The sequence below is a fragment of the Cupressus sempervirens genome, chromosome 5, assembly GCF_028749045.1.
Source record: "Cupressus sempervirens isolate cs-2001-9-10 chromosome 5, ASM2874904v1, whole genome shotgun sequence".
In the NCBI taxonomy this organism is placed as follows: Eukaryota; Viridiplantae; Streptophyta; class Pinopsida; order Cupressales; family Cupressaceae; genus Cupressus; species Cupressus sempervirens.
Window position 1 is genome coordinate 197,462,302 of NC_143122.1, and position 144,179 is coordinate 197,606,480.

The 144,179-nt window shown below is 35.2% G+C and overlaps 1 long non-coding RNA gene across 1 annotated transcript; it reads right to left on the reverse strand.

The window, feature by feature from the left end:
• Nucleotides 1-26,264: 26,264 nt before the first annotated feature.
• LOC149555065 (uncharacterized) lies at nucleotides 26,265-95,542 on the reverse strand. The gene is made up of 6 exons (XR_016364452.1): nucleotides 95,080-95,542; nucleotides 27,122-27,189; nucleotides 26,966-27,021; nucleotides 26,802-26,855; nucleotides 26,636-26,701; nucleotides 26,265-26,551 (listed from the first exon to the last, which is right to left on the reverse strand). It is a non-coding gene; the product is annotated as an uncharacterized LOC149555065 (long non-coding RNA).
• Between the last annotated feature and the right edge of the window lie 48,637 nt (nucleotides 95,543-144,179).

The following is a 144,179-nucleotide window of genomic DNA, read 5'->3' on the forward strand; positions in this document are numbered from 1 at the left end:
GGTCACTTTTCAATCTATCCTGGGTGTCTGATGCAGGAGCATCCAGAGGTATAAGGGCAATCTTGTGTCACCCAAAAAAAAAAAAAAGTACTTAGACTTAGTTTTTGTTTTATGTCTTTACATTTTTGGATACCCATTTGGCTCAAATAAAGGTTCCAACTCTCATAGTTCAACTATCAGTGCATTTGAAAATCCCAAAAAAATAGGACCATGCAATTTGACCATCATTTTGGTGACCTAGAAGCTGCGACTTGGCCAGATGAATGTAATTGAGATTTAGAGCATTCCAAAAAAAGAATCAGGTCAAAAGGCCCCACGGTTTGAAAGTTATTACAGTTTTTCGGGTTTTGGAGACCTCCTAAGAATGCTTCAAAGTCAAGTTTGGGGCATTAAATGACCTCGAAAAGGGCCAAAAAATGGGGGACGAGTGAAGCTCGTCCATAGGGCTATAGAGCACTTCGAGAGCTTTTTGAAAATGTAAACGGTTCGTCAATCGGAGCTACAGTTCAAAAGTTATGCCTCCCGGAAGTTCGGCTACCGTTTCTGGATTCTTCTAGATTTGCAGCGACTTCTAACGCAGCTTCTGGAACCTTCTATTTTGTCGGTGGATGCCTACTAGCACTTTCTAGAATGTACTCCTAGTCCTTAACCCTCCAGGGTCTATTTAAGGAGATTTCTGGCATTGTAAAAGGCAGTTCGGATTGGAGCTTGAGAGGAGGTGCTAAAAGGAGAAATATTCTCCAGAGTTATGCTATTGTAAGCCCGTAGGGCATGTTTTGAAGTTTATTTTCTCTGCACTATTTGTACTAGCTTATTTTCTCAGTTAATATAATTCCCCTTTTCTATTGTGTCCATTCTGTTGTTGGGTTGTGTCCCCATCAATATCCTCAACCATAAAGGAAAAAATCAAGGCAAATAACCATTATAGTATGTATAGAACTAAAAATAAGAGAGAGAGACTACAATGAGTAAATAAATGTAATACTCAAGAACAATAAATACTTATATGGACATCAACATCCTTGATACAAGTTGTCCTGATGAAGGTCGATATGCAACAAATCAAAAAATGCTTCCATATAAGCATTTGTTAAACAATGGGAATGAAACATTGGTTATTATTCTCCCCCACATTGTAAAATTCCCACTTACTCCATTCTATAGAGTTTTCATTCACTATCAGGGCCAATGAGAAATAATCAATCATTTTTTCAATCATTTCTATGGCTGTGTTAATAGTAGTAGCAGTTCTTATATAATCATCACTACCATCCTTCGCCATTGTCATCATATTTTCCATCAACTTGACACCCATGGCTATCTGCATGAGCAATCTAATGTCCCCACGATACATTCAAATAGTTTTCTTATTTTTTGATCATTGAGTTTTCTAATTTGTTTGATTTTTTGCATATTATCAATCTTCTTGGTGTGAGTTTAGAAATATTTGGCTTAGGAACTATCATTCTCAAATAGTATCTAGTCCAAAATGAAGATACATATCAATATGTATGTCCCTCTAAAATATCAAGGTTTTGACATTAGAAGGGTTAAGACTTAGGTCGTATTGTATATCTGTTAATATAATTGTTGAATGTTGTGTATTGGGGCATCGACATGGTGCTAATAACTTTCCATCTTATTCGATATTTCTCCAATGTACTTCTATCATTATGATTATTAAGTCAATGTCATATATTTAATACAAACACAAATCTCCAGAATATCTCCTATGACTACTGAGTTTTTGTTGTTGTTGTTTCACATAGATATATCCCTAATGCCTTGATATACATCATGCTTTATATTTTTTTTTGTTGTACAGTCTCTCTTCCATTTGTTTTTTCACTAACCAGATTATTGTTTTGACATTTTATTCATGGATGTCCTCTTTAACATGGATTTCACTGGTAATACCCACACATTCTTCTTTTAGTAATGAGTGATGTTCCCATATTTAAACTGATTTTATTTCTTGTATGTGTCTCATTTATTATCACATCCTTCTGCAATTATACTGCCATACATTAAAATCCTAATTATTATAAATTTTTTTTTTAATATTGCATATTTATTTTCTAACCATTTTCTTCATTCCATATGCATTCAAATCCATTGATATATGGTTCCTTTTAAAATCCAAATTCACTGTTGTTGTCTGTGTCAGGTAAGTGCTGACGATATTTGATAATTGATGCATATGAATTGAACCCTATTTATTTTTATGGATATTGTATTCAATATTTTTAAAAAAAAAATTCTAAATGCGAATCTGAATATCTCTCATGGTTGTTATCTTTCATTATTCAACTGAATTACACCCAAAGGCTAATGGTCGGTTATGTGGCTCAATACCGATTAGTAACAAGACATTAATAATGTTTAGAGATTATGGCCTTCTAAATTTTTGATTTTCTTCATTATGGCTAAGACTCTATGTTGCCATTTTTGTTGAGTATTGTTCTTTGGGATATGATTATATATGCTCTAATATTATGAACATTTTTTTTATCTTCTTTGTAATTAATGCTATGAGAAATATATTAAAATTTAATTTAATACTCACAATCTTAAACCTAAAATTTTACTTGGCACTTAAAAGTTGCTTGGCACATGAAGGTGCCGAGTGCCAGTTTGCTTGGCACTTGATGGTGCTGAGTGGCAGGTTGCTCGACACTTGATGGTGCTGAGTGATAGGCAATAGGTGTCGAGTTGGCTCGGCATAAGAAGAGCTCATCACAAAAATAATGCTTGGCACCAATGGATGCCGAGTGAGCTTGGCTCATAAAGGAAATGCTTGACACTTACAACAAAGTGAAGAGGATGTCGAGTGTTCTGTTCCAAACTGAAAAATTATAACTTAGAGAAATTCAACGTGAATTTTTTCACCATTAAAACTAGAAAGCCAAAGCTTTAACCTTTCAAACAAATTACTCAAATGCAACATACAAGGGAAGAGCAATGGATTCAAGTATGCCTGCTTGCCTTCTATTCAATCTTTGATATAAACTATTACAAAATCTGGGAGCATTCAGCTTCAACTACAAAACCCTAAAAATAACCCTAAACTGATAATACTTCAAAAAAATTTAAACTTGCAACTCTAATGGCTGCATACAATGGTGCCTGGAGCAATCACTGCTTCAATAGGACAAGTTCAACAATAACAAACTTACAGAGGTAACAGGGGAAACACGTGCAACTGCAGGCACAAACTTCTTTTCTTCTTCCTTCTTCTGCTCTGCTCTGCAACTACTGATCTGCTTGATCTACTTGAACTCTACAAAAATGAATGTAGAAACATTCCTTTTTGTCACATTCTTCCTTTCCCTCTCAACATTCAAATTTCAAACTTGCCTACCAAAAATAAATGCCTGGCGACCATGGATGCCTGCGGGAAGCAAACTAACAGGGTAGATGGGCATGGGGCTTAAGGACAACCTGCAAGCATTTGACGTTTAAATTTCTAGCACTCCCCCTTTGTCCCAAGCCAAACAAACAAGGATCATAATTGATCCAAATCAACTACACCAAGACTCTCTCTTAAGTGTACAAAAGATCCAATGCCTAATGGCTTGGTGAAAATATCTACTAGCTGCTGCTCCGACTTGCAAAATTCCATCTTGATATCCCCACTCTCCACTAACTCTCTGATGAAGTGATATCTAATTTCTATGTGTTTGCTTCTCCCATGGAAGACTAGATTCTTGGACAATGCAATTGATGAGATGTTGTCACAATGAATTGTGGTTCCAACCTCTTGCCTTTCATTCAAATTTGTCAAGATCCTCCTTAGCCAAATTGCTTGACATGCTGCTACATTTTCTGCTATGTATTTAGCCTCTGTTGTAGATTGAGCAACAATAGGTTGCTTCTTGGATGCCCATGAAATTGCACCCGATCCCATATGAAACATGTATCCGGAAGTGCTCTTCCTATCATCTATACTTCCAGCCTAATCACTATCCATGTAACCAACCAACTTGAAATCATCATTTACAGTATACAAAATCCCAAATCCCTTGGTACCTTTCACATACCTTAGGATCCTTTTTCCCGCTTGCCAATGGGAATCCTTTGGTGTTTCCATAAATCTAGAAATCAGACTTACTATATGCATTAGGTCTGGCCGAGTTGCAGTCAAATACATTAGACTTCCAACCATACTCTTGTATAGTGTTGGATCCACTCTCTTTCTAGAGTCTTCCTTGCTCAACTTTAGACCTACTGCTGTTGGTGTGGGGGATGCCTTACTATTCTGCATTTTAAGTCTTTCCAAGATCTGCCTTGCATACTTTTGTTGAGAGATGAAGATGCCATCATGCATTTGTTTTACTTCTATGCCTAGAAAGTATTTCAAGAGACCTGAGTCTGTCATTTTAAATTCACTTTTCATGACCTCTTTAAACTCACTAGTTAGAGCCTTGTCATTTCTAGTAAAAATTAAGTCATCTACATAAAAGACAACAATCAATACATTACCATCTGCTACCTTGATGTAAAGAGTGGGCTCACCATTGCTTTTGCTAAAGCCATTACTCATCAAATATGAGTCAACCCTACTATACCATGCTCGTGGACCTTGTTTGAGCCCATAAAGAGTTCTCTTCAATCTATATACTTTGTTTTCTTCACCTGCAAATTCATAACTAAGTGGCTGCTCCACATATACTTCTTCTTTCAAATCACCATTAAGGAAGATGGACTTCACATCCATTTGAAATACCTTCCATTTGTGCTGAGCTGCAATTGCTATGAAAAGATGTACGATTTCCATTCTTGCAACAGGGGCATATGTCTCATCATAGTCTCTTCCATACTGTTGTTTGTAGCCGTTGACTACCAGCCTTTCCTTATGCCTATCAATCTTGCCTTCAACATTGCATTTGGTCTTATGGACCCATTTCACTCCAATCACTTGCTTCTTTGGAGGCAATTCAGTTAGCTCCCATGTCTGATTTCTTTCTATGACATCTATTTCCTCATCCATGGCCTTACACCATTTCTTCTCCTTAATAGCTTCTTCAAAATATATTAGATCACTATGAGAAAATAATGCAAAATTAAAACTCTCATCATAATCTTCATACCTTTCATCTTGGTATATCTCCCTAAGACTCTTAGTCTTTCTTGGTAACAAGGAGGAGAGTGTGGGATCAGAATCTTCACTGCTATTGCTTTGCCGACTAACTCGGTTTTCACTGGTACTCGGCACTGATACTCGATCATGCCTAGAGGAGCTCAACAATGTTTGAATCTACTTTCTTTTTCTTCTATTTGCTCCTTCTTCTTGATATTCATCAGCATCCTCTTCATTCATAATTGGCACTTTACTTGAAGTGCTTGGTGACTCATCAGTTGGACCATACCAAGACTGATTTTCAAGAAATTCCACATCTCTTGAAAGAGTCATCTTGTTGTTCAATGGGTCATACAATTTGTATGCATTTGATTCTGAGTTGTACCTTGTGAAGATGCACTTCACACCTTTGTCATCTAATTTTTGCCTTTTCTCTTTAGGCACATGTGCATCTGCAACACATCCAAACACCCTTAGGTGTTCAACTGTCCATCTTCCTCGTGACCATGCTTCCATTGGAATTTTATAACAAACTGCCTTTGTAGGACACCTATTAATTAGGTAAACTAATGTTGCCACAACCTCTCCCCAAAATTCAGTTGGGAGACCTTTCTCTTTCATCATGCTCCTTGCCATTTCAACAATGGTCCTATTCTTTCTTTTAGCCACTCCATTCTGCTGTGGTGTATAGCTAGCTGTGAGTTCTTTCTTTATGCCATGTTTTCTGCAAAAGTTTACAAAAGAATTGGAGGTATACTCTCCTCCTCTATCTGATCTAAGGACCTTGATATAGTGTCCAAATTCTTTTTAAGCCTAGGCTTTAAATTCTACAAATTTATCAAATGCTTCAAATTTATTCTTTAAGAAATACACCCATGTCCTATGACTGAAATCATCAATGAATGTCATGAAATAAGTACTCCCCCCAATGGGAGTAACTTGCATAGGACCAACTAGGTCGGTATGCACTAAATCTAATGGATATCTAGCCCTCCTAGAATTTAAAAAATTAAAGGGAAGCCTATGTTGCTTACCCAAAATACAAGCCTCACACTTGTCACATGAATTTCCTAAACGTGGCAAACCTTCTACCATTCTTCTATTTGACAACAAATTTAAACCAGCATAGCCTAGATGACCATACCTGAGGTGCCATAGCCATGAGGGGTCTTTAATCATACTCCTTAGAGCTGATTGTGTGTGATGTGTAGTACAAACTTGAGATGAGAAACATCTCTCTATTTTCAAGGGAAACATTCTGTTCTTTGTCATTTGAACTGCTGCAAGTAAGTTCTTGCTCCCATCCTTTTCATAAATGATATACGTGTCATTCTCCATTAGCACTTTGTATCCATTTTGAATGAGCTGACCAATGCTCATCAAATTGTGCTTCATACTAGGGGAGAAATACACATTTTGTATTTCCTTCTTCTCACCTTTCTTGGTGCGGACCATAATTGATCCTTTGCCCACTACTGGTAGGGTTCCATTGTTACCCATCTTAATTTCTGATTTGAAACTCTTGTCAATGAATGAAAACAAGGTTTCATTACCACTCATGTGGTTGCTACATCCACTGTCAAGGTACCAAACTTCAGGGCTTCCTTCTTCACCAACATTACACATGATGATGGTAGTGGCATTGTTTCCACTTCCCATATTCACATCAGCCACATTTGCTTGTCCTGACTAATCATTTTGCTTCTTCCAGCATTCATTTGAATAATGTCCATATTTATGATAGTAGTAGCATTCTACATTACTCTTATTTGAGTTTTAGTTTTTCTTACCTCCTCTTGTGGTATTTTGTGAGCTACTTGCTCCATCTGCTCTTCCTGAGCTTTCTGCTGCAGCATTCCTTTGTCCTCCATTACCTTAGCCTCTATCTCTAGAGTTTTTGCTTGAGCCATTTCTTCCTCTCCCCCTTCCTCTTGAATTTGAATGAGCCTTGAATGCTTGTTCTTGGGAAGAAGAAGATACAAATCTATTGATCCTATGCTCATGGGTTTGAAGTGTACCCATTAACTCATCCATTGTCAAAATAGTGAGGTCTTTTTCCTCTTCTAGGGTCATGACCAAATTGTCATATTTATGAGGTAAACTCCTCAATATGTTTTCCACTATCATCTGCTCTTGATAGTCTTCTCCATTTGACTTCAATTGGTTAATCACATTGGAGGTCCTTGAACTGAAGTTTGCAACTGATTCATTCTCCTTCATTTGAAGGTTCTCAAACTCCCTCTTGATGTTCTGTAGCTTTACTATACAGACTTTATCAATCCCCTTGAAGTTCGTCTCAAGGATATCCCATGCTTCCTTTGCATAATTTGCTGCTGTAATCTTTGGAAAAATTGTCTCTGTCATTGCTGCTTCAATAAGACTTAATGCCTTTGCATCTTTCCTCCTTGACTCCTTCAAATGAGTCTTCTGTGCATTATTGAGGGTAGTATACTAAGTTGGATCAGTCACATCATTAAATCCATTAACCACAAACTCCCATAAATCATTTGCAACCATAATGGTCTTCATCTTCTTTGCCCATGTATCATAATTTTGCCCATTAAAGGATGGTGGCTGCTGCCATATCTTTCCTGCATCTCCGGCCATGTCAAATATCCCAAGAAAACAAATGCCCTAACTCACTGTGGATGTGGGGCCTCAAAGCTCTGATACCATGTGAGAAATATATTAAAATTTAACTTAATACTCACAACCTTAAACCTAAAATTTTACTCGACACTTAAAAGTTGCTCAGAACATGAAGGTGCTGAGTGCTAGTTTGCTTGGCACTTGATGGTGTCAAGTGGCAGGTTGCTTGGCACTTGATGGTGCCAAGTGACAGGCAATAGGTGTCGAGTTGGCCCAACACAAGAAGAGCTCGACATACAAGTAATGCTCGGCACCAATGGATGCCGAGCTCAGCTCACAAAGGAAATGCTTGACACTTACAACAAAGTGAAGAGGATGCCGAGTGTTCTGTTCCAAACTAAAAAATTCCAACTTAGAGAAATTCAACGTGAATGTTTTCACCATTAAAACCAGAAAGCCAAAGCTTTAACCTTTCAAACAAACTACTCAAATGCAACATACAATGGAAGAGCAATGGATTCAAGTATGCCTGCTTGCCTTCTATTCAATCTTTGATATAAACTATTACAAAATTTGGGAGCATTCGACTTCAACCAAAAAACCCTAAAAAAAACCCTAAATTGATAATACTTCAAAAAACTTTAAACCTACAACTCTAATGGCTGCATACAATGGTGCCTGGAGCAATCACTGCTTCAACAGGACAAGTTTAGCAATAACAAACTTATAGAGAGAATAGGGGAAACACGTGCAACTGCAGGCACAAACTTCTTTTCTTCTTCCTTCTTCTGCTCTGCTCTACAACTACTGATCTAGTTGATCTGCTTGAACTTTGCAAAAATGAATGTAGAAACATTCCTTTTAGTCACATTCTTCCTTTCCCTCTCAACGTTCAAATTTCAAACTTACCTACCAAAAATAAATGCCTAGTGACCATGGATGCTTGTGGGAAGCAAACTAATAGGGTAGATGGGTGTGGGGCTCGAGGACAACCTGCAAGTGTTTGACATTTAAATTTCCAACAAATGCTATATACATTAATTTTCCAACTTAAAAGTTCTTGAACCAAATGTTTGATCCAACATAAGAGGGTTCTCCTAATGTGGATGCGTATTCTTTTTAACTTTGTCTTCCAATGGTATTGATTCATTGATTGTTTTCTTCTGAACGCTAGTTGATAATCTTCCTACATAAATATTGTGGAAGCTTTACAACTATTTGGAAGCACCTTCTCCATCCTTCATATTGTAGTCCCATGTGAATTGATAGCATTTATGCTTGATCCCATGGGAGCCAATGTACTTGTTATAGAGTAATATATATTTGAACTGCTCAATAATGGCTATGAAGGTCATCTAAATAAAGTCATACATCTTATATTGGATACAATCACTGTTAGATCCCTTCCTACAAGCTGGTTTGTTGATTGTCAAATTTTTGATTGCTAAATATATTTGGAAGTTTCCTTCTGACTGCCTTCCCTAAGGTGCATCTTCCATTCCTGTGTATTATTTTCCATTATACTTTTATCCTTCCAATCACTAGGTATACTTATAGATGCTTAAGCATTTTTATTTATCCAATCTTGTATGATGATGTTCCATACATAGATAATATAAATTGTTCCTAATAAATGTTCATACTCTCAAATATCACATTTTTTTTATAAAGGATCCACAAGAGTAATGTTAATGTTCCTAGTTATAGTCCCTTGAGAATATTCAAAATTGGCAACTTGTTCAATGAGAGCTTTTAAGACAATATGTGAATTTTCAATCCTTAATCTATCCCTTATGGTAGAGCCACATATTTTGATGAGTTGTAGCATATCAATGTTAAAACATCCCTATCTTCTATTTTCTACATTTGTAGCCTGGAGCTCTGATACCATGTTGAGTAACATAGATCTTCTCTACAAATATAATAATATGACCATTGTAGTTGATATGTTCCAAATGCAGATTTCAATCTCATATGAATATGAGAGAAGGAGACATATCTCCAAGGTTTAATCATCATTTATATATATATATATATATATATATGTATAGTATATATATGTATTATATATATTATATACTATAAAATGTCTATGATATACTATGTAATAATATATATTATTATTAATTGAATACACACACACACACACACACACACACACACACACACACACACACACACACACACACACATAATGATGATGATTTACCAATAATAAAAATGTATCTCAAATTGAATTTATTTGACTGAAGCTACAAACTTTAACAAGGATCACCTTCAAGTTATTGCATAGGGATTTATCTCGTGTGCGCACACTTCCCATGGCTATACAATTTGATGAATTGTGAAATATCCTTTGGTTTCTATTAAGTACCCTTTGATGATTGCATTAATGGAGTTGATGACACATTGATCCTAATTTCATTGGTATCCCTCTCGATCCCTTTCAAAAATTTAATTCGTAGACACATTGTGGCTATGGCTTATGTCCATTCAAAATTTCATTTTTAGCAATTTCTTTTAAATTCTTGTAACCCTAAATCTATTTTTTACTTTTGAACACGTGGTCAAATTAGTAACTCATTTAATTACATTCTTAGTACAAGAATTCATCATAAAAATATTAAAATAAAAAAAAATATTGGTTTACGGTTGCATTTCTTCAAAGTTTTGTAGGATTTACAGATACCAGCAAATGCCTCCTTTTGAACATTTATATTTATATTCAATTCAACTATCTAGTAGGTAGAAAAGAAACCATCGAGAACCTTGGAGTTGATTAGTTTTATCAACTTTGCAAGAGAGAAATTTACAAGGATTTGAGATTGTTATTGTCATGTAAAATGACTGCTCAACACCCACTAGATCTTGTAATAATATATAAGTTTCATATTGAAGTATCTAACCTAGTTAAGAGTCAATATAATGCATTTAGTAAAATTCCCTCTATTAAAATACTTTGACCCCTGTTAAAAGGTTCCCAAATCTATTAGGAGTTGATGAAAAAAGGATCATTGCTCGAGCACAGTGCCAAAATGGTGAAGGTTAAATCCACCTTCTAGATATAGAAATCTAATAAGATTGAACTGACTAAACAATAACATACCTGCATTTACAATTCCTTTGAAACCCACTAGGAATGATATATTCCACTCATATATCTTTTCAAAGCATATGAAAATCTTTTAGCTCATCTTTGATATTCTAACATCAAGGTTCACAATCATTCCACACTTTCCACATTTTATAAACAAAGGAAATTACTTTCATTTATACCAATTACAAACAAGCAATTAAGTTTTCCTATTAGGACTTCCTTAATGCATAATTAAATAAATAGAGCCACACTAATACATACACACCTTCTTAAACATTATACAATAATTATATATATTAACCCACACACTAGGATCCATAATTCGCACTTTCTAATTAAGATCAACACTACATCCTCCAGTCGACTGCCAATAAAACATATCATATGCTACATGCTAGCAACCACTCTAGCAATAACCAATTGGTCCACAATTCTAAAAATACACACACAACATAGTCTTATTTCATCTTGTATGCTTACAAAATATTAATTCCTGATCACAACCAAGTTGCACCTAAACTTTTGCAACTACCTCTAGCATGCTTCCCTGTTCACTGGCTTGCAACTAGTCGTCACTAAATCAATTGTAACTTATACAATACAACGTACAATATTACATCCATAAAAATAATATCTACACTCATCCTTTAACACATTATAATTCTCGCATACTCAAGATTGTGAAATATTATTCATACTATAATGATCAATAGCCTACACCTTATGGTATTTGAACCTACCTGCAACAACAAAATATATATTGACATCAATGAAAAGACCTATCATTTGTCATGTCCCCTTTTCAAATAATTAAAAATAATAATCTTTGCTAAGGCAGGCAGGCTCAAAAAGGTGAAGTTTTGGCAAAAGGGGCTAATCTTTGGAAACCAATGGACTAATAAATAAAAATTATTATTAAAATATGTTTTATTAACCCCTCTTGGATGTGAGTTAGGGTTATGCCCTCTTTTAAGGGATTTGAAGGCATTTTGAGCTTATTCCAATACTTGATTTTTGTTCATTGCTTTGTTGTTCTTCAGAGGTTGCCAAACCTGTGGAGGAGACCCAAGGACGGGAGTTTGCAGGTTTCCAGGAAGGCTAAGGATGGGAGTTTAAAGCCATTCCATGTGCAAGCTCATGTAAAATTTTCCCTTGTGCTAAATAGTGTAGATTTGTGGGTTTTCAGATTTATTAATAATATGTGAAGTTGTGAAGTTTTTGGCACTATTTCGGGCATACCCGATTTGGGGTTTATTGAGAAATAGGTGGATCTTTGTAATATTGGGTGTTTGATTTTGAAAATATGATTAGAGGCTTGAAATATCATATAAAATTAGAAAAAGGGACATTTCAGTGGTATCAGAGCTATGATCTTGCCAGCCTGAGGGTTTGTAGAAGTTTGCATGCAACCAAGTGAAAGAGAAAAGAGATATTTACAACGAGAAAAGAATAAAGAAATTTTGATCAAACCTCCAGTTAAAAGTGAAAGTACAAAATCCAAGGAAGGAAAAAGTATGGCTGATCAAGATGAGATGGAAAAGAAATTTTTCAAAGACATCCAAAATACTCAGAAGAAAACAGTGGATAGTTTGGCAGAAACAAGAGAGGCTTTGCAGATATTGACAGAAAAACTGCAAGGAGTTGCATCTATTAATGAGAAAGGGAGCACCTCAGAGGAGCCAAGAAATCTGAAACCCACACCCTCTAAATAAAAAAAAACTATTTTCCTGCCTGCAGATGAGCCACCAGTACCAAATCTAGCCCTTAATCTCGTGGAAGAAGTTACAGGTAACTTGATTGCATTAAGAGCTACTTACAATGGCTTAGATGATGACTTTCGTAGTTCAGTTCCTTTTAGAGAATATGTGGATATGATGAACACTTTGATGCCCAAGAAAGAGTACAAGAGGGAGCATGACATAAGTGGAAGAGAGCTCAAAAATAAAATAACCAAGTTTACATCACCTACTTTTGATGGAACAAATAAAATTTCAGCTAGAGCATGGCTACAAAAATTACAGACCTTCTTCACACTTAACCCCATGAAGGAGAGTGATGCTGTTCAATTTGCAAGTCTACACTTGGAAGATGTAGCCTATGATTGGTGGTATCATGGAATGACTACTCAAGGTCATGACCAGGTAACTACATTTGATGATTTTAGTTAAAGAGTGATAGATAGATTTGACCTCAAGGATGATGAAGAGTACTTTAAAGAATTGTCAAAGTTGAGGCAAACCAAATCAGTTAATGAGTATATAGAAGAGTTTCACAAAGTGGCTGTTATGGTACCTGATATGAGTGAAAAGAGGATTTTTTATCTTTTTCTTGATGGTTTGGAAGATTTTGTTTAGGGTTTGGTTAAAGCTTTCTCACCCTCAACCTTACAGGAAGCTATCAAAAGAAGCTTGCAACTTGAAACTTGCGTGCCTATGAAACCAGTCACTAATCAAAAACCCTCAAATCTTGGGCAACATAAGGGGAATTTTTAGAAAAATACTTTTCCAACAATACCACCAAAAGATGTGATAAATGTGGTAAAAAAAATGTAGATGAAGAGACTAGGAGTGAATTACGAAGGAAAAAGCTTTGTTTCACTTGTAGAGAACCATGGGTTTCGGGACACAAATGTTTGGAGAAAGGTCAAGTGCACTATAATGAAGTTGCTTTAGAATCTGATTCAGATGAGCATGAGGAATTTCATGACACTAAGGAGGAGGAAGAAGAAGAGAAAGAAAAAGAGATTAGCAAGGATGGCACTTTAGCAACATTATCAGGAGTCCTGAGATACCATCCGTTTTGAATTCGAGGGGTACTAGCAAGGAAAAGATTGACAGTTCTTCTTGATAGTGGGGCAACTCACAATTTTATTGATGAGGGATTTTTCATGAAAAGAGGGCTTAAAGCAGAAGATTTTGAGGGATTCAATGTTACTATAGCTGATGGATTCACTATGCCTTGCACATGGGTGGTGAAACAACTCAAGATGACCTTAAGAGATTATGAGTTATGTGATGAATTATATGTGGTTGGCATTGGGGAGATAGATCTTGTATTGGGTGTTCAATGGTTGCACTCTATTGGAGGCTATTACATGAACCATCAAACTATGGAGTTTAAATTTCATTCCAATGGGAAAGAAGTCGTATTGAGAGGCTTATCGAATGGAGCACCTAAGGTGGTCTCTGCAAAGAGGATGGAGAGGACATTTCGAAGAGGACAAGTAGCATGGGCAGTAGGAGTCATAATCCATCCAACAAGCTCTCCAAAGAATCAAGGTAATTTCCATTTTGAAATTCAAAATATTCTTGATAAGCATAGTATAGTTTTCAATGACTTGCCTCTAGGATTACCACCAGATAGAGGTTTTTAGTATGTTATAGAGTTAGAACAGGGTGCCAAACCAGTTATAACAACCCCATACTGCCATCCAAGATGTTATAAGTAAGAAATTGAAAAAACTATTAAAGAACTCCTGGACATGGGATTCATAAGGCCTAGCTCTAGTCCATTTGCATCATCTGTGGTACTTGTCAAGAAAAAGGATGGTACAATGAGAATGTGTATAGACTACAAGGCTCTAAACAAGAAGACCATAAAAAATAGGTATCCCATACCATGCATAGATGAACTCATTGATGAGTTACATGGTGATGTATACTTCTTAAAAATTGACTTAAGATCAGGGTACCATCAAATCCGAATGAGGAGTGAAGATGTGGAAAAGACTAGTTTCAGATGTCACTATGGGCACTTTGAATTTCTTATTATGCCATTTGGCCTCACTAATGCACTTGCAACATTCCAATCTTGTACGAATAAGGTATTCAGCCAGCATCTTCAAAATTTTGTTTTGGTATTTTTTGATGATATCTTGATTTACAGTAAAACATGGAAAGAGCATCTCAAGCACATAGACATGGTTTTGAGAATCTTGGAGTAGCAATCCTTCTATGCTAAGCTATCTAAATGCGAGTTTGGTTTGACAGGGATCCTATATTTGGGACATATTATAAGTTCTAAAAGAGTATAGGTTGATCAACAAAAAATCCAAGCGATTTTGGATTGGCCTCCACCCACTAATCTTATACAGTTGAGAGGTTTCTTCGGGTTGTGTAGCTACTATAGGAGATTTGCCAAGAGATTTTCTCAGCTTGCTGCTCCCTTGACTGATTTGACAAAGAAAGGAGCTTTTGTTTGGATAGAAGAGGCACAAATTTTTTTTGATAAACTTAAGGAGGTAATTAGTTCATGCCCTGTGCTTGCAATTCTAGATTTCTCTTTACCTTTTGTTGTTGAATGTGATGCTTCTAGAGAAGGTATAGGGGCTGTCCTAACTCAAAGGGGACATCCAATAGCATTTGAGAGTAGAAAATTAAATCAATCAGAGAAAGGCTACTCCATCTATGATAAGACAATGTTGGCAATCATGCATGCACTTCATAAGTTTAGACAATATCTGGTATGTGGGAGATTCATTGTAAAGACAGACCATAATAGCCTCAGGTTCTTCTTGAACCAAAGGGATTTGAATGATCATCAACAAAAATGGGTAAGAAAATTGCAAGCTTATGATTTTGATATTGAATACATGAAAGGAAAGAATAATGTGGTCGCTGATGCTCTCTCAAGAAAGCCCACTTTGTGTTCCTTAACATCTATCTCCGTTGATTGGAAAGTCTCCATAATTTTAGAGTATGCTAAAGATTCGTTTGGCACCCAAATTTTGGATAAGTTAGTGGATGATAACAGGTACAAGGTTGTTGATGAATTCATTTATTACAAGAACAGGATCTTCTTAGTGCCAGGATCAAAAACTAAGGAGAGGATATTGAGGGCCTTTCATGACACACCTTTGGCAGGTCATTAGAGATACTTCAAGACATACAGGAAAATTCAAGAGCGATTTTTATGGAAGGGTATGAAGGAGGATGTCCTTAAACACATTAAGGAATGTATGGTATGCCAACAAAGCAAGAGTGAGCAAAACTTTCCTGTAGGGTTGTTGCAGCCACTTTCTATTCCTGAACAAAAATGGAAAAGTATTTCCATGGACTTCATCACTGGGTTGCCCAAGGTTCAAGGTAAGGATTGCATATATGTGGTGGTAAATAGACTAACTAAGTATGCACATTTCTTTCCTATCACATCTGATTTCAAGGCATCATAAGTGGCCGAATTGTTCTTCAAGGAAATTTTTAGATTACATGGCTTGCTTAGAAACATTGTCAGTGACCGGGACAATAGATTCCTCAGCTTTTTTTGGAAGGAGCTCTTTCATTTGGCAAGAACTGAACTCACTCCTAGTACTAGCTATCACCCTCAAATAGATGGACAAACAGAGATAGTTAATAAATGGATAGAGGGATATTTGAGGAACTATGTTTCAAATCAACAACATGCTTGGGTGAAATGGTTGCACCTAGGGGAGTATTGTTACAATACATCTCATCACATGTCTATTGGTATGCCTCCTTTTTGTGCTCTTTATGGTTATGATGCCCTTTCCTTTGTTGATCTAGTACTTTTAGATAACAGAGTACCTGCAGCAAGTGATTTCGTCAAGCAAAGACAAGACATAATAAGGTCCCTCAAAGATAATCTACAACATGCACAGAACCAACAGAAGTTGTATGTTGATAGGAAAAGGACTGAAAGATCTTTTGAGGTGGGAGATTTGGTATTTGTTAGATTGCAGCCATATAAGCAAAGCACCTTGAAGAGGAGTGGGGTAGAGAAACTCAAGCCAAGGTTCTATGGGCCTTATAAGATCATCAAGAAGGTAGGAGAGGTAGCTTATGAATTGGAGTTCCCACCAAACAACAAAATACATAATATTTTCTATGTATCTTGCCTGAAGAAGGTTCTAGGCTAGCAAACCATAGTATCTATAGAATTACCACCTCTTGATGATGAAGGGAAATTAGTTTTGATACCAGAAGAGATTTTGGATACAAGAGAGAAAAGATTGAGAAATAAGAGCATCATAGAGCATTTGGTCAAATGGAAAGGATTACCATTAGAGGATGCAACTTGGGAAGGAGCACATATTCTTGAGAATTCCAACCTACATTGCTTGAGGACAAGCAATATTTGGGAGGGGAGGACTTGTCATGTCCCTTTTTCAAATAATTAAAAATAATGATCTTTGCTAAGGCAGGAAAGCTCAAAAAGATGAAGTTTCGGAAAAAGGGGCTAATCTTTGGAAACCAATGGACTAATAAATAAAAATTATTATTAAAATATGTTTTATTAACCCCTCTTGGACGTGAGTTAGGGTTATTCCCTCTTTTAAGGGATTTGGAGGCATTTTGGGCTTATTCCAAAACTTGATTTTTGGTCATTGCTTTGTTGTTCTTCAGAGGCTGCCAAACCTGTGGAGAAGGAGACCCAAGGACGGGAGTTTGTAGGTTTCCAGGAAGGTTAAGGATGGGAGTTTAAAGCCATTCCATGTGCAAGCTCATGTAGAGTTTTCCCTTGTGCTGAACAATGCAGATTTGTGGGTTTTCAGATTTATTAATAATATGTGAAGTTGTGAAGTTTTATCACTATTTTGAGCATACCCGATTTGGGGTTTATTGAGAAATAGGTGGATCTTTGTAATATTGGGTGTTTGATTTTGAAAATCTGATTAGAGGCTTGAAATATCATATAAAATCAGAAAAAGGGACATTTCATCATCAATACAACATATCTTCTATCTCAACAATCTCCCATATTTCTAACTATCTCATCCATTATCAATGCTTAGGTTTGATGCTCACTCGTAAAATAAGGTAAATTCTTCAATGCAACCTCGTGAATCAACTTATGTTGAGAGTCAAATTCAATGGACTGCCTTGGTTGAATAAAATAAAAGGTTAGATCTTTTTCAATGGCATAGAAATATATAAAGATTGACCTCTTTGGGCAGTGAGTAGCAATAATAATAGGAACGATATCCTTACCTCTTACTACAAGAGGAAAAATTTAGTTCTCCTCGTGGTTCTTATAACTGTCTAATATCCATCCCTCTTCTCCTAGGTGGAGATGGCTACAATTACTTGAAAGAAAAATATTTGATCTCCTTGTTTGCACTCTTCTTATAAGTTTTCATGTAATAAGTCATGTCTCCCTCCTAAAGGTTGAAGTTGTTTTTGTACACACATAAAACAATAAAAGATTACACAGAAAGGACTAATAAAAAAATATCTTGTCCCATTGGGTGTGCCAAAGATCGTTATAATAATAGGTTTTCACTTTGATTGAGAATGAAATCCAATAGCCTCTTTATACATAGGAATACTTCTATGTTGTGGAAAACCTAGACATCAACTAGACCTCCAAAGTAAGTTTGTTCCTAATGGAACCTAACCTAAAACCTTCTATGATATGCTTTTTTGTAGAGGAAAGAGTAATACAGATGCATAAAATGAAACCTAATATCTAATGTGATGCACTAAATGACTATCTTAGACTCACACAAAAAACCAACACATAATTAACCAATAATTTAAGATCTTCTACACAACTCAATAAACCTTAATCTCTACATTATTAATTTGCAAGAACACTAAATAATCCTAGTCCTTAAAAGGGGAAATATTCTTTCTCATATCTTAAAACTAACTTATATAAATATCACAAATGACAACCTACAAAAATATATGTATTCTTATTGAAATTACAAATAGGAAAGGTAAACTTCTGGGGGGTGAATCAATGCTTCAAACTTTGAATCCATTAAAATATTCACCACAAATCCATCTCACATATTCAATAGGTAAACTGAAATTCTATGTAAAGCATATACATCTAGAGCATGCAAACAAGTAAGCATTTTCACATATATGACACAAGATATGATTTCCCAGAAACCATCCAATGAGAAAGTAAAATTGGGGTGGGGATGACACCAACAAATCTTCACTACTGCAGTAATAAAGTGTATCCAATGAAGGTTACAGTGTTTGATCATGAACCATGATCTACCCTATGAAAGGTCTGCCCTATCAAAGGCTTACAAAGACTATTAGGCCTTACCCTATTAAAGGATTTCAACACCCTATTAAAAGTGTGCTTGATTAAAGGACTTCAACTCACAATTAAGTAAGCACCTTATTAGAGGAGTTCAATACAACCTATTAGGACTACTTTGTTAAGAGATTTAACTAATTCACCTGTTAAAATATCGCAGTAATGATCCTACAATTAGCACTCTGATGCTTGATGACAGATCACCTTTATCCTATTGTGTACTTGATCCTTCTTGATCAGATGACTCTCTATTGTTCACTATTTCCTTCCTTTGTTCTCCTTTAACTGATTCTACAATACAATTCAAATCATAATACCTTGGTCACCATGAATGTCCTAGTTTGCGCATGCAAAACTCTCCTTGATCATTCATTTATTCCCTTGCTCAATCATTAGTAGTTTTAGGGTTTTTTCCTCCTTAAGAAGACCTAGGTGACTTAGGGCTAGGTATGAATCAACAACTATGATTCATCCATATTGCCACTTAAACCTTCCCTTTACCTGATTGGGTGCATGTAATACATAGGGATTCCAACTTAAGGTTCATCCTTATCACCAAAATATTGTAATTGAATCCTTAAGTTGGCTAAAAAATGGTTTACATAGTAGTTTGTGCCAATACAAACAACTATGACAAAATTGTGTTACTCGAGATCTGAAGTCCCTAATGCTCAGTATATACTAACTTCATTGTTGTCACTTGGCATCTGAATGACTCAAAATGCACTATTTTCTTGGAACTTGAATCATTCAGCATATACTATCTTCTTGGCACTTGAGTGACTCAGCGCTATTAGGTCTCCTAAAACTATTTTTTACCAATAACTCTAAAACTCATCAAAGGAGCTAGGGAATAAAATTCCAATTCAAGTACCCTTTTCCAAGCTCTAACAAACTCCAAAGTTTTAGAGACCAACTCCACTCCAACATATCCCAACCAGCACCAAGTACTCAGGCCTAATTAACCACTTTAGGCTTGGTTTTCAAGGCAAACGGTCAAGAATGGGTGCATGAAATCAGTTCTCCACTTCCAAGCTATTCTTCAAGCTCAAAAAAGGGCACTTTGTCTGGACACCAAGTCCTCAAACTCTTTCCATCATTCTATCCACTCTAATCTCTCCAAAACAAGGTCAAATACATGTAGATATTTGACATAGGGCTTCCTTCCAAAATTCACCAACTTGTCCTCCTACTCCAAAACTAAAAAAAAAGATAATATACACCCTAACTTGCTCCATACCAAAGAAGAGAGAAATCCACTGGTGGAATCTCAAGTTAGGGGCATTTTATTGTCCAAACCCTCAAAACAAGGGTTTCATAGACCAGCAAGGAACAAAATTTGATAACTTTTGCCAAACAAATGATAAATTCTTCAAATCAAAGTCAAAACCTTCTAAATAGGTAACTCCAAATTTTTAGTGTAGAAGATTCATCCTCCAATTAGTGGATTCCATAGAACACGTGAAAAATTAGAGAAAAGTGCTGGAACAATAGGAATTTTATTGATTCTTGAAAGAAAATACAACTGAAACCTATATATATCTCCCTCTTCGAATGTTCAAAATCTAAATAAGCTATTTACAACTGATTTAACCAAACCTTGGTTAGTTTTAGCCATTGGAAGTTGTATTTTAAGAAGTTGTTAAGAAAATTGCAAAAGTTGCTAAGCAACTTTTTTGCAATTTTGCAATTTTTGCGCTAAGACAACTTTTATTGTAAATATGTTTGCAAATGGACTGTAAAAACTCTTAGGGACCTTATTAATATTCTAAACACCTAGACATGCCTAGAAAACATAGAAAAAACCAAAAATCTACTTATTGGACCAATTGATGCCCAAGGCTTATAGTTGCACCATGGGGTCTTGTGTCCATTACAAAGGTGGATGGTCATAGGGAGATCATTAGATTTATCCCTAGACCTTATTAAATCAAGAAAATAAAGAAGATTAGGTGCTTTGGTGGAAGTGTGCATAGATATGCATGGACGCTTAAAAAGTTTTGAAAATCCCTGTATTTAATACATTTCCTAAGACTTTTTTTGGTTTTGGAGTCATGGAAGTAAAGGGATACAAAATTTCCTTCTTTGAGCAAGGGCTAATTAGGCCTAATTGAAGGGTAGGTTGTGAAGGAAGTCTTCACTAGTCTAAAGGTTAGAAATTGAGACTGATATGAATTTAATACCTCTAAAAAGGGTATTCAAAAGTGTGAAAACATTCATAGGTTGTTTGAGAATCTTGGGAATGAAATGCTGATTTCGGTGTTGGCAGGCTACTAGATAGGCCTAGAAAGCCATAGTTGAAGAATGGTGAGTGAATAGGGAGTTGGAACATGACAAATGCATTATGTTAAGATGGTATAAGGTGTTAGGATCAAGGGTTGAGGTCAGAATTGAGTGTTGGTGTGTTGGAGGCACTAGGTACACTAGGTGGCCTAGGATGGAGTTGGTGAAATGAGAGATTGGAATAAGGAAGTGGGAAGGTGAACTTGATTGGTATGGTTGTGGAAGTGATTTACAAAGTTAGAGAACTTCGTTTGACCTTTGAGTAGGACTGATTCCTTGAGTTGATTCCAAGTTTCTTGTTGAATCCTTGAGTTGAGTTAGCCTACTTGAGGTGAAAATGGAGGGTTTTGCATCATAGGTCCTGGTGTACCTTGTAGTTTTGTGTGTCCACTTCATGCCCCTACACCAAACAATGACAAGAAGCATGAATATCATTTAGAGTCTTCATATCATCACTAACTCAAATCCCAAATCATTTTCAACACTAATCAACAATAACATTAAAATATTGATCTCAATCATAACAAAGGATAGATTATTATACTCAAACTCATGAAAAACACTAGCTAACAAAAGATAGATTATTATACTCGAACATTAGGCTTCTTCCTCATTTCTTCCATTTGTGATGATGTAAAAAGAGAAAAAATGCATAGAATGTTGTCTTCTTGCATAAAATGCTGTCCTCTTGCATTTTTTTCCACATTTTTTCATAACATCAAGAAAATAAATTGAAGATTAGGATACCCATTTCATTTCTCTATAACATATCAAAAGATGAGGTATGGTTGTTTTGGACCAAGTCTCTGCTGTTACACTATGGGCCACTTTTTAGGCATAAAAATGAGCAATATAGGTGATTTTCAAGGCAAAAAAGATTTTTATGTTTCTTAAAAGACTATAAAGGCTTTAGGGTCATTAGGTTAAGTTTTAGGCATCTAGGAGTTAAGATGTCAAAAATTGCAAAAAATTACAAAAGTTGTCAAAGAAAAATTGCAAAATGGCTGACAACTTTGCAGGAGTTTGGGAATTGGTGAAGGGCTGAGCATTTGGAAATAAGTTATTTTACTATTGCTGAACCTTTTTCAAGTCATAGAATTGAAATCAAGTGAAAAATGTAAAAATTGCACTTTTTGTGCAAAGTTGCATTGTTGAAAGTTGTAAAAGTTGCTCAAATTTGCAACTTAGTGGAAAAAGGATCGTGGGATCGAACTATCTATTCTATTAACTCTGGGTGGGCAGGTAAATCCTATCCCCAACCTTGTCCCATCTCATTCAGCACTTGAACATTCTCGGGCACGCCGAACTAGAATGTCCCTAAGGGTCACTAAATGTCATAGGGCTGCAATCTTTGACGAGACATATCTCAAAGCTCGTGTGAGATATGGATGCAATTTCATTTTCTATAGGACCATGTTGTGGAGACCTACAATAACCTCTCTCACTTTTTAGAAATCATAATCTATTTTGATTTTGTGATGCCATCTTGGGTGATGCTGAAACTTGTAGTGTTGGCTAGTACAAAGTTGCCAACTGTCAAATCTCTCTCACCTTTCATTGTGGGATCAAACTATCTACTCCATTAACTCTAGGTGGCTAGGTAAACTCTATCCCCAACCTCATCCCATCTCGTTCAACACTCAAACATTCTCGTGCATGCCAAACTGGAACATCCCTAAGGGTCACTAAATGCCATAGGGCTGCAATGTTTGATGGGGCATATCTTGGAGCTCGTATGAGGTATGGATGCAATTCTAGTTCTTATAGGACTGTGTTGTAGAGACCTATAATAACCTTTCTCACTTTTTGGAAATCATACTCCATTTTGATTTTGCAATGCCATTTTAGGTGATGCTAAAACTTGTAGTGTTGGCTAGTATGAAGTTGCCAACTGCCAAATCTCTCTCACCTTTCATCGTGGGATCAAACTGTTTGCTCCCTTAGCTCTAAGTGGTCGAGTAAACTCTATCACCAACCTTGTCCCATCCCGTTCAGCACTCGAACATTCTTGAGCACGCCAAACCGAAACGTCCTTAAGGGTCACTAAATGCCATAGAGTAGCAATCTTTGACAGGGCATATCTCAGAGCTTGTGCGAGGTATGGATGTGATTCTAGTTCCTATAGGACCATGTTGTGAAGACCTATAGTAACCTCTCTCACTTTTTAGAGATCTTACTCCATTTTGATTTTACGATTCCATCTTGAATGATGCTGAAACTTGTAGTGTTGGCCAGTACAACGTTATCAACTACCGAATCTCTCTCACCTTTCCTCTTAAGATTGAACTATCTATTCCGTTAGCTCTACTATCTATTCTGTTAGCTCTGGGTGGCTAGGTAAACACTAGTCCCAACCTCTTCTTATCCTGTTGAGTGCTCAAATGTTCTCGAGCATGCCAAACTAAAACATCCCTAACAAAGATAATGACACATTAAGGGGCTTACAAGAGTTCATAATTTTCTATTTATCTCCCCCACATTGAAAATATCATGGAGAAAACATGGTGTGATGTGTAGAAGGATAAGATTATAAAGGGCTCCTAACTTTTCCTCCTCATCATAACTCACGATCTTAAGGGCTTATTAGAGGTAGGCTTAATATGGCACATATTCTAATGTGCCATAGGTTTATAAGATTGTGTCAAAACTATCAAAGGAATGATAGAGATCACTATTTTGCATCATTATGAGGGTTTACAAAGGAATAATCAATGTATCACTATTTTGCATCACTATAGAGACATTGTTAATGATAATCAATGCATAAGGTAAGGGCATTGCGAAGGAATGAGATCAAAGGAAAATATTCAAGGCAACAATAGTGAGTGTGATGAACAACTTTTTAAACCTTTGTAGTAGTTAGATCTTTGCTTCATTAATGTTTCATTAAATCTTGAGAATCCTACTATGTACACCCTATTTTTCAAAGTGCTAGGATCAACATAAGTGTAGCATTAAAAATATTCATTGAATTCTGGAGTGGAAGTTGGGGAATTTTTTGGGAGCATGTTTGTCCAATTCTCATAAAAAATGTGATGTCATCTTTTCCACTCGCATTAGGGCTAAAGGTGGGTTGTATTTAGAATAGGTGAAATGCCAAGATAGTCTAGATTCAAAGAACTAGGAACTAGTTGCATCATAATTGTCTCAACATGATGCCATAAAAGTATTCCTCTTCAAAGTTCTTCTCCTCCTTAATTGCAACAAGTCTGAGTCCACAAGTTGCTATGGGATGGATCATATTGTTGTTTTTGGGATAATATTTTGATATGCCCAAACATAATGAATGAATGATAATAGCTCTTTGCATTTAGATAGGGAATTAGAAGTTAAATTTCTCTGTCTTTCCTTTAAGTAGTTCAAAATTGATTTCATTTATTTCTATTGATTTTGTAGTACATTTGAATTGTGGTTAACTTTTTCAAAGGTAATTCTTACCATTTGGACACACATAAATACTTTACAATTCTTAAAAAAATGATAAGAAACTATTGATGACTAGACCTACCATATAAATTTTATATATTAGTTTGTTAACAACAAGAAGTTATTTTTTTTAATGTTTCATCCTAAGAAGTTGTTTTAGAAATCACATATTGTTGAATTAATTACTTTATTATTTGTTTCACTGGTAATAATGCACAAAAAGTTAGTATCAATACTAAATAGAATAAAACTAAAACAAATACTTGTGTGTAATTTTAATCATTTTATAATCATAAGAAAGTGTTACTTATATATATTTAGTTGGTCAAATTCATTTGGATTGGTTAATGGATTCATGTCGAGCTTTTAATTGTTGACCAATAGTCATTAAATGAGACCAAGCTAGTTAAAAAGTTTGTTGGGGATACTTTTGGAGGACTTTATGACATTATTGACACTCCCATCCCCAACTCATAAATAAGGAAAAATATGGAAAAGATGACATGATCTTGGGTTGAAGTAAAATCTCAAGAAGTGATGCACTTAATGAGCCATAAGAAACCTACATGTACATTCCCCAACTTATAATGAATGGTTGGATATAAAGGCTCCATACGCTGGCCCAAAAATGGAAGCCAAGGATGTAACCGTGCATGTATTGGCACAGTCTCCCTGCAAGGATCCCAAGTATCTACTGCTATTATTAACTTGGGCGTCACTATATGATCTAGAATGTTATGAAGTACTGAAGCATGTAGTAACTTATCCTATGTCTCTAGAAAATGTAGCATAGGTTCAGGGTCCCCTGGCTCCCATGAATTTGTAGCAGCTATTCTCAGTACTATAAGATTAAATCCAATGAAGAGTTCAGTGTAAGGAGTTGAAGAAGCAAGTTTTGCTTCTATGTAAATGCCAAAATCACGAGGCTCGTTCCCTTGCATAAGCCTTTGCCACAATGACATTACCTCTAAACCATGCAAAGGATGTTGAAGTGGTTCCCAACTTTGAAACACTCTTATAAACAATGCTAGAGCTAAACATTATGCATAATAGAGAACATCTTATCTAGTGTAGTACAAGATTGAGTAATTCTACCTATAAAATTCTATCTTCTATAAGGTACAACATTGACCAATTGTGCATATAAGGAAATATATGCATTGGAATACATGTGAGTTCCCATTACAATTGGTATTCTATGATGGCAGATCTAACATGGAATTAATGAAACCTTGAGAATCCTATTAGGCTCTACATCATAACTAAACCTTGGAATTAATGTAATGTATTGTTTTCAGTTTTAGATTTGTCATATGTTTGTAATAATAATTTATGATAAATGGTTAGATGAAGATCATAAATGAATATGACAATGACATATATTGCAAATGATAAATTTTTGGCTTTAACACTGATAAAGTTTATTGCTAATCAATATTGTATCAAAAATTCAAATTGATTAGGTATTGAATTAATCTTGATAAACAAATGACAGAGAAGGAAACTTTAAACATGAACAAGATCATAAATCATATGACAATGACATATTGGAAATGATAAACTTATGCTTAAACAGTGATAAAGTTTATTGCTAATCAATATCCTATCAAAGTTTCAAACTGATTAGTTATTGAATTTAATGTCATACATGAACGAACATATAATATAAAATGATAAGCAATAATGTTATGTACATTAACAAACACATAATATATTATGATAACCAATAATGTCATACATGAACAAACATATCATTTATTACTAATAATGTCATAAGTCTAATAATGTCATGCATCAAATAAATGTCATACATCAAATATAAAATGTCATATATACATCAAATGTATATCAAATATGTCCACTGACATAGAATCCAACATATATGCCCATTGATGCCTATACATTTACATGTCTATCAACTATATCTTCTCCTTCCCATGAGGTGAAGGAAACAAATCTCTAGAGGTCTTCGGTCATTGTGTGGAGGGAGACGGTGGCGATGATGGAGTGTTCCTCACATGCTCGCTCGTCCTCTTGTTGAGGCTCTTCTCTAACTCGAGCTAATACAAACAAAGTAGATATGAATCAATAATTATTATACATTGAAATCAAATATATGTACACAAAATTCATTATTTTCTTACCGCCATCAAATAGTCGATCTGCAAGTCCACATCAAAGGCTTGTGGACGATTAGGTGTAACAAGACCCTACAACAATTCAATCAATATAATCACTTATAAATAACGTTAGAAATTTTGATACTAACTATTATAAACAAAAACTAAAACCAAGAAAATTCTTTCATACCTTAGTCAATGGCTGTGAACTAGCCATAGCTACAACCAGTCCACGATCGACGGACTGCCGGAGATGAGGAGGAGTCTCCGATGTCATACAATACACGTTACATGTAACATGAAACATAAAAAAAATATAATCAAATGAATTAAATTAACATGAAACAAATGTACCTCTACGAAGCTCGTATCATGTCTAGGCTCCGAGTCCGTAGTAAATGTCGACGGTCCTGTAGAGAATTAATGCACATGCATAAATATTTTGTCAATCCTTAATATGATTACTTAATAAATATATGTATTAATTTCAATGATTAAATCGATACATACCTCTAGACTCGTTGAAGGACAAAAAATGGGGCTGGGGGATTGCTACTAGGGTCACCAACACTTTGACCCTGAATTTTGAACAATGTCAATCGATGCTAATTAATTAGTCATTCACTATACATATGAAATGTGATCAAATTAGTTTATTATAATTGTAATTTACCTATGTGTCAATGCCAAATGTCTCATTCAAGAACTGATCAGTGACGATCCCATCATTCGCACCATCTCTAGCATGACTGCCAAATGTGCATAAGGATATGCATGATATGCACATGTGACCGTGATGCACAAAAGGCTCCCCCTCAACTAATGGACCTGTGCAATGAATGAGGGTCTACGTCAAAGCATTAATATTCCCTAGAGCGCTGGCCTCTACATGTTCCTTCACAACTAAAGGAATAGTCACATGCTCACCTTGTGGCTTGACCATAGGTGCCCTAACTACATTAGGGTCATGATGTGCCCCCGGCCTCTCAAATGATGACCCCCCACCTTTACCTTGAGAGTCTAATATATCAAAATAATTGAGGATCTCCCCAAGGACAAACTCACAATATGATTTTCCTAAGAAATACATGGGGACCTCGTGATGATTGCAAGGAGGGGCATCAAAAACCATCCACCATCTATTCCAAAAATTATTTCTAATAGCATTGTGTATGCACCAACAGATGGAGAACCGTTTAGTACCCTCTCTAACAGTATCTTATTCACCAAGTTTCTAAATAATGCACATACTCTATCTTTTGGTATATCCTTTTTTTTAACATCTTGATATGATAATTTATTTGCATAATATCTTTTTTTTCATCCCTCTTAACTTGCCAAACATCTAATTGACCACTAACAGAAGCTATGTGGGTCTTAATGGATTCGAGGGATGATGCCAATTGAGCTCTCATTGGATTGGTTTGTCCACATTCTTTCAACTGACCAATGAGTCCTTCTAATTCAGTTTTGCCTATTTCTATTTCATTTATTATATTTTCTTGTGTGCTAGGAAGAGGTCTTGCAATTGGTTTAGGTTGCACAATTTTTTGTTCTTCTTGTGGAGGGTTTTGGTTTTGATCTTCTTAAGGGTTTTCATTTTGATTTTGTTGAGGGTTTTGGTTTTGACCTTCTTGAGGATTTTCTGGTTCATTATTGACATTTCCTGATAAGAAATCAATTGAAATCTAAATAAATAAACAAATTTTTAAAAGAATTGAAAAAAACCTACAAAACAATATAAAAAACATATCAAACAATGCAAAAAGAAAGTTAGATATCATACAACATGCTTGTGATCTCAGACTTCGATGGTGAGGAAGCATATTGGCAAGGCGGGTGGTGAAAATGTCGTATTCTCTCAATCCATGTACACGCTGTGAGGAGGGTAGACTAGAAATAGGAAAGAAATGAATGGGCTATGGGTATGCAACCCATTTATAATATTTTGGCTTTTTACAAAGTTTGTATGCGCTATAGTGCATGTGTGCTATAGTGCTTGCACGCTATTGAAAATTGAAAAAATAAAACGTGTCACCTTTTTGGCACCACAACTTGGTGCACTTACCCCTTGAACATATCAGTTCTCATCATATCACATCACTTTTGGTATTATCTTATCAAATTTTTCTTAATGTTCAGTTTCATCAATTCACATCAAACTGTACATTTAGGATTATCTCTGTAATTCTTATTCAATCGAGTTTAGAATCGACTTTGCTAATCTTTGTTGACTACTAGTTCAACATTAGTTATCTCACTACACTTCATTAAGTATTAGTTTAAAGGCAGATCTCTTGTCAATTTCTTCGCATCATCACACATTGACTCAAAGAGGGGCAAATGTAATCACATAATCTAGGTCTAGTAAACTATAAGCCCCTTTCTGAGTATTTTTAACTTATATGCTAGACCACATTATGCATAATCAATTAATCAATAATCCTTGATACTTTAATCATCATTCAATTATTTATTTGATAGTATCCTATAGTTTGACCACTTTGTCCTGTGTTTTATTTTATTAGAAGAACATGCTCCCCTTTAATTAAATACAAATCCTCTTTATTCTATGTGTACATGAAAAGATAATATCTAATTTTAAAAAAGAAAAAGAAAAAGCAAGTTGTCAACAACTTAAATGCACATTTTCCAAGGTGAGTGAAATCTCTTGACTTTTCAAAAAGGTATTTGCCTCTTTATCTCCACCACTTATCTTTTGCCTCTTAATCTCATCCATCCCTTTGCCTCTTAAGAGATGCATGCACATGTTCCAACTAGCATTAATCTACAACGTTGTTTTTGCCTCTTAATCTCTACCATCCAAATATCTTTAAAAGGAGACTATAATCTCACTCTCCATAACCTTATGTTCTCATATTATTGTCATTCTATCATTATTGTTTCTTGAGAACTTGAGCACTCACTTGCACTTTGCACTCTTACATACTTGCATACTAGCTTAGTATTTACTTTTCTTGCAAATAATTTAGCTTAGTTCTCATTTAGCTTAATCTTGCATTCTTAAATTAGATTTCCTTTCTTGTTCTTGCATACCATATTAGCTTAATCTTGCCCTTCATTCTAGCTTACTTTAAATTGCATCTTCATTTGAATCTCTCATTCTATGGTGCACCTCGTTAGGGTCTCCAATTTTTATGTTCATTTGAGAGCCACAATCACATCACTTGGATTCTTGCATGTCATGGATAGAGAGCTATAAGCCATTGTTCAAGGCTCTATTTCCATTAGATACCTTGGAGAGAAGGTTTTATAGAAGTTTGCTCACAGATTAGCATACAACTGTTGTGTAATGTAACCATGGTATCATATAATCTTGAAAGTGACTCATCATTTCTTGTGAAAATATTATGTCCATTTTTCATCCACTTCCTTGGGAGATACTAGTTTGGTGGCAAACCTTGAGAAAAAAATTCATTACGATGTTGAAAAAATCATCTTCCATCCATCTTTTCTTCATCCTTCTTCCCATGCTTCTCTTCTAGTTGCAACTAATGGCTTTTTCTCTTCTTTTGCTAGCAACTAGTCAGATTTGAGAGATGATGGCTTAATAATGGTAAATAATGTCTCAAGTTTATACTAATCGATCTCCCTCATATTTTGTAAATATCTCATTTCACAACACTCTCCATGACAAGCTAAAGAAGTCATGAACTCCTATGTCAAAGATAAAATCAAAGTGGCGTTACAATTAAAATGTTGATGAGGGTACGAACCACAACCAAAATGAATGCATCAGGAAAAGGGAAATATTATTATTAGAAATGATATGCTATTACATTCAGTACAATGAAAATAGACTCAAAGACATCCCCTACGGGCTTACAATGGTTTGATTCTGGAGAAAAATCCTCTTCATAGTACCCTCTCCCAAACTCCACCAAAAAACTACCTTTACAATGCCATAAATTTTCTTAAGTAACCCCAATTAGGTTTAGAGTTAGGAATACATTCTAGAATATGCCATTTGGAATCCATTGCCAAAACAAAAGGTTCTAGAAATCATGTTAGAAGTCGATGTAAAATTAGAAGAATCTAGAAATGGTAGTCCAACTTTCGGGAGGCATAACTTTTGATCTGAGACTCCGAATGACGAACCATTTACATTTTCGAAAAGCTCTCTAGGTGCTCTATAGGCCTATAGACTAGCTTGGTTGTCCCCAATTTTTTGGGCCTGTACAAGGCCATTCAGTGCCTCAAATCTGACTTTGAAGTGTTCTTAAGAGGTCTCCAAGTAACTTAAAATTGCAATAATTTTCAAACCGTAAAGCCTTTAGACCTAATTCTTTTTCTGAAGTGCTTTAAATTACAATTATAATCATCCCTCCAACTTAAACACTCTAATTCATCATAATTATGGCTCAATTACAAAATAGCCTATTTTTTTACATTGGCACATATCCTAATGGGCTAAAAAACTCTAACCCAAAAAACCAATAGTGGAACTATGGGAGTTGGAACCTTTATTTGACCCAAATGGGTATCCAGAAATGAAAACACATTAAACAAAAAATAAAACTAAGCATATTTTTGGGTGATACAGGATTGCCCTTACACCACTGAATGCTCTTGCATTAGACACCCACAATAGATTGAAAAGTGACTCTATCACTTTATAGTTGGTAGAGGAAAACCCAAATGGGCAACCTCTGTTGTGGATATCTAAGTTGAATCTTCTACTGGTTGTCCTTTCCACTTCACTAGGTATTCTGCATACTGCCTATTTCTAGTACTCTGGCCCACATGACTATCTAGAATTTCTTCTATCTCTTCCTTCTTAGAAGTAGGAATTGGACATGGCTCTAGCATCAACTCCTCATTTGCACCATCATCATGATATTCTGTTAAGTCTGCAATATTAAAAATAGGAGAAATGTGAATCCCACCTAGCAACTCCACCTCATATGCATTTTCTAAATCATGTTTCTTCAATATTTTGCAGGGGCCAAATTTCTTCATCTTCGGCTTGTTGTAAGTACCCACTAGAAATCGTTCCTTCCTCAAGTATACCATAACCAAATCCCCAACTTGGAACTCCTTATGTCTCCTCTTTCGATTTTCCCTAGCCTTATATTGTTGGTTCATCTTGGTAATATGTGCATGTACCTCCTCATATAGGTTCTTGACATATTCAACAAATTCTTTTGCCTTAGCACTTGTCCTCTCCCCTTACTCCATCTTCCTTAGCTCTGGTGTAGTCCTTGGACTACTCCCATACACAATTTGGAATGGTGATCTACTAGTACTCCTCTTTATAGAATTATTGTAAGAAAATTCTACTTGTGGTAGAATCAAATCCCATCCCTTGGGCTTATCTCCTACTAAACACCTTAGTAAATTGCCTAGACTCCTATTCACTACTTCTATTTGTCCATCAGTCTGTGGATGATGTGCAGAACTGAACTTCAATTCTATCTTCAACTTCTTCCACAAAATCCTCCAGAAATACCCAACAAATTTAGTATCTCTGTCAGAGACAATACTTTTTGAAGACCACGTAGCCTTACCACCTCTCTGAAAAACAAATCTGCAATATGTACTACATCATGAGTCTTGTGGCATAGAATGAAATGTACCATCTTGGAAAACCTATCAACCATGACAAATACTGAGTCATTACCCCTTTGTATCCTTAGCAATCCAAGAACAAAATCCATACTTCTGTCCACCCAAGGCTTTGATGGAATAGACAATGGCTGATAGAGTCTAGTATTGTGACTAAATCCTTTGGTTGTTTGACATACTTGACAACTTTGCACAAACTTCTTCACATCCTATGACAATTGAGGCCAAAAATAATGTTCTCTAATAATGGCAATGGTCTTATCTTGACCAAAATGTCTTGCCATCCCTCCATTGTGTTTCTCCTTGATCAAGTTCTCCCTCATAGAACTCCTTGGAATACACAATTGATTGCCCTTGAACAACATACCATCCTGAATCAAGTATTATAGCCACCTAGTCCTGTCTAGAGTAATAGGTTCTTTACAAGCCTTCCATGCCTTTGCAAAATCAGGATCCTAAGGGTATAGATTCTTCAGTTCATCAAACCCAACCACTTCAACCTGCATTACTGTCAGCAACAACTGTCTCCTACTTAATGCATTTGCAACCCTATTAGACCTTCCACTTCTATGTTCCAATACAAATGTATAGCTTTGCATGAACTCTACCCATTTAAAATGTCTCTAATTCAATTTACCTTGGCTATTTAGGTACTGAAATGCATGGTGATTACAATACAAGATAAATTCTTTTGGCAACAAATAATGCCTCCATTTATTTAAGGCCTGAACTATTGCATAGAACTCTTGATCATAAACAAAGTACTTCTTTGCATCGTTCAATTTTTCACTAAAATAGGCAATAGATTTACCTTCTTGGCTCAACACAGCCCCACTAACATTGCCACTAGCATCACAATCCGCCTGGAATACCTTGTTGAAATCAGGAAGTCCCAACATAGGTTGCTCTATTACCTTCTTCTTCAACAATTCAAAACTCCTTGAAGCTTCTGTAGTCTACTTGAACTCTTTTCTCTCTCCTCTCATTCCTCTAGTTTTAGCTAGTACCCACATCTTCATTTTTCTTTTGGTTCTCATTTCGGCCTCCAAATGACCTGCCACTGCCCCTTCCTTCTTGACTCTACCCTCTTTACCTTCCATCAAACTTTTTGTTTAGCTTCTCCTTAACTTGCAAGGCAAACTAGTATGCCTCTTCAATGCTAGTCATTCTAACCAGACTTAACTCCTCCTGAATACAAGGTCTTAACCCACAAAGGTAACGGGCAACCTTCTCCTTGTTTGCTTCTGCATGCCCTACCCTAATAAGGACTTGGTAAAATTCCTTTGTGTATTCTTGGATAGATTTTTCGCTTATTTTAACCCATACATCTTCTTGAACAAATCAAGCTTGTAATCAACAAGAATGAACTACTTCTTTAGTTTGTCCATCATGCAATCTCGTCTTATGATTTTCTCCTTTCCTCTTTTATTTCTTTCCAACTGAATCTCTTGCAACCAGATTTTGGCATGGCCTTTCATTTTGGCCTTCACAAACTTAACCCTATCAGGGTCCCCGATATCCACATACTCAAAATATCCCTCCAACTCATTTATCCAGTCGATCAACTCATCTGGGTTTAGATTTCCCAAAAACATGCCAACGCCAATTTTAGGTCTTTTTCCAAGCTTGGCAATGGCCCTAAAAGGCTTCTCCTCTGCCTAGTTTAGGACTTCTCTGTCTCCTTCCCCTTCCTGCCCAATATTTCCTTCTTCTTCATTTTCTTCCTCACTTTCATTGCCTACAACAACATTCATCCATTTGCGGATCTCCTCCTGCAATGCCTGGACTTGTCTCTAGAGGGCTCTAACCTCAAGAGTAACAACTCCAGCCCTTCCACCATGCTCCCTTCGTGGAGGAATCTTCTTGTATCAAACCCAAAACCACACATTCCTAGTGCAAACTACCTCACAATCGATGCTCTGTCTACACACTTAGGAAAACCTGGCTCTGATACCATTTGATGAGAGTACGAACTACAACCAAAATGAGCAACAAGAAAAGGGAAATATTATTATCAGAAGTGATATGCTATTATATTCAGTACAATAAAAATAGACTCAAAGACATGCCCTACGAGCTTAGAATGGTTTGCTTTTGGAGAAAAATCCTCCTCATAGTACCCTCTCCCAAACTCCACCAAAAAACTACCTTTACAATGCCAAAAATGTTCATAAGTAACCCCAATTAGGTTTAGGGTTAACAATACATTCTAGAATATGCCATTTGGCATCCACCGCCAAAATAGAAGGTTCTAGAAATCATGTCGAAAGTCGGTGTAAAATTAGAAGAATCTAGAAATGGTAGTCCAACTTCCAGGAGGCATAACTTTTGATCCAGGACTCCGATTGAAGAATCATTTACATTTTCAGAAAGCTCTTCAAGCACTCTATAAGCCAATGGACTAGCTTTGTTCATCCCTCATTTTCTGGGCCTGTACAAGGCCGTTTAGTGCCTCAAATTTGACTTTGAAGTGCTCTTAGGAGCTCTCCAGACAACTTAAAAATGCAATAACTTTCAAACCGTAAAGCCTTTTGACCTGATTCTTTTTTTGGAGTACTTTAAATTACAATTATAATCATCCCTCTAGCTCACACACTCTAACTCATCATAATTATGGTTCAATTACAAAATAACTTATTTTATGCATTGACACATATCCCAAGGTGCTCAAAAACTCTAACCCAAAAAACCAATAGTGGAACTATGAAAATTGGAACCTTTATTTGACCTAAATGAGTATCCATAAATGAAAACACATTAAACAAAAACTAACACTAAGCATATTTTTGGTGATACAAGATTGCCTTTACACCACTGGATGCTCTTGCATCAAGTGTCTCAAATGAATAAGGACATTCTATCAAGCATTTCAATCTTACATGCAATCATCAAGAAAGACACTACATAGAAGGAGATGCAAATGGAAAGGTAACACACCAATAGTTCAATTAAGAACTAGCTCGAATTGTCCTAGTTGCAAAATAGGAAGGTGTAAAATACCAAAAAGAGAAGTGGGTTGACACAGTTTATTGCATATGCTCTTCTTACGTTAGTGGAATACAATAATATTATATCATGGGATGATCAAAATATGAAGAAATTTGAACAAAATAGATTGATATTTTTTAGAAGTGAAATCTTTTAACTATTTTATTTAGAAGGAATGAAAACCAAAGATAATATATTACATGATAAAAATCTAAAAAGAAAAGAAAAAAAGATCAATAAAAAACAAATTGTAATTAAGATTTATTAAATTACATATTTAAATTCATCTCGTACCTTTCAACATTTATTTTTTAAATTCTTTACATCATAGACATCATTTAAATACCCTTTTTTTTAATCTAACCGTTATGATTTTAAAATATCGGAATTTGAATTGGGTTATGAAATTGAATTGGTGTATGAATGAGGTTTAAGTCATGACAACTCGTGCTGCTTCTTTTTTTAATCTGGCCGTTATTATTTAAAATATCTGAATTCGAATTGGGGTATTGGGATAGCCACGGATGACAACTCATGCTTTTTATAAAAATCTAGCCGTTGTATTTAGAAATATCTGAATTTGAATTGGGTTATGAGCCTCGCGGGGAAGCTTCGGCATGCAAATAACTCGTCCAGAGCTACAGCAACGGTCCAGAAAAAGATTGCTTTCCAATTATTGTAAGTTTCATTAGGTTTTCTTACAAAATTCAGAACCTGTGCAAAATTTTCGAGGCTATGGAAAGAGGCCTTCAACAGCGGACCAAGTTAAATCCATATAAAACACACTGCCAAAACGAATTGGCTTAGAATTTCGTTTACTGTTTCTCGTTTTTGTCTTTGTGAGGTTCTAAACTCATCTTTTCTTAAAATCCACACCCAAAGTTTGAGGTCAGGACTAATTGCAATCCAAATTGGGTATCTCGCAGCCAGAGTTGCATAGGAGACATTACTCAATTAACACTCAACATGTCTCTTGGAGATCAGAACACCTAATTCTTTTCGTGCCACCATGTTTTTTGACTACCACAAGCCTGAATTTGAATATGGTATTTCAGCCAAACTCAATTGTTAATATATCTTATGTGGTTTCTTATTAAGTTCATCCTTTAGATTGTATAAATCGGTGGACTAAAACTTTTATTGGGACCTTGTATTCTGCAGGTCTCAGGGAAAGAAACTTTGATGAATACATTGGAATCGTTACCAAGGAGTTTGTCTTCCTCAATTTGTTTTTCTCAAGGCTGTGGTAAGCGAATCATTGATTAGTATTGATCTGAAAAATGTTTAACGTATTGGGGGAAAGGAGATGCAGTGTTGCTCTGTTTGAGCCTTGACTTCTAAAGGTTGGGAGTAACTGTTGAATACGTGCCTGTCTGGAAGATTTTAGGCAAATTACTTATTTATATTGATAGCATAATTTTTTTTGGGCTATTCTAAGCAGATGGAAGCAATTCCTTAAGACTATTCTGGCAACGAGCACATAAAATCGATGACTGTATGCTACCATCTTCTTGAAGGATTTTGAAGGATTTTGCAGGGATCAAGGTATTTTTCTGTCTTTGGGAACTCTTCTATAAATTTAAGATTAAAATAATTGTTATAGTCGTCTTGACAGAATGGTTTCAAATAATGTACACACAAAAATATATGTTTAAGACTTATTTAATATGCATACACGGTAATTTAAATCTTATGGGTAAAATAATGAATAAATGGCCTCCTTTATAAGTAGACGACTGAGTTGATATTCATTTATGTCTATCATGCAACATAAAATTCAGGAGGATCATACTTATGATATGAAGGGCCAGGAGTGGCATGCTGTAATATAAATAAGTAAAACAGGCAAAAAGTAAGGCTATCAATTATTTGGTTTCGTGGTCATGTTTGAAAGCCCTTAACACTGAATTTAAATGCCTGATCAGGGTCTTTTATACGTATTTTATCACACAGAGAGATTCAGACATTTTCAGTGTAACGAGGGTTTTTATCTGTTAAGCAAAAAAAGAAAAAATATTTTGCCAAAGAATGTCTTTTGTTCCATCATTTTACCACGTTTTTGCTAAAGAGCACACTTCCCATTATGGTTGATTCATGCATTTACAGTCCAGGTTATAAGGGTTTTGTGATCCCCTTTCAAAAGACTATAACTAGATGGCCTTATATGAGTATTTGAATGGTCCTAAAGAAGCCAGACAGAAACCTACCAGTTAATAGGGCAAAGCAGAAGAGATGCAAGATCATGTGTGTTAAAACATGATAATCAATAATGACAGGAGATGTGAGTGGCAACGTACTTTTCTGTTGTAGGTTCCTGCTTCTCAGGCTTCGTCAAATACTTTGTTTTGAAACCAGATTGGAACTCCAGTTCTAGGTTGTTGACCAGGTTTAAAGCTCATCAATCAACCGCTTTGTTGGAAACCGTGGTGGAGAAGCAGAATGCTGAGGGCATGCCTTTTCTTTTCTGTAGAACAAACTTCCTAAAGGAGTGTGCCAGTTATCAGTTGTGAACTTTTTTCCCTCTAAACTAAAAGTTTCAATCCTCTATCAATTGCAACAAAGCCCCACCAAAAAAATGGCCTCCAAACTGGCTCCAGTATTTGCAGCGCTTTAATGGTTTTAACCTCTAGGGTCCTGCAATGCTTCATCAAGGTTATCCTCCATTTTTACCATGATCTAATCTGCTTGCTCTCCACTTCAGTACCTGTTACTTATACTGAATTCCCTATGAGTGTTTTCTAATTTCTGGAGTCAACATAGATTCCTAAATTTGGGCAAAACAATTGGCTATCTATTGGGTAGAGAGTCCTATCCAGTTATTTGGATATACTAAATGAGGGTTCTGCCTTATTACTCTATTCCAAACCTCTGCACTAGGCTTACATTAAAATATGCCTCATTTCTTCCCTACATTGAAATCTGAATTGTAGATCCAATTCATTAAATTAAGAGAGAGAAAAAAGATATATTGAATCAAACAAGCAACAGTTGCATGATAGAAAACATATTACGATAAATCACAGTCTGAACTACCATCAATATATCTTGTTATGCACATTATCTTCCGATGTGCTAGAGGAATTATCAGGCCACCAATACTGGTATTTTTACTACAACCCTTTAATTTTTATCATAGAACACTGCAAATCTGCTCTTCATAATGCTGATATAAAATACCTCGGTAGTAAGTTTGGAGTAATTAGGGCCTGCAATTTTAAATATATTTCAAATTTTTCTAGCCATGGTAGAATCTGTATGATTGTATGTACTATGGCTAGGGTTTTTGGTTGCTGCACGGGCAACTGTAAATGTTTCCGCTATTCTTTGACAGATAGGAAAAAAATATGAATTGCTTTTTTGTTGCTTTAAACCTTAAAAATGGCTTTTGCCAAATGTTGGCTTTGTCTAGAATGTATATGTGCTGGCCTGATACTCTGAGTCTGTACAGCCACCTGGGAAAGTGTATAGCTGGTTGACTTGGCTCAGATCTGACCTCCCTTCTATATGTAACGATTGGAAGGAATTTAGTACTGCTGAGACCCTGGAAAAACCATCAAATATCCAAGTTCTCTTTCTTCATTAGGGAAACCTGTTAAATTGATTTTTGCCCATACAGATCTACCTTTGAAATTAAAAAAAACAAAAAAATTGTGAGAACTTCTATTGAAATTTCTTAAATATTGCCTTGACACCTTTGGACAATATTTGCTTGCAAAAAAATCAGGTCATTCTGAAATAAGCTTGAAATTGGAACATTTGCAATATGTAATGTCCCTGCTCCAATCTGATCCCAAAATGCTGATAAAGGTTCAAGAAAACACTTTGCATACAAGGGTCATATGACTGATATGGTATTTCAGTTTGCTTTAATGACTGTTTTCTTCCATTTGCATCAATGAGAATCTTTTGCAAGAAGACTCAAAATTGACTACACAATGACTTAACATGAATGTGCAACTTATTTTGACAATATTCAATGCATATATGTAACTAAAAACTACTTGCAATATGCTGTTACAGCAAATAGTAATTATGACAAACACTTTGGATGCAACCTATGATGGCGTTAATGCACTATAGCCAAGTGGCATTAATACAAACACTTGGTATGCAGAATTATAACATTATTTATGCCAAAAAGAGAACCTACAGCCAATTGACATTTTGTCAAACAATTAGCATGCAATTAAACTGATATATTTCTGGATTTGATTGTGTAAAGATTTTTTACCATCAACGTTTCGAATCACACCAAGTGATCCATCATCAGGATGAAGAGAGCAAGAGATGTCAAACAAAATGGGTTGCAGAAGTAGACAGACTCAAAGATATAGGGACTAAGGGAGGGGGATTGCACGCACACCAAAAAAGTCAAATGGGGAGATGGAAGGATAGAAGACCCTAAGTGATAGACACCCAATCAACAGGGGAACAAGTAAAAGAGAAGTGAAAAGGAAACTAAAGAAATGGCCAGATGTAGGGCATGTGGCAAAAAAATGCACGTCCCCACTAAGAACAAAAAACAAAAAAAACAAAAAAACAAAAAACAAAAAAAATACTATTTGCATAGTTATATATAAATATAAATAATACTATATATATATTTGTTTGTTTACATCAATATAGATTTTTTTCCCTCCGCTGGCCCATATCTGCCCACATCTAATACTCATCCATGTTTATGTATATGTGTCTATACATATATCGAGTCTTAAATAACACACACACACGCGCATAACATTTTATATATATATATATATATATATATATATATATATATATATCAAAAAATGATACACACATACACTCATTATATACTATATTTGCATGTATTCTACCCAACACGTTATATTTATTCATGTTTTTGTCTTTAGACATGTTTATTCCTATTCATATTTTCAATTTCTTTATTTTATTTTATTATCATTATTTATTTGTATTTTTATTTTTATTGGTATTTTTAATTTTATTTCTAATTTTTATGTGGTCTGTTCTTTAGGTGGATGTTCATTTATATATTTATTTAGCAGTTTGTTCGTGTGGGTTTTCTTTGCTGTGTTATACGTATTTCCAACTTACTTTTTAGTAATTTATTTTCATTTTCATTCATTTTTTTGACTCTTATTTTTGTTTTTTGTTTTTTTTTGTTTTTTGTTTTTTTGTTTTTTTGTTTTTTGTTCTTAGTGGGGACGTGCATTTTTTTGCCACATGCCCTACATCTGGCCATTTCTTTAGTTTCCTTTTCACTTCTCTTTTACTTGTTCCCCTGTTGATTGGGTGTCTATCACTTAGGGTCTTCTATCCTTCCATCTCCCCATTTGACTTTTTTGGTGTACGTGCAATCCCCCTCCCTTAGTCCCTATATCTTTGAGTCTGTCTACTTCTGCAACCCATTTTGTTTGACATCTCTTGCTCTCTTCATCCTGATGATGGATCACTTGGTGTGATTCGAAACGTTGATGGTAAAAAATCTTTACACAATCAAATCCAGAAATATATCAGTTTAATTGCTATGGATTGTGGAAATTTAATCTCTTTAATTAGCATGCAAATTAATAAGCTGATCATGAATGATAAATACATATTCAATTACAACTATATTAGACCAGCAACTTATGTCTCCTTTATTGCAAATAAAATGTCAACTACAATGCTAGTATGAAATGGCCAAGACTCTTGGCTTACATTTGCAAGAATAATGCTTAAATCTGTTACAAACTTTCACCTATAGCCTTACCTTCTAATATGCATCTAAATGATAAGAAAAATGCATGAAATATCCAAAGGAACCTGATTGTAGATGGCTATAATAATTTTCACCAATGCTGCCTTTCCACTTTGTTATTTCGGCTCTGCTTTTTCGATTTGCTTTTTCGGATCTGCTTTTTCAGATTGCTTTTTCGGATTGCTTTTTAGGACTGCTTTTTTCAAACTGCTTCTTCGCATTGCTTTTTCAAACTACTTTTTGTATTCAAATATTTTTTTTTCAATGTAGCACAAATAGAAGACTGAAGTATCTTCCTCCCAGTTGCAATAATTCAAGTGATATTTCACACCCTCAAAATTGCTATCAATAGGAAGTTTTCATTTCCTATGACAAAGAAGTAATCTGCAGAAACCCTAGGCTCTACAAAGTGAAACAACAACAACAACAACATCAAATCTGTCTGCTAAGAATGAAGCCCAGGATGCCTATTTATTCTTTTTTCTCCACTTTCTCCAGAAACTTCTAGAACATTATTTTATTTATTAATTGCCTTTATAAAATATTTTATAATTCAAGTCACTTTATTAAATTAATTAAATATAAAGTTACCTTTTAATATTTGTTTATTTAATAACTTTATAAATAATTAACTTAATACCACTTATTTATTTAATTAAAATAATTAATTAGTCATCCTCATAAAATATTCATTATTTTGGACAACTTAATTAATTAAATTAATTAAATCAAATTACCTCCAAAAAGGGGACATGACACAATAATTTAGACTGGAAATAGGGGTTTTCATCTTTCAGAATTTTGACATGGGAAGAGTTTCTGTCTTCGGATGCTCTTGGTTGAACAATCTGCTCAAACTTGAAAATTGGATGCAAAAGGATAACCCAAATGTCATGTCCCCTTCTTGAAATAGTATTAATTAATAAGCAATAATAATTTTAAAAATATAAAAGAATAATATTAAAAATAACTAAATATTAGTTAAGTTAAACAAAATGTCAAAAGATAGGAATGGAAAGTTGTGTCTCTTCGAATGAGAGGTCTAAAATGGAGAGATGAGAATGTTATTTGAGGAAAAAAGGGAAAGAGGAAGATAGAGTAGAGCATAAGAATTACAGAGGTATTAAGGGGAAAGGGAAGAAAATAAGGAAGTGAATTTCAAAAGGTGAAGGGAAGGAATGCAGGGTTGTGACTCTTTGAAAGGGTTGTAATTATAAAGGTTGTGACTCTTCAAAAGCACTATGGTTATAAAGGGTTGTGACTCTTTGAAAGGTTGTAATTAAGAAATGTTGTGACTCTTCTTAAGAGGGTCAACTAAGAATGGTCACAACTCTTGCTAAAAGGCATACATGGTGAAGAGGTGTAGCCTCTCCCTCAAATGGGAAGATATAAAGGAGAATGATTAAATGAAATGAAATGAAGAGTAGAGGAGATCAAGCACAAATTTAGAGGAGGGATGTGAAATAAGACTTGAGAAGGATAAACTAAGGAGTGAAAGGGGCAATATTTGTTGTCAATTAGATGTATCTTTTCATAACGAAAGAGCATGGCCATTTCATAAGGGGCTTTAACAAATAAAATGTTAAATTTTGTAGCTACGAAAGAGATCTTTGTCTCTCGAAATTTGAACATTATTACCGTTATTGTTATCTTCAGCTGAAAAGGTCACTTAAGTTTAATTTGTAATATTAAATGTAATTGACATGTGTCATTCACATGCATTGAGGCATGAATATCTGAAGAGTTATAATTAATTATAGGAGTTATAGGAATCTCAAGAGACCTTTGGTTATAATGTGAAGAGTCTCTCCTATTGTTATATATTTGCATCAAGCAAATGATATTGTACACTGAGCTTTTATGATCAATAAAATGATATTTTTGTTGTGCGGTTGGGTTTTTCCCTTCATTCCAGAAGGGTTTTCCCAAGATATTTCTAGTGTTCATTGTTTCAGTTTTGGCTTTTTCTCATTGTTGTTTATCTTTGATTTTCGGGCTCAAAACTTAATATGAAAGGGTATGATTCCCTAGACTCAAAGTAAATATTAAGGAAGAAAGGTCTCATTTGAAGAAGAAATTAAAAAATGGAAATCAATTGGAAGAATAATTTATTATTCTCAAAGGCAACAATGAAAAGTAGTATTAACACCTCACAAGATAGGTAAGTCCTATGGTGGAATAGACCATGCTACATCATACAAAGGGAAGGGATACATCCTACGGTGGAATGGGTTATGCTACATCATACAAAGACAAGATCCCTGGGATGGAATGGACATGAGCTACATCATACAAAGGCAAGGTAATAAGACCTATGATGAAATAGGCTATGCTACATCATACAAAGGAAAAAGTCTTGTGGTGGAATGGGCATGAGCTACATCGTATAAGGGAAAGGGAACAAGGAATGATGCATTTAAATTTCTTTGTAAACTCCCACAAGAACAAGTGCTGCCATATATACTCATCACAATGTTTTCATTGCATCACGTAGCTCCACCTACGCAATGAAGAACTTGGAATTCAAAAAGCTTGAGTTTCAGTAGACCCTTCAATGATATGGGAAGCTGTACCTCGCAAACTATGGTGTAATTCAGACTGTGTATGAATTGGAAACAATTGACAACAATCACAAGTCTCCTGAAATCTCAGCCAAATATGAACTATAATTATTGATATATTTGTTCCCTTTAGCTGAAACCATCAACCAATGTAGGGTAGTGTTAAATCCTCCATAAAATGTGCAAAGTTGTAGCTGTTCATGACTGATAATAGTAGCTCATGATTTGAAATTTTCAAGACCAGCAATATGACAAGCAGCTGCAATACTGAAACTTCAAAAACAGAATTGTGACCATTGTAGAGGCTGAAAGCATCCAAGGACTCATTTTTTAATAAGCAGTCATGAACTGAAAAACATTCCTCCCCATGAATGAAAACTCTTGCATATCAACTTCTATGAGTACAATTAAAATAATATGTGGTTGATAATGGTGATAACAATGACAAGTTGATTTGTATCTATCTTGGGTATGTTTCTCGTTCTTTAGGTGGTAGGAAAGCCTCAACAATTTCTCTCCTTCTTCCTTGGGAGTGAATCTTTACACAACCTTCCAAGTTTGATGATATCTCACCATACTTTCATTGCACTGCTTTGATTTATGCAAAATTCTTGCTAAGGTCTCAATGTGATGCTCATGACTTCCTAATAAGACAGTCACCTTAATACACGACCCCATTCATCTTGAATCCGTTTTTAGGAACGAACTTAAAAAAATAAATGGGAACAATACATGCCAACAAATATACTCACCTCTTCTATATTTCTGTTTTAACAATCATCTTGGTATCTGCAAGTCCTTATCATGCTGCCCCGAGATATTCCATAGCTATAGCATTGGATTCTCTTGCTAAATATTAGATTTGTGCTGGCTGTAAACTATCTTACATTAGCTGCAGACATCCCACCAGGACGGTAGGTGGGGAACGCATCCTCCTTGTGATTAATAACTTCTTTATGGCTGCCAATGGAATGTCGAGAAAGATCAAAACGTAGGAAACAGATTTCTAAAAAGGGAAACAACGTTCATAATGCTGGTCATAGTTCTTGCCATCAAAATTCTGACCAGTCATGTTAAGTTGTTAAGTTGGTGTTTCTTATCCTAAAAATATTGTTTTGCTAAATGCCATTGGATGCCCATCTTTGATGTCCCACAATGAACATAATTCAAATAGAATAGACATTATCATAACCATGCATATTATCATCAAGCGGATCCTTGATTATCTCCAGCCATTGAGTGGCCTTAGTTCCTCACACATTCATCTGTTTTCTTTTCACTTCAGCCATGCTTGGGTCTCTATTCAATATTCCATGGATTATCAACTCCTTTCCATCCACCTTTAATCATAACTCTATAATGTACTTTTCAAAGAAGAGTGACCACTGCAAGCCAACAATTATGGTTATCTTTCTTAAACAAGTGTTATAATTTTTACCTTGGACACTAATTAGTCTTAGCACAATGTCCCAAGATTTATCACTCGAGAAATGGTTTGGATCAGATTGTATGTGTGCTAGAAGTTGACTATAACAGTCAGATATTCTCCTAAATTTTTTCCTCAAGATCACTAAAAGAGATGGAATGTTTGTTCTTAGTGATCTCCACATGTGATACCGCCTAGTGCAACATTCAACCAAGATACATTCTCAGTTCTTTTCCTATAACACTCTTTTGCACAGAATCAGAAATGTAACGTCGGCAAGGAAACATGGGAAGTGTTGGAAAGGTTGAGGGTAGTAGATCTAAAATTAGGGACCATAGTAAAAGTGGTCACTATTTTGTGCATATTGCAACTAGTACCTATCCTTATTTTGTCGAATTGGTGATTCTCAACAAGTATCATCTTCAAATTATTCAATTTGGTAGCCACTTTAGGAGTGTAATATTGAACTTATCACAATCAGACCGAATACTACTTCAATCAAGCATCTCACATTTGGAAGAAGTTGTGATTATTCCCCAAAAATCTCTCTCTTGCATAGCCACAAAATCTTGAATATTGAAATGACATATTTTGCTTCAATCTTATCTTTAATTGTGCTACTTGGCTCCCATGAGTAATAAGTTATCTATAAATTGTGGATATTGACAATGCAAAATAAACCCTATACATTGCCTCATCAACTTCCTTTCAGTGTAAGAGATGAACAACTTAACACTGATATTGATGTTTCATCAACTTTGACCCTAATAAGATCACCTGGATCTAGTATACACTGTAATGTCCTCAAAAATAGTTTAATGGGAAAACCTTGATTTTTAGTTTTGTTTTTTCATTAAAACTGGTATATGACAGTTAAAGTAAATTTTAAAAGGTAATTTATTATTTTTGAAATAATTCCCAGCTGTTGCAATATTTAGAATAAACCCCAAGTCAGTAGAAATTGTTCAAAAACCCTTCAATGCATTTTATTTATTAAAAAAAAAAAACAGAACAGATTTTTACAATACCAAAAATCCAATTTTTAAAAATTTTCAGGTCTTTTCACCCAATACAGGATTGTATGGCTTGGCTTTCTGGTTTCTGCAAATATAGTTGTAGATGTTTCTTCTATTGTATAGTGATTGGAAAAATTATGAGTTATATTCTCTACTTCTTTAATCCCTAAGGGTGCTTCTTTCTAAACTTTTCCCTTGTCTAAACTGTATGTTGCTAGTCTGATATACTACTGTACAACCACCTGGGAAAGTATACAGCTGGTTGACTTGGCTCACATCTGTCTTCCATGTTGAATGTAGTTATTGGAAGGAGTTTGGGAGTGCTTGGATCCTAGAAAAATCAATAAACAGTTGAGCTTTATTTACTAGTGTGGCTGTATAAAGCGACTTTTCCCACCCAATTCTGCCTTCAAAATTGTTAAGATGAACCCCAAATTCTTTAAATCTTCTGTTAAATTTTCTCCAATCTTAACTTGACACATTTGAAGGATATTTTCTTGCAATGCAATATACAGAAAAATCAGAAAATCATACATTTCAATGCAATATACAGAAAAAGCAGAAAATCATACAAGCAAATTACATTATTATTTATCCTAGAAAAATCCTCCTACTTGAGTGAAAAAATAATCCTAGAAAAATCCTCCTACTTGAGTGAAAAACCCAGCCACACCTAGAAACGATTCTCTTTATTAAATTCTCAAAACAGTTACAGTAGATGGTTGCTTATTGAGAATTTTATTCACTCAATTAAAGGACTCATGTCTCTCTCCTGGGACATATCATTTTCACAAACACAAGGATATCCCTGTGAACAAAAGACTTACAATTGAATTAAATTTCACAATAATAATTCTCAGAAAATAATAATGATCATCTGAAGGTCATGAGACCATCCAATTTCTTCTAATAATGCAATGGTATACTTCCCAGCAAAGGAATGAGACTTGGACTCGGCTCGGACTCGGCAAGGGTAACTTGAGTCATGACCCGGCTCTGACTTGTGACCCGGCTTGGCCGTGACTCGGCAAAGTGAAAAAATCTCAAAATTTTGAGATTTTTTAGGATTTAAAGAACATTCCATGCACCCATTATTGAATAAAGTGTAAAGACACAATGACATCATTAAATAGAAGATAATTTGATCATAATGCACATACTTAAAGTTAAAACTTAAAAGTCAAACATCGATTACATAAGTACAATACTACAAAGGTAAATTGCTAAATACTATATTACTAGTAATTAAAGTTTAAATAGTAGCTGAAGCCTAAAGGAAATATTATAAAAGTAAAAGTGTAAGACATAGAATCATATATAAAATTATAAATCTATGCAAACCATGAAAATGTATATGTATTATGTATTATGAAATCCAACACATCAAGATTCAATAGTCATCATCAAATTCAAATGTTCCAAATTCTAATCATATATTAAGTTAAACAAAAAGTTAAAACAAGACTATAAGTCTACAGCTATGGCTCCTAGTCGGAGTCATCATCTTCCTCATCCTCATCCTCATCACAATCCTCATCGTCATCGTCATCATCATCCTCATCCTCAACCTCAAGCTTAGTATAATCTATAAAATGCCTCTTAGTAAAGCGTCTAAGGTAGGTCCTAGATGTCTCAGTAGCCATAGCATCAACCTGTGAGGTGCCTCTAGGATCAACTATAGTCTCTGCTTCTGGCTCTGCCAATGTCTGTGAGGTGCCACTAGGAACAACTGGAGCTCTCTAGTCCTCTGCTGCCATAGTCACAGCCTCAGCTTGGCCCTCTCTATCTGCCTGGTCAAGCCACTGTAGGTCCTCATCATCAAAGATAGGATCAGAAGCCTCAGTGATCCACTCAGACTCTGGATCAACCTCCTCTAGAGTAATCAAAGAGGTGTCACTATCCAAAATCTCCTTAATCCTAATGCGCAAGTTGTAGTGCACAAAGACTAGCCTATTCATTTTCTCCATAGATAACCTGTTACACCCCTTCGAGTGGATGTGCTCAAACATGCTTCAGTTGCGCTCACATCCAGAAGTGCTACTTGGCTGGCTCAAAATGCGGATGGCAATTTGCTGAAGGTTTTTGGTTGAAGGCCCACTCATTTACCACCATCTATCTAAATTTTGAAAAAAGGAAAACAAAAAAATATTAGTCTCATTTCAAAATTTGAACATTAAGTTTAAAGCTAGAAATTTAGAAACTAGATTGTATAAGGCTTAAGCTGCAATTTTTACCTAGCTGCAATTTTATACAACCTCCTTTGCAAATTTGACTTGAAAAAATGGCCCCTGATGCATTATTATAGGCATCCATCTCAAGCAATATATTTGTGGGATTAGGAGACATCTTCGATATCACTGTGTATAGGCTACTAAGAACCTCCTCATCTGCCTTGAAATTATCACGGAAGCGGTATGTTGGATTGAGATAATAGGCTACTGCATGGATGGGCTTATGAAGCTGATTTTGCCATCTCCTATCAATTATCTCCCAAATAGGGCCATAGTTTTCCTCAACTCCTACATATTTGGCCTTAATACTCTCCTTGGCCCTATCCATGCCCTCATAAATGTAACCCATAGAGGGCTTCCTACCATCAGCAACTCATAAGAGGGATACAAGGGGCTCAATGATTTACAAAACAATTAAACAAAAAAACAATTTAGTAAATGATGAAACTTTGTAAAGTTGTACAATGAAAATAAAACAAAAATATGTATGAGATAAATTAATTTATAAAATTTTAAGACTTAAGCTTTTAAAATTTAAAATTTAAATTACCTCCACAATCTTCGAACATGGCTCCCAAAAACCTTCATCATCATAAATGCATTTTGTTGCATCTATCCCTATAGGGCTGGTGGCAAAGCAGGAGGAACTCCATTTTGGACCAACAAACATGCACCTCAACTCTAACCTTGAAGTCAACAAGGATTTTAGTGTGATAAAGTTAGAGGCAAATTTTGTGATACCAAGATGAGCCAACTCCTTTCCCTTCGTGTATTGCCTCATAATGCTGAGGACCAAGGCATGATTGTAGATGAACTTGCAAAGATTTTTGGCTTTGGTAACACATGATTTCACCCATACAAACTTGCCAATATCCTCTAACATGAGGTTTTTGCAATGGGCCGCACATGGAGTCCAAAAGATTTTTGGGTGTCTCTCCATCAAAAGTTTTCCTGCAACAATTTTAAATTGGTTAGTAAACAATGAAATTTTTTGATGTATTAAAAGACTTTTAATTTCCAAAATTTAATGAAAAACTAGAAGTCTAAAACAAATTTTTTAGGAGTAGAACTTAGAAAGTTAGAAGTTAAAATTTTACCTGCAACAACATAATTAGCTGCATTATCAGTCACCACTTGGACAACATTCTTTTCCCCCACCTCCTTTATGACCTCCTCAATAGTTTCACATAAGAATGTTGCATTTTTCACACGTGAGGAAGCATCTATGGACCTCAAAAACATGGTGGATCTTGAAAGTAAAATTTAAACAAAATAATTATCATTCAAGAATCAATAGTCAATAAAACAAAATTTTTGTTATTCAATAATAGTATACATTAAATTTTAGACTTCAAGAAGTAGAGCATGATGAATTACCTTCGCTAGAAATAAATTTTTCTAGGAGGGTTCTATTCCTCCTATCTGTCCATCCATCCGTCATAATGGTACACCCCTTCTGGCTCCAAATTTTTTTATGGTCCTCCAACTCAAGTTTCATCTCCTCAACCATATCTAGTAAGAGGAGGCCACTCAACTCATCTTTAGTGGGAGTTTTGAACCCCGCACCATAAATGGAAATTGCATCAATCATCCCCTGCCAATAAGGAGTCCTGTTACATTTATAAAAACATTTTAATTAGCATATTTCAAATTTTCAACATCAAGTTAAAAGTATAAAATTGAATATAAATTTTAAAACTTAAAATGTAAAACAATCAAATGTCAATGAAGTTGAAGTACCTGGCTGCTATAAATGGAATGTTGCAGAAAAACCAAAACTTGCAAATTGTTCTTACTCCAGCTTCATGTATCTCCCTATTCCAGCCCATGTTGTCAAGTGAGGGTTGTGCACCAGGAGTGGTACGTGGTATAAAAAAATTGTCCAACATACTAGATTTTCTGACTCTAGGACGAAAGGCAAAGCTAGTACTACTAGAAGGGGCAGCAACCGTAGCACCACTAGAAGTGTAAGGAATAGATGAAGATGAAGAATGACAAATAGAAGCACTAGGATGATAGGGGGGACGGGAAGAACCTTCTCCAACACAGCCTATTGACTCAAAAACATTTGTAGATGAGCGTGGAAGGGAACTAGAACCAATCTGAGCTAACTCTTCTAATTGTTTTCTTTTTAATTCTTTTTCTTGTTCATATTTTTCCAAGGCTACATAACAAAAATGTTGAGCCTCATCAGTTGCAGCTCCATAAGGTTCAGTATCATGACCACATATGCTAGCAATATGGTATTTTAATCTATTTATCTGCCCACTATTAATGGTTTTGCAAAATAGACATTTTGTTTGAGTTCTCTTTCTACCCGAAAAGTTTATGGCGAACTTCCAACGCTCATCTTTTTTATTGCCTTTAGAGAGCTTGGGTTTTTTTACCTCCAGAAGCCATTATGAGTAAGGAAAAATGTAAAGGTTGCTGCAATAAGACATTTTAGACCAAATATTACCATTTCAGCATTGTATTTTATGAAGATGTAAAGTAAAAAAAACCTCATAAACAAAGAAAAAAATTCATGCAAAAAACCCATAAGCATAGAGAAAAAAATCATCAAAATCTAAACAATCAACTCTTACCTCTTTCAAATGATTTGGGAAGTGTTGAGAAGAGCTCCTATAAACTCCTTGATGATCTAAATGCAAGCTCCACTGTCACAAATCTAAACTTTTCTCCTCTTCCTTTTAGCTGGTTGCAAAATAAGAAAACTCTATTTCTCTTCTACCTCTCTCTCTCTCTTTCTTCTTTTCACTATAGAGTGTTATGGGAGCCCTTTTAGGGTTATAAGAGTGAGAAATATTTTTAAAAAATTAAAAAATGTTGCAAAAAAATTATATTTTAATGGTTGGATTTTTGCCTGCCGTGGCTGGGTCAAGCTCTACCTGGTCAGGTGAGTCACTCTGTGATTCGCGAGTCGCACAAGTCACGTGAGTCAGGCCATGTGACTCGCCGTTCACGAGTCACAGGTCATTGTGACTCAGTGGGGTCAATGCGGCTTGCTGACTCCAATGACTCGCGTTACCATGCTTCCCAGTATATACTATCTGGAGAAAGTGGAAATGAAAAAAACAATATTTGATGCTTTCTTACAAAACTAAACACCCGATACTGACAAGCTTTTTATTATTCATGAATACTAATGATACACACACCAAACCCCACACACTCTTATTTTCAACATGTAAGCCCCTATTTTGAACTAGTCAGAATTTAAACTTTTGTATAATATTCATTAGTTGGCTCTTCAAATATGAGTGTTCTGTAAAATATCTTGAAGATGAGCCATCATGTGATTGCAATCAAAGGCCTTTATCAGGATTCTCTTGACAAGTTAGTTGATATGCTTGTCATCTTTGTAAGTCATCAATTTCATCATGAACACTTGAGTCTAATTGGTTACCATAGCTTGATGATGTTGAACTGGATCCTAATTTGGGAAATATTTATAGAAGAGGTCATCACCAATAACCTAATCATGGAGTGTGATTAGGGAGCGCGAAGACTAGATTCTTGGACTTTACATACTATAAGGATCTAAACTATAGTAAGTGATTATATATATATATATATATATTCACACACACACACATAGAAATTTTATATGCATTTACCTATGATAATTAATTAATGTTTATGCATCATTACATTGATATTATAACAGTATGTGGTAATATCTGTAATAGCTATGAACAAGATCAGGTTTTTCTTGAGGTTTATTCATCTATTAGTAATAACTAGATGTGAAAGGTATAACTTAGAATACGATACCTGAATCACAATAGATTATTTCCTCACAAGATAAGGCAAGACTTTTGGTGCAATGGATTGTACAGAAACATACAAAGGCACTACATAAGATCTATGATGGAATGGGCATGGGATACATCATACAAATGCACTAGGTAAAGCTTATGGTGGAATTGGTACAAGTCACATCATAGAAATGTTGGAAATATAAGAGGAGTAACTGGGAGGGGAGGGGTGAATCAGTTACTACAAAAATATTTTTTAGATCCTTTAGATGTCAGTAAAATAATTCTAGCAAAACTTAATTTTGCAGATGCCAGGCAAAAAAAGAAATGTTGTAACTTAGTAAACACTGAGAATGCTCAGTAATTAATTAACATGAACACCAAGATTTAACGTGGAAACCCAATTTGGGAAAAATCACCAATTGCAACTGGTTACTATTTTTTCTCTTTTGAAGTGGGCCTTATTAGGAGCCAACCCTATTAAAGGTTACAAAACACACTGTTAGGTGTGACCCTATTAGAGGATTTAATCACCCTGTTAGGAGTGGCCTTGTCAAAGGTCTTTAGATAATTCAATAGAACTACCACCTTGTTAGAGGATTTATAAATAGTTGTTAAGCCAACTCTGTTAAGAGATTTAGATAACTACTACAATGGTTAGAGAGTAACAATGAGATGATCTGATTTGGATGCAACTGAATTTGCTAATTACAGATCTCAATTCTGGCTTGTACTTGATCCTTCTTGATCGAATGTATCCTTTCAGCTCCACAAGGATATTCTGCTTATCCTTCTTATTCACTTCCTTTTAGCATCATCAAATCACATATACATTCCTCACTCTCTTCTCTCCAAATTCTCAACTTGACCTTTTATTTATATCTTTCATTTTGTCAAGTCGGCTCATATACAACTTAAAATAATTAATATTCATCTTCTCAGTCAGCTAGAACCAATAGATAAATTAATTGATCTCAATATGCCAAAATAAGAAAATTCTTCAATAGCCGACCCTGCTCAGTAGACACTAACGATTTTCCTATGTTAACCAAGTGAAGCTCGGTCAACACTACATACTAGCAAAGTTCCTTTGGTAACCGAGTGAACTCGGTTAGCACTGGTTCCATCCAACATTTTCTTCATTAACCGAGTGAACTCAGTTAACACTCATCATCTGTAGACTTTCCTTTGGTGCCCAAGTGAACTCGGTAGACACTGCCTTTTGAACTAGGCAAATTCTGGATTGCTTAGTAACCACATAAAATTGTCTTCAATGCCCGAGTGAGGTCAGAAAACACTAACTGATAATGACATGACATTTGTGTAACATCAAAGACAATACACAATTAATCAATTGTATCCAACAATCTCTCTCTTTGGCATTGATGGCAACACATGTCATAACACAATGAAATTTTTGAAACAAGAATAAAGTAAGGAACATATCCTTAGTTTCATTCTGATTCATATCCATGAGAACTCCCTTTGTCAGTGTGAAATCCTTTTGTCTTTAGTTTCTCCCTCTGTCACAAAACTTTTGTTTGCAGCAACTTCTTCTGATAGCAAACTCTACTTTGATATCAAACCAAGTTCAATCTTCTTCGTCGACATCCCTTCATAAAAAATTTATGATAGCAAACTTCTAAATTTTTTTCTATGAGATATGACAGTAAACTTCTCCCTCTTTGACAACATATGCCAAAGACAATGATCAGTGAATATCGGTGTACCTTAAGTACTGATTCATTTGCAATATGCCCTTATAAATACTGCACCAACTAACATCACTAATCTTCATTTAGTGAGCTTTAGATAGGGGAATGACCCCTAGCTTACCTCTTAGATACAAAAATGCATCTTTAGGTAATGGCTTGGTGAATATTCTGCAATTTGTTTTTTTGTATTTACATATTCCAATCTAACTTCTTTACCTTGCACCAATTCTCTTAAGAAGTGATATTTTATAGCAATGTGCTTTGTTTTGGTATGCATCATTAGGTTTTTTGATATATTGATTGCATTGGTGTTATCACAGTATATGACTATTGGATCCTTGATCTCTATCTTCATTCCTAACATTAGTTATTTGCACCAAACAATGTTTGAGCAATTGATTGTTGCTGCCACATATTCTGCCTCTAATGTGGATTGAGAGATGCAAATTTGCTTCTTGCTTGTCCAAGACAGTAGTCTTTTAACAAGAAAGAATGCTCCACCACTAGTGCTCTTTCTGTCATCAATACTTCCTGCCCAATCAGCATCAGTAAATACTTTTAAGTCCAAATTGCCTCTTATTTTGTACCATAAGCCATATTCTTCAGTACCTTTCAGATAACTCATGATTCTTTTGATTGCCATTATGTGATTTTCTTTGGGATTTGCTGAGAATCTTGCCACCATATCGATTGCTAATGCAATATCAGGCCTTGTATGCACTACATACTACAATTTTTCCAATCATTGATCTATATGTGGTCTGATCTACCTCTTTAGAATCATCATATTTGGAAAGCTTACGTCTAGTAGACATAGGGGTTCCAACTGGTCTTGAGTCTTCCATTCCAAATTTCTTTAGTATCTCCTTGATATATTTAGATTGAGTAATGTAGATACCATTTTTCTTTTGCTGAATCTGTAATCCAACAAAGAATTTTATCTCTCCAAACATAGACATCTCAAATTCCTTACTCATTTTTTCTGAAAATGCCTTGCACAAGTCATCATTTCTTGTGAATAATGTGTCATCAACAAATATTTATGTTAACACAATCTTCTTGTCTGGTCCTTCTTTGATATACAAACTACTATTATCATTTGTTGTTTGAAAACCAATCTGTACCAAGTAATTATGAAGTCTTTCATACCAAGCTCTGGGAGCTTGCTTGAGACCATATAATACCTTGTGTAATTTGCAGACCATGTCTCTTTTGGTAAGATCTACAAAACCTTCTGGCTGTTCAATGTAGACTTCCTCATCAAGAATGCACATTTAACATCCATTTGATAAACTTTAAATCCTCTATGAGTTGCATATGCAAGTAAAGTTCTAACACCTTCTAATCTTGCAATAGGGGCAAAAGTTTCACCATAATCAATACCTTCTTGAGAATAACCTTTACACACCAGCCTCGCTTTGTTTCTAGATACTTTTCCATCTTCATTTACCTTGTTTTTGAACACCCACTTTGTGCCAATTACATTTTTATTCTTGGGTCTAGGAACAAGAGTCCAACTTTTGTTCTTCTCTATTTGTTCTATTTCTTCATTCATTGCTTCAACCCAACTTTTATTATACAATGCATCTTTAATATTTTTAGGTTCAAATTCAGCAAGTAAACATGTATCTTTTAATTTGCTTCTTGTCATTGTTCGATTAGATTTGTCTACAATGATCTGATTAGGTGCATGATGCCTTCTAACATATCTTGCTAACACAAGTTCTTTGGATTTGGAATGAGTTTCACTGATTTCATTATGAACTTTGGTATCAAGCTCGGGTTCCACTATTTGTGACTTAGGTCCATTAGACTCGGTTTGCTCTTGAAGTAGCTCGGTAGCCTTTAACTGCGACTTGGGTCCTTCAAACTGTGTCTTGGGTTGCACTGTCTACAACTCGGTAATTGTTGGAGATTTTGGAGACTCGGGAGACGAAGCCCCCTTTCTTTCAGATATATTTGGCAGGGTATTAGGTTCATAGTAAACAATTTTTTTGTAATCCTGTTGGTGCGAGTTTTGTATCACTTAACATATTAGGATTTGAATATTCGATATAGGATATCAAACATGCAACTCCTCTCTTGAAAAGTTATTGCTCATGGGATATGAGAATAACTCCAATGTTCCTTACACCATTGGATACTCGCTCAGTTTTATTGATGTGATTTGCTGGTAATCACATAGGCAGCCTTACGCTATTTATTCGAGGATGACTTGGACTTTGGTGGAATGGTGGAGATGATGATGGGTTTGTGAAATATGTGAGTGACAAATAATGTTGATGGTGGTGGTGATGAAGGATGTGTCTGCCAGAGATGATGTTGATGGGAAAGAGATGGTTATGGGAGGTAAATGGATGTGCTCTAATGCTTAACTTACTCCTCTAACTTGCTTCTCTAAGCTTCGACTACCCAGCTACTTACTATTCTACTCCTACTCCTATGAATGGAAGGTTAGCAAATGGATGGGGATCAAACCTAATGAGAGTTGACTAGCGGCCTCACTTTCACAGGTGTAATGATTCAAAAGAATGATAAACTAGTTTACCACACAAAGCTTTCCAACCAGCCGCTAGGATGCTAGTGGCCTAGTATTGATCCCTATCGAACATTTACCAATGCTAACATACAACTATCCATTTACTTCACTGCTACTTAGCAACTTAAAAAAAAACTAACTTTAACAACTTGAAAGGAAATCTAACTGAGTGGGAGTAGAAAACATGCAATAATACCCAATGTTCTTAATCAACATGCAAATCGCAACAATGAAAAAGAGAGCAATTTTGGTATTATCTTCGCAACAATTTCTCCAACCCCTTTACAAGTGAGAGCTAATGGCCTTTTATAGGGGCCAAAAATACAATGGACGGTGGAGATCAAAACAAGATCAATGATCCAGATTGGATCCACAAAACCCTAATTAGAGTTGCCACCCCATCGGCCAATGAGAAGCTACCACCTCATCAATGGACCAATGAAAAAAGTGCAAAAAGTGGCAACCAATGAGAAGGCACCAAAATGGTGGTCAATCAGAAATAGACACTTGTCCTATTCTAGAAGAAAGGGAAATTTGCCACTTGGGCTTACATCAAATGATCTTCTAATATAAATCTTCCCTTTTCTTTCATTTTCTTAGCTAAGGCAATGAACTTAGCTAGCATTTCGTTAACTTCTTCCATAGGAGGACAAGGTGTGTGCTTTGCCCTGAGTTCCACTAACTTCGCCACGCTACTTGCTACTTGTAGTATCTTTTCGTGATCCTTCTCATATTCTTTCGCAAATCCAATAAAAGTACTGAGAGAGTAAAGGGTGCTCAAATGCTTTTTCCTGATGGTAACTTTTCCCAACTCATCCAACCTCGATCCAAAATCTGTCTCATTGATATCCTTTTCTCTTATATCCACAAAATCAAGTGCCACCCCAACGTCGCTCATCATGGTTGAAATAGAAGTGTCGACACTTGGACTGTGTCGTGCAATCTCATTATGTATTTCCTCAAGTGTTCTAAATCTAGTAGTTAATGCAACAAACCAAGATTCAACAATACTCAATCCTCTCTCATCAACCAACCTGGCCCTTTGCAAATATGCCTCCGGTAGCCCAATGAACGCCTGTAGCCTAGGAATAGCCAAATCTCTGATGGGAAGGAAACCTTTCCACTCTTCTTCAAATAATCTGAACTTGTCTCTAACGGCCACTAATGACTGGAATGTCGAGATGAAGGAAGGCAAGAAATTTCTCCCATCTTGGATTGTATCATGGATCCAATCCTTGACTTCATGTAGCTGAGCTAATATCTCTCCTGAATTGCTCCCGCTGTCTTGAGGAAGGGCTGCCTGGTGCAACTGTTGGATGGGATGGCTATCTCTCCAATATTTGTTCTCGGCCTCCAACTTTACTATCCTTTCATTTTCCTTCCTTAACCTTTCTCTGATTGATGCCATACCTTCCTAGAGCTCCTCACACTCCATATCATCTGTATTCCTTCCCAAGTTATGTTCCACTATCTCATATTCTTGGTCCACAATCTCATTCAGTGCCTTGTTGACTGTTGGAATAGCAATCTGAACCTTTCGGTGACCATCATTGTCACTCCTGATTACCCTTGCCACCGTTCTTGCCATTTGTTTTTGGTTCTCGCTATCACCCTTTTCCATTAACCCTTGGATGTCCTCAGTTGTATGGGCCGTTACCACCTCGCCTCTTGGCATAAGCATTTGTCTTAACCATAGTGCTGTAGTGCATCTCCCCAATCTGGATTTGGTTCAACTAACAAAGCATCACCAACGGCCTCGGCCTCAATGTCTATTGGTCCATCTTCTTCTCTACTAGTTTCTTCCATATCATTTCCTTATTGGTTCTCTGAGAGAGGGGAGTACTCGGTGCTTTCACTATAGCCACTTGATTCCGAATCAGAGCTCACCTCTATCACGGCCCCTTTATCATTTGAATTGACCTCTTGGCTTCTAGCCTCAATTATACTCTCTTTTGATGGCGCTGCATGCTGTCTCTTGGCTGGAGGCTCTGGATGTTCTTTGCCCTTCTCTACCTCCAAAACTTTCTTCTTGCTATTTCTAATCGTTTCCTGTTGCCGGCTATTTCCTTCATTCCTTTGCCCGATTGATTCTGTTTGTTTCTCTTTTGGCTTCATCATCTCATAAGTAAGGGGAATCCTTTGTCTTTGTAGCTTCCTTAGTCCTTCATTATACCATGACTCAGTATGTAAATCCACTGCTCTTGTGACTGCCTCCAAGGAAGGATCCTGATGGTCATCCCAATCCACTAGATTCAATTATGTTCCTTCTACTGTATCATAGTCTTCTCTCAACACATTTCCATCATTCTCCAATTGATTCGAAATATTGAGGCCTCTCCATCTAATAGCCCTCATCATGTTCACCGATAGCCTTGAGAAAGCTAGCTTTCTCACATGAAAGTCATCTTTGGCATTGGCCCAAAAGTCTTCTATGGTGGGAACATGCTTGAATTCATTTCCATGAGATACCTTGATAAGACCATTAGGATCAAATTCTTGCCTTGCTTTGTACCATCCTAGATGATACCATTCCAATTCCTTCTCTGCGGCTTCAAAGGAGGCCCTATTTGGGCAACTATCATTGCCAATTACGATTGAAAATAAAATGCCCATCTTCCCTTTGTTTCTCATTATTCTATCATAGTGCTCAAGTTACCTCGCCAATTCTAACAAAATTACCTTGTCGGGTGGGTACCTTGGAAGCCTCTTAAGACAAACTGTACTTCCTACCACTCTAATGTATGTAAACTGCAAAAATTGGATGAACCAACTCCCACATTTCTTTATCTTTGTTTCTGCTTCTGGTGAAAGTCTCTTAGCAGGTGTCCCTTGTAGTACCCTTACTGTCTTCATAGCGAAGGCATCACAAAATATCTTGTAATCCTTGTTGTTGTGCAAATGGAGCTGCAAATAGCATTCATGTACCAAATATTGTCCCGGTCCATTACCAACTTCTCCTAAGGCCTTAAGTCCTGGACTCTTGTACAATCTAGCAATTAGGTAGAACAGATAGGAGCCCATGTAGAATTGCCTTTGGTTTTGCACAGTTCTGAGTTGCAATTCTATGTTCTTTCTTATGATCTTGGCCCAATCAAACCTTCTTTTCCCTTTCTCGATCTCATCAATGAAGAAGTACATCCAGTTTTCAAATTGCATCCCTTGAGCTAGGCCCATGATCCGACTGAGAAGAACAACGAGATCACCATATTCTGGTTTGAAAACTGCCATTGTGAGCCTCAATGATTTGTTAAGTCCCTTCCTTCCCTCGCGTATCCAATTCTGCTTTAGATGCGTGTAATAGGCCTCTTGGTTATCTTGAAATGATTTAGTTGCTTGGTCCATCATTACAACCGTCATGCCCTTGTATTGGGGAATGTTGAATGTTTCTTCGATTGCTTGTTGAACAATGCTGACCAACACTCTCTTCCCTTTATCAAAAATGATGAATTTACTGTTTAGATCAAATTTGGATGCACATTCCATAATCAATTCTGGACAAGGGTATGTGGGAGGAAAAGCCACTGCATGTACAATTCTGCTCTTGTATATCCTTTTTGCCAAGGGGGATTGTCCTTCCTTTAGTCTGTTCCTCATCCGTATCATGTCCACTGTATTGATATTGGTGTTGATTATTCTCTTCATTTTCAAGAAGAAGGAAGTTTTGGGCATCACATCCTCTGTCTTTCTTAGTGTTTGCCCGCTTGGGATTCTTACTTGCACTACCATCCTCCATGCTCGTCGCCCTATTACAGGATGGTAGAGTGGTGGACCAGAAGGCAAGAAGAACCAAGAGGAGCAATCCTTAGACTAGAATGAAAGATGGATGTCAGCTTAAGCACCCCTTACAACTCTAGATGATGAAAATTCACCTTAACCAATAATCTTACAACGAATTTTCGGAACCTAGGATATGACTTCAAGAATTTCAAATCCCTTGCAAATCATAAATTTATCATGCAATTCACCTCCTAATAAAATTACCCAACCTAGGGCAAAAATCGCAGCCTCTTGAAAAAATCAGCATTTTATCTTCCACAAATTTCGACTCCCACAAATTTTGCCAAGCAAGAAGAGTGCAGATCTGCTCTTGCAAAATCACCAATGCCTTGAGAAGGAGAAGTGAGAAGTGAGGAAAAAATGGGAGAGAGGCCTCCTCTTATACCCAACTTTGTAATTTCCTCTAAGCTGGCCGACTTGGAACCTGGGGGAAAGAAAAACAAATAATTAATGCAAAATTATGGCCCACAATTAAGTACTTAACCAAAATTAATTTTTCCATGATGAAAATTAACTTTCTAAATTGCCAATTAGTTCTAAATTGCAAAAAAAAATTAAATAATGCCTTGAGGGTGTTAAATATTTCCATTTAATGGGGGTTTAGTAATTAATACGTCATTAAATTTGAATTTTGGCTAACCAAAAGCCATTTTTTCAATATTGAATTACCAATTTCATTAAAGGCAAAAAGTTTTCAAGGCAACTTTAATCTATTAAAACCAATTTTTTTGCAATTTCTCTCCAAATTGATTTAGCTAAGCAATTTTAGCTTTTTAACACAAATAAAATTATTTCTCTAGGGCCTAAAATCGATTTTGCAATTTTATTTCACCATCACAAAAATTAATCCTTTTCACCAAAAATAATCAAGATTTTCCAAAAGACCAGATTTAACAAAATTTTCATTTTTTGAAAATTATCCAAATTTATACAATTATATCCAAATTTTCAAAAGAAAATGTCTAAGTACAAAATTTACAATTTTATTTTGCCAAGTGTTGCTCTTTTAAAATTTGTTCGGCCTAAGGATGAAATTGGTGGCTTTGGAAAATCAAGTTGAAACCGGGTGAAAATAAGCTAAGCCTCCTCACATTTGTCCTGAAGGTGCCAAGGCGTGAAATTTTCAAAACTCAAAAATTTTGGACAATCCCAAAAATTTGCCGAGGCGATAAAAGGGGGTCCCCAAGATTTGGGGTGATGTGTGAAAACCTCACAACAAATCCTTTGACTCTTTGTTGCTTTCTTCTTCACTCTTTTTTGCAAACTCATCTATTCTCACATGTGCACTTTCTATTATTTTATAAGTAGACAAATTCAAACATTTCTATGCTTTACTTCTATAGGAGTATCCTACAAATATTGTAATAACCTTCCTCAAATCTGCCCTCAAAAAATGCTGATGAAAGCTCAAGGAATTTCATCAAACAATTCACATGCAAGGGATGTATGACTGATATAGTATTTCAGCTAGCTTCAAATGACTTTTTCTTCAATTTGCATCAATGAGAATCTTGTGCTAGAAGACTACAATGGACTACACAATGACCTAACATGAGTGTGCTACTAATTTTGACAATATTCAGTGCATATATATAATCTAAGCATGAGAAATGAACACCTACAGCCAACTGAGATTTTTACAAACAGTTGATATGCAAACTAACTAGCTGATAAATAATGATATTAAATTCCTTAAATGACACCAGCAACTATTATCTTCTTAATTGCAATGAAAAATACAATGCTCATGAAATATGGCCAAGACTTTGGCATTTACATGGATTACAAAATGATAATGCTGGTATAATGCACACTTACAGCTGAAAGCTTATAACACCCTAAAAAACAATACTAACAGAAGAACCTGGTTGTAGATGGCTGTAATAATTTCCTTCAATGCTGCCCCTTCTACTTTGCTTTTTTCAAACTGCTTTTTCGGCCTGCTTTTTTCAGTTCTGCTTTTTCGGACTGCTTTTTCGGCTTGCTTTTTTCGATTCCGCTTTTTCGGACTGCTTTTTTGTATCTGCTTTTTTAGACTGCTACCCTTTTGAATCTCAAGATCATATCTTTCAATGGTGTCAAGATTTCCAGCTTGAAGGGATTTCGTCCTTCAAACTATTGAGACAATTTCTAAAAAATTTCCCAATTTCTTTGATATTTCCAACCATGAATAAATGAGGGCTATCCTCTTTCTTTTAATCCCTTCCTCACTTGCTCCACGCTTCCGTCTTGCCAATGTGGGATAATACATGAGTTTTAATATTACTTCTCTTTTTCCTTTTACAAAGTCCATGTATGTACTCAAAAGGGGGACTCTTGATTTTTTTATAAAGTGACTTTATGAAACATTATAATATTTAATTTTAAATAGTCACTTTACCGTTGTAACTTCAAACATTAAAATAATATACCAAATAAACTCGGAATCTCACATATAATAGCTCATTAGAAAGAGCCCAACAAAATGCATCTCATCCTGTCACTGAAAATTGAAGGCACTGCATCCCCCTATTGGCTTACTAAAAATAGTAAGTCTTTTCGAAAACCCAACAAACGAACTCCGTTTGGCCTATAATTAAATTTGACTAGGCCAAATAACCTCAGGATCCCCTTTGAAGTCCTGGTTAGCCCTCGAGACCATACAAGAATGGGCTAACGATAACATACATCCAGACTGGCTTAGTGGGGGACATTATAGTCCGCCCTTCCTGGAATTGCTTGTCCCCAAGCAATGGCTGAATAACAAACTAGTCGCTCCACCTGGATCCCAAATGTAGTCATGAACTGTATTGCTGTTAGTCAACATAGGCTCCTACAACAACCTCTGAAAATTAACCAAGAGGAATCCATAATCAAATTGGCGAATACAACTCACCCAAACTCCAAAGTCAGGAACCCATGAGAAACAAGCTCTCAAAATATCAAAATCCAAGTAGAGTAGATAACCCAAACTACCAACATAGTAAATACCATCAACACATCCCACTAGCCTATGTGGAATGTGCAATACAATTCTGCAACAACGATGAATACTCCCGCATGAAACTACACCAAATACAGAGAATCCACACACTGCACACCTACTGTAATTAACACAACTCTGCAGATCACCGACCACTGTCTCATAACCATAACACCCATGCACTGCTGATGGTGAATAGTCATTACACGGTAGATAGCAAAAACGAGAGCCCAAACCAAACCTGTCTGCCATCAACTCCTCAACAAATGGATCAAAAGCAAACCGATGAACATATCCTATAGTATAATGCCGATAAAAAGAACCAATCCCAATCAAAGACTTATCCTGCAGACGTGATACAACCAACTGTGACTGATCATCAGCTAAGTCAGAGGATGATATAGCCAAGAGTGCAGAATCAACAACAACATCACTAGTCTCTGTGCCCTCCAAGTCAAACATATCACAATGCTCAGCTGCAGCACCCAACTCAGTTGAACCTGCCTCCAGTGGAAACAGACCAAATATGCCAATACTAGTGTCGTGGACAAATATATCCTCATCTCCACTACCTCTATCAACCTCGACCATGGACATCCATGGATCACCAGACACCACGGTTCGTGATTGTACAGAATCTGGTAAAGACTGAAGTCATTCTAACTCCATGGTCACCTTAGCTAAATGAAACTGACTCCTTGAAAGCCAACTGTGTACTCTCAAGAAACTCAGAAGTCACCTCAAGCTGCTGAGTAAGCTTACTCACCTCATCTTCCTTGACCAATAATGTGTCATATGCTGTACTGCCCCACTCCATAAGATAATCTATATCGGCTACCAACTGCATATAATTCTGTCTCAGAATCCGAATAGCCTCCCATAAAGAGTGAATCTCTGTCAAGGAAAGATAACTGCCTCCATGCTCATCACTAGCAAGAGAACCCCATCCATAAACTGCTAACAACTGACGAGTAGCATCGAAATGCTCGCAAGCGATAGAAATATCTCGCTCGCAAACTCTTAGCTGACTAGACACATGATTGTGCTGACTGGTCAAATTCCTATACTCTACCCCTGGTACACTGTCCAAAGGAGTAACCTCAGAATGGCTATCATCTGTAATACTGCCATCCAAATTTTGCAGTCCAACTGCTGAACTTGTATCATCAAACGGAGTGACTGAGGCATCAACATAAACCTCCATATCAAAGGAAATTGTTGAGGAGACTAAGTCCTCAAAACTGTCCACAACATCCCCTTGGGTGTCATCTGTAATAATTAGATCCTGGGACTCTTCTGTAAACTTTGTCATATCTGAGAGATCATCAACCCATTCCAACAAGAATGGTCGACTGGATACATGAACAATGCCCAACAAAAGTGTGTAAAAACTAATTCCAGCATCAAACAAGCTACTGGCATGGATGAGAACTACACCTGGCAAGCTACTAATCAAGTCCATGATGGTGCAACAGATACTACTACCAAAGAATGATAAATATCTCCTGTCAAAACAATCCCAAGTACTAAGATAAGGATCCCAACATCTAATCCATGAACGGAAACCAACTGGCAATTCAAGTAAACTTCTCACCTGAGTAATGTGAACAATACCAACTGACTTCACGCACCTGTCTACAGTCTCTGAATCTGGAGTGTGAATGCTAGACGTACTCATATCATCATCAATATGTGACCCAACTGTAAAAGGAAACTGAGTCCCTGCTATATGCGCTAACTCCTGAACTGGACTCACCTCAAGACAACGCTCGTTCACATGTCTCTCAGAATCCTGGAGAGCCAACTTCATTGCCTCCATGCCTTCCTTGATCTGCTATAAGTCGTCACAAGAAGAACCTATTGTGACTCCTTTCTGTCTCTCCTATAGTTGAATCATCCAAATGTGATTCTCAATCAATCCATGTATCCTATCATGATGAGATAAAGCCGTGACAATATTCTTGTCCCTTGTCTTCAGCTGGCTTGCCAAGCCAAGTAAAGAGCTACTAGCCTCTATCTCATGTGAAGTAGCATCCAACTGTGCCTGATACTCACTTTCTACAAAGTCCTGAATGCTCACTTTTTGATCAACTGTACTATCCTCAAACATGACAGTATCCTCAACTGCTGTAACTTCATCCAGCCCAACTGTACTGGAATCACTATCTGTGTCAATCGCACAATCCGGTGTGCCTGTGATATCACCTTCTGATGCTACTGGCTCAACCTGCACAACATCTGTAACCCCTGCTGCTTGTGAAGATGATGCAAATAAATCATTACCTGAAGATGTGCTAATGTCTCCCTGTATCGAATCAACATGTCTGTTAAACTCCTCATACAAGTTTCTGCTTGTCATAGGGAAGGTACGATCCTTAGGTCTATCAAAGTGTTCAATTAGTCTCTACGTAAACTCCACATATGAGGTAATGTGTGCATGACCCATAGTGACCATACCATGATGCCACCACTCGTGTGCTAACCCATCCAGGTGAATCGCTGCATACTTAATAGCTTCTTCCTTAGGCCTAGGGTTCAATTGAAAGTATGTGTCAAGCTTTTGAACCCAAGCTTTTGTTGTAGACTTCCCTGAGCCATCATAATATGGTAACTGAAGTTTCCCTACTTTCTTCCGTAGCTCATAGCTCTGGTTCTTGTCATGTCCACAAGGCATATGTTTCATCCGCACATCTATATACTCCCTAAAGGTGATTGCAGCAGTAAAATCTGAACCTCCGGCTTCCCAATCTCTCCTCAGCTGGTCCTGTATATCAGTGATCTGAGGCTCTGGTACGGGCTGCTCTGGAGCTCTAGGAGGAAATGTGGGAATCATGGGCCTCGAACTCACTGTCCTAGCTTGCTGGGGTGCATGACCAAAATTGTTCCCAACTTGTTCACCTCCATTATGTGTCCCATCCTGATTATTCCCATTCTGATTGTTACCATTCTGATTATTACCATTCTAATTATTTCCTCCACCTACGTTAGCATTCAACCCCATTTGACGAGCCATCATTTGCATCATAAGCTCCAATCTCTGACTCTGTTCCTGTGCTCTCTGCTCTGCCGATCGCTGTCCCTATGCTAAGGTGTCTAATAATTGTAAGAATCTTTTCTTTCCCTGATCTGGACAGGCATTCATTTTGTCAAACATTTTTCTCTCTATTTGGCTAATCCAAATTCCCAATAAGACCTCCACAGGATGGCAGGAAACCGCTCTGATACCACTGTAATAACCCTCCTCAAATCTACCCTCAAAAAATGCTGATGAAAGCTCAAGGAATTTCATCAAAAAATTCACATGCAAGGGACGTATGACTGATATAGTATTTCAACTAGCTTCAAATGACTTTTTCTTCAATTTGTATCAATGGGAATCTTGTGCTAGAAGACTACAATGGACTACACAATGACCTAACATGAGTGTGCTACTAATTTTGACAATATTCAGTGCATATATATAATCTAAGCATGAGAAATGAACACCTACAGCCAACTGACATTTTTACAAACAGTTGGTATGCAAACTAACTAGCTGATAAATAATGATATTAAATTTCTTAAATGACACCAGCAACTATTATCTTCTTAATTGCAATGAAAAATACAATGCTCATGAAATATGGCCAAGACTTTGGCATTTACATGGATTACAAAATGATAATGCTGGTATAATGCACACTTACAGCTGAAAGCTTATAACACCCTAAAAAGCAATACTAACAGAAGAACCTGGTTGTAGATGGCTGTAATAATTTCCTTCAATGTTGCGCCTTCTGCTTTGCTTTTTTCGAACTGCTTTTTCGGCCTGCTTTTTTCGGTTCTGCTTTTTCGGACTGCTTTTTTGGCCTGCTTTTTTGATTCCGCTTTTTCGGATTGCTTTTTCGTATCTGCTTTTTTAGACTGCTACCCTTTTGAATCTCAAGACCATATCTTTCAATGGCGTCAAGATTTCCAGCTTGAAAGAATTTCGTCCTTCAAACTATTGAGACAATCTCCAGAAAATTTTCCAATTTCTTTGATATTTCCAACTATGAATAAATGAGGGCTATCCTCTTTCTTTTAATCCCTTCCTCACTTGCTCCACGCTTCCGTCTTGCCAATGTGGGATAATACATGAGTTTTAATATTACTCCTCTTTTTCCTTTTACAAAGTCCATGTATGTACTCAAAAGGGGGACTCTTGATTTTTTTATAAAGTGACTTTATGAAACATTATAATATTTAATTTTAAATAGTCACTTTACCGTTGTAACTTCAAACATTAAAATAATATACCAAATAAACTCGGAATCTCACATATAATAGCTCATCAAAAAGAGCCCAACAAAACGCATCTCATCCTGTCACTGAAAATTGAAGGCATTGCATCCCCCTATTGGCTTACTAAAAATAGTAAGTCTTTCCGAAAACCCAACAAACGAACTCCGTTTGGCCTGTAATTAAATTTGACTAGGCCAAATAACTTCAGGATCCCCTTTGAAGTCCTGGTTAGCCCTCGGGACTATACAAGAATGGGCTAACGACAACATACATCCAGACTGGCTAAGTGGGGGACATTACAAATATGCCTTCATCACCTTTGAGATCAAATTTGTCTTTTCTAGATTCTTTTAAGATATAACATTTGCTACCAAATACTTTTAAGTAACTTACATCAGGTTTGTAGTCATACCATAGTTCATAAGGAGTTTAATTTGAGTCTTTCTTCAACTATACTCTGTTTAAGGTATTAACTGTAGTGTTGATAGCTTCCTACCAGTATTTGATTGGAAAATTCTTTTCTATCATCAATGTTCTTGCACAATTCATGATGAATCTATTTCTTCTTTCAGCTATACCATTCTACTTTGGTGTACCAAGGGTTGATACTTGTCTTTTGATTCCTTTTTCAATGTAGAATTCATTGAATTCCTTTGAGATGAATTCACCACCTTTGTCTAATCTTAAGCATTTTAACTTCTTTCCAGTTTCTTTCTCTACTCTTGCCAAGTACCACTTGAATTTTTGAAAAGCTTCAAATTTTTCTTTTGGATATATTATAGTCATCATTCTAGAATAATCATCAACAAAAAAAATGAAATTTTTTTCTCCACTATAACTCTGTATTCCAATAAGTCCACATAAGTCTGTATGCACAAGCTCTAAGAATTCTTCAGAATGACTCTTTGCTTTCAAAACTAGTCTTTCCCATCTTACCAATTTGGTAATTTTTGCATAGACCCATATCAAGTTTCTTAAAACTAGGAATACCTCTTACTCTTTTGTGTTTTCTTAACCAGATTATCAAAGTTTACATGACATAACCTTTCGTGCCATAGCCAACTTTCTTCTATATGAGCAATAAAATATGAACTTTCATTGAGATCAAGATAAAATAGGTTACCTTTTGTTTACTTGCCAAATCCAACCAGAATTCCTTTTCCATCCAGCAATTTGGCCTTTCTATCCATGAATTCTACCTTGAATCCAATGTTATTCAACTGTGCCACACTCAGTAGATTATGCTTTAGTCCTTCAACCCAATAAGCACTATCACATATAAGTTCATAGGTTAATGAGATACTACTTTTTCCTTTTATGCAACAAGGTTCATTGTTTCCAAATCTTACACTACCTAAATCATAATGTTCCATGTGTTCAAATTTTGTTTTATCTCCAATCATATGACGTGAACAACCACTGTCAATAATCCATGTATTATTTTTTCTAACATGAGAGATAAGTGCCATCTTATCTCCTTCATCATCAGAGTCATCTTTTACAACAATATACACTATTTCTTTTCGCTGTTATCAAAATCTTTAGCCATAAAACAAGATTTCTTACCTTTGTCCTTGTGGTTTTTGTAATTTTTGAATTCCTTTGCTTTTGTACTTATTTCTTTTCTTCTCATCCTTGTTTTCTCTGTTTGGATACCTAACAACAATATGACCAACTTCTTCACAAGAAAAGAAAATTAGAGGAATTTTGCCTTTGTACTTTCTTCGGCCTTTGGAGTATTTCTTTGCAAGTAGGGCTTCAACAATTTCAAGATCACTGTTATAACTTTCTTCTGTTTCTTCTTCACTTCCTAATTGATTGGCCTTTGATTTCTTACTCTTTTCCTTGAGTGAGAGTTTGGCTTCAAATGCAGACTCAATATTTTTGGAACTAGGAACATAGTTATCATAGTTATCCAATGCAAAAGCTGTCAATCTTCCAACTAGAACATCAAAAGTTATTTTGTTATTTGGATCACATCTCATTTGTTGAATAGCAGACACTCTAATTGCATAAATAGGAAGAAGAGTTCTGAGTACCTTGCTTAAAACAATTTTGTCATCAATGTCTCCTCCGAATGCTTTGATTGTGCTTACACTTGCTTTGATTATTTTCACATATTTTGCAATGTTTTCATCTTCTCTCATTTTCACCTGATCAAAATGACCTCTGAGACTTTCTGCTTTGACTTTTCTTACATTATCATCTCCTCCATAAATGTCTTTCAGTGTGGTCCACATTTCATGAGTAGTTTTACAATCTTTTACCTCATCAAATTTAGCATAACTGAGAGCAAATGCAATATCAATCATCATGATGTTATGATTCTTCTTTTTAGCAATATCTTTAGTTGATAATGTTCCAATGCGAGTCTTGTATTCAATATCAAGATATTTACAACTTGAATCACTAATAATAACTAAATATAATCTCGTAAGTCCTTGCCATGCTGCAAAATTGTCTCTGTTCAACTTGAGAATCTCTCTTCTATAAGACATCCTGATCTTCAGCTTCGGTCCTTGAAACCTTCTCAACACCAAAAGCTTTGATACTGATTGTTGGAAATATAAGATGAGTAATTGAGAGGGGAGGGATGAATCAGTTGCTACAAAAATATATCTCAGATCCCTTAGATGTCTTTAAAATAATTATGTCAAAACTTAATTTTGTTGATGCTAGGCAAACAAAGAAATGTTGTAACTCGATAAACACTGAGAATGCTCGGTAATTAATTAACATGCAAATCTTAAGGTGTTATCTATGATTATCATTACTTTAACTTAGTTGCAAACATAGAAAAGAAATAGCATGAGCACAATTGACACCAAAATTTAACGTGGAAACCAAATTTGGGAAAAACCACCAATTGCAACTAGTTACTGTTTTCACTCTTCTAAAGTGAGCCTTGTTAGGAGCCAACCTTGTTAAAGGTAACAAAACACACTGTTAGGTGTGACCCTGTTAGAGGATTTAATCACCCTGTTAGGAGTGGCCTTGTCAGAGATCTTTAGACAATCCAATAGAATCGCCACCTTGTTAGAGGATTTATAAATAACTGTTAAGAGATTTAGATCATTGCTACAATGGTTAGAGAGTAACAATGAGATGACCTGATTTGGATGCAACTAAATTTGCTGATTACAGATCTCAATTCTGGCTTGCACTTGATCCTTCTTGATCGAATGTATCCTTTCAGCTCCACAAGGATATTCTGCTTATTGTCTAGTGTTGCTCGCGTCTGATGTTGCCCACATTTATGATTCCAGCGTCTGGTGTTGCCCGCGTTTGTTCCTGCGATTGTTTACCTGTGCGACTGGTGCTTCTCAAGGGTTGCTCGTCCCTCATTCTACGTCTGTTGTGGCATGTTTGTGTTGAGTTTTTGCCCCGCATTTTTTGCTATTGCGGCTTCCACGAACTTCAACCGACCTTCACCTCTGCAATTTCATGGTTATTGGTGTGTGAATCCCATCCTGACAACTGCCTTTTGTGGTTTTTTGTGCTTAGTGTGGGGCATTTTCTGCTACTGCTTTGCCCACGGATTTATCTCCCTTTTTCGGCCCTTCACATCTGTAATTTTGTGGTTGTTGGTGTTGTTTCATGGGTGGTTTCTGTGCTTTGGTCGTGACGAGGGTTTCGGGGTTGCTTGCCTTGGCTTGGTTGTCGTGTTTTCTGTGGTTTCTTGCTCTTTGAATATGGCAAATAGTGATGTTTCAGGATCAACACATGGACAACAACTCCTCACTTATCAGAGTTTATGCGACAAGATTTCCAAGCTAGAATTTGATAATTTACAACTGAGAGAATAGGTTACCTCTCTAACTGATACTATTACTGAACTGAAATATGCCACAACCTCCAATACGGCTTGTTTTCAAAGTTTCTCAGATACTTTCATTACTGAAACAGCAAGCTTGCAAACTAGTATCAACTCTATTATTTCGCAACTGGAAAGACTTGATTCTATCAAAGAACAACAATCCATCATTGCAACAAAGCACTCCTCTCTTGTTTTTGAAACCAAACTGAAAGTCAAGTCTTGGGCATCTCTTTGTAGTAATATAGACTCTCAACCTCTGGCTAATATTAACAAATTGGTACAAGGAAAATTCGAGGATCAGAGGATGAGACGGGTTCGTGGACTTCCCTCTTCTCATGATCCTCTCATAGTTGGATGCTCCTTTCTTTGTGACCAACTTGGTCTTACTGACATCATGTTGGACAAGTGCTGGATTGGACAAGGTGATGTTCATCAGATTCCTTACACTTGCTGATAGGCTCTAGGCTCTCCGTGCTAAGAGGAAGTTATTTTCTCTTCCTTCCAAAATCTTCTTAGATGAAGATCTCATGAAGGCACAGGTCATAGCATAGTTTGTAGACTTGGACTCAGAGAGTACTCGGCAAGCCCAAAATTTTCAACTCCGAAAAAACTCGGCATATACTTGACAAAAACTCGAAGAAAACTCAGCAACTTAGAAAGTACAAAAATTTAAAATCTCTTAAAGAAACATAATTTTTTTTTGTAGAATACAATTACAAAATGTATTAAATTAATAGTTGATATTTCAATAGAGAAATGTGTAGTTTTATAGCACTAAAAGGATGTGAAAAATGCATCTAATTTAGTGTTTTCCCTGCATCAACATTTTTACCTACATTTATTTACATCTATACACTAGAGTTAAACTTGAGAGTACTCACCTAGCAAAAAAACTTGGGAGTACTCATCGATTCTGAGAGTACTGGGAGAGTTTGCAAACTATGGGTCGTAGAGCTCAAACATGCTCGCAGTCTTCTTGTAGTTGCGAAGAAGGGTGGTAAATGGGCAATTATCAAAAATTTGAAAGCAGTTATTAGAGATTCTTTTCCCAGTGGTTGGGAAGAGAGGCAGGCCGCCAAGGCCAAATGAAGGTCCCACCAGCAGTCAGACAAGAGGGAGACCCCCACTTGCTCCCTTCTTGTTAACTGTTAGAATGGTAATGGATCTTTATGTTCATTACCTGGTCTTCTTTGTGATGTTGTGAGACCCACTGATACTCTTGTCATTATCGAGACTCACGAGAGTCCTGTACCTCCTCTTCCAGGTGTTACCAATTTTGAGTGGCTCTCTATTTGTAGAGAGGAGGTTCGTGTTTCTAGAGGTGTACGAGGCTTAGGTGGTGTTGCTTGTTTGATGAAGGATGGTATTTTTAGTAGCACTTCTATTGTACACTTAGACACATTTGCCAAATTTATGTGGGTCCGCATTGACCGTAAGTGTTACCGTCAGAGAGATCTTTATTTGGCTGCTTACTACTTTCCACTTGCTTCTTCTCACTATGCTATTCATGCTACCAATGATGGAGACCCTTTTATGGATCTTCGTGTGATTATTTTTCAGTTTGCCACTCTAGGGGACATTATTTTACTCGAGGACTTCAATGCCAGAACCAAAATACTCCAGACCCCACTTTATGATCATAGTTCACATTCCATATGCTCCACTGAGATTGATCCAACTTATTTAGGGCTTCAGAGGTGTTTCGTGGATGTGCTTGGGCCATTATCTATTTATGGTAGACATTTGCTGCGGCTTTGTGAATCTTCTGGCTTTGTGATCTTGAACGGCCTCTCCTACTTCCCTGGTTCTGAGCTCTTCACTTGTTGGCCTCATTGTGGTGGTGCTAGTGTCGTTGATTATGCTCTTGCCTGTCCCTCCTTCATTCCTTGCATTCGCAGTTTTACCATTTTGCACCTACCTCTTGCGGACCATGCTCTCCTCAGTATTCGTTTCAGCCTCTCCCCTCTCATGTCGCCTCATCATTCATCTGTCACTACTCGCTCGCCCATTCGCTTCCATTTTCTTGATGGTGATTGTGAGCTCTTTTCCACTCATCTTTCGAGACTCCTTAGTCCTTCGTGCTTCTCTGATTCGTGCGAGGCCGCCTCCATGTTTGTCTTACTCACATCTGCTATTCTTAAGTCTTCCACCCTTTCCATTCCTCATCGTCCTCCTTTGCTCCTTCACAGAAAATGCCGTAATACCTGCCCCATGAACCAGTGGTTTGATTCGGACTGCAAATCCTTCCATCATTTTATGCGCTCTGCTTTTGAGGCTCACTCCATTGACTTTGCTATTATTCGCTTGTCTTATCTCCACTTTCTTTGGAATAAGAAGCATAATTTTGCTGCCTCTAAGTGTAAATCTCTTTGCTCCATGCTGATCCGTAATCCCTAGTTCTTTTGGCGCACTCTTTCCCCCCATAATTCCCCTCCACCTTCTACCCTTGACTTTCGCTCCCTTACCTTGCACACCATGGCTCTTTATGACATTCCTGGGCAGCCTTCCATTCACCCCCCTTCACCTCCCTTCATCCGCCTTTTCACCCCTTCCCACATTTATGAGGTAATTAGATCCGTGAAGTGTAGTAGAGCTGTTGATGAGGAAGGTTTCAAGGCTGAGCTTATTAAGTTTGATGCTTCAGTTTTGGGTCCCTATCTCTCTATTCTTTTTAATAGAGTGATTCACACTAGGTTTCCAACCTCTTGGTCTAGGCATCTGATTTATCCCATTCACAAGACTGGCCCTGTCTCTGATCTGGGGAACTATAGAACTATCATGATTGGGCACACTTTTTCCAAACTGTATGCGACAACTCTTAATGCTATGCTATCTGCGGAGCTCAACAGGATTGGTTGTAGGGCTAGAGGGCAAGCCAGTTTTCGGGTAGATTATCAGACTATGGATCACATCTTCACTCTTCGGGCTATTATTGAGGAGGCCAAACATAGATCAGAGAAGGTCTATTGTTGCTTTGTTGATTTTCGCAAAGCTTTTGATTTTGTTCCTAGGGTGGCTCTGTTTGAGAGACTTAGGGAGATTGGTATTTTTGAGATGCTTCGTATCGCTATTATGAGATTGTATGAGATTGTGGTTGGCACATTTTAGACTCTGAAGGGCTTCTCGGATCCGATCTATAGCACCATCGGGGTTAAGCAGGGGTGTCCTCTCTCTCCTACTTTATTTGGGTTATATATTAATGAGCTAGAGGACTTCCTTTTGAAGTCTTCATTCCTGGGGGATGGTTGTTATCTTCATCAGGTTTTGATCTCTATCCTTCTTTTTGCAGATAATGTGGTTCTCCTTACTTCCTCTCGTAATAGGTTGCAGAGACTTCTTAATGGCTTGGCTTTATTTTGTGACCAAAGATAGCTTGTGGTTAACTTGAGTAAGACTTGGGTCATGGTCTTTAATTGTTTAAGGACTTCTCATCTTTACTTCATTTTTTAGGGTCAGGAGATCAAGAGCACTTCATCCTATACTTAGCTAGGTGTTATGTTTTCCGGCCCATGGTTCAGTATGAGACCAACTATTTAGCCCAGAGTTAATAAGGGTATGGGTTCTCTTGCTCTGCTTGAGAAACAGTGTTTTAGACATCACTTCCAGGATACCTCGTCTAAGCTTTCTCTCTTAGACGCTCTTGTGCGGCCGACTTTTCTTTATGGTTCTGTGGTTTGGGGCCCTTCACTTCTTAGCTCTGATTGGGCCTCGATTGAGCGGGTTCAGACTTTATTCTTGAGGTGCATCATTAGATGTCACAGGTTTACTCCTCACAGTGTCATTTTTGCCGAGTTTGGTGCTCATCCTTTTAGACTTGCGACCATCTTTGATTTGGTTTGGTTCCTTCATCGTATTCATGGGTTTGTTGATACTGCTGGGGACCGGGACCGTTACTCCTATCTAGCTTATTGTTCTTTGGTTTCCACTACAGCTGCTGCATCTGGTTCTCACACACATTGTTGGTATGCATAGGTTTCTTCTTTGCTAAGTTTGATTCAATTCTCTTTGGATGCTGTTTACCGTATGGATTAATTGAGCAACGCACACAGAAAATCGATACAAACACCGAACAGCAAATAGCAGAACTTCTATTATTATTCGCATATGCCAACAGTACATTATGCTTTTCTCATATCATATGATATTGATAAGATAAATACAATGCTTCCCGAAGGGGTTATAAATACTTTTCGACGAACCTTCCCGAAGGTATCCGTCGGCCAAGTACATTATACCCGTTACAAACTGTTTTACCCGTCGGCTACATAACAATACTTCCCCGAAGGGACCCGACGGCCGATACACAATTTCCTTGCCGAAGGGACCCGTCGGCCGATACACAATTTCTACCGACGACAGATGCCCCTGCTTATCTTCTCCCTTCTAGGCAAGAGTTGAATGAGCATGTCCGTCTTGATATTTATAGACGTTACATTACTACTACCTGGATTAACCCTCTTGGCAGGTTATGCCCACAGATGTCTTTCTATGCGGCACACTTTTTGGAGATTTCTGATGGTATTATTGTCCGTCTTAGCTATCTTTCACAGCGCTGGTCTCATGCCCTGCGGATCTCTTTAGGTTCTTTCAGAGTGGGTTCTCACCGTCTTTGGGCTCAGACTGATCATCATATTGTTAGTGGGAGCGGATCTATATGCTCTATACTTTAGGAGAGGTGGAAGATGAGGCTCATTTTCTTTTTTGATGCCCTATTTACTATGAGATCAGAGGGAGATTCTTTTGTCTATTCCAGGAGTGCTTCTCTCTCTATGACTTTTTCAGCTATTATGATTAGAGATGCCTTGCACTTTATCTTTGTGAGGCCCCCACGTTCCATGATAGTATGATTTAGACACTGCTTCCGCACTGACACTCATCTACTCAACTTATTACTGCTTTTTTTACACCATTATCCCCTTTGTGTGGTGTGAAAAGGCCTTCTAGCTATTCGACCTGTTGGACTTTCCAGATGTGTCAGATCCCGTTCTGGCTATTTGCACCAGCGACACTTATCTGTGAGTGGCCAGAGACAGTGCAGTACCTCTACACATCGGCATGTGTATCATTCAGTGACTGATTTCTTTTCGCCCAAGAAAGACTCTTAGCGGTTTCTTTGTCTCTGTTTTTTGTTGCTTTTTCTTTGGTTGTATTTTTTTTTTTTGGGCACCTTTGTGTGCTCCTACTGGTGTTGGCCTTGTTGTTGTAATCTTTCAGTCCCATAGACCTCTTTTTGGTCTTTTGTTGGACATTAATATGATCATCTTATCTTATTCGCTTTTTCTTAGCATCATCAAATCACATATACATTCCTCACACTCTTCTCTCCAAATTCTCAACTTGACCTTTTATTTATACCTTTCATTTTGTCAAGTTGGCTTATATGCAACTTAGAATAATAAATATTCATCTTCTCAGTTGGCTAGAACTAATAGATAAATTAATTGATCTCAATATGCCAAAATAAGAAAATCCTTCGATAGGCGACCCTACTCAGTAGACACTAACTCAGAAACGATTTTCTTGTGTTAACCAAGTGAAGCTCAGTCAACACTGCATACTAGCAAAGTTCCTTTCGTAATTGAGTGAGCTCGGTTAGTACTAGTTCCATCCAACATTTCCTTAATTGACCGAGTGAGCTCAGTTAACACTCATCATTTGCAGACTTCCTTTTGGCGCCCGAGTGAACTCGGTAGACATTACCTTCTAAACTAGGCAAACTTTGGATTGCTCGATAGCCATAGAAAACTGTCTTCAATGCTCGAGTGAGCTTGGCATACACTGACTAATAATGGTATGACATTTGTGTAACATCAAAGACAATACACAATTAATCAATTGTATCCAACAAAAAAGGCATTATTTTGTAAGAAATGGTCCACACGGATGGAGGGAGTTACAATAAGGGGGAATGGTGAAGCCTACTAGGTATGACAACCTCATAAAGTGTTGGGGCCAAGGTAGATAGGATTCTACTCTTAGGCCTAGGGTTGGGCTAGGACACCCTTTTGTAATATCTTCATCCACCTTTAGGAACACAAAAACTTGACACACCACATGCTATAAATAAATTTTATCATGTTTATACAAATAATAAGACAAATTATATCATATTTTATATATTTGTGCTCTTGTTCCCTTTTGTGTTGTAGGACCCAAATTAGGATTTATCTTGCAAGAACACATTTTAAATGGTAAAGTGATATCTCTAACCATCCTACTATTCTTATTTTAATGGAGTTGTAATTCTACGCATCTAGATATTAGGGCAACCCCAAAGAGGGGACATTATGATAATAATCTAATCCATCTCGTACATCATTAGGCGTTTCAACTCACATCGAGTGTCAAGAAAGTATTAGCAGTGAATAATCTTCACCCTGTATTTGTCAGTGATTTTTATCCAACATTAGGCGATTGGTTGTGAAAGAAGAAGAAAATGGATTAATATTTTAATGTCCACCCCTCGTTAGGCATCTTGCCAACCACTACTAGAGTAATTCTCACATTTGATCTAATAAACCAGGTTCCTGATAAAGAAGTCATGGTTAACCACCTTGAGATCCCTTGAGATCCCACATTAGGCTCCATAAATGGATTCCAAGTGTAAGAACCTCGTCTAGGTGGATTCTTGTAAATAAAAAATTCTGCCTTGTTTGTGTTGTTTTGATGAATGAATGTTGTTTATTTGCAATGGTTGATATGACAATATACTACAACAAATAAAAACATATTGCAATAATAATTTTTTCAACTCAAAACTGAAATTGCATTGAAATTACAAAGTTGAAAATTTCAAATTGTTAAACCATCTTGATTACTCAAAATTTTCACAATGTAATTACAACCCAATTCATTATATAACCCCTAATGTGTAAAATAGAAATACCAAGAAAATATAGGAGTTATAATAATTGAAATCGTAGGTAATACATGCCTTTAAACCCTCTAAAAGGATGAATATCAAGAATAGATAAATTCTTTGACGTTCATAGAATTCTAAGGCGCATCTATATCCATGAGAATTCAAGGTATATGAAATAGAACATACACGAAAATACATGCTTTAACTAGCAACTACAGTTTTAATTCAACATACATTGCACAGAAGTTTAAATTTGTTGATCATTTGCATTAAATCAGAAGGAGGAACTTGGTATTCTGAAGTTTGATAGTGTTTCTTTTCCAGCCTTCCTTCTAGACTTTGGCCACCAATGCCAATGTATCTTTGAACCCTTCCCCAATTTGTTTTTTTATCCATCTTAAAACATAACTAACCCAATTTTGGCCAATCTGCCTAAAACCTACCTTCGTTGGTGGGTTCATAACCTGTCAAAAAAAGAAATGGAATATATATTATTTTATTTTTGTAATACTACACCCATAATCAATTTGTTCATATGTATCGCATAGGTGTTTGGCACTTGATATCCTAGTATTAGTGCATTTTAGGAGTTTAAAGTGCAATAGTTTTCCATTCATTGTTATAGACATCTACCAATTTAATAATGCATGTAATATTTTAATTAAATTATTTAACTTAAACCAAAATCAACAATATCATCTCAATTGCATTTTGACCATTCAAAGAGTAGGTTAGAAATAAAACCCAAATTCCAATTTAAATCTACATCTTAATTCTAAGTGGTATGTGGGCTACTCAAGATTATTCAACCATCCCTTTCTTAGAAGCTAGCCTTCTCTACCTCAACCACGCCCTCATCTCAATGTTTGTGTATCCACTCAAACACTTGCAACAAGCCATGAGTCAATATCCATATGATAATATAATTAGATACAAGAACCATCAACATAATCATGAACATCATATCATCAAACAACATAGCATAGCCATATAAGAAATGAAATGCGACATCCAATAAACATACATCTATGCATCAAATTAATCATTTTAATTAATGCATCACATAGTTTTATTTAACCACACAATTATGATAATCACTTAAGTTTATCCTTAATCAATGTTCAAACATAGGTTGACCAGGTCCAAGTTGGCCAAAACACCACATAATCAAGTAACTAGGAATGCCAACAAGCTAGACATGAAATCCCTTCGCACTAGGAAGAGGCTTCGTCTCAATGTTAAATTGAAACAAAATAGCAACTTCACAGAAAAACTGATGACTAACTGAAACAAAACAATCTATACATAAAGATGAGGAAAGGATTTATGTAAATCCTCCACGTCCTCCCAAGTGGCACTGTCCACGCTAAATTGGTCTCATTGGACCTTATATTGGAGAACCTCCCTATCTCATACCCTACTGGTATGTTAATGAGATGGGTGGGCTGAACTACCACCACCCTCAAATTTTGAACTTGCAATGAATGCCAACCAAGCACATGAGACATATCAGGGTGGTAAGGCTTAAGCAGTGAAACATGAAAAACATTATGTATGCGGGCTGGCACAGGCAACAGAGCAAGCTGATATGTGACAAGGTTGATAATCTCTAACACCTCAAAGGGGCCAACAAATCTCAGCACAAGCTTTGAACTCTTGCCAAATGAGATTGAGCTCTTCTGCTATCTAACTTATAAGAACACCTTTTCACCAGCTTGAAACTGTTGGAAGGTGTGCTTCTTGTCAACATAACTCTCCTGGTGGTCAGCTGCTTCCTTCAGCCGACTGTGAATGACAATATTCTGCTCTTCCATCTCTTTCAACATTTCAGGACCAACAATAATCTTGTCCTTGACACTATCACAACTGATAGGAATATGACACTTGCATTCATAAAGGGCCTCAAAAGGAGCCATATCCAATGAAGAATGATAGGAGTTATTATAAGAAAACTCCAATAATGGAAGGTACTCCCCCCATTTGTACTATTGTTCCATGCAGTACATATACAACGAATCCTTAAGCACCTAGTTGACTCTCTCAGTCTACCCATCAGTCTCAAGATGATAAGCGGTGCTAAAGTTCAAGCATTTACCCAAAGCTGAGTTTGAGGTTGCCCAGAACTTTGAAGTCATTTGGGTGTCCCTGTCAAAGATGATGGTTTTCGGTATACAATGGAGTTGAAATATCTTTTGAACAAACTTCCTAGCCAAGATAGGTGATCCGTCCTTTAAATTGCCAGCAGTGAAGTGGGCTACCTTCGTGAATTTTTCAACCATGACCAAGATAACATCATGTTTGCATCGAGGTGTCAGTAGTCCCTACACGAAGTCCATGCTAATAACGTGCTATTTGTACTAGGGAATCTCATGCGAGTAAAGAAGTCATGCTGGATGGACATCTTCAACCTTAGCATGTTGACATTCCAAACACTGGACAACATACTCTGTCACATCTTGCTTGAGTTCTAGCCAAAAATACAATGACCTCACATCAACCATCATTTTATTCACCCCTGGGTGCCTTGAAAACGGAGTGCAATGCATCTCCTCAAGCTCTACTTTCCGCAACCCTTCATGCTCAGGAACATATATCCAGTTCTGGTATTTCAGTAGACCATCATCATCAAGTGAGTATCCATCAAAATGTAGATCAGCTGAGTCAGTATGCAATGCCGACTTCACCCATTCGTAATGAGTGTCACTAGGAAGATACTATAGAATGTACTCCCTCAGGAGGGTGCTAGAAGAAGTGATAGCAGTAATGTGTCTTCTATGACTGAGAGCATGTACTACCCTATTCTCTTTTCCCTTGATGTATTCAATGTCAAAATCGTATTCGCTAAGGAACTCTATCCATCACCTATGTCTGACATTAAGATTGGGTTGAGTGAAAATATATCTCAAACCCATATGATCAGTCTTAAGTTCAAATGTCTTTCCCAAAAGTAATGCCGCCACATCTGCAAAGCATGTACTATCACAGCCAACTCCAAGTCATGCAAAGCATAGTTCACCTCATGTTGTTTGAGCTTTCTGGACTCATAGGCTACAACCTTGCCATCTTGCATTAGTACTCCACCAAGCCCATCCCCCGAAGCATCTGTAGTTACAACAAAATGTCCATTTGGATATGGTATAACCAATATAGGAGCAGAAGTAAGCCTTTGCTTTAGCAATTGAAAAGCCTTCTCACATGCTTCATGATGAATAAATCATCATTGATGTCAAAATAAAGACAATAAATAAGCTTGAAGTAGCTTATGAACCTGGATATAAGTCATCATAAGTATGCCATACTGTGAAGACATGAATACATCTGAAATAATAGTCGTGTTTGCAATAATGATTAAAGACATTGGCTCAATGATTTAAACAGCATGTTGGCTATGATTCCTATATGATTATAGAAAACTTAACACAAATAACATCAAGGAGACATCAAAACAGCTACAACATTAAAGGAGCAGTAAGAAGTGTTCCAAATTCTGATAGAAATAAGAGTAGCATGGGAAATATTGCCAAACTATTACAGATTTATAGACCATGAATCAAGGAGATGTAAGTATTGCCATCATTTTTTGAAGGAGCAATTAATAGAGCCTGATAAATAGCAATTGGTGATAACAACAACATTTCTATTTAACAACCATGCTTAAAAGAGACAAGGTTAACAGAGATATCTATAAAAACTTCTGAATTTAACTTCGCCATTTATAGAAACCATAAGCAAAATCATGCACATCAGAAAAATTAGAGGAAGCAGTGACCAACATTTTTGGCTGCGGTTGAAGAAGAGTATCAACAGTATGTAAAAGAAACATTTGGTAATGACTGAAGAAAGACAACAACCTGGTTACCCTTTGAGCATGATACATACATGTTTGGTGAAGGTCTGATGTTTTAGATTAAGTCACTATGAGTCTCTATGTCAGAGGTTTTAAGTAGTAAAGTATTTATATGATATGCATGGTCTTCCTAACGTGAAGAAAATCCCACACATAAGCATCACAATCAGAATATAAAGTCATGGGAACTGCAAGCCCTTAGAAAGAAGCTATGGAAACATAAAATTGATGTGAGCAATGTTAAATTAATTATTCCAACCAACTCAACTGTCAGCACAGACTATGGACAAGTTTTCTCCACATGTTCAATGGAGGCCAGCCTTATCTTCCACAGTCCATCTCAACCATTCACCATTAATTCTCCAGATAACTTTATACTATAGTCTATGTAGAATTTGTTATGTATTTGTTTATAAATAGAAGAAGTTGGGCCTGTGATCTGTAGAGCCGATCTTTGGGTTTCTCATCTCAATTGGTTTCTCCCTTGTCGAGTTTAGCTCAAATTGTTAGACTTGACACAGTTCGAACTATTTTAGCAATAGCTGCACAAAATGATTGAAAAGTGTATCAAATGGATGTAAAATCGGCTTTTTTGAATGGTTTTCTTGATTAAGAAGTTTGTGTTAAACAACCACCTGGTTATGAGGTTTGTGGGCATGAAGACAAACTATATAAATTAAGCAAGGCACTTTATGGTTTGAAACAAGCACTTAGGGCTGGTATAAGAGGATTGATTCATACATGATAAGTATTCAATTTAATAGAAGTAACAGTGAGCCCACATTGTATGTAAAGACTAATATGGAAGGTCAGATTTTAAATGTGTGTTTGTATGTTGATGACTTGATATTCATTGGAAATCTATAAATAGAAATGTTCAAGTCAGAAATGATGAAAGAATTTGAAATGACAGATTTGGGGTTGATGAGATATTTTCTACATATTGAAGTTATTCAATGTGACAAAGGTATATTCATTTGTCAATTCAAGTATATAAAGGATGTTTTGAAGAGATTTGAAATGATGAATTGCAATCCAGGTTCAACTCTAGTCACAACAGGAATGAAACTTAGCAAGGAGGAAAATGGTTCAAATGTTGATCCAACTATGTTTAAAAGACTTGTTGGAAGTTTAATGTATACCACAGCTACAAGGCTAGATATCATGTATGGTGTAAGTTTGATCTCAAGGTTCATGGAATCACTACAAAATTCTCATTGGCAAGTTGGAAAAAAGATATTGAGATATTTTCCAAGAATAATAGGTTATGGAATCCTATATTCCAAAGCTAACAATTTTGGTTTGATTGGTTATACTAATAATGATTTTGCAGGTAGCATTGATGACAAGAAGAGCACTTTCGGATATATCTTTCACCTTGGATCAAGAGTTGTGTCATGGGCATCAAAGAAGTAGCCTATAGTGATGATCTCATCAGCTGAAGCAGAATATTTAGCTGCCACTTCCATAGCATGTCAAGCAGTATGGATATGTCGAGTTCTCTTAGATCTACACCATAATCAAGAAGAACCAACACAAATCATTTGTGATAACAAATCAGCAATTGCATTATCGAAGAATCGTGTATTTCATAAAAGGAGCAAACATTTCGATACAAGGTATCACTTCATATAGTGATGACAGGCTCAAAGTGATGATAGTTTCCCTATAATGATCATTTATGGTCATTGGAACCAGTGAGTTTTTGATTTAAAGAGTGATTAAGTGCAAAGTTTATGATGATCTTGAAACCATTTGTGAGTGAAGGTTTGTGGTGAGCCAAAACCACTTTATTGATTGTGATGAGGGGAACAATATGAATAATGATACTTGAGACATGATTATAAATGGGTACCTAACAAGGCTTTATGCCAAGACCCATGGTTTCTAGATTATGGGGGGATTTCTAAGACAATTGGATAACTAATTTATGGGGGGATGTTAGAAATACATTAATTACCAACTACTATGGTCAGCGCAGACCAACCAACCAGCATGACAATCAGTCGCCTTCTACCGTCCATGCACAGTCCACTATAAATGTTGCAACTAACAATGGTCTATGGTCTTAAAGAATTTATTATTTATTTTCTTATAAATACAATGAACTGGATTTGTGATTAGGAGAGCCCATATTTGGGTTTCTCCATGGCTTCTCCTCTCTTATGGTTTCTTCTATGTTGTGATTTTTTCATGGTATCAGAGCCTCTATAGGTTTTTGTTGTGATTTCAACTTGGTATCAGAGAAAGCATACTTTAAACACAAAGGCATAATAAACATTTCCATTATCAATGTCTTCCATGCCATGTCTATGCATTCTCTAGCCCTCCTACTTGCACAAAGATGCTCCACATGCTTCTAATCTATGAATGACAGCTTTAAACAATGCTAACTTAAACACTTCAACTTTGGCTTCCTTCTCTCCATGGTTTCTCCTCTCTTATGGTTTCTTCTCTTCTTGGTATTTTAACTTGGTATCAAAGCAACTGTTTTTAAACTTGGTATCAGAGCTAATGGTCAAGGATCCAAGAGTCTGAAGAGCTATGGCTGAAAGATTGTGATTGAGAAGTGTGGAGGATTGCTATTGTCTTGTGAAGAAGACTGTTGCTATGAGAAGACTGCCCATTATAGAGATGGATTGAAGATTGGTGAATGTTAATTTGTTAAGTGAGCTAAAAGAGTAGAAGTGTTGAAGTGATTATCAATTGCTTTTATGCAGTGGTACATCATATTGTGTGTTTGATTGCTATTGTGTTCTCCATTCACCCCAATAGAATGAATTGGTATGGAGGAGTTGTCAAGGAATTTAAGCAATGTGGGCTTAGGAATGTGCATTTTGAGTTGGGTGAAAGAATAGAATGAGAGATTGAAGGCTTGCTATAGAAATTGTAATAACCCCAATAGGTTATAACTTCTTCAAACACCAAAAATCTTTATACTTCAGTTGTTTGACATTTCGTCAAACACTTTGCAAGCAAGCTCTGATACCACTATAATAACCCTCCTCAAATCTGCCCTCAAAATAAAATTGATGAAAGCTCATGGAATTTCATCAAACAATTCACATGCAAGGGACGTATGACTGATATAGTATTTCAGCTAGCTTCAAATGACTTTTTCTTCAATTTGCATCAATGAGAATCTTGTGCTAGAAGACTACAATGGACTACACAATGACCTAACATGAGTGTGCTACTAATTTTGACAATATTCAGTGCATATATATGATCTAAGCATGAGAAATGAACACCTACAGCCAACTGACATTTTTACAAACAGTTGGTATGCAAACTAACTAGCTGATAAATAATGATATTAAATTGCTTAAATGACACCAACAACTATTATCTTCTTAATTGCAATGAAAATTACAATGCTCATGAAATATGGCCAAGACTTTGGCATTTACATGGATTACAAAATGATAATGCTGGTATAATGCACACTTACAGCTGAAAGCTTATAACACCCTAAAAAGCAATACTAACAAAAGAACCTGGTTGTAGATGGCTGTAATAATTTCCTTCAATGCTGCCCTTTCTGCTTTGCTTTTTTCGAACTGCTTTTTCAGCCTGCTTTTTCGGTTCTGCTTTTTCGGACTGCTTTTTCAGCCTGCTTTTTCGGTTCCGCTTTTTTGGACTGCTTTTTCGTATCTACTTTTTTGGATTGCTATTATGTTGAATCTCAAGACCATATCTTTCAATGGCGTCAAGATTTCTAGCTTGAAGGGATTTCGTCCTTCAAACTATAGAGACATAATCTTCAGAAAATTCCTCAATTTCTTTGATATTTTCAAGCATACTAAAAAGAAGCTCTTCCCTTTCTTTTATAGTGTTCTCACAAGAGCTCAATCCTTCCTTTTCTCAATGTGGGATAAAACATCACTCCCTTTATGTAACTTATGTCTCCAATGTGTTATAAAATAAAGAGGACTCTTTTAATTTAAATATTTCCCACAAACTATAGTCTATGCATTAATAAAGTTAAATATTTAAATTTAACTTTATAAAATAGCTTTATCAATGCATAACAAATCTTATCAATGATAAACAAGTCTTCTTGCCGATTTTAAACAATTACCATCGACATACTGCTGCCACTGGATGTCCGACCATATCCAAGATGACTTACTATAAATAGTAAGTATGCCCAAAGTTGCCTCAAAACCCCTCAAAAAGACCTACAGCTGAAACTATCTAGGCCAAATGGCCTCTAAGCCCCTTTAATGTCCTGGTTAGCCTACGGGACCGTGGGGAAATAGGCTAACGACAACATCATGCTATGAATGCTAAAAAGAGGACATTAGAGAAATGAGAGAAGCCATGAAAAGAAGGAAGCCAAAGTTGAAGTGTTTAAGCTATCATTCATAGATTAGAAGCATGTGGAGCATCTGTGTGCAAGCGAGAGTGCCAGAGAATGCATAGACATAGCATGGAAGACATTGATCATAGAAATGTTTATTATATCTTTGTGTTTAGAGTATGTGTGTCTAGTTTATTATCATGTTATAGATTAGTTATGGTAGTTAGTTGTAATTGCATCAAGTGAAAATAGTTTGGATTGGTGGTGAGTTGGTTTGTCATGGTGCAAAGCTTTGTGTGTGTGCTGATTTGGGATTAAAGTGTTGGATCGGAAGTGAGAGAATATGTCTATCTAAATATATTGTTGTAGAAGATTGTTGAATTGGTATCCCCTCAATAGAGTGATGAAGATTGAATTAGTGATTGTTAATGGGCTATGTGAATGTATGGGGTACATTATCGGTTGTGCCCGACACCCGAAAGGCTTTTTGTTTGTCATATTGATGAACCATGTAATTGAAAAGGATTCCTATAGAACTGGCCAATACAACGGCTGCGTACCCATGTATCTCGGTAGATTCTTTTTATATGGACTCAATAATCAGTTTTGATGCAAGTACAAAAAGGATAAAGGCCCAGAGTGATGATAGTTTCCCATAGTGATGATTCGTGGAACCAATGAGTGCTTGTTTTGTGGTAATCTTGAAACCATTTGTGAGTGAGATTTGTGGTGAGCCAAAACCACTTTAGTGTGAAGTTTGTGGTGATTTTGAAACCATTTGTGTGATGTTTATGGAGTTTGTGGTGATCTTAAACCCACATCAAAGCATTGGTTATGAGTTTATTGAGATATAATCAATAAATATCTCTATGAACTTGTCAAGACAGTCTCTGAAGATGTTCATCAAGTTCATGAAAGTGGCAGGAGCATTTGTCTGTCCAAAAGGTAAGACTAAAAATTCATAATGCCCATATCTTGTTCTGAATGTTGTTTTAGGCATGTTCTCATCCTTGATCCGAAGTTGGTGATATCTGGATCTCAAATCAGTTTTTGAGAATACGATCACTCCCTCCAGTTGATCAAATAATTCATCAATTTGTAGGAAGGGGTGTCAATTTTTAATGGTCATCTTATTTAGCATATGATAATCGATGCACAACCTTAAGGTACCATCTTTCTTCTTGACAAAGATTAAAGTAGCTCCCCACAATGATACACTAGGGTAGATGAAACCCTTGTCTAGAGGTTCTTGTAGCTGTGTATTCAGTTCATACATTTCTGTGGAGGTCATGTGGTAAGGGAGTTGTGATTGAGGTTCTTTTCCTAGCACAAGGTCTATAGAGACATCAAACTCCCTCTTAGGGGTAGTTCAGGTAAATCATCTAGGAACACATCTTTGAATTCCTGCAAAATGGAATAATCCTCTAGATGAGGTGGTATCTCTTGTATGTCCTTGACATGCACCACATATAACTAACATCCCTTTCTCCTTGCTTTCTTCAATTGCATAGCGGAGATTTGTCTCATTTCAAGTGGTCATTTGACACCATTATCACTGAGTGACTTGAATCATCAAGGCATTCAATTACCTTATCCTGATAGTTAACTAAGGCTTTATGTTAACTTAGCCAATTGATACCTAGGATGACATCATATGAGCCGAAAGGAGCTACATATAAGTTGACTTCTGTTGACAAGCATTGCTCTACCCTATACTCAGCCCTATTACCATATTCTACAGTCCAAGGTTTGGCCATGTAAGCAGCCCTAACATGTATTCTAGCTACTAGCTTAGGGTCTACAAAGCATTCAGTAGCAACAATATCAACTACAGCCTACTTGGGTTCAACTACAACATGAATGTGATGCTACGGTGGAAAATCTCTTCTATTAGATCACTTAGGGCATTTAGTGACAAAATGGTTACTGCCACACACAAAACATCTTGTTTGGGGTCCTCTCCTATCATCATTCATGTTGTTTCCATCCTTATTGTTTCTATTCCTTCCATTTTTGTTCCTATTGTTCCTATTGTTTTGATTCTTGTTGTTGTTCTAGTTATCATTGTTTTTGTTTATGTCAAAATTTTCTTTCCCTTTTCCTTTCATGTTCCTGATCCATTGCTTCTTTCCATCCCCCTTCTATTTGTCATCCTGGTATTTCCTTTTGTAGTTCTAGTTATGATAGAATTTGGATGAAGATGCATCCTTCAATTGTTGTTCCTATTTTAGAGCCTTTTCGAGGGAAAAATCCATGGTCTTAGGCTCTAGCATTTTGACCTCATTGTAAATCTTAGGTTGCAAACCCATAACAAATTTTTGGGTCCTAAATAGTTCATTAGGTTGATACTAAGGAACATACTTCACTAGATGACAAGAACGTTCATGATATTGTGTGTCATGTTTTCCTGTAAAAGCTTATAGAAATTTGATGATTTCTTGTCATAGAACAGTTGAGCTAACCACCTTCCCAAAATAGCTACAAGAATTCTTCTCAAGTTACTTGCCCATGTTGAAGTTTCTTTTTGGCCATCACATTTTCCCACCACATAGATGCCTCACCCATTAGCTAAAATGTGGCCCAAAATACCCTGGATTTCCTAGTATAACTCCAAACAAGAAAGTATTTTCCATACTGGTAATCCATTCTTCTACATCCTCCCTAGAAGATTTGGCATGAAATGTGGGTGGGGTGACCTTCTTGAGATCTTTTCTCAAGTTAGCCGCAATTTGAATTTGATCAGTGTTATTTGTAGCAAGTCGATGGCCAACCTCCATCTTTTTCTCTTCTTCTAACCTCCTAAGTACCTCATCTAGTTGATCATCCTCACACTTCTTCCTCTGTTCCTCCTCTTGCTAGTGCAAGACCGTTAAGCATTGATCTTCATTCTGCTTCCTTGCCTCCTAATTGGCATGTCTACCTCTAGCATCATGTTTCAATGTATCCATCATTTGGCCTTGTTGCTATAACAAAGCCCACTACTGAGTCAACAGTGCCAATTGGTCCAACCTCTGATTAGATTCCTTAGCTTGTGGACTACTACTGGATCCATCCCTTTGGCTAGCTCTTGTGGCCATGGTGATAATTCAAACACCTGCACACATTGGTGCATATTAGCACAATAGCCCAAGGCCCTAGGGTTTAAGCACATCTATGATACTATATGTAAGAAACATGTCCTACTCAACAATTGCGACATCATACATTTGTGAGAATTGCGAAATTAAGCAACAAAAGACTCAATTGAAAAGTCAATAATCATTCATTAACCAATAAACATGATTTAACAATTGAGTTTGCCAAAACCAAATGTAATTACTATGCATTGACAAAGATGTTCATCTTGTAATAGCTTCGTCATAAAATAAATGTAATTAATTAAACCTTGTTATTGGGCCGATTGAGTTAATATATCTCGGACCCATTTTTAAATTATTTCCGTAGGTAGTTTGGCCGTCTGCTATCTTTGAACACCCTCAGAAGGTTTTCCCAACAGGTATTTAAGCACGGCTTGTAGGTAGTAGTAGCTATGCATTTTGGATTATTTCTTTGTACTGCAAATTCCAGTTGGGATTCTCTATTGTTCGCCATTTCAAAAGTGAAAGATCTTCCCTACTTGGCTATTCCGATTTCAGTGGAATTCGACCCTCGCCCTATTCCATTGTTACATGTAATACTTCGCTCGGATCTGGCAAATCGAAGCAATATCTCTTGGCAAATAGAAATTGAAGATTATTTATGTTCCATTCTCCATTCTTGTTTAGCATTATCTAATATATTCGGAATTAATAGTTTAAGTTACAGATCTCTGTGTTCTTTTTCCTTCCATACCCCATCCACTACATGCCATACTACCTAACATATGACCTTCTTGGCATTTCATACTATACCTCTACTCCCCTCCTTCATTGGCTATATGGCCCACCCCCTTCACTCTCCCTCCGTACGGACTTCACATCATCACCCATAGTCTTTCCCAACACCATACGGCCAACTACAAGCCTCCTCTGTACAGCCCTTGTTCTTGCCCATTGTACATTCCACACTTGCCCACCGTAATGCCCCCAAAGACCATATGGCCTTCAATCAATTGTACGGCCCCTTCCTTGTGTAACTATATGGCACATTCTCTGCTCTATAACATACCATACGTCCTGTACTGTATGGCCTTCCCATTGTCCATACGTTTGCCATTGACATCCGTACACCATCCCAACCCAACCATACTGTCGTCTAGATCACTGCACATCTTCCATCTATTTGCCAAATTGTCTGTAGAAAGATTATTTAAAATGTATACACGAAACGAACCATTATAATGGTATTAGAGCTTTTGATTCTGCCAGCTTGTGGAAGTGAATGCAAGTTTATACTCAAAGGAGAAGGCGAAATAACCTCATTGATAGAATGGCAGATCATCAGGATCCTACGGCAGAACTCGTGAATCTTTTAAGAGAGCTCAACAGAAACCAAAAGCTGATGTAGGAAATATTACAAAAATTATCTGAGGGAAAGACAATAGGAGAACAAAATGGGCATAGCAACGACTCAGTTTCTAGAAGGGAAAACTTTCAACCCTCTCACTCTTGACCCTCAATACCCATCTTCCTTCCAAGGATGGAAGCACCATACAAAGAAAGAGAGCCCACTTTTCAGGAAATGCAAGAAAAACTTCACAAAGATTGGCAGAATGCAAATATGGAAGGTGATATATGTTATAGAGACTATGTTGATCTAAGAATGAGATATTTTGGCAAGGGAAATCATGGTTATTTTAATGATGATCTCAGGAGAAAGATCAAAAAGGTAAACTTATCGCCATTTGATGGATTTGAAGCCATTACTACACAATCATGGGTTTTGAAGGCTGATACTTATTTCCAACTTAATCTGATGCCTGAAGAGGAAGCAATCAAGTTCGCAACACTTCATCTAGAAGGAGTGGCGCATGAGTGGTGGCATCATGGATTGGTCACTCGTGGACATGACCAAGTGACCTCTTATGTCAAGTTCACTAAGAGACTTATTGACCGTTTCAATGGGAAAGATCCTGAGCTAAACTTCAAAGATCTAGCTCAGCTAAAGCAAATGGGCACGATAGACAACTAAATCACTAAGTTCCAAAAGCTGTTAGTATTATTCATAGATATCTCTGAAAGATGTCAAATTGTGTTATTCATGGATGGGCTAAGAGAGCCTTTGAGAGGCTAGATCAAAGGGTTCAACCCATGTGCACTTAATAGCTTTATTAAGAAGGTGCGTGACATGGCCACATCTTCATCCAAAACTCACGCAACTACATCAACACCATCCCCACAAGAAGACAAAGACAAGGAGCCAATTCAGGAAAAATCGAGCAGTTTGATGATAATTTTTGGCAAGAGCTCCGGAGGAAAGCTCTTTGTTTCACGTGCAAAGAACCATGGGGTCCTGGTCATCACTGCCTTGGGAAGGGAAAGATTCATTACATTGAGGTAATGCTTGATGATGACGAAGAACAAATTCCTACAGTGACTGATGAAGAAATTACCCAATAGGAGAGAATAAATGCCCTAATACAAAAAGGGGGTTCCATTGCTACCCTCACTACAGTGACTGGAAGTGATATCTTCAGGGTTCATGGCACACTTCACGGAAAATGAGTTCCCATCATGATTGATAGTGGCACCACACTCAATTTCATTAATTCAACTTTGGTCACTAGTAAAGGCTTACACACAATTGAGCATGGAGGATTTGAGGTTAAGGTTGTAGGAAGAACCTTGTTACCTTGCACTCATGTGATCCCACGGCTACAAATTTCCATGGTAAACTATGCCATGACAGATGAATTCTTTTTCATTGATTTGGTTGATACTAACATCATTTTGGGCATCCAATATTTGGAAACTCTTGACCAGTACACCCAAAGTTTCAAAAGGATGGACTTTTCATACGAGATGGATGGTAAGAAGGTGTTGCTAAGAGGAATGTCAAATAGAGGATCGAGGTAAGTCGCAATCAAGAAGATGGAGGTTTTTTTTAATCATGATTGGACCCCAAACACTGCTAGTGAAAACACGATAGTCAACGCCTTACCCCATTCCTTGGATAATTGGTAGGCCCATCTATTGGTGAAGTACTCCAAGAACACTTTTGTATGTCAGTTGATGGATGGCTATGTACATGATGAAAGATACAAAATTATTGATGACATCATTTACTTCTGCGAGAAGATCTACTTAGTACCTGACTCGGGACTGAAGAAGTTGATTATGGAAGGTTTCCTACAGCCAGATTTGCATTTACCTGAAGACAAGCAAATTTTGGGATGGGATGACTATAATATCCCCGTCACAAAATAAATGTAATTAATCAAACCTTGTTATTGGGTCAATTGAGTTAATATATCTCAGATCCATTTTTAAATTGTTTCCATAGGTAGTTTGACCGTCAGCCATCTTTGTACACCCTCAAAAGATTTTCTCGACGAGTATTTAAGAAACGATTTGCATTTGTTTGAGGACAAGAAAATTTTGGGACGAGAGGACTGTAATATCCCCATCATAAAATACATTTAATTAATTAAACCTTGTTATTGGGTCGATTGAGTTAATATATCTCGGACCGATTTTTTAATTGTTTCAGTAGGTAGTTTGGCCGTCAGCTATCTTTGTACACCCTCAAAAGGTTTTCCCGATCTGTAACTTAAATTATTAAGTCCAAATATATCTTTGCTCACCATTTCGAAAGTGAAAGATCTTCCCCACTTGGCTATTTCGGTTTCGGTGGAATTCGACCCTCACCCTATTCCATTGTTGCATGTAATACTTCGCTCGGATCTGGCAAATTGGAGCAACATCTCTTGGCAAATCGAAATTGAAGGTTATTTATGTTTCATTCTACATTTTTGTTTAGCATAATCTGATATATTTGGAATTAATAGTTTAAGTTACAAATCTATGTGTTCTTTTTCCTTCCATAACCCATCTGCTACATACCATACTACCTATCGTACAACCTTCTTGGCATTTCATACTGTATCTCCACTCCCCTCCTTCACTGACTGTATAGCCCCACCCCTTCACTCTCCCTCTGTACAGACTTCACATCATCACCCATGGTCTTTTCCAACACCATACAACCAACTACAAGCCTCCTCCGTATGGCCCTTGTTCTTGCCCACCGTACATTCCACACTTGCCCACTGTACTACCCCCAAAGACCGTACGGCCTTCAATCAACTATGTACAGCCGACCTATCACCTCCTCTCCATTCAAAGAGCATACAACCTCTTCCTTGTGTCATCGTATGGAACATTCTCTGCTCCATAACATACCATACATCCTGTACCGTACGACCTTCCCATTGTCCATACGTTTGCCATTGACATCTATACGCCATGCCAACCCAACCATACTATCGTCTAGATCACTGTATGTCTTCCATCGGTTTGCCAAATTGTCTGTAGAATTTTTTTTTGAATCATATACAGGAAACGGACCATTACAGATCTACACATCATACATCTATCACATGTCCATCATATGAATGATTAAATAGTACATCAAGATCACAAAAGATTCAATATATATTGGTCTTAACTACATCTTAATGATCATTACAAGATGACATTACATCATGAACAGAGTTATATAAAGAATGCCTTGAACATGTGTCCATCTATGTGTTCTAGTCTCCAAATCCATTGAACTTCCTCCATCTGCTATTTGAGACAGGAGTGTGGCCAAAGTACTTTTATCATGCTAACTACGAAGTGTTTAGCTCCCCCAGGGTCCTTTCTGACACAAAGAATGCCTGACCTTGACACGAAAAGCGTAACAACTCGGAACAAGAGGATTGAATAGATCCGGTGCAGCCATGTAACATACTACTTTCCACATATGTCAAAGTAGCCTAAACACAGAATGTGGTAGGGAAAACATAACAGCTTACATATATGCAATAAATGTTATAAAAGCATATCTACTCATTTGCAAAAAATAAATTACGACATATCTACACATATGCATAAAAAGAAATAGCTTGGCCAAGCATTTTTAAGGCCAGGATTAACTGAAAGAAGAAACAAAGTGTAACGAATCCATTCAATCAGAATTAGCGGGTAGAGACAAACAAAACGTAAGATAGCTATCTCTAACCCTCCCTTTAATGTCACATTACAGCCATCCCATAAAGGAGATAAAAGATCATTTAGGGCACAAACATGCAATCATATCACAATAAAACCACAATGAATGAACTCATATACAATCAGCATAATCATAGATTTCAGGGAGTGCGGTCATCTATGTTCAACATAGCAATGCAGTACAAGGAATTAATTAATTTAAGAAGATAAGGAAAATCCACACGCTGTAGTTACTATCAAGGATTAATCTTTATCTATCCATCACTAGGTCATATGCATATTCATAGATTACACCATTTATGCTTCTGAATAAAAGATTTGCAGAATTTTACACAACATTTACAAAACCTTTTCTGTACATTATTGTTACAATCTTGAGAGAACCCTTCACAAGGTATGATCAAATGTACCGCTTATTTAGTATATCATGAATTGTCATAAAAAGATGTTCTTCTCTACATGTAAAATGTGTTTCTATGGATTAAATACTAGTTAATAAGATACAATGTCTCATGTAATATATGGTACTGTTCAAGTAACAACAACGGATCCCACTGGTTTATATACTCATTTTTCATGTCGCTACCTTTGAAACAATTAACCAGGTAATTGAGTAGTATAATAGCAACCACTTTGCTAAAGAAATTTCATTCGCTTGTTAGCTAAGTTATAAGGATTTGTGTTACAATGAATGTCAGAATCCTTTGCTTTTCTTCAACCATGCACTCAACCATGTTTCTTTGTTATGGTTTGTCCAAGTGACATTAGTTGAATCTAAATTATGTCCACCACTAATTTTTGAAATAAACTCTTTCGCAGTTTATATAAACAACCATCTCAATCACAATTCAGGCAGTATAGAATGATGGATCATGACGGTATTCCAGACAATGAATGACTTTAAAACTTACGCAGCCAAGAATTCAATAGATTATATCTTTCTTAGTTGAAACTGCGTACCCGGATAGGAAGCCATGGAAATGTCAGTTTTTATTATTCTCATGAGATTCTTGGATTCAACTCCGTTAGGGCAGAGACTATAGGTTGATCATGCGTAGTTTCTTTACCCTTAACCTTCTCATAAAAAGTACATCGTGCTGGAGCTGCTAAGTGGCAGAGAGAGGAGTCGTTCAGTTGTGTGAGGGAGGAAGAGGCGATGATGAAAACATGATACTTATTCACTTTCACACAACACTTACATCTAGCACAACTGGCGGCACAAATTAACAACTACTTAAGTGCATATTTCGCAGAGTGGAACGAATTCATTGTGAGGTCAGTAAAAAAAATAGAGTTGGGGATTACTTAATCAAGCTATGAAATAGGGAATCCCATAAATTATAATAGCCACATCTATCAAGAAATTTCCTGACAAAGTGATTTAAATGATCACGATGGAGTGGACAATCCTTAGAATGTCCGATTAGACCTCTGTCTCAACATGGTTTGTGATTAATATCATTCGGGTGGTTAATATCATTTTGACCATTTGTCACCTCTTATCATTTCCACTTTACTTGCTCAGCTGTAATGAGAGCTCATCAGTGATGAATAGGATAGATAGACCACTTTGGTTTACTTGGCGGGGGATATTTTAATTAGGAATGGGAGACATTACAAAATAGTGTTTTATGTAGCCTTGGTTGAAGTTGTTTATATTTCTGCCTGTTGGTAGTTGCCTTTCTCTCTCCATTTTTAATTTCTTCTCTGTCTGCTTTTCACCATATGTTAGTCATTCTCAACCTATTTGCACTAGCATTAACATTTATACTTGTAGGGAGAGTTTTGAATTAACTTTTCAACCATTAATCCTCCAATACTCTTGCAGTTTTCTTGCTTAAGGTTGAGACTACGCAAGCTAATGGCACTGATATTTCTTGATCAGTGTGATGCGTCATATCTAGTTACTTGGAGTCCTTTTTTTTCTGATAACTTCTGGGTGTGTTTGAAAAACCAAAATAATTAAAATTTAACTACGTCTACAATTGACCATTTTTTGGTCAATTAGATTGGAAAGATACATTCAGAAAAAGTGAATTCTTTATTTGAATGCGTGAGTTTGATAATCTAATTTAATTCAATGAATAAGTAATTTGGGTATTCTAGGTTGGACATTTATATCTTATTTGTAGGATCTTGAGTATTTACATTTGAAAGTCAAGTTTTATACTATCTAATTTTTAACTATCATCATTATTGTCCTATTCCCATCTTTTTAAATGGTCAAATGTTTTAATCCAAAGTCTGATTGCCAGGGTATACAGTCATTTTTGTTCTTTGTGACCACTATCACTTGGGTTGTCAATGCTTTAAAATCTTATAGGGAGGCAAGTATTGAGTGAATTGATCACTAAGTCTAGAAAGTTGGATGAACATTATCCTTTGTGTAGAGGGATATGGCAAATATCATTGGACATTGCTTTTTTAATCTCTAGTTTTAGTTGAGATAAATTAAAGCACTAAGATTAGTGTGCCTTGACTGAAGGGTTTTAGTGGAGGGATAAAGTGAATCATTTTGGGGTGAATACGTAAATATCATATGGTGTTGTTTGTAGTGGGATCTAGTGAATAGAAGGTTCCTCCCAAATCTCTTGTAATGAAAATGTTTTTGAGGAACATATCATTCTTATTTACTTGTGCTAGGTGGAGAATTTTGTAAGGACATTAGTTATTGCATTGGCATTAGTTCTTGTGGAGGATACAAAATCCGCAAAGAATTGCCTAAATATGAATTGATGCAATATCAATAATTTATTTTCCTTTTCACCCTATTGGGATAACTTTTGGTAACAAAGTGTTGAATAAATAAAATATAAGAACACTTCAAGAGAGTGATCTAGAAAGGCCAGAATTGAAAAAATAAAATAACTTCAACTTCTGATGGTTTGTAAAAGGCTTTTTCTTTTTGGTTTGTAGACATAACTAGGTAGGAACACATCCCTTTGTACCAATAATATTGGCCTCAAGAATAATTGCATCTAATAAATGAAAATATTAATGTTAAGCATGGCTTGAATGCCTAACCTTATTACATTTTTGAGACAATAATATTAGGACATAACATGTTTATCTATTGTCATTATAAAAGCATTGTACTTAGAAACTTTGGATGATTCTATATGAATCTCTCAACTTTTCACATTGCAGATTCAATTGGTAGATTATTTTGCTTAAGGAATTTAAAACTGGCTTGGTTTCAGAACCACTTCACTCATTTCTCTCTAACTTCTTCAATTTCTAAATAAACTTCCTATCTCTAGTAAATTGAGGCAATTTTGGTTGGATCAAAAACTTGTTGCCTTATTACATTGTTTATGAAAGAGACATGAAATAAAGGATGAATTTTGGAAGAGGCTGGAAATTCCAACATTCTACATTGTTGATATGCCCTTTTGCTACTTAATTGACTTTTGCTTGTAAGTTTGCAAACAAAGGCATACTCAATCTCTCTCTCGAAAGTCCTCTCACTAGATTGTTAGTTTTCTTCTTGTTTCATCCTATTTTAAGCAAGCCTCCTTAATTAATTTATATCTTTTTGACCTTGAATATAAACCTCTACAACTTGAGACTTTAAATGACTTTTTCTATAAGTAGTTGATCATTAGAACTATTCATCCAAGCCAAGAATGATGTCATCTTTGTTGATGTGTTACACCACCACTCTACCAAAGAAAGACAATAAAAAGATCAAGCATTAGTCAATTTCCTATATGATCATAAATTCCATGTCATTTCATATAATTGTTTTGCATATAAATAAATAAAATGAGAAAAAAAGGTGTGATTAATTGCAAAAATTTGAAATCTCCAGGATTGTTGATCATCATCTTCCCTACCCTCTCAAATTGTATTTTTTGCCAAGATCATTAACTTGTGATTTTCTAAACTTAATTGGTATATAAAAATATTAAAAATTAGTGATTTTTTAAATTTATTTACTTGCCAAATTTAACCATGTGATTAACTAACATAACTATATACATTATTTTAGCTATGAATGAATTATGTGGGTGGATTTTTAAGAAAAATGATGTTGAGATATGTGGTTAGAGGTAATTCTAAACAATATAGACATTGCCTAATTATTGCTTGTAACATTTTTTAGATTAAATTTATATATGAAGGTTCTAGTTTATTATTATTTTGTGTTCCCTAGGAATATGCTCCTTCCCAAAATGACCTTATCCCCAAATGGAATGTTTCAAGGACATGTGAATGGGTAGGAAAGTTCCCCACACTCACCCCTTTTATTTTCAAAATATAGTAAAAATCCTTGGACACCAAAAAAATAATGTAGGCCAATTTAGAGGACAAGTAGTCATCCCCAAGATGGCAATGGGATGTCTAGATGTCTACAATCAATCTTGGGGATGGTACCTATGGGCATTTTAGTTAAAACTATTTTTGCAACCTTTCAATTTTTGTTTAGTGTATGCCATGCACTTCTCATCCCTATGTCGAGAAAGAGACATACAACCATCCTTAACCTATCTTGAGGATGGTAGCTACTCCCTCGCATACACAGGGACATTTGAGCAACTTAAAATAATTACAACCTAAGCATGACTAAAGTACTAGTGATTTAGTACCCAATCATCTATTCATAGTAATACATTCTATAGAAAGAAACTAGATAACAAAATACAAATGCAATACACATATTTTCCATTCACCATCCTCTCTTCTACATCATTCTACAACTTCTTAAAAATTTCCATTAAATTTTTTTTTTTTAAATTAAAAAAAAAAAAAAAAATCTTTTTTGGAAAATTGTGTTACAAATCTTGAAATTTACCATTTTAGGTAACCTTCAAAATTAACTCCTAAACAGATGAAAATTTAAAAAGACTTTTCTTAAACTATGACAACTAGACTTGCCAACTAATCTTCTAATTTGGAAATACCCATTTGAAGTTATTACAAAAAAAAAAAAAAAAAAAAAAAAAAAAACTCTAAAAAAAACATAAAGATTATAGAAATAGAGTTTTAAGGTCTAAACAAATTTTCAAGGATCTCAAATTTTTTTTTTTTATTGGATACAATAGAATAGAGCCTTATTATTAAACCACCAAACTCGTCCTAATGAAGCGAACATTAAAATTTGAGAGAAAACCCAAGTCCAAGTCAAAAGTTATGACTCCCAGAAGTTTGTGCATCATTCTCCCGTTCTTGAAAGAAACACAACTCTTGCAAGTGACTGTCTGTGAATTTTTACAAATTTTTTGGATCCAACTACGTCACTTCCCACTTAAATAACCATGTACTCTCTACTTTTGGTAACCATTCCCATTGTATCAAGTGTTTGTTATGTTGGTCATGGCTTCTGGAGGTAATATACTTGTCAATAATTTTGGCAATATTTTTCTTCTTATTGGGAAGGTGATCTTTTCGTATTAGTGTCTTGTAACTTTTGTTTGACATCTTGTTGGGGCTAATGAAGGTGTTTAGCAAAAGCTACTCCATCATCTCTAATTTTGTCTCCCAATGGTAGTGACACAAGATCTAGAACACCTTGAAGATTCCTACCATAGACAATCTAAAAACAAGGTTTTCTTGTTGATGTGTTAATAGAACTATTATAGGGAAACTCTACCTAGGGCAATGCCAAGTCCCATTATTTGGGCTTCTCACCAGCAATGCAGTGTAAGAAAATTTCCAAGCTCTGATTGGCTACCTCTGTTTATCCATCTATTTGAGGATGATATGAACTACTAAACTATAATTTGGTTTCCACTTTCCTCCAAAAATGACTCAAGAACTTAGTATCTATATCAGATGTAATGGTCTTTGGAAGACCATGTAAACAGACAACTTTTGAGAAGAATGGTTTTGCTATCCAAGTTGCATCATTGGCCTTTTTAAGGGCAATAAGATTAACCATTTAAAAAAATCAATCAACAACTACAAAAATAGATTCATTACCTCATTGAGTGTGTGGAAGACCCAATACAAAATCTATACTTAAATCAAACCATGGTTTAGTGAATACTGGTATGTATAATCTTGTATTCTATGAATGTCTTTTAGCCACTTGAAAGACTCTGTACCTCCCCACATATTTATTGATTTCCCTCTTTATCCTAGGTTAATAATACTTGTCTTTAAGTAAGTTTATTATTTTGTCCTTGCCAAAGTGTCGAGCTAGTTCACCACCATAAAATTTTGTAATAATATTTTCTCACATAGATCCACCTGTTAAACATAGTTGTTTACCTTTAAAGAGGTGACCATCCTACATAAAATAATCACCTTTCACATGATCTAACTTAGTAGAAACTAAAGCCTTTAACTGTTCTACAATTTCGCTGAAATCATCATCAATCTCATATAAAGCCTTAATAGAATCAAAACCAATGACTTTAGTTTCTGTGGTGGTTAATAGTGTAGTATGCCTTCTCAAGGCATCAACAACTTGGTTTTGTTTTCTAGACTTATGTTTCAAAACAAAGGTGTATCCCTATAAGAACAACACCCACTTGGCATGTTGGCTATTCAACTTCTTCAATGTGTTGAGGTATTTTAGAGCAATATGACTAGTAAATAATACAAACTATTGTGGGACTAGATAATGCCTCCAATGCCTTAGTGCTTGAACAATTGCATAAAACTCCAAATCATAGGTAGAATAATTCTTTCTCACTTCATTCAAATTTTCACTAAAGAAAGCTATAGGCTTGCCTACTTGGCTAAGAACCATACCTATTCCAACATGAGAAGCATCACACTCAACTTCAAATACTTTGTTAAAATATGGAAGTACCAATATAGGAGCTTCAATTACCTTTGTCTTCAAGAATTTGAAATTCTCCTTAGCATCTGTTGTCCATGTGAATTCCCTTCCTTTGGTACAATCAATCATGAGTACTACAATACTACTAAAAATTTGAATAAACTTTCAATAGAAAGTTGCCAATCCATGAAAGCTTCTTACCCTGTTATGCTAGAAGGATTAGGTCATTCTAGGATTGTCTTGACCTGTTTTGGGTCCATTTGAACTCTAGCTTTAGAAATGACAATGCCTAAAAAGGTCAAACTAGTTTGCATGAATCTACACTTCTTCAAATTTGCATAGAGTTTCTCTTTCCTAAGTACACTCAAGATGATTCCCAAGTGTTGTAAGTATTTTTCTTTTCTTTTTCTATAGATCGGGATATTATCAAAATAAACTACAACTATCTTACCAATGTAAGGTCACAACACAACATTCATCAATCACATAAATGGACTAGGTGCATTAGAAAGCTCAAATGGCATAACCATCCATTCACAAAAACCATCTCTTCTCTTAAATATTGTCTTCCATTCATCTCCCTCTTAAATGTGGATCTAGTGGTAGCTGCTTCGAAGATCAATCTTGCTAAAGTACTTAGTTCCCACTGATTCATCCATCATGTCCTCTATCTAAGGAATAGGAAATTGGTACTTATTGGTAATCATATTAATTGTTCTATTGTCAGTGCACATCCTCCATGTGTCATCCTTCTTTGGAGTCAACAATGCGAGTATTGTACATAGACTCGTGCTTTCTTTGACCAAACATTTTTGCATTAGTTTTATTACTTGTTTATTCAACTATGCATGTTGTGTTGGATTCAACCAATATGCTACTTGATTAGGTAGAATAAGATCAATATGATGTTGAATATCCATTTTGGTGGAATACCAATGGGTAATTCATTGGGTACAATGTTGCAAACTCTTCCAATATCTTCATTGCATTAGGTGGCACCAAGTTTTATAATTCTTCTCCTCTTTATACTACTAGTGCATAACAACAACATGTTACTTTCATTAACCCTGACCAAATATTAGTATATTTTAGGGTTGTAATAAGAATACTTAAACTATTTTAAAACATGATTACTTCTAGTTTGTCTTTTCCCCAACTAATGATACTCTATAATTCATCTTGATAAATATATACATAGGACTGAACAAATGTAGAACTATAATATTGTATTCAATTATATGTTTTCTATTAAGGACCTTTAAACTTTCTTAACACAAAGTGTCATCTATTTACTTGGCAACCTTCTAAAATTATCTACAGGGCCTTGCGACTTGATTGAGGAAATGAATCAGCTAGATATAACATGTTAATAGTTTAGAAACATCTCTAATGCACATCCTTGCAACAATCTTTGGAGTTTTCTTACGATATTTCAATACAATTTTGCATGAGACGGTTGAGCATATTTTATATAATGCTTATGTGATTTTCTAGCAATACGTTTAGGGGATTAAATATATTGTTTAAATTTGTACCATAGATCATGCTTTATATGTTGTTTAGACTTCTAAATTAGTATTATGTTTGGACTCTTATGGCTTCTTTTAATTCATGGTCATGATTTAATTTTAAGATAACTCATCTAACCCATTATAGCTTATAAATACATGTGTGTATACTTTTCTTTGTGTGTCTTCCATAAGAGAGAAATTTGTAGTCACTTCTTTAAGAGATTTACATGATGTTTATACACACACACATGTATGTATGTATGTATGTATGTATTTATATACATTTATACATATTTATACATATTTATGCACATTTGTAGATATTTATGCACATTTTATACACATTATACACATTTATAGATATTTCTACACATTTATACATATTTATAGATATTTATACACATTTATATACATTTATACATATTTATAAATATTTATACACATTTATAAAAGTTTATGCATGTATTTATAGACATTATACACATTTATAGATATTTATACACATTTATCGATATGTATTCACATTTATCGATATTTATACATATTTATACACATTTATGCACATTTATAGAGTTTTATACACATCTATCAATATTTATACACATTTATCAATGTTAAACACATTTATATATTTTAAATTTTTATATATATTTATGAATACTCTCACTCACACACACACACACACACACACACACACACACACACACACACACTTATAAATATTTATACACATTTATAAATATTTATGTATATTTATACACATTTATAGACATTTATACATATTTGTAGATATTTATGCACATTTATACACATTTATAAATATTATACTCATTTATAAATTTTTATACACATTTGTATATATTAATGTTTATTTATATATACTTATACACATTTATAGATATTTATAAACATTTATACATTTTATAAATATTTATACACATTTATAGATATTTATACACATTTATATATATTTATATATTTATACACATTTATATATTTTATAAATATTTATACATATTTATATATATTTATATACATTTATAGATATTTTTTCACATTTATAGATATTTATAGAGATTTATACACATTTATAGATATTTATATACATATATCTACACACACACACACACACAATTATATATTTTAAATATATATATACATTTTATGAATCTTTATAGTAGATATTTATACACATTTATAGATATTTATGCATATTTATACACATTTATATACACTTATAGATATTTATATGTATTTATACATATTTATAAAGATTTATACACATTTAGAGATATTTATACACATTTATCAATATTTATACACATTTATTGACATTTATACACATTTATTAATATTTACACACATTTATATATTTTAAATACTTATATACATTTATGAATATTTATAGATATTTATACACATTTATAAATATTTATACACATTTATAGATATTTATAGACATTTATAAATATTTGTACACATTTCTAAATATTTATACACATTTATGAATATTTATAAAGAGTTATACACATTTATAGATATTTATACACATTTATCGATATTTACACACATTTATAAATATTTATGCATATTTATACACATTTATACACATTTATAGATGTTTATACACATTTATACATATTTATAAAGATTTATACATATTTAATGCCGATAAGCATTTTACAATGGTAGAATGGGGGAGTGAGATGGTATAAATATTTATGATGAGAGGCCATAATTTTTTAATCTATGCATCCCATTCTGCAAATGATCCTTCTTCTTTCGATCTTTTCCCTAGGTCACTATTCATAACTTCCGTAATAGCGACTTCAATTTTTGTAAGGAGAGGTTGCAAGTTAAGATCTTGATTTTGAAAGATGTGTTGGTTTCTTTCTTTCTAGATTCCCTAGGTTAGGATTTTTGGCGTGATATTCCAAAGTTTTCCATATACATTATTAGGAGGATCTTTTGGCCAGCCAATTAGGTGATCTAGCCAATTACCTACTGGGGGGTTGTCCACTTGAGTTTGTATTTGAGCCACCTCCAACACTGCTGAGTATATTTACAAAGATATAAGAGATGTTTTGTAATTTCTTTACTTTCTTTGCATAGTATACATCTTCAAGGACCTTCGAGACCCATTTTTTTAATTCTATCTACTGTTAGTATTCTCTTCTGCATGGCCGCTCAAAGAAATATACCTGCTTTGGGAAGCCTTGCTGAATCCCAACATAGGTTTATTGGGATGGTACTAACATCCCATCTCTGAGAATTTGTGATTATTTTGTACCCTTCTTTGTCTTTATAAGTTTCATCCTTAGAAGCTACCCAAATCAGTTTGTCTTCCCTATTTTTAATTGAAATCAGATGATTTTTAAGGATGTTTTCGAGAATATCTTGATCCACCTGGTTGAGCCCACAATTAGTGAGGGGTTTCCATTTCCAACTGTTTTCTACTCAAAGTAGTTTTCCTGTATATAATCTTTCACTTTTGAACCCCATATTGTCTTAAGGTGAGTTATAGCTTCTAGGATAATTTTTGATATATTTATAGGTGGATGCCCATTCCATGAGTCCTCCTAGAATAGAGCTTCATCGCCTTTCCCAATATCCCATGTAAGGTATTTGGATATTAGATGCTGACATTTAACTAGAAAGTTCCAACCTATAGAGCCTTTACGAGGCTCTCTAATTCTAAATAAGGAGGTGCTATCCGATGAGTTGAGGTATTTATTATAAAGGATTCTGGCCCATTTTCTATCTCATTCTTGATATAGTCTCCAAACTTGTTTAGCTCCTAATGCTTCATTCTGCCATTCTAAATTTTTGATTCCTAGGCCCCCAACTTCTTTGGATTTGCAAATCTTGTCCTAGCTGATTAGAGCTGCCTTCTTTTTATCCTCTAATCCATTCTAAAAGAAATCTCAGAGTTTCTTTTTAATTTGTAGGTTTATGTTCTTAGGTAATTGTGTGTAGGAGAGCTAATAGGTGGGAATATCTTATAAAACAACTTTAATTTTAGTAGTTCTCCCAACCTTGGTCAACCATCTTCCTTTCCAAGTCTCTATTTGGTTATTAATTTTTCCTAAGATGTGCTCCCATCCTAGGTTGGTCTTGCTACCTTTGTCTAGGAAAATTCCTAGATATTTAAATGGTAAAGTGCTCTTTTTGAATCTTAATTTGTTGCATATCTAGTCTTCTCTTTCCTTTGGTGTATTTAAGAAGAAGATTTCTAATTTTTCAGCATTAATTCTTTGGCTTGAGGCTTTAGTATATGTTTCTAGAATATTTTGCATGTGTTTAGCCTTACTTAGAGTGTTGATTCCTACTAGGATTGTGTCGTCAGCAAACTGTTGATGACTCATATTTTCTACATCATTTGTTACTTTGACTTCTTTAATTTTGTTATGTAATTGCATAGATTTGATTGCTCTTCCAAATGATTCTGCCATAATGATAAACAAAAATGGAGATATAGGGTCTCCTTGTCAAACCCCCCTTGAAATATTGAAAAAGCCTTTCGGAGTACTGTTGATGAGAAGGGAAATTTTTGGGGTCGATATACATTGATATATGATGTTTATCCACTATTTTGAGAAGCCAAAAGCTTCAAGAGTTTTACATAGGAATCTCCAGTCTACTTTGTTGTAAGATTTTTGAATATCTAGTTTTAATAACATACATGCTTCGTTGTTTTTTATTACAGAGTGGATAGTTTCTTGGATGATAGAGATACCATCAAGGATGGATCGACTTGGAACAAAACTTGTTTATTCCTCTGATATGAGTTTAGGGAGAAAACTGTTGAGACGGTTGGCTAAAACTTTTGAGAATGCTTTGTAAATAGTATTACAAAGTGCGATTGGTCTAAAGTCACCTTGTTCTACACATAAGTTGTTTTTAGGTATAAGGGTTAAGAAGGGGTGATTGATTTCTAATAAGAGAGATCCTCCACTCCTAGAAGCTTCTAAAACTTTCCATAAGTCTTCGGCTAGTATATCCCAACATTGTTGGAAGAAGAATGCTTGGAACCCATCTAGACCTAGGGGTTTGTCTAGATTAATGTTGAAAAGGGCAACTTTGACTTCTTGAAGAGTAAAGGGTTTATTAAGGACTCTATTATCTTCATCTATGATCAACTTGGGAATAGATTTTAACATTTTCTCTTGGTCTACCTTGTGCGAAGAGTTAAAATCATTGAGGGTATCTTTCAAGTAGTCAACAAAGATTTTTTTTTTTTTTTTTTTGGGTTTTCAGTTTGCTCACCTTGTGGATTCTTTATTTTTGTTATGTTATTATGAGTTCTATTATGTAGTTCATTGTTATGGAAGAATTATGTGTTGTGATCTCCTTCGGACAGCCACTTCTATCTAGATTTTTGCTTCCAAAATATTTATTCTTTTGCTAATATTTCTTCTTGTTTTAAGAGGTACTCTTTTTCTAATTGATAAGTTTCATTATTCATTCCTTTAATGATGATTTATTTTTTTAATTTATCTAATTTTCCTTTGATATCTAGTTTTTCTTTGAAGATGTTTTTAAATTGTGTTTTATTCTATTTTAGAATTTTTTCTTTTATGCTTTTTAACTTTGAAACAAAGTAAAACATTTTTGAACCCTGAAATTGTTCTTCCTGCCACCATCCTTTTATTTGATCCATGAAAGATTTGTCTATAAACCACATCTTTTCATATTTAAAGATTTAATATGCTCTTTGATTTCCAATTTTACTGGAAAATGATCCAAACTTTCCATTGGTAGTATTTCTACATTGACTTCTTTATCCAATATGCGAACCTCTTCTTTTAGGAAGAATCTATCTAGTCGTTCTGTGATATCACAACAGCCTTTCCTTCTATTATTCCAAGCATATAAGCCATTTTTGGTAGTGATGTCTATAAGGAAATCCTTTTGGATCTAGTTTCTAAAGTCTTGTATAGCTCTAGAAACTGAGCTTGTTCCACCATATCTTTCCTCTTTTCTTGAAATAACATTAAAATCTCCTTCTATGATAACAACCTCATTTGGTTTTGTATTAATAAATGCACTGGTTTCATTCCAAACTACTTTCTCTAATGATTGAGTGGGTCCATAGACATTTATTACAATCAACTGTATGTTTGGTTTTGTACTGACAGCTCTACTTCCCATCTAGTTAGTGTGGGTAGATATATCTTCTATATTGACTTGCTGAGAATTCCATATGATACCAAGTCTACCCGAGGCTCCCTGTGACTCTTTAAACTCTAATTTCCAATTTCCCAATTTATGACTTAATTTTATTCCTTCTTCTCTATTTAATTTTGTTTCTTGTATTAATGTAATGTCTGAATCAAATAGTGTGAGATTATGCTTTAATAAGCATTTCTTGCTAGGGCCGTTTAGGCCCGTAGAGTTCCAAGTGGTGATTTCCATTGATCCTTGGGAAGGCTCTTCTCCTTCCCACCTTGTAGAATGTCAAAAATCTTTGTTTGTTTCTTTACTTGTCTTGTAGCCTCTCTTAATTCTTTTAGTGATTTCCTCCCTCATTTCTGCTTGGTCTTCCCACAATTTGGTGTCTTCATTCCTTCCTAATTTACTAAGAGACCTATCTTTTCCAAATTTTTTTCTTTTAACACTTTTTTCGCTATCTCTAATTCTTCTCTTGCTTGATAGTCTTCTATAAGAATTTTTTTTATTATCATTTTATTTGTTTGATAATCTTTTGATTCTGAATTTTGGCCTTTTTCTTTGTATCTTAACTCTACTTTCTTTTCCTCTATTAGGGTTGTCCCCTAAATCATTCCACATTGCTTGCTCTTCATAATGTGAACTTGTTAATCCTAGGGTTAAGATCCTTGTTTCTAATTCTAGTTCTATACCTTCTCTGATTGGGGCAAACATGTCTATGCCATTGCTAGGGGTTTGCTAGAATTTGCAACTCTTCATTTTTACCTTCTTTATGATAGTAATGTTGCCCCATTGGACTGAATCTACCAATGGAATGTTAAATTCTTGTTTTGAAATCTTCGATTGATGGGTTTCTTCTTGAATTCTATCTTTTTTTTATTCTTCTCTTTTATTATTTCCTAGTTCTATTTGTTTAAGTCTTTGTGTTTCATCTAGGGCCTCTGATGATCCTTCTTCCCGGACTTTGATATGGCTACTTCTATTTTTTGATGTTTCCTCTGTTTTTGATGTTAGTATCCTTTTTCCTTTGTGCTCTTTGTGATCAGCTTCCGCTAGTATGCTTTGATCAATCAAATCATTCTGTAGTAGAAGGATCTCATGAAATAGCTTGTTTATTTTTTTAATATTGAGTTTCATTTCTTCTATTGTCTCTCTTTCCATTTGACAATCCTTTCAATTTTTACATTTATCCAGTGTGTGCTGGTAATCTATGTTTGTTATCCAATCATTTTCCTCCACCCCTTCTTTTCCCAAACTCTCTTGTTGGTATTGCTCTTTTTTCTCTAAATTTATTTTATTTTGGTTTTTGATATTTTTTGATACTCTTTGACTATCTCTGTTGTCCTTTACTATTGTAGTTGTTGTCATAGTTCTTCCTTTTCCCAAACCTACACTTTTCCTTGTCTTTGGACTATCTTTAAAGTTCTTCTTGATATGTATTTTGGTGAAGTTTGGATCCATAATTTTATCAATTTCTCCTGAGTATTCTTTGAAAGATAAGTTATAGATAGATCTGTTGGTTATAATTTTCCTGCTTACTATATTACTTAAATATGTTTTTACCAATACTCTAATTTTGTTGGTTTTAATTTTGCTAGCTTTGATTCCTATGAGAGATCCTAGAGATTTTCCTATTCTCTTAATGATATAATCTCCATTAATTTCGATGGTATGTCTATACATTCCATCCATTTGATTGTTTGTATATTTTTTATGTGGTTTTTGTTGAAATTTGGTTGCCATGCTATACAATTAATGTGATGCCCCTTATAGAAATAATTTGCAGAGCTTAAAATTTCAAATTTAACCTTTGCATTCAAAAATTGAATGAACCAATGTTTGTCTACAAAAGGGGTTATATTACTTACTTTATCGCCGCATTTCTTGGATATGTTACGTACCAGCTTGCTTCTATATTTTGATGGCCTGTTCCAGTATGCACAGATGCCCTTCTTAGTGTGTTCCATCCATCTTGCTTCACTATGTGAATTGCTAATGATTATAGCATCACTGTATTATTTTTTGTTGAAAGCCTTGGATTAAGGTTTCTTCCCTTTCTTTGATTAATAGATTCTTGACATTTCTTTTGATGCGGGGGGATGTAAGCCTCCTTTGCTAGGGGAATTGCTTCCTTCCCTAAGATATTTTTGAGGGTGCTTGCTTGTGAGTTATGAGCTTCAGATTGCTTCTAAAAACTTGTCGAATTAGGGCCTAAAGGTGTATGGTTGGCCTCCAAAATTGCTTTAGGCCGATTTGGATGCTTATTCTAAATTTACTTTCTTGGGCTAGGGATTTGGTCTAGTAGAGTTGCATACTTCATTTTCATGAAAAACTCTCTTTGGATTCATAGTCTTGATGCTACACCATCTTTGCTTTGTGGTAGCCATTGTCGATTTTTTTTTCTTCTTATTTTGGACAATCTGCCATCCTTCCTCAACTTTGTTGTGTTGCTTTTCTAGGATTACTACATTTCATTTTGCATGACACTAAACTAGGTTTTCAAAGCTATCCATTTTGGATTTGCAATTTGTTGGTCATTCTAAGAGGAGAGGGCTTCAAACTAATTATTGGTAAGCAAAGGGTTGATCTCTTTCTTTTAAAGATATTTATACACATTTATACATATTTATACATATTTATAAAGATTTATACACATTTATAGATATTTATACACATTTATCAATATTTATACACATTTATTAATATCTATACACATTTATTAATATTTACACACATTTAAGCCAAAAGCCTACAACGCAATGGTAACTTGCGAGCCTCTTATGTGGGAGACCTTGGGTTCGAATCTACCTTCGCTTAACATATAATAATAACTAATTCTAACAAATAATAATAATAAATCTAAGCTTCAGTCATTTACCAATCACACACACACACACACACACACACACACACACACACACACACACACATATTTATAGAGATTTATACACATTTATAGATATTTATATGCACATTTACACACACACACACACACACACACACACACACACACACACACACATGCACACATATATTTATACACATTTATTAATATTTACACACATTTAAGGCAAAAGCCTACAATGCAATGGTAACTTGCAAGCCTCTCATGTGGGAAGTCTGGAGTTCGAATCTACCTTCACTTAACATATAATAATAATTAATTCCAACAAATAATAATAATTAATCTAAGCTTCGGCCATTTACTAGTCAAATATATATATATACACATTTATAAATATTTATAGTGATTTATACATATTTATACACATTTATCGATATTTACACACACACACACACACACACACACACACACACACACACACACACACACACATATATATAGATATTTATACGCATTTATAGATATTTATGCACACTTACACACACACACACACACATATGTATATATGTGTATATACATGTATATATATACATATGTAATATATTATATATATGTACATATATATACATACATACATATATATATACATACATACATACATACATACATATATATGTGTGTGTGTGTGTGTGTGTGTGTGTGTGTGTGTGTGTGTACATGTATATATATACATATGTAATGTATTATATATATATATATATATATGTATGTATGTATGTATGTATGTATGTATGTATGTATGTATGTATGTATGTACATACATATTTAGACATTTATAGACATTTATAAACATTTATACATATTTATAGATATTTACGCACATTTATACACATTTATAGATATTTATATATATTTTAAATATTTGTTTACATTTATGAATATTTATAAATATTTATACACATTTATGCACATTTATACATATTTATACATATTTATAGATATTTATGCACATTTATAGATATTTATGCACATTTATAGATATTTATACACATTTATAGATATTTGTGCACCAAAACCATATAAATCCTAATATTATGTGAGGTTGCATACAACTCTTCACCAAAACCATATTAAGCATAAGATATATGTCAATATAATTTTAAAATGTACTCTAAACTAATTACAATAGATAACATAATAATTACCCTAACACTAAGTGTAACTGTAAAAATACCATTAGCGGTAACTCAAATACGAGCACAACTTTTACCCATTTTTAATAACCCTAACACTAACATTAAGTGTAAAAATAACAAGTTAAACTTAATCATAATACGAGAACTACCCCTAACCATAAGCTTCACCTTGGGAATATAATTCAACTTAACCATACAAATAAAAAATACTAACAAAATCAAATGTAGCCAAAAGAAAATTGGAACTTCAAATAAAATCATTGTATTTTCAAAGAAGATATTACAATAGAAACACCACATATTGAACTTCATAAGGTTCCTCCTAATTATGTAATGTAATCATATTTCTAACCATGACACTAACCTAATTTTCAACCTAAATCTATCCATTTCCATAACCCTAATCATATGCATAACACTAATCATTATCATTAAATGTAGATGTGTTTGCAATTGTATTTCTACCCATAAATCTAGCTATAAGATAAATATTAACAACGTATTCCTAACCCTAACTCTAAGCATTGCTTTAACCTCAACTCTAACTATAGCCATAGTTGCACTCCTATCCATTACATTACCCATTCCCTTGCCTAAGTCTTATAGAAAGATTAACTATAACAATACATATAATCTAAACCCTAACCCTAACCCTATTGTTATATGTAACCTTGGTTATAATGTTAAACAACTACATATTTGAACCTTACTCTAATTATAATCCTAACCATAACCCTAACCCAACTTTTAAATGTAATACTTTCACCAATCATAATTTCTAAGCCTTACATCTAACTATAAGTCAATCAGTATTATATGTCCTAACCCTAAGTCTAACCCTATCCCTAACCCTAACCATAATCCTAATCATAAATCCAACCCTAATCTTAATCCTAATTGAACCATAACCATGACCTTAAGAATAACCCTAACTCTACCCCTACCCCTACCCCTAATCCTCATACAAATCCTAACCCTATCTCTAACTCTAACCCTAATTCTAATTCTAACTCTAATACTAACCCTAGTTCTCTAACTCTAACCTTAACCCTAACTCCAACTCTAACTCTAACCTTATCTCTAACTCGTATTCTAATCCTACCCCTACCCCTAACCCTAACCCTTATTCTATCCCTAACTCTAACTCTAACCCTATCTCTATCTCTAACTCTAACTCTACCTCTAACTCTAACTCTACCTCTAACTGTAACTGTAACTGTAACTGTAACTATAACTATAATTCTAACTCTAACTCTAACTCTAACTCTAACTCTAACTCTAAGGCTAATCCTAACTCTAACTCTAACCCTAACCCTAATCTAGCCCTAACTCTAACCCAAACCCAAACCCTAACCCTAACTTTAACTCTAACTCTAATGCTAACTCTAATTCTACCCCTACCCCTAACCCTTACCCTAATTCTAACCCTAACTCTATTCGTAATTCTAGCCCTAACCCTAATCCTAACTCTAACCCTAACCTTTATTATAATCCTAACTCTAACTCTAATCCGAACTCTAACTCTAAGTCAAACTCTAACTCTAACTCTAACTCTAACTCTAACCCTAACTCTAACCCTAACTGTAATGCTAATCATAACTCAAGCACTAATCCTAACTCTAACTCTAACTCTAACCTAACCATAACCATAACCCCAACTCTAACTCTAACCATAATCATAACTCTACTCCTGATTGTAATTTTTTTGTAACAATATCCTTAAAATAAAAATAAATTAAAGTTATGGAAATTAAACACCATCTATAGAATTTAAAAATAAAATGTTGAATAATTTTATAGTGACTTTATAAAACTATAATTAAAATTAATTAATAATTTAATATAAATATAATTTTATAGTCACTTTATATAACTATAAAAGTTAAAAAAATTAATAATTTGATACTAATCTTATCAAAAATAGAAAATTTTAAAAATACTTTTTTTGTTGCACCATAAATACCACTGGCTTATATATACCTATATGTGTAAAATGTGACACACTTCTCTAAGACATTCTATCCAAGGGATCCAATAGATTAGGAACCTTAAATGATGACTTTGAGCTTCCTATCTATGATGTGCAAGAAATAAAGGAGTATGAAATAAACCCAATAAAAGGGACTCTTGTAAGGTGGACCATAGAAGGGAAGATTCAAATAAAGATTAAATGTAAAGCTAACTAAGATGAGAGTGCAAGAACTAAGATAGATGCAAATGAAAATAAAAGAACCTAATCTAACAAAGATGAGTATTATAATGCCCCTAGTTAAGATAGATTTTCTAAGCTAAATGCAAGTAAAAGAAACACAAAACTAGTATACAAGTGTAAGGAGGGTTCTCAAGTGCTCAAGAATGCAAGTACACAAAACATTGGCATAACACTAGCATGAACATGAGATCTATGAGAGAATGAGAAGAGAGCCTCCTTTTAAAGAGAAATCCAGAAGATAGAGATTAAGAGGCAAAATCTACAATGGTGAATAATCCTCATGTTAACTTTGGTGCACAAGAATCTCAAGGGGCAAAATAAATGGATGTGTTTAAGAGGAAAAAGATATGTGAACGAGAATAAGATGCAAAAGATATTCCTTTGCCTAGAAAAGTGTGCATTCAATGTGTAGACAAAAAATCTCTCTCTTTTATTTTTAAATTAGGAAGTTCTTTTTTATATGCACACATAGGATAAAGGGGATGTTATTTAATTAAAAGGGAGCTGGTTCTTCTAGTTAAGTAAAGACTTATGATAATTTGTCAAACCATAGCTCAAAATCTAATAAATGATGATTTGATCAAAGATAAGATCTATGCAAAATTTATTAAGCATAAGAGATAGTCTAGCATAGAGATTAAAAATGTTGAAAAATAGGTCTTATAGTTTACAAGACCATTTTTAGGTGATTAGATTTTGCCCTCTTTGACTAATGTGTGAGCAATCTAGGAACACATTAAGTCAAAGAATGATGGTATCAAGCTAGGTGATAAAGATCTGACTCTAAATTTGATTGAAAGGAATACAGAGAGATAGAAAGGGGAAATTAGAACCCATAATGATAAGATGAGAACCAATATGTCTAAGATAGATAATAGTTCAAGGTGAATCATAACTTATAATGATAAACTTAGAGAACTTATAATGAAAAGAAGAAAATAGATAGATAATAGAATCAATTTACAAATAGATTATTGCACCCCCCTTAGGATAAAAATAAAAATGAGGTAAAGGAAATATAGAAATGAGATAGATACATATCAAATTGAGATAAGATAAGGTCCATGATGTCAGATAAGAGATTCAAATAGCATAGAACCAAGTTTGACCACCAAACGATAAGATTGTGCTCATGTTTGATTGAAATGAAGAAATAACATAATTAGTTCAAAACAAGAAGAAAGGTGATAAAATTATGATGGAAGAGAAGACAAAGAGGTAGAAATGATGTAGAAGGAGAAAATGATAATTTCCTTAAAAAGATGCAAAGGTTAAGCCTCAAAAAGTTGATCAATTGCGCAAAAGGAGGAATTTCTAACACAGTTTTGACAAGCACGATAAACTCGGATTTGGATTTGGATCCCTAAAGTAAATCTAAGATTTCAAAATTATTTTAGGGTGCAATTTTTGCATAAATTCAAGATTTTTAAAAATAAAATAAATAATAAAAAAATTAGGTCAAAATACAATCTAAGGAGTCCAAAAGGATAGATAGACGTGGTGATAAGATTAACACCTTTTGATGATAGGAAAATAAATAAGATGACAAGCAAAGGATATGAGATATGACGAGGACATGATTGAGAAGAACAAAATGAGATGAACATAGTTAACTAACACATCCATGAAAGATGAAGGAGACTCTCTTAGAAGTCATATGCGCACTAAATGTGAGACCCCTTCTTGTAGGTACTTATTTAAATACAAATTTCTCGCTTAAATTCCTATAAAGGAGAATTGAATGGATATCGAAATAAGAGAAGGTGATAGTACATGAAGTTGCCATGGTTATTTCTAGAAACCATATTGAGTACTTTATGATAAATTCAGGATATCTTATGTATACTAATTTGATGATTGCTACGATAGAATAATTTAATACTTAATCTCTTAGAATCATTAGAAAGTTCAAGATGAATATTGTCTCCCCCCCTAGAAGTTCCCTTAGGGTAACTTAATATAAAATGTTAAAATTACATTTCGGTGTGTAAAGAATATTGGGGTATTATGCACAAGAGGTTATACTTATGTATTGGGATGAGTTATTCAGTTACTTAAAATTATGGTTTAAATCAAACATTGTGTGTGTTCTCTAGGATACATCTACATAACTAGGTGATAGAAAGTTATGGACTTAGATGATTATGATGATGGGTATGAATTAAGGTCTTATGGTTTAGGTGTTCTGATGGAAATTGAGATCAGTTGTTACGTTCATGTTTTAATACCTATGACTCAGGACTTGCTACATTGTTTGACTATTTAAACATTGAATTGTACTAATGATGCTATGTGGTGTTTTACCTTACAATGATGATATTGTTTATGGTACCTTGATGATTATGTTATATGCATTTAGATAGTTCAGTATTTTAATTTGAATTGATGAATATCTTATGGTAATTTGATAATGTAATCAATTATGTTTTATCAGGTGCAAAAATGAAAAAGTTAATTAAAATAAGAATGTAGGATGTTTAACGAATTGATTATGTATATGTATGTATGTATGTGTGTATGTATATGTGTGTATGTATATGTATATATATATATATATATATATATATATATATATATATATATATATATATATATGTATGTATATGTATGTATGTATGTATGTATGTATGTATGTATATACATACAAACACACATATATACATATATACACACACACATATATATAGATACATACATATATGTATGTGTGTATGTATGTGTGTGTGTGTGTGTGTGTGTGTGTGTGTGTGTGTGTGTGTGTGTGTGTGTACATGTGATTTTATTGAACTATTGATATTTGAATTAAGTGTGCAAGATATTTACCATGGAATTAATCAAAGAAACAATGACTGACCCTATGTGCAAACTGTAAAGCCAAGATTGAATCTAATGAAGAGATTCAAACCTCATTGTCAAAGTGACTTAATTCATAATTGTAATCTGAATGTGTGTGTTAGGTTATTTCATTCTATATTTTGTGACATGTTGAATGTTTATGTAAAGTGAATTTTATAGTGTCACTTGACACTTGTTATGTGCATGTGTAAATTGACATGTCAATTAGGGTTGGCAACATTTGTAACTCATTAACCTAAGACTAACTTGATTAGGAGCCTAATTTAATCAATCTTGATTAGAGTTAATTTGTAATTAAGTCCCACAATTAGGGGTTTTGAATTCAAAAATTTCAAGTCATTTGTAGAGGCCAAAAAGTGTTCCTAGAAACCAATTTTAGTGAAAACCAAGTACTCAAGTGGTAGGGGTATGGGTTGGGGACCTTTTCTAGGCTACTAGAACCTCTTATTGACTTTTATGAACCTCAATATATCTCATTTTTCATTTTTTGCGAAAATTGAACAACTTTATGATCTTTCCCAAATCCATACTCTTGCCAAAGACTTGCACTTATGGTAGGAACATGTTGATGATCAAGAGGCTTAGGGTCAATTCTAAATTTATTGTATTTTTAGATGGGTAGAATTTAGAAGCTTATTTAGAGGCCCTTGGAGGAGTTGGGGTTCACCACTCTCTATTTTTAGAGGAGCTAGATTTTGGAATTGGAGCAACAAGAGGATTAATCTCTTCTCAAATTTCATTTTTCCATAACATTTTGTGAAGGTTGGTTACCTCCTTTGCCATGGATGCTTGTTTATGCTTTCGATAGCTTAAGTATGTGTTTGAAAATCTCTTACATATGTTTATTTTTTGTTTTGTTGTATTATCATGTTTTCTAGGCTACTAGAACCTCCTATTGACTTTTATGAACCTCAAAATATCTCATTACTTATTTGTTTCAAAAATTGAACAACTTTACGGTCTTTCCAAAATCCATACTCTTGCCAAAGACTTGCACTTATGGTAGGAACATGTTGATGGCCAAGAGGCTTAGGGTCAATTCTGAATTTATTGCATTTTACATGGTTAGAATTTAGAAGCTTATTTAGAGGCCCTTGGAGGAGTTAGAGGGGATTCACCCACTCTCTATTTTTAGAGAAGTTAGATTTTGGAATGGGAGAAACACGAGGATTAAGCTCTTCTCAAATTACATTTTTTCGTAACATCTTGTGAAGATTGGTTACCTCCTTTGCCATGGATGCTTGTTTATGCTTTTAATAGCTTAAGTATGTGTTTGCAAATCTCTTACATATGTTTAGTTTATGTTTTGTGGTATTATCATGTGAGGGATGGGGTTTGGGTTTGTTTGCAATTTTTTTCATGTTCTTCTCTTTATTTTGTTGAGAGAATTGTGAAGGGAATGATGGGATTCCTCATCCTCAGGTAGGGAAGAAGTGGTCATGTATGGGGGAAGGGCTTAGTTGGAATCCATGGTAGTGCAAGGTCTCTTCTCATGGTGAGAAGAGGGAAGGTGGTAAGGTATTATGGGCTCTTGCTTGCCAATGCAAATTAATCTTGTTTTGGGGGAGATACAGAGAATTGAGTATGGAAATTGTATGTGATATTTAGCCTTGGAAGATGCATGTTTTGTATGTTCACCATTGGCATCTTCTGCATGAAAGATCCACTTGCACCCCTTTTCATGGGTTCAAGGTGAAACTCATTTTTTATTAGCTTTAATGGGTGTCTTATGTTGTGATCATGTGATTGTGAATTGGTTTTGAATGTCACCTAGTTGGCTATTGTTTCTCCTAGCTCAATGGGTGGCCTCATTGAGGCCTAGGTTGGGAGGTGAGCTCTCCATGGTATGCCTTGTTTGTATTTGCATATTCCTAACGGATTCGAATAAGGTAGAAGACTTGGAATGAATTTGTTCGTGCAGTTCTTGAGCCACCTTGTGCTAGAGGCTTCTCCATTATCTCTCCTTTCTTGTTGTATAATTGTATTCATGTGTTGAAGGAAAAAATTCATAACTTCCTTGTGACCTATTGAAGTGTATCCCATGTTGTACATTGCATTTTAAATGAGAAGAAAGAATATTATTTGATGAACAAATTGTATAGTATGGTGATAAGTTTTCAAATTGATTTCATTCCTATTTTTCCTTTTAGATGCATTAGAAGGGCATAGTGTTAGAAAGATAGTTTATTTCAGAATTCAACCTCTTGTAACCTTGGATTCAATCATGAATGTAAATAGAATTTATTATGATAAAGTCATGGTATTGCATAAAGAAATCAAAGTGAAAGGTGGATAGATCTCTCCAAGTTCTTAATTTAAGTTCCATGTTCAAAATTGATATATTTTCCATAGTTGCATCTTTAATTTGTTTAATAGACATGATAGTAAATCAATGGATTAAAATCCAAGTTTAATCACATGTATTTTACCTCACAGCTAACTCCTAAGCTTATTGGAAATAAACTTATTACCATTACTATGTATGTTGGAAACAAACCCATGTAACTTTTTTTTCATTTAAAAATTTCACCAAGATTTCTTTCCAAATGAGACCTTACAAGTCTCTAGAAATTGTATGGGAGGAAGTTAAATTCCTTCCATACCAATTTTCATCGTCATAGTCAATATAAAAAGGGAATATATTACCCACTTGGACATATACCCCTTATTAAAGCTTCATTCAAACATAATGCCTTTATGGCACCAAAACAACAAATATATTTAATAACATGAGAGTTGGAGGGATGTGTGGGTCCCACATAGGACTTAATGCTAGTTAAAAAGGAAGAAGAAAATTTAACACAAAAATTTTAACTTTCCTAAACTACCCATTCCCCAAAATTCTCACCTACCCTTCCCACTTGTCTACTCTCCCACTAATACCACCTCCTCTCACATGCATTGGAAACCATAGTAAACACCACCTATTCAAGCGTACTTGCAGAAATGGGGCGTTGACTTGGGAAAGTGGTTGGCAGATGTTTAATGAGAAATGTAACTTTTTATACCTTACCTTGCTTGGTGATTGGGGAAGTTGTCCACATCACCCATCACCATCCCCTATGCACCCAACATACCCCAAGGATAGGCTTGCAGCTTGGAAAGCACCCAAGCCTACTTGGGTGATGTACAATAGCATGGGGAAATGTGTGTAAGGGTTAGGGACCACTTTCCAAGTGGTGTGGGTTTGGGTAGTTAGAGATAAGAAAGTAGTGTTTAGTGTTAAGATTGGGTTTATGGTAGGAATAAAAATAAAAATTTATATTCAATTTTTTAAAAAGTATTAAAGTTTTATTGGGTATGTCATAGGTGTTTTAGGGGCTAGTTAGTAGTTGTAATTAAGATTAGTAGATAGCCTTAATTTAGGAAATAATGAATAGTAACTTATATTTGAAATAGTGATTGTTAGTATTTAGTAAGTGGAAGGTATATGTATAGGATAGAATGGAAAGTGGTTTAGGGTCACATGTGATATTTATAACTATAATTAGGGATTAAAATTTAATGTTAGGGGATTTAATAGTTGTTAATGTGTAGGAATGAAAATGGTTTAATAGTTAGGAACTTAATGTTTAGTAGTTTTGTTTTGGGCTTAAATATTTATGTGATGAAATTAGCATTAGAAGTTATGCACCTAAATTTTTTTAGAATTTCTACTTGGAAGGTTTTTATTGGAAAGTTTAGTATTGTAGGCTAGGATGTGTTAAAAGTTAGAACTGGCTAGATAATTTAATAAGAGGAATTGGGTTATACAGAAGATGAGTTAGATGTTGTAAATAGTGTAATATTAAATATTAAATATGTTATGTTAATAACTAGGATCAAGTATTAAGGTATTGAAAGGTTTACGTACAAGTGCAAATTAGTACACCTAGGGGATTGAACTAGTATAATAAATTAGGCGTAAAGGATAAAATCAAACCTAACGTAACTTGTACTACTAATCAAATATTCCTTGAATGTGATGTCACACCTTATTAAACATGAAACTATAGTTTAACCAATCAACTTAATGTTCGTGTAGCTCTAGAACTTAGGGTTTGGGACCCACGTAGTGTGTTGGAAGACCAACTCTGCATCCTCATGCAATGTAATCAAAACTCAAATGTTTCCTTTACCTTGTGATTTGTAACTAACCTTGTCTTGTTGACATCCTTCTATAACACATTTTATGTTAGCATGTGCTTCACATAGTTGTTATTACCTTTAAAAAAAATTGTTGGTGTATTTTTGCCCCAATTTTTGGGCATGACACTAAACTAAAATGAAACCCTAAAGATGGAAGCTAATATGAAAATGAAAAATTGCAGCTTTGAAAGGGTTAATTAAGTAGGTCCTTGTTTTTATAATTGAGCCAAAATGTGAGAACCTAGCATAAGCATCAAAGACATAAAGATCAAGATAACTCATGAGTAATTTCCCTAAGTTTAAAATTTCTAGATTACACCTATACTAAGGCATAAATGCAAGGATAACCATTAGAATAGTCTTGCATGAGAAAACACAATGTAATAGACAAGATTTATGCCCCAAATCTCCTAAGTGTCCAAGGGGTCCAAGAAAGAGATACATAGTATCATAAAGCTACACCCATAAATAGAAGAAAAGAAAACATGTCAAATGCCCCTATTCTTGTAGTTTAGTGATATCCTAGAGAGACTAAGGAGGAAACACTCAAAGAAAATCAGTACAAAGAAAACTCAAATAAAATTCAAAGCATGTCTTAGTCAATTTTAATGTGTGTGTGATGTAAGAAGAAAAGAAAGTGTTGACTATCTAGGACTAATGTCTTCAAGTGAGAAATATCATGACCCAAGACTAACAACAAGGTGTAAGCTCAAAGGCACTTAGTGTCAAGGAAAGTGTTGAGAAATATTATTTGCATGGTGAAATTTTTGAGAACTAATTTATCCAAGAGACCCAAGAGATGACATAGTTTGTGCCCCCTAGACCTAAATAGAAAACATTTCTAGACTAGGATACAAGTAAGTAAGATGGCTAAGTCTCAAAACCACGAGCTAATAGATATCGATGTATAGGCCTCATGTAGTGCCTTCTAGATTTTCACCACTTGGAATAGTCTTTTTTTAAATTTTTTTAAAATGGTTTTTTGCAAGACTTTTTATAAAAAAAATTGTATTTTTTAGATTTTGATCTTTTTTGGTGATACATCAAAGTGCCTATTGCTATATTTTCACTAAGATTATCTTTTTTTTAGGATATTTTTTAATTTAAGGATTTTTCAAGACCATATTTGATTTTTTTTTTTCTAGTTCATATTTAATTTTTTTGGATTTTTTAGAATGATTTAGAGAGTACTGGCTCTCAAGAAAGATCACATTGTTTTGTCCCAATGTGTAGCAAGGTGTAGCACATAATGGATTAGTCGGCTAATAGATAAGATGGATAAATAAGGGGCATGAAACAGGATGCAATCCTCAAGGAGTGTCTCCTCAAGATTACCCAAGATAGAGAAAATTGTAATACATAGAATATTTTGAATAAGTAATGGAAGCCAATAAGTGGGGTAGAATATAGGATAATAAAAGCATATAGTCCTAAAGAGTGGGCATGTCAGAAGGATTCTAAGAAGTAATCTTTTCTTTTTATTTATTTCTTTTGATCAAGACTAAGGGACCTATTAAATAGGGTAATGATAGGATTACAAAACTAGGATGAAGCTTGTTATGAAGGATGTGAGAGTTTGGGATAAGAAAGGTTATAATAGGGTAGCTAATGGATAAGATAACCTATTCTCATGAATAGCTCAACATTATCAAGATCAAAATTGAGAAAGGGAATAGATGGGTGATGGAGAATTACACATAATGCCTATTTTCCAAGTTTTCATCATGGTACTTTCCTAAGGTGCCACAAGAGTGATTTTCACCATAGGAAGAATTTATTTCTCTTTTCTTTTTCTACCAAGGTTCCTATTTACCAAGTTTTCACCAAGGCACTTTTTCTATTTTTTGTTTCTCTTTTTTCATTTTTTTCTTCATTTTTTTGGATTTTGGAAAGAATTCAAGCTATTTATCTCTTTTGGATAATGCTCCTCTTGGAAGGATATATCATAATATCCAAGGACCATTGATATGTATCCTCAAATATGTTGATTGGGTGATGGAAATGGAAGGAAAATGGTAGAGAAAATAAAGATATATGGAGGATAAGGTTTTATGTTTTAGATGAGATAAAAGGAATGGAAGGATAGAAAGTGGAGGGATAATGGATAGGGTATTGAAAGGATTGTGTGAGGATAAATTAAAAAGTGGGCAAGATCAATATTGAAACATACCTACAAGGATGGTGGAATGATGAAGGAATCATGGATGAAATAGTTTGAGGTTTTAGATGTATGAGGTGGTAGATTATTTTTGGAAGAAGATGGAGTGGAATTGATGTAAAAGCACCTTAGATTTCTTTCCAATCTTGTATCTTGGTAACTTTGTATTGTGTTGAGTTACCTTTGGGTTTTGTTTTCTCTATAGTTGTCTTCTATGCTCAATGGATTATTCATTCACCAAGTTGTTCAATTGCTATTTTCTCCAAGATGGTCAGTTGTTATTGTCACAAAGTTTGCTCGACATCTTTTTTTCATGGTTGTTGTTACTTAATTCCTTATTTCGTTGAGTTTTCATGTGTTGGATTTTCTTTCTAGGTAAATAGTGCATGTAATTTAGGTCACCATAAATTAAATAGATCTCTCATTGGGAAGTGTGTGGACCTATTTTGGGGTAATTTATTTCTCCTATGTTGGATCTAGAAGGTTCTTTGGGTCATTTCGTCTAATATAAATAAGGGTTCATGTTGTAGGTATTAGTAGTTGAGAAAGGGTAGGAGAGTCATAGCTTAGAATCTAGAGATCCTAGATCTTGCATACATTATGAGGGAAGTTTTGTAAAGATTTCATTTTGTATTGGCCATAATCAGGAAGGCCTAAGAACTTGGCATCATGATTTTTATATGAATATATGAACCAGATCTGCTTTCTATTTCTCCTCTAACTATCTTTGTTCTTTTATTTGTGTTCAATAGGATACTGCCTATGTCAAGTGGTATCATAGTGGGTTTGGATCTAAATTTGTGAATCTAGGGATTATAGATTCCTTCTTGCAAACCCTAGTTGGTTAATTTGTTGTGGCTTAGAAGATTGAGATCTGACCTACAACTACAAAGGGTCTCAACACGGTTCATGGTAGGATGAATCTAGATCTAGGATTCATAGATATGATAAGGTAGATTGTTGTGAAGTTAGATTTTTTTGAGATATTTGAATGCCCTAGAAGACATCTAGCCAATGTTAGTGATGAGGAAGTTGAAGTACAAGAGGGGGTTGCACCTGCACCCTTGATGGATTAGTGGCATGGAAGATTATTGAAGGCCTTGACAAGTTTGAAATCTACACCATAGTTTAACCATCCCAAGTATTGTGAAAAATTAGATTCAGAAGAATTGATTGATTGGCTCATCAAGATGGAAAAGTTGTAGGAGCACTCATAATAAGATAAACAAAAAAGAGGTAAAGCTAAGATCAAGGGATGGGATAAGATGGTAAACAAGTAGAAAGAAAATTTTCTTCCTTGTGCTTACCAGATTAATCTAGTTAGGAGAATGCAAAGTTTGGAGTAGAAATATAGCTCTTTAAAGGAATATACCTAGGAATTTTATAGATTGGATATTTGATCTCAACATATTGAAGATGAAGTGGAAATATTTGCAAGGTACCTAAATGGATTTGGGACTTCTATACATGAGAAGATCAGTTTGGTTAAGATGGAAAGCATTGAAGAGGCTTATTAGTTTTTCCTAAAGGCCAAGGATAAATTAAACAAAAGACATGAGAAAATATAGAGGAAGAGGTGGCAGATTGCCTAAGGGAAGAGGTTGATCTTATGGAGAAAATATTAGATCTAACTAGGAAAGAATAAATAATCATAAAAGAAAGACTATGTGAAAAAGTGAAGATAAAGGATTTACTGAGTGGAAAGGTGAAGGTTCATCCTGAGGCACAGATACTTATTACCAAGGTGGCTATAACATAGGAGAATTCTGATGAACTTGTTATAATTGTGGTGAATAAGGACACAAATCATTTGAATGTCTGAATCTAATTAACAAGGTTGGTCATAATATAAATGCTTTTGTACATGAAGATTCACCAAATGAGCTTGGGAAGGAAAGTACGTTAGCCCCAATTGATAATATAGCTAAGAATGCTATTATTGTATGGAAAAGAGTCATATCAATTATTATTTTGTTATTGATGTCAAGTCTTAGTTGGTTAAACATTATGCTAATTTAGTAGAGTACCATATCATTTGATCAATGAAGAGGATTTGATTGATGAAGAGGATTTGAAGAAAGTATGATGATGAAAGAATTGATAAATATTGATATTCATGGGTACTTAAGTGAATTGGACTATGACAATATTGGTTTGATTGTTTTGCAATCATGTTATGTTGAGATCAAGTTCATAAATGGTGAGTCGATGAAAGGACTACAACATTAACTAAGTGATTACAATTGTTACAAAGTATCTGGCAAAGAAAAGTTAAAGTTTTGTGTTAATTGAGTAATTCTAGTGTTAACTAAGCGATGTGTTTCTTTAGTGATGTTACAATGATCATTGGTGAAGAACAACAGAAAAGATCAATTTGAGGCCAACAAATGATAAAAATTAAGAATGTTCAAGAAGCATAAATGATAAGGATGACACGTGTTATGAGATCAATGACTAGAATAATTCAAAGATGATCTTATGGAAAATATTTTTTATTTTTAGATTGAGCCCAAACTTTGAGGTGAACTAGCATTATGCAATAAGTTTGATATCTATGATTGTAGTTAAGTGAAAAAAATATAGAAAGATCTGGAAGGCATAAGCTAAATATTTAAGGAGATGATTGAGACCATTTTTTCATTGTTGATAATTTGCTAATATTGTTGATAAAGTGTGAAATATTGAAGGAAAAAGAAGAACAAGGTGAACTAAGAAGAACAAAGAAATTAAGATCAAGTAGAGGAAGCGAAAAGTGAAAGAGAAAGGGGGTGAATTAGATAAAAAGAGATAAGAAGGTAGAACTGAGCAAAATAGAAATTTGAACAAGAAAGGTAGTGCTAAACCTAATAGATCATTTGACTATTACTTTCTTATCATTGTAGTAGATAAAATATCTTAATTGAGTGGACCTAACAAGTCTGTTAAATCATATATGATAACATTGATTACTGATGTTTGTAAGTCCTTTAGAGCAGGCCACTATGACGAGTGATAAGGTCTAGAGTTTTTAACATTGGGCCAATTGAAAGAAAGAATAGATCAATTGTTGATTGTGCAAGAACATTGTTGATTAAAAAAGAAATTTCCAAAATATTATGGAGAGAATTCATTAGCACTACAATCTATGCTTCAACCGAGTTCAATTTAAGAAAGGAACAAACAAGACACATTATGATCTCTGGTATGATCATACACCGAATGTGAGTTATTTCAAGATATTTGAAAGTAGACGCTACAATCACAAAGATGAAAGGAATGGTACATTTGATTGAAAATGTGATGAAGGTAGTTTTCTTGGATATTCTTCTAAGAGAAAGGCATACAAAGATTTGAACAAGGTGACTAATATAATGATTGAAAGTGAAAATGTAAGAATTGATGAGTTTGTAGATAAGAATGATGAGGAAAGAAAAAAGGAACTAGATGATTACAACAATTTTATGTATGCCTATGAAGATGTTCCTGACATATCTCTTGAGCAACATCAAAGAGTAACTGAGCATCAACATGCAGTAACCAAGTTACAGACAGTATAACTGTTGGGAGTCACAAAAAAAATTAAGTTAAAGGATAGTACATGTTTAATTACCGAATTTGAACCAAGAATTGTGACTTGACAATGAGGAATGGATTAATGTTATGAATGAAGAGATTGGTTAGATTAAGAAGAATAATACATGGATACTAGTACCGAGACTAGTTGATAAGAATGTCATTGGAACAAAGTGTATATTCAGAAACAAACTAAATGAAAATGGTGAGGTTGTGAGGAATAAGGAAATATTAGTTTGCAAACGTTATGCCCAAGAAGAAGGAATTGATTATGGAGAGACATTTTCCCCTATTGCAAGATTGGAAGGAAACACAACTTTATAGACTTATGCTACCTACAAGAAATTCAAAGTGTATTAGATGGATGTTAAGTCAACATTTTTGAATAGAATACTTGAGGAGGAAGTCTACATAGAACAACTAGAAGGATTCGTTGAACCTAACCAAAGAGACATTTATATGGACTGAAGCAAGCACCAAAAGCATGATATGAAGGGTTACATTCATATTTGATTAAGATTACATATGTTAGAACAAGTGAAACCAATAATCTGTATTTGTAAAGTGAAGCTAAAAATATGGTGTTGATTGCTGAATTTTCCATGGATGATATTATATTTGGTGGTAATGATTTGTTATGCAAATTATTTGATGATCAAATGAGAATAGAATTTGAAATGCCTATATTTTGTGAGATCAAAATTCTTATTGGCTTACAAGTTCATCAAACAAAAGATCGTATATATTTGACGCAATCTAAGTATGTGAAGGAGACCTTGAAAACATCTAGAATGGATGAGTCAAGGCCAGGTGGTATACCTATGGTGGCTAGATGCAAATGATCAAAGGAAGACACTACTAATGAGATAAATGAGACACAATATAGATCAATGATTGGTAAATTACATTATGTTGTATACATTTGACCTGATAGTGCTCATGCAGTTGGAATTGTTGCATGGTTTTCTTCTAATCATAAAGAAACACATATTATTGTTCTGAAAAGGATATTTACATATTTGAAAGGAACTAAAGATTTTGGAGTGAGGTACAAACAAGATGATGAATTTACACATAAAGCCTACATTGATATAGATTGGATTGATAATGTTGAAGTTGATGAAAGATCAACCCCACGACCCCCAAGAATCACTTGTATGCAAATAGTTGTCACATAAAGAGAAGCAAAAACTATGGAGGCTTTAATTCCTAGATCCATAGATGAGACATTCTTGATGAGCAAAAAAGAGATTTCCAGTATAAAAAGTGAACGAATTGAATGTTTACAATGAGAGATCATCCTTATAAAGGAAATTGAAACCCTAAAAAGGTCTAACCTAGGTTGCATCATAATTATTAATAAAAGAATTAATTATTGGATGCCTTAAGTTTAGCTTAAGTGAAATAGAGCTAATTAGGAGATATCTAATTACTCTAATACCCCCCTTAAGATAAACTAAGGGAGTAGCTAAAAACCTAGAAACTACTATTAAAAGTAAATTTGGGTTCTAACAACAAAGGCCTGATGAGGTACCCAAGCACAACCAAATTTTTAAAAAGAGGAGAAATAGAGAAAAGAATATGGGAAAAACCCTACTACAAAAAGAGATGAAAAACATGTTGAAAGAAACTAGTCAAGGACTAAAGAAGCCTCCAAACTAGGGAATGCCCAAAAGATAAGAACAAAAGATGATCATGAAGAACACCACTAAAGTATGTAGAAGTTGCAAAGCTCTATCAAAAGTAACTATTGATCTAAAAAACCTCCACTAAAAAAAAACCTAACTAGGTATAGAAGACTATAATCTGCATCAAATCAGGAGGCACACAAAGGAAAACAACTAAACTTGAAGATATAGATGACATAAAATACCAAATCCTAAAGAGATGATCAATCAAACATGGAAAGCAACAACTAAAGTAGGTACAAAAAGAAAAGTGTAGTGCCCACCCATAGTTTATTTTTCTATTATATTTATTAAATTCTTTGTATGCCTATTTCATGATTATGTTAGTTTCAAGGATATCATTTCATAATTTATACTAGAGATATATCAATGATGATTACTTAGTTGACTATATTTCATGTGTTGTTTAATGATTATTGTTGCTTTAGTGATTCGTAGTTAATAAATGTGATTTATTTCATAGCAATGTCAAACGATGCTTTAATGATGATTACTTCATATTCGTAACAATACATTATTTTATCTAAGCATTTGATGTTTGACTTATAATAATTATGGTACTTACCCCATACTTGCATGTGTATGGTGTGTGTGTTTTTTTAATCTTTATGTTTGTCGTGTTTGATGTGGTTAAGGGAGGGAGTCATAGTCACTTGCTAGTCAGGATCTACATGATGTACCACTCTCTGTTATTGCTTGTTAGATATATTTATAAACATGTGTATGCTCATCTTTTAGGTACCGAGCATCTGTTAGAATTTGAAAAGATTAATAACCCAGAAAACTAGTGTAAAGAATAAATATCTAAACTATGAATGCAAATGATACAAAATCAAAATAGAAACACAAAGTTAGTCTCCAAGAGAGTAATGCAAATGCTAGAAGCAAAATAGCATTAAGAGGATGTAAAAACAAGAGATGCAAATACAAGCCAGGTAGCATGCTTATATAGGCTAGGAAGAGGGAGGAGGTGGCAACACTAACCAATGAGGAGCAGCCATCTATCAGACTAAAGATAGAAAAGTATCTTCTCAAGATAGCTAATGGATGCTCACATGTAGGAAGGTGACACCTTGCAACCATTCACCTAATAAGACATGCTTTATTAACCTAAGTGAGATTATTAAAACTGTAGGAAAAAATTAGCAATATAGGAAAAATAAAAAACTACACTAACACCCCCCATAAGTGAAGCTTAGGTGGATGTAGAAATGGGTCTTGACGAGTCAAGCTTGATGAGGTACCCATGTACAAAAGATTCCCCAAAAGAGAGAGAAAAGAGACTCCCTCAAAAAAAAGTCAAGACTCTGAGTGAGAGGAAGAGGCCTCCCCAAAAGATGAAGCATCTCACACCCCCAACAAAGCTCACAAATGAAGGAACTTTCTCTCAGTGAAGGATTTGGTGAAGATATCAGCAACCTGCTTAGAAGTCAGACAATAGCGAAGGTTAATGATGTGACCATGGATGAGCTCCCAGATGTAGTGCATGTGGACCTCTATGTGTTTGGTCCATTGATGATGAACTAGATTTTGTGAGATCTGAATGGCACTCTGGTTGTCACAAAATATGATTGATGGCCATCTAATTTGGATACCAAACTCAGTGAGAAGATATTGAAGCTAAATGGCCTTAATGGCGACATTTACAACCCCTCAATACTCAGCCTCAGTAGAAGATAGAGCAATAGCAGATTTCTTTCTGCTCGACCAACAAACAAAACTTAACCCAAGTGAGAAGCTATACCCTGAAGTAGATTTGCAATCCTAAGAATCTCCTGCCCAATCTGAATCTGTGTAGCCCACCAAATCAATCTCAATACCTACTGTGTAGTGAATCCCACAATTGTGAGAACCCTAAATGTAGTGACGAATTTGCTTGGTTGCTTTCCAGTGCAGCTCATGGGGCTCCTGCATGAATTAAGAGACCATGCCTACAACATAGGAGATGTCAAGTCTTGTATGGGTCAGATAAATGAGACTGCCAACAAGTTGGCGGTACAAAGTGCCATCAACAAGTGGAGAAGAACATTGAGCTTCAAGTTTGACTACAAGAAGGAAGGGAGTCAGAGCAAGCTTACAGTCAGCCATATGAAACCTTGAGAGTAAATCTAGAGCATACTTAGACTCTGTAATGTTGATCCCAAAAGGAGACTGAAATATCTCAATCTCGAGAAAGTAATGCAACAAACCCAAGTTAGTCATCAAAAAATTGTCTTGAAGGGCCACTTTGATAGCCTTAATGGTGGGTGAAAAACTTCATGTGATCAACAAGTCATCAACATACAAAACCAAAAATAGAACTGAATCACCCTATTGCAAAATGTAGACATTAGGATCATAATAGCACCGAGTTAACCCAATTGATAGAAGGAAGGAGTCCATCTTGGCATACCAGGCTCGAGGAGCCTGTTTGAGGCCATAAAGAGACTTTCGAAGATGGCACACAAGTGAAGAATCCTAAAGGAAGTCCTGTGGCTGCTCCATGTAGATCTCCTCATGAAGGTCACCGTGAAGAAAAGCACTCATCACATCCATCTGATGTACTTCCCAACGATTAGGTGTAGCAATGGAAAGAACAATTCAAATGGAATTCATTCGGGTAACTAGCACAAAAGTCTCAGAGTAGTCAATCCTAGGAACCTGGGAGAATCCTTTGGGGAAGCGAGCCTTGTGTTTGTCAACTAACCCATCTGCTGTAAATTTTGTCCGACAGATCCACTTACATCGAACAAGTTTTCTTCCTTTAGGAAGAGGGACAAGATCCCAAGTGTGGTTTCTCATCAAGGAACTATACTCTTCCTACATAGTTGTATCCCACTTAGGAATACCAGAAGCCTCATGAAAGGACTATGGATCTGAGGCAATAGAAATAAAGACATGTGGAGCATCCTAAAATTGTGAATGAGTTCTCCTGGTGTCTGATGGATCCCCAACCCAATCACCTGCGAAATGCAAGGTTTGTCTAGCCCAAAGTGGACAGGAAGATGAAGAATTTGGAGGAGAATCATTAACCTCTGAATGATGATAGGAGATGAAGTAGATGAGTTCTCTGAATCACTCTTTGCATCAGAAGTAGAGGTAGAAGACTGTTCAGGTGAATCTAACTCATCAAAAGATCTATCATGTATTCCAAGTGACTCCAATGTCAAAGTGGAAGGAGTTGGAGAAGTGATAGAAAGTGAGCTTGAAGATTCCTCCTCAAACTGAACACTCCTCTCAGTGAATAACTCATGTGTAGTAGGGTGGAGCAACCAATAACCCTTCACACCATTAGGATAACCTATAAATATGCAAGGTCTTCTTTGCGGATCCAAGGCCTTATGTTTCTCTATAGGAATGTGGGCCCATGCAGGGGAGCCAAAAACTTGAAAGTGCTTAATTGATGATTTTCGATTGCTCCAAGCTTCAAAAGGAGTAACTCCCTTCAAGGCTCGGTGAGGAACATAGTTCTAGATATAACAAGCATAGTTAATGGCTTTTGCTCAATATTGTGGTGCAAGAGATCTAGAGTGAATCATATAGTTTTCCATTTCCTTCAAGGATCTATTCTTTCATTTTGCAACACCGTTCTACTGAGGATTGTATGGAACTGAATGTTGTAAATCAATCTCCTCTAATGTGCAAAATCTTTCAAACCAATGGTTGACATACTCACCACCATTATTTGTGCTCAAAAATTTGATGGCTTTCCCAAATTGATTTTCTACAAAAATTTTGAAGTCCTAAAAATGATCAAATACCTTTGACTTATATTTGAGAAAGTACACCCAAGTATATCGAGAAAGGTCATCAATGAATGTGAGGACATATCGAGCCCTGCTAAAAGAAGGATGTTGAAATGGACCGGCCATATCACTATGAACTAACTCTAGTATCTGTGAAGCTCTCCATGCCTTACTTTTGTCAAACTTTTCCTTAGGATGCTTACCAAGAATGCAACCTTGGCAAACACCACCTGAGAACTGAACCGAAGGCAACCCTGTGACTATGCTCTACTAGTTGAGCTGATGCAAATAGCGGAAGTTAAGATGGAAAAACTATTCTTGCCATAATTTACTCACATAATTAGAGTGAGCAAAACAGATGAAGGAGGATCAAGAACAAAGTGAGAAAACAGATAGAGTCGTGACTAATGATCTGCTCTCCCAACTCCAACTACAGAATCACTGTGCAACTCATGTATCTCCACTGAATCAGGAGTGAACTCAAACCGCTTGCCTAAACCTGTGTGAGTGATCTGGTATATTGATAGGAGATTAGTTGATAATGAGGGTACATAAAGAAGATCATGGAATGTGCCATCCCCCACATCAACAGACCCTCTCCCACATACCTCAATAGGAATGGCATCACCCATCAAAATAGAAGGCATAGTACATGGCTCCAAGGATGCAAGTTCTTCCTTAGATGAAGCCATGTGGTGCGAAGCACCCGAATCAAGAACCCAAGTGGATGGTGAGGAAGCAACTGCAACAAGAGCCTTGCCCTTTCCTTTCCCCTTGTTGTTTTCTTTTACCTTGTTAGAGTCTTCATTAGAACTTTCTTTGATAGACTCAGGAACACTAATATTATTCTTCTCAAGAATGTAAGTCAAGTGATCAATTTGTTTCTTCAAACATTTATGTTCATCATGACCAAGTCCTTTACGGTAGGCACATTTGACCTTTTCTTTCTTAGGCTTATCGCCCTTAGAGGATGATGTATCAATAGTTTCTTTTGAAGCAACCGGTATTTGATCCTTCTTTTCCTCGCTATTATTTTGTTTCTCATCCTTACTATTGTTGTTACTACTTCATCATTTTTGTTCTTTTGTGCCTTGGTTGACATCCAAGGAATGTGACTTAGAGGACTTAAGAGTGCCCATTTGGATTAGCTTGTCCTATTCTCAAGTGAGATTGACAGCAAAATCATCTAAAGATGGCATGGTGAATTGAGTACCAAGTGCACCCTTAGTAGCATAGAAGGTAGAGACAAACACAGAATATTCTGAAGTTAGCTTAGAGAGAATACTAAGAATTAGTTGTTCATCTTTCTTTTCAATTCCACATTGTTTTAACTACAACCTTAGTGATTTCAATTTGGTGAAGAAATCCTGGATTGTGTTGAAATTGCCTGGACTTAAACTAATTAATTCATTTTCCAACATATGACCCCTCATTGAATCTTGTGTGCCAAATAGTGTTTCTAGCTTTGTCCATATTTTATTTGGTATATCTAAAGACTCAATGTGAAATAGCAAGTTAGGAGAAACAGACAAACAGAATGTTCCATATGCCTCATCACATTTGTTTAACCACTTAGGCTTATCTTCATCTTTATCAGGTTCAGTTTCAAGTCCCATAGTTATCCTATTTAATCCATCTTTCCTTAAGTGAATTGTCACGCATGATTTCCACTCAAAGTAATTGTATGGAGTTAGGATGAGCATATTTGTTTGATCCATGATGAAGAAATGTAGAGAAAAAATGCTAAAAAGAAGAGAACCCAACCACGACAATGCTCCCCCTTTTTACTCAATCAAAGAACACCCCCTCCACAAAAGAAATATGATTTGACACTTTATTTTAGTGCGTTTACAACTACCACTAGAAAGAAATACTTAGTGGTCTTGATTTCAATGCATTACAAACCCTCATGAAGAGCATATGATGAAAGTGAAACTTAGGCACAATAATCAAAGAAAAAAATAGCACCATTGTGATCTACTCGAAAAATTATGCACTTTCAAAAAAAGAATCGCCTCGATACGAGCTCGTGTGCGAAAGTTATGATCCTCTGAAGTTTCCAAAATGAGAACTGTGCATAGTTACAGCAAAAAATTTACAATTTTTGAAAAATTTATGCATGAAAATCAAAAAACAACTCCACTAGTGGATAGAGCACAAAAAAATAGCCAAGTTCATAACAAGAATCATAGAAATCAGAGTCTGTACGATCAAGAACGAGGCATTTGAAAACTGCGTTTAAATCTATGACTACCAACGGAGAGGGGTATGGCTGTAGCTTTCTGCGCTCAATTATGCAAAATATACAGATTGCATGCAAAATCTAAAAAATATCCAAATGGTTTTTTGAGACTACGAACAAAATCTAGAAATTTTTTTCTTACTGATGTATAGAAGATGTAGTTGCAGTATAAATCAGATGCATTTAACAACAAAAAATGGCTCCAACAACCAAAAAATGACCCTAGCTACTAAAAGACATCATGAAAAGATTGAATCAGCTACCTAAGTCAATAAATGGCTTGCTGGAACCTACAATATTTATTGAAAACACCAAATATGCGAGTTGGTTGTCAGATTTGAGATTGAAATCTCAATTTTGCAACTTGTATGACAATCTCTGATCTCAGTGAAATGAAAGCCAAATCTGACTTTCTCAAGCTTGCTAGATGTGTTGGAACAACTAGAAATGTTGCCAGTATAACCAAAAATGCTGCAATCACTCAGAGATTAAAAATATTTTTGTCAAAATTTTCTGATTCTCAAGATCATTTGAAGATGCAAAAGAAGAGCATACTAGGTTTTTCAAAAACTTACAATAAGATTTATTAGCCCCTCTTGAATCTCTCAAATAAGAAAACTAAAATCTACTCTTGCATGTAGAAAAACTCTGATACCATGTTAGAATCTAAAAAGATTAATAACCCAGAAAACTAGTGCAAAGAATAAATATCTAAACTAAATGCAAATGATACAAAATCAAAATAGCAAACAAAGTTAGTCTCCAAGAGAGTAATGCAAATTCTAGAAGCAAAATAGCATTAAGAGGATGCAAAAACAAGAGATGCAAATACAAGCTAGGTAGAATGTTTATATAGGCTAGGAAGAGGGAGGTGGCAACATCGACGAATGAGAAGCAACCATCTATCGGACTAAAGATAGCAAAGTATCTTCCCAAGATAGCTAATGGATGCTCACATGTAGGAAGGTGACACCTCACAATCATTCACCTAACAAGACATGCTTTATTAACTTAAGTGAGATTATTAAAAGTGTAGGAAAAACCTAGCAATATAGGAAAAATAAAAAACTACACTAACAACATCAACTTCCCTGAATTGCTAGGATGAGCGTGCTCTATCACAATAACTCAATGGTAAGAATGAGGAGATAATGTTCAAGTCCAATCCCAACCATAGCCTAAATACTTGTTTTGCAAGGACATGTATTTGACTTTCCACCCTTTTTAAAACCTGTGAGTTTATCTTTGTCTGTGTTGTTTGATTTTGAGTTTCAGTCTGTTTTGGTAAGGTTGCTTTTTATATGGATTTCATTATATGATTTATTTGGTAAATGATTTAATTGTAATATTTTGGTTAATCATATATTTAAATATTATTTGATTAAAAAGAAAATATTAAAGCATAAGAATATTTAATTAATTAAAAACTATTTAAATATGTGCTTTAATTTAAAAGTCTTAATTTAGAAAATTGGTTAAAGAAAAATTAGAATATGATAATATTTAATTAATTATAAATTAATTTAATATATACTTTAGTTTAAAAGATTTAATTTAAAAGTTTAATTTAAGAAGTTGGACAAAAAGAGAATTAAAATATTAAAATATTAAAGATTTAATATTATTTTATTATAAATATTTATTTATTAATAATTAAATTAGAGTTGCATTTAAATAATGAGCTTTGATTATTATTAATTAAAATAATAAACTATGCATTAATTAGTGCTTGCACTAATTAATAAACTAGAGGAAATAAAATTTAAAGATAAAATTATAGTTCTAATTGTGGCATAGTTATATTTATTTAATTTAATGATAATTATTTAAGAGTTTTATTTTAATAATAAAATCTGAATAATATTATTAACTAAATTAATAAATGTATTATTAAGAACACTTCAAAAATTAATTAAAGAGAGAAAGCTAATTATTTAAATTAAGATATTTTATAATTAAATATCTAAAAGAGTTATGCATGAAAAGGTAGTAAAATAATAAATAGTGATTGATTAGTGAGTTCCCTCTCGTGATTGCACAATCAAAGCCCCAATTTAGGCGAGAACTCTTTATCAAAGATCTAGAGCTCATTTGCAATTACACAGATTTTGAGGAGCAAAATTCAAAATTAGATCAAAAGAATTGTTGAAAGTTTTAGAGGGTTTGGATTTCAATGCATTCTTAGATTTTTTCAGATTTTAACTGTGGTTTTGAGGTAGGGTTTGAAAATTCATTGTAAACTTTTATTGAAAGATCTGTCCACTTCGTGTCTTCCTGAGTGTTTGCATATTGCTTATTAATTAACTGTAGTGATTGTTGAATAAGAATTATGTTGTAGATTTTGAAAAAAAAAAAAAAAACTTATTAATCAAGATAACTTGACTACAGAAAAAATATATGTAGTGCCTACCCTCGTTCACATCTTTTCTAGACTCATTGTTGCTATTATTATCAGACTTTGATGGACTAGTATTATGTTGATGGATTAGTGGTATTGTTTTGAGACTATTAGACATTATGTTATGGATTCAGTGGTTATATGATGTGATCATTTAGACTTTACATTTCATGCATACATGATGATCATTATATTGTTTTCAGTTATTAATGATGATTAGTTAGATGGTTTATTATCTCATGTGTTTTATTATGGATACTTACCCCATACTTGCATGTGTATGGTGTGCGTGTTTTCTTATTGTATGGCGTTTCTGATGTGGTTAAGGAAGGGAGTCGTAGTCACCTGCTTAGTCGGGATCTACACGATGCACCACTTCCTGCCATTGCCTGTTTAGCTTAGCACTATATATATATTGGATGTACATGCATGGTTTTTCTGCAAGTTGCAGGTACCGGGTATCGACTTCCCTGAATTGCCAGGATGAGCGTACCCTATTATACTATCTCAATGATAAGAGAAGGGAGATAAATTCTCAAGTCCAAATCCCAAACCCTAAAACCATTTGTCCTAGTGAGTTAGGACAAGTATTAGAGTTGAGTACCCACCGAATGTGTCGGATGACATAATTCGTGATTTTTAACCCTTTTGACTGATTTTGTATGATTTGTTCTATGATGGGTTTTCATATTTTATCTTGGAGGTCTATGGTGAATTGTCTATTAATTAAGTCTTAATAAATGGATTTAATTAATAAATTAATTATTTGAGAAAATTAAATATCATGATCTTTGATATTGTGATTATAATTAATTAAATGAGAATTAATTGAAGAAAAAGAATTAAATAAAAGAAAATTAGTAAAATAAAATTAATAATAATTATAAAATAATAATAAAGTAATAAATAAATAGTAATAATAGAAGTTATAAAAATTAAAATGAAAGTTATAAAATTTAAATAGAAATTATTTAAAAAGTAAATTGGAGTTATAAGCTTGCATTGAAATTAATGCACTTTTCTATTTCTCATATGTCAACAACACGGGGGTTAGTGCATCAATTAAGCACATGGTGTCTACAACTCTATGACTCATCAAAAAGGTTGGAAAAGACCCATGCTTAGTTGGTGACACTTTCTAGCTGTTTCTAGAAGCATTCTAGAGGTTTCCTGAGAGCTTTTTATATTCAGGCATTCCTAGAAGCTTAGACATAGCATTTGGAGTGCAATTGGAGCATTGGAAGATTCGAGAGTTCTGAAGAAGGGAGCTTTCTCTGCGGGTTTTCTGAGGAAGAAGCAAATTAGCATCAAAATCCAGGTAGATTCTTGCAATTTTACTTATGCTATTTCCCCATCTTGCATTCCCTGTCTTCTTCGTGTCTTCCGTATGTCTTCTGAGGAATTTCATATTTTTATGCATTTTCAATATGGGCAATTAAATTTATTTGAAAATTTTATTTGCATAGATCTAAAAGGAAAACGGGGCTAGGGTTGAAATTCATAGTCAAACCCATTAGAATTAATTATTGGAAATTTTGGAGATCAAAGGTCTATGGGGGAATTCTGAAAATTAGAGGTTTTTAATAAATTGTGTATATACATGTTTATATTGGTCAAATCTGCACACAGAAAACATTTTTATATATATGCTATAAAACTTGATTAAAGTCTGCGAATGCATATATACAAATACATACATAGATATATATATATATATATACACTGAACAAGGGCATTTTATTATTCATAGCGATGAAATTTTATTTCAATTTCGAACCGCATCAATGGGGAAACATTTTATTAAAAATGTTATAAATATATATATATAATATTATGTTTCGAGCCATGCGGGCCGGCAAAGTACCTGCCATCGCAGGTACTGCGACGATAGGGGTACTTTGTACCCGCTGTCGCCACAGTACTCTACGACAGCAGAGTACCAAACACTTGGTACCGCATCATATCAAGCGGACGACTTCATTTTTAAAAAAAAATTGTCGAATGTTATATGTTTAATGTTATACGATTTTGGCCAGCGTTTGTATATTATAATTCGGCTTTGTTTTGTTAAAAGGAAAGGATGTTATGAAATTCGACTTTTATTGTATTAGATTTTCATATGTTATCTGATATAAATCGAAATTAATATTATTCGATTTTATAAAATGCGATAATAGTTTTATATATATATATATATATATATATATATATATATATATATATATATATATATATATATATATATATATATATATATATATATATATGTAATATGTAAATATGTAATTTATAAATTTGAATTATTATTGTTTGATAAAAGATTCAAGGGCTCATCTTTTATAATAAAGAATCATTTTATAATTTTATAATTTAAGATTTAATTAATAGTTTTAAATTATAAAATATATAAAGTATATGAAATTTAATTAAAAGGTTGGTGGGGAACAATTTCAATAAAATATTATAATTGGAAATCGAATTTTAGTTTTATAAAGGAAAACTTTTATCCATCCAAAAACAATACATGGAAAAACATACAAAATGTTCCTCTAATTCTTTCTCTAAACTTGGAAACGTAAACTGAGACTTTTGCATTTGAATTCAAAATTGAAAATTTAGCAAAACTAAAACATGTGTTTACATTGTGTATTCTTTATGCTATTGTTTTGAGTTTTGGGTTGACTAGTGTTGACCAGTTATAGGACGTCTACCAGAGGCTTGGGGGTTTTGTGATTGTGATGTCATGATGATGTTTTAATCTCGATCTTTATAAACCCAACCATGGTTATGTGATGGAATGCTCTATGTAGTGGATGTGAATATTGATTGTTATAGTTGAGATTTTTTATTTATGAGACTCTTGACCTAACCATTATTTTGGTCATCGATCAGTTATCCTTGGTTATTTTTTAGTCGCCGTGATGGGACTAAGATGTGGATATATTCTTGATGATGTCATGTTGTGACATGTTTGACTCAACCATTTTTGGAGTCTTCGATCAGTTTGATTGAGATATATTTTGGTTATTGAGAACCATTGGATACTTTTGATTATCAGTGATACTTCAGTTGCCAATAGAGAGCTGTTGTGTTCATGATTTTCTATGGATGTTTGCTCATGGAGATTTGATGCTTTTATGCATATTTGATGATTTTATTATGGATTATCTTTTGTGATTTTGAGATTCATGAGTCCATGAGCATTAGGGTAGGATATCTGCATGTAGTGACGGGAAGTGGCTTGTAATGGGGGCCGGGGCCCTAAGAGGCTGCCAGGGTAACTCATTGTAAGTTGGATTAATAAGTGATAACATTCACACCTAATACTAACTGAATGAACCTAAAAAGATAAGTGTTTTGTTCTCGCCCATGCCTTGAGTGCTTGTATAGGCTAGGATGGGAGTAGTGAGAATGCATGGTTGCGACCTTGCATTCCATAGTATGCCTTGTCAGTATGAGAGGATACTAGTGGCCGCATGAGATCAGTATGGACCTGTGGAGTTTAGCTAACTACCAAGGTAACTTGTACGTGATAAATGCGATGACACTTTCTCGCTTGCATAGTAGGTTCCTACATGTCATTGTGTGCCTCTGGGAAGTAGATGTCAGATTTTGTGTTTGGAACCTTTGAGTTAGTATACTTTTAGGATTCCTAGACTTATAGAGAGATGTGCTATGTGATTTTGATAGCCTGTTTGGGATTTGAGATTATCTCCTTAGCACGGTGGGAGTGGACCACTTAGGTACCACGCAGTCGGGTGGTAGTGTATTTTCCACTCTTATCATTTTGAGATTCATTGAGACATCGTGGTTGATGCGTCCTTCATGATGGTGGATATGTATTCTTTTTCATTGATGTTTAGCATATGTTAGATGCTGCTATCTTATGCTTTTATTTGCATGTTAGATTACTTTCTACATATGATGTTGTATATATTAGGAGTGACATTCCTACTATGTTAGTACCGATGATCTCTTTGGTGATTTGGGATGTTACACATGGAGGGATGGCTAGGGCCCACGATGGTCTAATGATGCTATTGATGGTTGGGAGGAACCGTGCACTTAGTTTATTATGTTTGATCTTATGATGGATGTATATGTATTCTATGATGATGTATCATGTGTATCATGTGATTGTCTTTGATGTATCATGGATTAGAATAGGATGATGTACCTTATTTTACATATGTATATTCTTTGAGCTTGTCATACCCTGTGACATGTATAGTGGATGATTGAGCATTTGGAAATGTAATGTTTAAACATTGGACTTATCATTATTATTTCATGTGGATGTTGTACTAGATGGATTCTTGTATGTAATTCAACATTAGGGGATCTTTAAAGAATGTAATTTGTTGTGTATGTTATGTTTACTTTCAGATGGACATTTCTATTGCTTTCGTTATTGTGAATAAGTTATGTATGGTATTTACTTTCATGTAAAAAAAACAAAATGTTACCAAACTTAGTGAAACTCTAGGTTAATTCTTTGGATCCCTTGGCAGGGCGTTACATTTGGTATCAGAGCCCAAGTTTCTACATTGGGAGCTCTGGGTATTCTGGAACAACTAGAACTTTGAACTATAAAGTGTATCTCTTCAACTTGAAACTAGGTGAACTGAAACAGAACCTGAACTGTTACTTGAATATTTTTCATACTTCAACACTTAGTTTTCAAAAATTGAAATTTTACTTAAACCTAAACATAGAATTGAACTTAGTTTATTGCAAACATGCGGCTTTTGATTTTAATAGTACTTTGTACTATTGTAGGATGGTATCTGGGATTAGGTCTTCTGTTAGAGGCCGTGGACGAGGCCGTGGTCATGGTAGAGCTATCAGTGCCCATGAGTTTTCCCATGAGGGATCAGCTCGTGTAGAGAGCAGGGAAGAGCACTCTAGTAGGTAGCAGGAAGAGAGCCGTAGAGAGGACCAAGCTGAGTCTGATGAGGTTGGTCTAAGACAGATGATGCAGACTATTCTAGAACGTTTACCTCCTATTCAAGAATAGCCTAAAATGCATCAGACAGAACAAGAGCATAGACCCAGGTCTAGGAGTCCTCGGAAGGATCGTCAGAGGTCCATTGTGTCCATTCAGATGAAAGATCTTTCAAGATCCAAGGTCAAGCCTTTCAATGGGCAAGGTTCTGGTTATGTGGCCGAGTAGTGGCTTATTTCCCTCGACAGGATTTTTGCTATGCAGGATTTCGATAGCAATGTTAAGGCAAGATTTGCGATTACCATTTTGGAAAATTTTGGGGCCACTTGGTGGATGATTGAGGAGAAGAAGCTGGGAATCGATATGAGCAGTGTCATGTGGGAACTATTCTTAGAGAGTTTCCGTGAACGATTCCTACCAGAGGAATGGAAACAGCAAAGGGCAGATGAGTTTCATAATCTCAAGTAGTACACTATGTCAGTGATTGAGTATGAGCGTAAGTTTTATGAGCTCATGTCTTTTTCAGGGTTCAGTGAAAATTCAGCTCAGTTGACACAACACTTTGTTAGGGGTTTAAATAACCGTATAATTGGGGGTGTCAAAGTATTTGAGCCAAAAACTCTCAAGGATGTAGTACATCGAGCAATTCTTGTTGAGCAAAGTGTCAACCTTGGTCAAGGTGGTTTTGTAGGAGCACCAGCAGCATCAGGATCTAAAAGCAACTTCAATTCAGGTGGTAACAAGAAGCCTTTCTTTTCTAAGGGAAAACAGTATCAACAACAATCTCAGTAGATGCAGCAGCAGAAAGGATCAAATTCTCAGGCTCAAGGTGGTGGCAAAGGTTCTAACTTTAAGAAAAACCACAATGCTCAATGCAATAAATAGAATCAACCCAATCAGCCAGCTCAGAGTAGCCAGTCTTTTGTTAGCAAGAACAGTCGCCAGCAATCTAATGTACCACCTATGGGAAGAGGATCTGGTAGGAATACAGAATGTTTTTCATGTGGACAGATTGGACATTATGCAGCTCAATTTCCACAGCGAGCACCTCAGTTTTCTGGACCTAGGCCTATAGCTTCAGAACCCACAGTTGGTGATGCAGGTAGAGCTCATAGAGTTTTTGCAGCAGTTGATCAACGTCAAGAAGATCATCAAGGAACTGTGGTTGAGACCACAGGTGCTATTCGAGGTATATCTCTTTCAGTATTGTTTGATTCAGGAGCTACAGATTCATTTATTTCACCATCTATAGTTTCTAAGTGTAAGCTGGATGCGGTGAAGCAAGATCATGGTTGGCATGTGGAACTAGCCTCAAGGATTAAGGTCTCCACGAATTCTATAGTTCATAAGTGTGGGCTTAGATTAGGAAGCTTTAATACTGCAGTGGATCTTCGAGTCATACCCCTTGGTTCCAATGATGTGGTTTTAGGCATGGACTGGCTTGGATCTCATAGAGCCACTATAGATTGCAGGAAGAAGATTATTTTGTGCCAAGATGACCAAGGGAATGATGTGAAAATAGTTGGGATACCAAGGCCTATATCTCTGTGGATGATTTCTGCTATGCAAATGAAGCGGAGTTTCCGTAAGGGATGTCAGATATTTGCTATTATGGTAAATGATCTTGATGAGGAAGATCCTGTGAGGAAGACTTTAGATCACCCAATTTTGCAGGAGTACGTAGATTTTTTTCCAAGTGAGATTCCAGGCATGCCTCCAAAGAGGGACATTGATTTTAGTATTGATCTGATTCCTGGAGTGGAGCCTATCTCTAAAGCTCCTTATCGTGTGACTACTCAAGAATTGGGTGAGCTACATCTTTAGCTAGAGGAACTTCTAGCCAAAGGGAACATTCGACCTGGTGTATCACCATGGGGAGCTCCAGTGCTCTTTGTGAAGAAGAAAGACCGTTCTTTGTGCCTTTGTATTGACTATAGACAGTTGAATAAGGTGACTATTAAGAACAGGTATCCTTTGCCTAAGATTGATGACTTATTTGATCAGATCAAGGGACCTACAGTATTCTCCAAGATTGACCTTAAGTTAGGATACCACCAGCTTCGTATTAAGGAAGCAGACATTCACAAGACTGCTTTTTGAATTCGCTATGGGCATTACGAGTTCACAGTGCTACCTTTTGGGTTGACCAACGCTCCATCAGTGTTCATGAGTTTGATGAATGGTGTTTTTCGATCATATCTTGACAGGTTTGTTCTCGTGTTTCTTGATGACATATTGATATTTTCTAAGACTTAGAAGGAGCATGAGGAACACCTGCAGTTGGTTTTGCAGTGTTTGAGAGACAATCAGCTTTATGCCAATGCCGCTAAGTGTGAATTCTTCAAATCAAAGATTCAGTATTTAGGGCATGTCATCTCAGGTGATGGCATTTCAGTGGATCCTGCAAAGATTCAGGCGATAATAGATTGGCCTACCCCGACTAATGTGTCAGAGATTCGTAGTTTCATGGGCCTAGTAGGTTATTATCGCAGATTTGTCCAGAACTTCTCTAGGATAGCACATCCTATCACTTCTCTTCAGAGGAAAGGTAAGAAGTTTGTGTGAACAAAGAAATGTGAGGAAGCTTTTCAGAGGCTCAAGGAGCTTTTGACTAGTGCATCGATTTTAGTTGTACCCGATCCAGAAGGTGATTTCATGGTGTGTACAGATGCTTCTCTCGAAGGGATTGGAGCAGTGTTGATGCA